The sequence below is a fragment of the Coffea arabica genome, chromosome 2e (genome assembly GCF_036785885.1).
Source record: "Coffea arabica cultivar ET-39 chromosome 2e, Coffea Arabica ET-39 HiFi, whole genome shotgun sequence".
In the NCBI taxonomy this organism is placed as follows: domain Eukaryota; kingdom Viridiplantae; phylum Streptophyta; class Magnoliopsida; order Gentianales; family Rubiaceae; genus Coffea; species Coffea arabica.
Window position 1 is genome coordinate 70,363,408 of NC_092313.1, and position 140,380 is coordinate 70,503,787.

General features: G+C 35.7%; 10 protein-coding genes across 16 annotated transcripts in view; 7 read left to right on the plus strand and 3 right to left on the minus strand.

Annotated features, from left to right (window-relative positions):
* LOC113732845 (cullin-1-like) overlaps nt 1–2,300 on the minus strand; it is a 6,171-nt gene extending 3,871 nt beyond the window's left edge. Inside the window, exons 1-3 of one of the 3 annotated variants that reach the window (XM_027258845.2) lie at nt 2,175–2,300; nt 1,583–1,745; nt 452–551 (exon numbers count right to left, since the gene is read on the minus strand). In XM_027258845.2, the coding sequence (XP_027114646.1) occupies nt 452–551; nt 1,583–1,719 (237 nt within the window). In that variant the 5' untranslated portion in view covers nt 1,720–1,745; nt 2,175–2,300. Of the gene's footprint in view, nt 1–451; nt 552–1,582; nt 1,746–2,136 lie in introns of all 3 variants that reach the window. The other 2 variants (XM_027258847.2, XM_027258846.2) reach the window with 2 other exon arrangements.
* A 12,491-nt stretch (nt 2,301–14,791) lies between these two features.
* Nucleotides 14,792–25,007, plus strand: LOC113732847 (cyclin-H1-1-like). Of its 4 annotated transcripts, XM_072080875.1 has the most exons (16): nt 14,792–14,979; nt 15,241–15,291; nt 15,809–15,887; nt 16,033–16,151; nt 16,249–16,322; nt 16,515–16,635; nt 16,722–16,790; nt 16,925–16,966; nt 17,416–17,493; nt 18,754–18,812; nt 18,901–18,985; nt 19,120–19,208; nt 19,323–21,700; nt 22,884–22,960; nt 23,697–23,751; nt 24,752–25,007. In XM_072080875.1, exons 1-13 carry the CDS (start codon nt 14,920–14,922, stop codon nt 19,381–19,383), a joined length of 987 nt encoding a protein of 328 aa, XP_071936976.1. In that variant the 5' UTR covers nt 14,792–14,919; the 3' UTR covers nt 19,384–21,700; nt 22,884–22,960; nt 23,697–23,751; nt 24,752–25,007. The 4 variants fall into 4 exon arrangements, with proteins under 4 accessions (XP_071936976.1, XP_071936975.1, XP_071936977.1 ...); XM_072080874.1 differs by lacking the exon at nt 22,884–22,960 and having other exon boundaries at nt 19,323–21,777; XM_072080876.1 differs by lacking the exon at nt 22,884–22,960 and having other exon boundaries at nt 19,323–21,716.
* A 10,118-nt stretch (nt 25,008–35,125) lies between these two features.
* LOC113729417 (nuclear transcription factor Y subunit B-4-like) lies at nt 35,126–35,952 on the minus strand. The gene has a single exon (XM_027253717.2). The coding sequence runs from the start codon at nt 35,919–35,921 to the stop codon at nt 35,376–35,378; it is 546 nt and encodes a 181-aa protein (XP_027109518.2). The 5' UTR covers nt 35,922–35,952; the 3' UTR covers nt 35,126–35,375.
* Nucleotides 35,953–42,969: 7,017 nt separating this feature from the next.
* LOC113729640 (probable methyltransferase At1g29790) lies at nt 42,970–45,172 on the minus strand. The gene has a single exon (XM_072081485.1). The coding sequence runs from the start codon at nt 44,514–44,516 to the stop codon at nt 43,110–43,112; it is 1,407 nt and encodes a 468-aa protein (XP_071937586.1). The 5' UTR covers nt 44,517–45,172; the 3' UTR covers nt 42,970–43,109.
* A 13,533-nt stretch (nt 45,173–58,705) lies between these two features.
* Nucleotides 58,706–63,486, plus strand: LOC113732849 (zinc finger protein JACKDAW). Its single transcript, XM_027258852.2, has 3 exons — nt 58,706–59,008; nt 61,389–61,785; nt 62,405–63,486. The coding sequence occupies exons 1-3, from the start codon at nt 58,873–58,875 to the stop codon at nt 63,372–63,374; spliced, it is 1,503 nt and encodes a 500-aa protein (XP_027114653.1). The 5' UTR covers nt 58,706–58,872; the 3' UTR covers nt 63,375–63,486.
* A 2,021-nt stretch (nt 63,487–65,507) lies between these two features.
* LOC113732850 (psbP domain-containing protein 7, chloroplastic-like) lies at nt 65,508–67,605 on the plus strand. 2 transcript variants are annotated; one of them, XM_027258854.2, is made up of 3 exons: nt 65,508–65,972; nt 66,264–66,427; nt 67,270–67,363. In XM_027258854.2, exons 1-3 carry the CDS (start codon nt 65,597–65,599, stop codon nt 67,273–67,275), a joined length of 546 nt encoding a protein of 181 aa, XP_027114655.1. In that variant the 5' UTR covers nt 65,508–65,596; the 3' UTR covers nt 67,276–67,363. The 2 variants fall into 2 exon arrangements, with proteins under 2 accessions (XP_027114655.1, XP_027114654.1); XM_027258853.2 differs by having other exon boundaries at nt 65,512–65,972; nt 66,264–66,465; nt 67,270–67,605.
* Nucleotides 67,606–80,602: 12,997 nt separating this feature from the next.
* On the plus strand, nt 80,603–94,311 carry LOC113732851 (acyl-CoA-binding domain-containing protein 4). Its single transcript, XM_027258855.2, has 18 exons — nt 80,603–80,939; nt 81,834–81,904; nt 83,322–83,385; nt 83,468–83,539; nt 84,016–84,210; nt 84,296–84,373; nt 84,730–84,828; nt 84,964–85,033; nt 85,912–85,973; nt 86,061–86,200; nt 86,577–86,703; nt 86,783–86,897; nt 88,052–88,140; nt 90,343–90,426; nt 90,517–90,696; nt 92,014–92,169; nt 93,287–93,346; nt 93,803–94,311. Exons 1-18 carry the CDS (start codon nt 80,793–80,795, stop codon nt 93,989–93,991), a joined length of 1,998 nt encoding a protein of 665 aa, XP_027114656.1. The 5' UTR covers nt 80,603–80,792; the 3' UTR covers nt 93,992–94,311.
* A 2,508-nt stretch (nt 94,312–96,819) lies between these two features.
* On the plus strand, nt 96,820–106,064 carry LOC113732853 (PWWP domain-containing protein 1-like). The gene is made up of 2 exons (XM_027258856.2): nt 96,820–98,334; nt 103,588–106,064. The coding sequence occupies exons 1-2, from the start codon at nt 97,122–97,124 to the stop codon at nt 105,693–105,695; spliced, it is 3,321 nt and encodes a 1,106-aa protein (XP_027114657.1). The 5' UTR covers nt 96,820–97,121; the 3' UTR covers nt 105,696–106,064.
* An 892-nt stretch (nt 106,065–106,956) lies between these two features.
* Nucleotides 106,957–108,635, plus strand: LOC113732854 (protein SRC2 homolog). Its single transcript, XM_027258857.2, has one exon. The coding sequence runs from the start codon at nt 107,463–107,465 to the stop codon at nt 108,327–108,329; it is 867 nt and encodes a 288-aa protein (XP_027114658.1). The 5' UTR covers nt 106,957–107,462; the 3' UTR covers nt 108,330–108,635.
* Nucleotides 108,636–113,363: 4,728 nt separating this feature from the next.
* On the plus strand, nt 113,364–118,165 carry LOC113732855 (autophagy-related protein 18a-like). Its single transcript, XM_027258858.2, has 4 exons — nt 113,364–114,482; nt 115,828–116,035; nt 116,859–116,985; nt 117,825–118,165. Exons 1-4 carry the CDS (start codon nt 113,505–113,507, stop codon nt 117,913–117,915), a joined length of 1,404 nt encoding a protein of 467 aa, XP_027114659.1. The 5' UTR covers nt 113,364–113,504; the 3' UTR covers nt 117,916–118,165.
* Nucleotides 118,166–140,380: the final 22,215 nt, after the last annotated feature.

The window sequence follows — 140,380 nt, forward strand, 5'->3', positions numbered from 1 at the left end:
TGAGTAAAAGCAGTTCAATCTGAATTCACATAGTTCCTCATTAAAAAGTTCATTTGGAAATTTCCATATACCAGGCATGTAATAAGTTAAATAAGCCCCAAAAGAATATGAAAACTCTCCATAACATAGTATATTTGAATCATTATGTTGTTCCCATTGGTTTTAAGGAGAAGCAAAAGAAACTTCATGGTGCCAGTTGGATATCTGGAAGATGTAGGTAAGAGCAACCTGCTAACTTTGCAAAATGTTTGATTTCTTTCATTGCAGAATTGCAATGGTAAATCTGAAGGAAAAATTTTGTTAAGATACAGTTTAAATAGAAAAAGGACAAACCTGGTGCATGAGCTTTTGCTTTACTAAAATCTAGGAAGATCACACTAAAACCATCAAAATGTTGCTACTAGTATAAGGAGATGATGAAAACTGCTGCTTAGAGGGACAAAAATCTCACCTTTAACAGCAAACTCTCTTCCAAAGCTCCCTTAAATCTTTGAAGGAGCTCTGCTGAATAGTCATTAGGCGGCTGCTGAGTACACATGGAATACACACAGCTATTACAAGTCAAGAATATTCATCCACTTGAGAATGGTTTCACAAGGTTTTTTTAAAAACTATCTAGCCTTATGTCTTACCAACATAGTTTAAATAGAAGAGAGGTCAGCAACTGATCACTTAAACAACATGAACTTCCGGCAACTATTGGCTATATACACTTATAGTCTATGCTTCATAAATAATGCCATGAAAGTGCTTTGAAGAATACATCAATTCCTTGCTCCCATAATCAAGAAGTTTGGAAGCAAATTCTATCTACATTCAGAATATTAGCTACCACTATCAATGCTGTCAGTAGTCGACATGATGACCAAGGGCAAGTACATTTCTGTCTTGATTCTTTCACTAACTCTGGGTTTAGTCTACCAAATTCGAGCTAAAAGAATAAATATGTCATTCATAGGATGACAGATCTCCTACAAGTTGCAAACCACAGATTAAACCCCCCCCCCCACCAAAAAAAAAAAATCCTAATCATCCAATTCACCGATGACATAAGCTTCCTGTGTAACTGAAATCAGCAGGCTCTATCACCATATTACGGGCATAAAGGGTGGCTTGTCCCTTCCATCCCACTATTATGGCTTCTCTGAAGAACAACGGCTTCAACACCATAAGTCTAACCAAGGTCTGGCTTTTAATGGTATCAGAAATGGAAAGATATTTCAAGCAGCAAAAGGCAACCAGACATAGGTGCGTGTTCATTATTTACGTGTTAGAGTAATAAAAGCTCTCTTAGTTTACATGAATAGCAAATCATCAATTTTGTAACAACTCCATATGCACTTTCAGCACTGATTGATTCTTATCATTTAGAGCACGCACAAGCCTTAATAATAGAATTGTCAACAAGACGAAAAACAACAATACAAGGCCCCAGCAAATATACAGTAACTACGCGGCACTATGCACCGTCATCAATAACTGTAAATTACAAATGGGTCCAATAACTGCTCCAAACCAACAATAAAGAATAACAAAAAGGAAGTAATAAACTCAAAATTCAGCATAACTCCTTCAAGGATACTCATAGTACTTCATGTATTCTTCAGATGTGAACAAGGCCTTAGGTGGGTATCCATCCAAAATCAATTTGGCCTTCGATATGCCCACCTCCAATCTTCTCATTCCTTCTTCAAGTGTTACAACAGTAACATGCCCCATTTTTTCAGCTATTACAATAAAAATCCCTGCCAAAAAGATAAAAAAAAATCCAATTAATCCCTAAAACCAACTTCTTAACAACTTCAACCATAGCACTAAACAAACCCAACAGATTTCTCCATCTCCTAAATTAGAATAACAGAGAAATAACAGTGGCATTCAAATACACCTATAGACACATGCATGCTGTAACAGTACTTAACAACGTTGCTACAAAAGTTATATGTCTCATACAGATACTGGAGTAAATTGAGAGTTCTTCATCGTTAGGGTTCGTGATAAACAACGGGTTGAAAATTAAGAGGAGAAAAAGCAAGAAATATGAGGTAAAATCAAATTTTCATACAAAAAAAAATGTGGTCAAAATTTTAAGAGGAAGAACTAAATCGGGGAGGAATAAGAAAGAAAGGATTTTACGAGAAGAAATTGCTAGGATTTACTGGGAAAGCAGCAACCTCATCGATTTTTGGTTCGGTCTGTTTTCCTTTGCTGATGAGCAAGAATGCATGAGAAGGCGCACAAAAGCAGAGCCCGGAGGGAGTAAAGGCAAACATGAGTTGAGCGTGGTCACTTTAGTCATGATGATGTAGGGAATTGGAAATTGAAGAGGGTAGAATAGTCATTACGTGCACATGGGCAATACTGTTTCAGATTTTATTCCCCTGTCAATAGATTTATTGCGCCGCAGGCTCCCATGAAAAGAAAAGAATCAATTGTAATTATTTTCTTCTTTCTTATGTTATATGATGATATTTTTTTCTATTTGGTGCTCGACAGGCACACCATAGGCAAACTAAGAAAGGAAAATAAATCCATATTAATTCATGCTTTAAAATTATCAATTATCCCTTTAATTGCAATAATTTTGCAGAAAAAATTTGGAAAAATTTAGATAGTATGACACACTAATAAGTATTTCAAGATAATGATCATAATATAACGTGAACTATAAAAGCTACGAGACCTGGCTTTTACCTTTTATAGCTTTTAAAGGAAAAGAACTATAAAAGTTCTTCAAAAAAAAACTATAAAAGTTCTATTTTAAAGGAAAAGAGGAATGACAAAAAAAAAATTCTTGAATTTTTTGAACCATTATAAAGAATCTAAGCAAGTCATCATTAGCACCAAAATTAATACCAAGATTACTAAGTAGTCGACATTTGGAAGTGTTATCATTGTGCATTCTAAGAGTGAAAAATTATGAATTAACACAATAGATTTCAAAAGATTTTCAGTTTATCTATATGGCATTACATCATACACATGGCAGGAAATTTTTTTTAGTTATTATGACTATTTAAGAAATTCCAAATATATTAAGAATTTCCTCAAAGTAGACAATTAATAATAAATAGAGAAGAACTATTATTCACCTTAGAGATTGTGGACAAGTAGTAAAATTTAAACTATTAAAAATAATTGTGGATTCGTCTAATGTGAATTAGTAATTAAGCTCCTAACATTAGTTATTAACATTTTAACGGGGATCGTGCCCCTCAAAAAAGAAAGAAGATAAGAGGAAAAGTTTAAGCATAATTAGATTTTCATATTTGAAGTCCACATGGCAGCAAGTGGACTAACATGGGAATAAATTTTGAAACTGCATTAATTAGATTTAGGGTTGAAGTTGTAACTAAACTACTTGACATTTAAGTCGATCCAATAAAAAGTTTTAAAATAATTTGTCAATTGATGATGTCAAAGGAGTCAAATGTAAAATAACATACTAGCTTAAGTCTAACTTAATTGGCTTAATCAGCAAATGTAAAAATTGATATTCAAGTCAAATTCATCGCAATAATAAAATATGAGCATGATGTGTTAATTATTAACAATATGACCTTGTTTATTAGAAATTTATGCATGGCTTGATTTTGGATCGATTAGTGTAATACTTGGTCAATCAATTGATATTTTGAGCATCTTTATTAAAAGCTTATACCTTTGGCTTGAATTTGACTCAATTAGGACAATATCTTGCATGATTATTGAAAAACTTGTCTTGGCATGAGACTGGGTCAATTAGCATAATTTGAAACTCGTTCAAACAACCGAAGGTGTTTGGTTAGCATTTTGTAATCGAAATTCAGAATCATAAATTCCATTATTGACACATCTTTGGTGATTCCCCTAAACTGTTTGATCTCAAATAGGAATAACCCTGCATTTGGTATGTTGGATTGTTGAAATGTCCAAAATGGAAAGGTCTTCCACCCAAAACACCTTTGTACCCAGAATGGTAAGAAGAAAAATTATTCATTCCTAGTATAAAATTTAGAACAGAATGCTCACTCATTTCTCAATGTTTGGTGTAATCAATATTTATATGCTAGAATGGAATACAATTAATACAAATTTAACTTAGCCATGGATTAATTTCTATGATATAACATGTTTTATTACTTTTATTTTATTTATTCTACTATGTTATTTGTCTGTTTAGGTGGAATTTTGATATTTTTTGCTTTGAGAATAATTGAGAATTGATATTAAAAGGATTAAATACTAAAAACCTCCCTACGTTGATCCAATGTTCACATTAACTCCCCATAGTTTAGTTTTTCCATCCAATTTAACAACCAAATAGGAATAGTCAAACGTTTTAATGAAATAATTATGATTACCAAATTACCCTATAAACAAGGTTAAAATTAGATCATAAAAAAAATCTGGGATCAAACTATAATTTCATATAGACTTTAGGGTAACCATAAAATATCATGAAAAGATTCTCTTTCTTGGATCATCTTTTTCAAAAGATTGCTCCTCCATGCCACCATCAGAAACCACCACCATCAGTGGTGGATGTTGGATCTTTAATCTAAAGTTGGATTTAAATATGAATAATTATGTGTTGCAGACTGTCAAATAAAGTTAAATCCAATTAAAGTGATCAATTATGATGTAAATGTATCTAATAGGATGTGGGCATTTAATGTATAAAAATTTAAGGGTAATTTCTATTTTTATGATGGGTCGAAATAGGAATCCAAAAGGTAACGGAAATGTTATCTATAAATAGGATTATGGTCCCAAGTCACATGTATTCTTATTGTTGTATTTTCTAGTACCACAAAATATCTCTTTCCTGATATCCCATCGTTAGAAAAGATACCAGAGAGGCCACCCAAAAATCTCTGAAAATTCATGTACCAGTTTGTCAATATGAATCCAGGTACGCTTTCGCAATTTTATTGTTAATTTATTTCTTAATAATCGTCTGCTTTAATATGTGATGGTTTTCACCAAAAATTAATATAAACTATCTTCTAACAAGTGGTATTAGAATAGAATATGGTTGATTATTAGGAAATAATTTGATTTTAAATAATTCATAGTTTTCAAGTTTTTTTTAACTAGAAATATTTTCATTTTGATTGTGCAGTTGTTGACAATCTTAAATTGTGGTTTTAATGTAATTTATTTGCTTATGTTTAAAGCTGGCAATTTGTCCCAAGTCCCAATGGGCTACCCAAGCCCAAAGGAACTTTGGGCGGGATGGATATTATAATTTAGTATTGGGTTTAAGTTGGGATACATCCCAATTATACCCAGCAGTGAATGGGAAAGGATGTGAAATACTTGGGTACCCACTGGCCCAAATATCTTCCTAAAAAATATATTTCGAAACTCCTCTCCTTTCTTCATCCGCAGCTCCCTCAACGATTCCTCCACCTCCCTTTCTTCCTCCGCTCTCCACGGCTACTCCTACCTCCGCTCTCCCGGTAGTTATTTCATCCTCATATACCTTCCTTCCTAATTTACTCGGTTTTCTTGTTTATATTTGGGTATTTTCCTATTTGATGTAGTGGGAATTGCTGTAAATGTGTTGTGAAGGATAAGAAATATGTTTAATTGAGGAAATATAGAAAAGCACCTGCTGTGAATTGTCTGTTTCGCTATTTGATGATGTGGGCATTGCTGTAAATTTTTTGTAGAGGATGAGAAATATGTTTATATGAAGAAACTTGACAAAGCAGCTGAGATGATAAAAGTAAAACCCTCTTAATTTCGGTACTAAGCATCGGTACAAATATACCTATATGCTTTGATCTGTTATATACAGCTGTTTCTATCATCTTTTTAGATTGTGAAATTGATGTATGGTATATTTCAAAAACTAGTTCGATTCCAACCTTTTTCTTTTCAAGGGGACATATTGACGGATACTTGCATACTAGCAGGATGTGTGGCAGTAAATCGGAGGAACCAGGTGAGAAAATATTCTGGAAGACTGAATATTCTGAGTAGGACTTTGCTCAGGCTCGCCAAACACGACTCCGAGTGGCTAAAACCCACAAGGTCACGGCTTACGTTGGTCCTTGACGGCTCACACAAATTCACACCTCATCCAAATTCATTTAAGTATACAACTGCTTCTAGCCTTCTACTACTAGTCTGCTAGTAGCAGTACTATAGTAGTATACTTTAAGATAAATGGTGTTTATTTTTCTATATGCCACATTTGTTTGTTGGATTCTCCTTTCAAACCAGTGAAAAGGGTTAGAAGCCAACCTTGTTCTGCTGCAAGGGAAAAACAGAGGAAAAGGACAGTGGCAGGTGAATATCCAAACCAGTGCTGCTGCCTGCCTAATGCCTAATGTTGATCAACTTTTTTAAGTTTAATTTCCAAGTGCACTTGGGTTGGTTAAATTTTAAAGTTTGATCTCCAACCACTACTCCTAGGTTGGTTTTATTTACTCAATACGTTCGTTTTTGGCAATGAAGTACATATTATATTATTTGACCAAAGAGGTGCTAGTAAACTTACAAATACAACAATTTCGGACTCGGACCAATTTGCTTTGCTGAGACTTTTATCCTTCGATTTTATTTCCTTAATTTTTAGTTGTTTCTTGTGATGTATGCAAGAGAAATGTGTAGTAATTGAGATTGCATATAAAATGGAACATTGATTCCAGACAGATTCCTCTCTCTTTATGAGCTCATGCAACCTAATTTCTGATTCTAATCATATTGCTCTAGGTGGTTGTAATTTTTTGGATTGTGTTCATGCTATTTAATAGGTTCCAATGGATCAACAAGGTAGTTTAGAACCTGAAGATGACTATAGTCAAGCAAGCCATGCAAGTTCTTCTAAGTGAGGAAGATATTCTAAAGTTTGGGATGTTTTCAAAAAAAAAGAGGTTGATCCTGATGGAAGACAAAGAGCCGAATGTATGTTATGTGGTGCTGTATTACTGGCAGACGCCATATCAGGTACATCAGGAATGAACCGTCACATATCTAGAGGATGTTCGAATAGCAAAGAACAAGCAGCACAATACTTGATGGTTGACCATGACGTGTATTGAGAGCATATATCTTTGGCAATAGCACGTCATAACTATCCTTTTAGCTTTGTAGAACATCAAGGTATAAGGGACTTGCACAAATTTTTGAATCCAACTGTCCAAACTCTCTCAAGAAATACAGCCAAGTCTGATAAATTAAAATTATACAATAGGGAAAAGGAAAAATTAAAAAAGGAATTAGAGATGATTCCTGGTAGGATTTGTTTAACTTCAGATTTATGGAGTTCGTTAACTACAGATGGCTACATGGCTGTGAAAGGGCACTATATTGATGAGAGTTGGACTTTGAGAAAAAAAGTATTGATTTTTCGCCACATACCTCCCCCACATAATGGTCCACTTTTAGGTGATCAGTTGATTCAGTTTTTGAAGGAATGGGGTATTGAGCGAAAATTTTTTAGTGTTACATTAGATAATGCAAGTTACCAAAGTGGGATAATAGAAGCACTAAAGGATCATTTTTTGGTGATAGATTCTTTAATATGTAATGGTGACCATCTTCATGTGCGTTGTGGTGCACATATTTTAAATTTGATAGTTCAACATGGTCTTAAAGCTATTGATTCTTCTGTGGTCAAGATTAGAGAGAGTGTCAAATTTGTTAGAGGTTCGGAGATGAGAGGCATGAAATTTGCTGAATGTGTGAAATATGTTTCCTTGGATGCTAGCACGAAATTACAACAAGATGTGCCAACAAGGTGGAATTCCACTTATTTGATGTTGGATAGTGCGTTACCTTATCGAGCAGCATTTCATCGTTTGCAGAGAGTAGATGGACTGTACGAACACTGCCCATCAGATTATGAGTGGATGAAGATTAAGAAGGTTGCTGAATTTTTACAACCTTTTTATGAAATGACATTACTGTTTTCTGGGTCATATTATCCTACTGCAAATTTGTATTTTCTCAAGGTGTGGAGAATAGAATTGTTGATTCGAAAAAATCTTCATAGTTCTAATGATTTTATACATGGTATGGCTGAGTTTATGAATGAGAAGTTTAAAAAGTATTGGGACTGCTACAGTGTCATTCTATCTTTGGCTTTCATTTTGGATCCGAGGTATAAATTACGCTACTTGCAATTTTGTTTTGAAAAGCTTGATCCTTTGATTGCTGAGGAAAAGGTTAAAAATCTTAAAGACAAGTTAGAAGCATTGTTTGAGGTCTATTTCCAAGTCCCAATTAGGTATTTACTTGGAGGAGAAATTACTTCCAAGAGATAAGAAATTTAATATTCTTGATTTTTGGAAAGGAAATATGCTGAGATGTCCTGAACTTTCCTTATTAGCAAGAGACATTTTGAGCATTCCCATTACAACGGTTGCATCTGAATCTGCATTCAGTCATGGAGGTGGAATCCTTGGAAAGTTTCGAAATGCACTTTTGCCAAGCAATGTTGAAGCATTGCTATGTTCTCGGGACTGGATTTATGGTGGCGAAGGTAATATTAATTTGAAATTTTAAATGTCAAATATGTTTATTTTCTTTTCTATTAATTTTGGTTCTTTTTAAATAATGGCAGGTTATGATGCTTCTGAGGTAGAAGAGGACGCAGAAATGAGTGTTGATGTCCAAAGATTGGTGGCTAAACTTGGTAGTGGAGTATAAGGTACAACATGACAGTTTGTAATCTCAGAAGTTTATATTGCATGTTCTCAAAAGTTTTCTTTGTCAACCTCTTTACTCTTTTTGCTCCAGGAATCCAAATCTTTGGTGGATACCAAAGTCAATGGCAACAATCCGTGTTTTCCATATTGGTTGAGAAGATGTCTATTCTATAGTACCATTTCTCTGTTTCTCCCACTGTTATGTGGATTTTTATCTTTTGCAAGCCTTGGTGAATGGAAAGATCACTTCTTGATGGATAGCGTCTTGATGACAGAGGCTTGATTTTGGACTGATGACTTCTACACACAGGCTAGCTGCACAGTGTAGTAATGCTTGTTGTATGTATTTATGTGCTATGATAGAAGGTTTTGAAGTTCATTTTGTTCTTATCAAAATGTATGTCTTTGTGAAGTAATTGTTGTTATTTAAAAAGTGTAGAAGATATTAAAGTTATTTAAAAAATAAAAAATGAATTAAAGGAAAAAATATATGTAGAAAATAGATTTGGGTTTGAGCGGGATCAATCTAAACCCATCCCAAAGTGATCCCGCCCAAGTTAATCCCAAACCACATATGGGCAAGGTTAGGCCCAAACCCATATGACTCGGTTTCATATTAAGCCCAAGCAAATCCCGTCCATCCCGCCCATTTTGCCACCTCTACTTATGTTTTAGGTAAATTCGTACTGTCAAATTCACTGCTTTTGATTACATATGAATTCATGGGTTTGCCGAAATCAATAAGCATGAGGCACAACCAAGTACACATATTTGTTTCATTTGTTATGATTAGTTAGCACATGATTCCAGGATCACGTGTGCTTGTCTTACTTGATTATTGAATGTTGTGAAACTCTTGATATATCAGCACAAGTCATGATATGCGGGATGTACATACTTTCCTTGATATAAATTAACTTGATTTCTGGCTTCAAAAAGTTATTCGCTTTTTTCCTGACTTGTTTTGTTAGTTTATTCATTCAAGAGTTTTGATTAACATAATATTTGGTAAAACCTGCATGATAGGTAACTTATTAATATATTAAGGAAATTAGGGTTTCTCTAATTTGAGTGAACCTGAATAAAGTTAAATAAGACATTCAAGTCTTATAAAATCCAAAAGGTTGGCCCATTAAATATATAATCTTATAAGACATTTATGGATTTCATAAAATTTTGGGTTTAAATAATAAATTTGGGTCAAATTATGGATATGGATTTATAGTCAAATAAATCTTGACCCATTTGACTGGTTTGACCATATTTTGACCAGAATTTATCAAAGTTGACCTTAATCAAAATTTGTGTGTAATTTGTGCAATTTTAAAATTAAATACTGATATAATTATATATTTTTTGGAATAAATTAATTGAAATAATATGCCACCATAGTAGCCTCTTTTGTAGAAATTAATTTATTATAGAATATAACTAGTTGGGTACTTATAATTTTATGAATATTGATCGACTCAAAAGAAGGTCAATATTTAACAAAATTACATGTGCACTTGTGATGATAAATACGTGATAATTATTAAGATTTTTACATGTGAATTATAAATTGATCCAAAGAAAAATTTATGTTTTGATATGTTATTATTGTCAGTGTTTATTATTGGGCCAAGATATCATTTACAAGTTAATATTTTTGTCTAAAAATAAAATATTAATGGAATGTCAGTATTTTGAAGTGGGGTTACTTTTATTTGAATTTATTATTATTTTGATATGTGTGAGCTTGTGTTAATTATTTTATGTTTTATGTTTAGTTGTGAATAATCTTACAAATATTACTACCAACATTAATAATATTCATATACTGAATGGTACAAATTTCAAGTTCTGAAAAAAATGTTATGATAGTACTTGAAATAATGGATCTCGACCTTGCGTTAAAGGATGATTCTTCTCTACCTCTTACAAATCAGAGTACTTCTGATGAAAAAAGGGATAAGTAAAGGTGGGAGAAATCAAATTGTTTGTATTTGATGATCATTAAAAATGTTGTTTCAGAAACATTCAGAGGAACAATATTAGAAACGATAATTATCGCTAAGGAATTCCTTCAGTACATTGAAAAAAATTTTGTCAAGAACGAAAAGACTGAAATTAGTACACTCTTCACACACCTAGTTTCAATGAAATATAGTGGTAAAGATAATATCAGAGAGTACATCATGGAGATGTCTCATATTGTTTCGAAATTAAATACACTTAAATTAGTATTCTTTAAAGAGTTACTAGTACATTTGGTTTTAATATCTCTTCCTACATAGTTTAGCCAATTTAAAGTGAGTTACAACTGTCAAAAAGAGATTTTGTCTCTAAATAAATTCATCTCACACTTGTTACCGCTAGAGTACAGCCACTGGACAAGCATATTTTGTATAGAATTTTACCTATCTTAAGCGAAAACTAAAAATCAGATTAAAAAAAAAAAAGAAACCCTAGTACTAAGACACAGCAGATGCCAGACAACATCTTTTGCAGTTTTGCTTCACTTCTTCTATCCTCGGTTCTCTTGTCTCTGCTTTTTCTTTCGATTTTTTTTTTCATTTTTTTCTTTATAACCTCTCCACTTCCAAATCAAATACCCATGACAAGATTTTTCTCAAACCTTTATCATGATCATCAGGCTATTATCTTAGCCAATTTATAGGCAAGTTAGAAGTTTCGACTTTCAAGTTTCATAAGAGTTTTTCCATCTTGGTGAGTTTAATTTTTCTCTTTTCAAGATTTTTATTTTCTATTTTCATTTGTGAATGATTCAGTACAAATATTTCAAAATTTTAACTAGTCCTTGACAACAAAGATGTCGTTTGTGAAGGAAAATGAATACCGTTTATAACATAAGTTATTTAGGACATTGTTTTGTATAAAGAAGATATAATATTCTCTTGTAATAATTGTATTGTCTACTGCTACAATTTTACAATTTTTTGGAGTTCTAATCAGATTTTTCCTTTTTCGTCTTTGGTGTCCATATTGTAGTAATTTTTATGTAAATTTCGCTTAGGAGTAGTATCAATGGAAGCTAATTTGGATAATGTTTCTTTTATCCTTTTCTATTCTAAAATCATTTGCTTTTTTGGTTTTCAAGACTTATTTGGCATAGTATTTTTGCTTACTAATAAGGTGTAACCGTCAAATAATCTTTTAAATGAATGTTCATATTTCATCATTTACCTTTCCGTGACAGAGGAAAAATTATGCCATAATACAATCAAATTTTTATTGATTAATTTTTTCTTTACTTCTCTAGTACATAAATACAGGGATTCATTAAATGAAACAATTGTATTAATTAAATATAGATTATCGTAGTGCATTAAAGAATCAGAACCAACCAATTTTGAATCATGAAACAATTTAAACGTTCCATTTCTAAATGAACAAAAATAATCAAATTTGTCCAAAAGTAGATATAGAAATCAAATTCCGTCGAAAAGACAATACAATAAATGTTTCATTAAGATCCAAATAAAATTCGATCTTTAAATAATCTAAAAATACCTATTACCTCAACTTGAACTATTTTGTCATCGCTCACGTAAATATATCTTTCATTATTATTAAACTTTCGGCAATTCAGACAATCTTGCATAAACACACTGATGTGAGTTGTTGCACCTGAATCTAACCACCATGTGTGTTTTAAGTGCCAAAATTAAATTAATTTCAGACCAAATCATATTAAGAAATATACATTTCTTAGTACGCCAAGCGTAATAATTGGTGCAATATTTCTTCCTATGCCATTCAGCTCCACAAAAAAAAAAAATTATTCTTTCTCTGATTAACTAATTTCTTTTGTTGTTTCTTTTGTAGTGCCATCAATGTTTTTAAACTCGAACTAGCCAGTGAACCAGAGAGGGGGTCGGTTCGCGATTCGATCGGTCCGACCGGACGATTCACTGGTTCTCTTTTTTTTTTTTTGGTTTTGGCAACTTCAATATTAAGTACTTCACAAGTTTTCACTCTACACTTGAACTTGTCTAATATGATTATTGATAACTTTAAGTCCCTAAAATACATTCACCAATATAACTTAAAACTAAATTTAAGTTGAGATAATAATAAATTACTTAAAAATTATACATGAAACCTAGAATAATAAACATAACTAAAATATCATAATTTACAGCAAGTTTTTATAAATTCATTACAAATATAAATAGATATAGTCCAAATGTTCACCAATTATCACAAACAAAACTACAAAAATAAATAAAATAAATATTGACATTCTTTCACAATCCTAAAAAAGTTCATAAAAGAGTCCAACTCATATTCAAGGCAAACAATTTGAATAATAAACTTCCATCATTGGCATCACAAAGCAACTATACCACATTCACAACTTCATCAATTTAACCTAAAAAAGTTAAAAATTTATTACAAAAATATAAATCTAATTGCACAAACAAATCATCTTACAATATCACAACAAAAGAATCAAAAGTGTTAGATCTTACCATGCTGGTGAATACTATGACAGATATGACAGTTCAGATGAATAATATCTAAGGCCATTTGCTAAATACTTAGAGGAATTGGTATCGTTCTATAGTATACTATACCAGGTTTATCCACTATGAATGGTGTAGTTGAAAAACTAAATACAACGCTCAAGGATATTGTAAAGAGTATGATATGTCATTCTATCTTACAAAAATCATTTTGGGGAGAAGCACTTAAGACTGCAGCATATATTCTTAATAGAATTCTAACTAAAGCAGATATCAAAACTCCTTATGAGTTTTGGACAGGAAAAAGCTCAGTTTGAAACATTTATATATTTAAGGATGTTCAGTTGAGCCAAGATCTTATAGGCCAAATGAAAAGAAACTGAACTCAAGAACGGTTAGTTGTTATTTTATTGGATATTTTGAAAGATCCAAAGATTACAAATTTTATGATCCCACGGCTAAATCGATTTTCGAGACATGAAATGCTCGATTCTTTGAGGATGTCTAGTTTAGGCGAAAAGATACAGTAAGAGATATTGTCTTTGAAGAAAAATATATTAATATTCTCACAAGTGTCATTGATCTTATTGAGATCGTATTCCTGACCTTGATCGTGATACAACAAATCAAGACAATGTCGAAAAATAAACTGTTATAAAAGAACAAACTTTTCCTCTTTAAGAACTAGTACCATTAAAAAGATCCACTAGAGAAAAGAGAAGTGTTGTGTCAGATGATTAGATTATTTTTCTCCAAAAAAACATGAGGATTACACTGAATTGATAGAAAATGATCCAATGAACTTTCATCAAACCATGAAAAGTTCAAATTCTAAAAAATGGATCGATGCATGAATGAAGAGATTAAATCTATAAAAGACAATGAGATTTGGGATATTGTCCCATTGCCAGAAGGAACGAAACTTATTGATTGTAAATGAATATTTAAAATCAAGAGAAATTCGAAAATGCGAAAAGATACAAAACTCATTTTGTCACAAGAATTTTACACAAAAGGAAGTTATCGACTATAAAGAAAACCTTCTCGCTGGTCTTTTCTAAGAACTCTTTTAGAATTATTATAGTATTAGTGACGCATTTTAATATTGAATTACACCAAATAGATGCAAAAACAGTGTTTCTCAATGGCAACATCGATGAGACGATCTATATGGTGCACTAAAAAACTTTGTATTGAGAGATTCAAAGAATATGGTTTACATATTTAAAAAATCCATCTATACACTCAAACAAGTATCTCAATAATGATATTTCAAATTTCATCAAGTAATTATCTCGTTTGATTTTGAAATGAATCTAGTTGATAATTGTATATACCATAAATTCTGTGAGAATAAGTATATTTTCTGATACTATATGTTGATGACATTTTATTTACTAGCAACGATATAGGTCTATTGCATAAAATTAAAAGATTTTTAACTAAAAATTTTGAAATAAAAGATTTTGATGATATATTTTTTGTGTTAGATATACAAATATATCAGGATCGCTTTTGAGGTATTTTTGAACTATCATAAAAGGGTTATATCGAAAAGATTCTTAAAAGCAATTACCATACTTCCACTTCCTTGCATAACGTTCGGTTTCACTGGGCATGTATTGTGAGTTTCCCATCTTACCCTCGGATAAATCACAAATGGTCCTATTTCGCGTCAATGAATCTAAAGCACTGTAGTCTCTCTCTCTTGTAAAGCCCCTTTCAAATCTCTCTCTCGCAACAGTGGTCTTTCTGAGAGGGAGAGAGACACACAGCTCGAAGACGAAGAAAAGAAAAAGATATAAAAAATGGCGGATTTCATGACATCAACTCACCGAGCCAAGTGGATTTTCACTCCCCAAGATCTTGTAATCTCACGTTTCTCCGCTCAATTTATCTTATCCAAGATTACCTTTTCCATTTGTTTATTGGAAATTCTTTGAATAGAAAATCAAGGAAAATCAAGAAAACTTGTATTATTACTTAGTATAATTGTTTCTCTTTTTTTTTGGATGTAATTTCCTTATTCCCTCTCTCTCTCTCTCTTTCTCTCTCTGATTCTAGTTTTATCTTTGATTATTTGCCTCTGTTGATTATGGTGTCTTATTTTCTTGGTTTCTTGTTTGTAGAAGGAAAAGTACAAAGCAGCAAATCAAAGAGCCAAACAAGCACTGGAGAAGGTTTTGATGTTCTTTCTTGGATTTATTTATTAACTACACCAAGATTATATCTTCATTATTGTAAATTGAAGGAATGCCACCTATTACTGATGACATCATCTGCTTTAGTCCAAGTTATAGATTGTTGGTGTGCAGCCCTTAAATTTGGCTCCATCCCACATTCGACAAGTAATAATCAAACTTTTGAACAGACTTAAGCTTGTGTTTGGTTCTCCATCAGAAGAGAAGTTGTAGCATACGGAAATGTAGTTTAATGTGAGTAATTGCTCATGTTCACCTCGAATGTGGATAGTCTAAGAAGTTGTTTTGGACATTTATATGGTTTGTGATACCCTATTTTTTTTCTCCCGGGGGATTGGAGGGGGGGGGGGGGGTGTTGTTGGAGCCATTAATCTGGGATGGTTATAGCCGCCTGTAAATTTCAGAATGCTGGTTCTTAGAGGTATCATTGGACATTTTTTCTGTGTTTACAAGGACAGACATTCGTTTTATGCTAATGGCTTTGTTTGCTCTGAAGTATGGGTCGACAAGGGTTGACGTGAACATCGATGGGTCCTTCTCTTACGCTGAACATCCAAATGATGCAAAAGAGAATGGTAAATTTGCTTGCTTTGAATTTTCTTTCTGTATTTACAGCATTTATAATTCTTGCAAATTCCTCCTTAAGTTTCTCAATTTAATCTTGAAAGAAATTATCTGTTACTAATTTTTTTGGCTGTTTATCTTTCTTGATGCTATTAGGTGATAATCACTCACGTCAGAAGCCACTAAAAGTCGAGGAAGAACAACTGATGCGGGCATTCTATGAGTTCAAAATCCAAGATGTGTGTGATGCTTTTAAGTTTCCACGGAAAATTCAGGTATGAACTTTGTTTCTTGAATCAATTCTAACTCTGGATATCAAACAAAAGTGGTTTTAATCCAAAGCTTTCTTCTCAATTCTTCAGTTCTTTGCAGGCAACAGCTCTCATTTACTTCAAAAGATTTTACTTGCAATGGTCTGTGATGGAACATCAGCCAAAGCACATCATGTAAGCATTATCTCTCTCTCTCTCTCTCTCCAACTCCCCTGTACCCCCGGGCCGAAAAAATGTATAAGTTTCAGTATAATTTACTAAGGGTTAAGGGTTCAGTCATTACTTGATTCGGATGAAATACAGTTTTTCTTGTTTACATTCAACCCTGAGCCACTTTTCTGAATCAATTGGTTCTACTCTTTGCAGGTTGACATGCATATATGCAGCTTGCAAGGCAGAAGAGAATCATGTCTCTGCAGAGGAGCTTGGAAAAGGGATTGAACAAGACCATCAGGTGATCCTTAACAATGAGATGCTGGTTCTTCAGGTATGGCTATTGTTTGGTTGAGTGTTGCATTTCTTGCTTTCTATCTAGTATTCTGACAAACATTTCACATTGGGTTTCCTTTGCAGAGTCTGGGATTTGATCTTATTGTTTATGCACCTTACCGTGCACTTGATGGTTTTCTCAATGACGTTGAGGTCTCATCTTGATTTTAGTGTTTGTTGTTAAGAAGTTTAATTCACCTTCCTATACCAGCATCATAGTCTTAGTTTACATAATTCTGGATTTTTCATTTTGTCCCTAAGTGTGACAATCCTTCATTATCCTTCAGGAGTTTTGTGGAGCAAAGGAAGAGCAACTTGCGATGCTAGGGGTAATTATTGACAAAAAGTTTCTAGAAGTATTTATGCTTGATTTTGTGGCCTATGTCCACTACAAGAAATCAATTGTGTAAACAGACATATCCATGTTCTTGTATTCCAATAATTCATTTGACTATGAATTGCTGAAGTAATACCTTTTAATGTTATTCCAACTTTATTGAGAAGTCATGGCTTCTAGATAATGTGATCTCTTCTTGGTACATGTTAGTTGACATGATTTAGTTGCTAAAGTGTTTGCCTGGTTCAATTAAATGTTTTGCATTATTAATGCTGCATGATTTCCTGCCATGCTAGCCTCTGATCGTCCTCGAATCTCCTTATCAGCTAAATGAAACATGTGATGGTTCCATTGGTTTGTTGTCATTATTAGCATCTGTACTTTTTACTGCTCACAGGATCCTACTGACTTCTGAATATTTCTTTTTTTCCTGTGTTAAAGAGTTTGCATGAATCAGCAAAGGTAGAAGTGGATAAAATTATGCGTACTGATGCACCCCTTCTGTTCCCTCCCGGGCAGGTATTCTCCATCTTACCAAGTACTGCTTGGTGCATTTTCGTGTCTCTGTCATTGTATCTTGCACCCTTGTCTATTTAGTCTTCCTTCTGCCGTATACTGGATTATTCAAATTTAAGCCCGGAATTTGCTGGAGACATGCACTGTCTTCGAGTGAGAATCATTAGTTTCTGGCCCTTCCTATCGGATTTATGAAATTTTTTATTATCTGAATATGTTCACTGGTGGCAGATCCACTGTCTTCGAATGAGAATCATTAGTTTCTATCCCTTCCTATAGAATGTTTGACGTTTTTTATGCTCTGCGTGTTCTATGAATTGAATACATGTCATGAAAAAGGGGAGTGAGATTTATGGGTAATTACCAGTGTTGGGTTTTGCATTATTGGTTTTCTTGTTGAATGGTTTTTTTTTTTTTCCATTATTATTATTATTATTTTGTGTAACTTTGCTGATTTATACAGTGCTTTTTTCTGTCTGTCTGGAGGAAAGGCTTGGGATGTATCAGTTTCTATTTTATATTTTTAATTCTTACATTTGGATAAACCTGAATTTTGCAGTCCTTGGAATTTAAGGGCATTATAATTGCTCATTCGTTTAATTTCTTTTAGAGCTATCAATTACCTAGTTGTGTGTTAATTATTTTAGGTACTTCTCAAGTTCACTCTGGAATTGTACCTTGTATAAATTTTCAACTAATTATATAACTGCTTACCCTAAAAGATTCTAAAATACAGTTTATTACCATTTATATGACACTTTTTATTCTCTGCTACTAACTTTTATTTCAATTTGGGTAATTTTCTTGATTCTAGTTTAACAAAGTTGAAAAAGTTTGTCTATGACCTTTTGTCTTGCCCTTACTAGCCTCTGGTCCAAGTATTGTCATTTCCTATCAAAAAGCTGCACATTGCGTAGGTGTCCTGTACATCTCACGGTTAGAGTTATCAGGAGATATTTGGGGTCAATGAAGATAAAGTAGTGGCAGAGTAATTAACTGATAGTTTGGGTTACACTTCGGCAAAGAATAAGTTGTCAGGGAGTAAGTACTTCTACAACCAAGTTGAACACATTACATAGGGTAGATGGATGACCTATAGATGACACTTCTCTTATGCTTTTGCTTGTGCTGAGAAGCTAGTTTCCTACTTCAGCTTTTCTGTTATATCAAAGGTGGTGTTAGTTTTTCATCGTAATGGACAGGGTCTTTTTTATGAGTACCATTGAAAGAAATAACACATTTTTTTCCTCTGGTATGGTGTAGTTGGCGCTGGCAGCCTTACGCAGGTCCAATGAGGCATGTGGAATTTTCGACTTTGAGAGGTTTGACTTCCTGAGAAATCTAAGTTAATGTTTTATGAAGGTCTAACTGGTTTGCTGTCTGAGATAATTTGACACTGACTTGTTGCAGATATCTGAAAAGCGTTTTGTCACGTCAGCATCCTACCCTTAGTAATTCAGATCTTGCTGTTTTCCTAAATCCTGTTGACTCTTTGGTATGAAATTGTCTTATGTTGTTCGAATCTCATGATAGAAGTGGACGTATGGCCATATCTCTGTTATAATTGTTGGAAGTGGCTTAGTGATTTACTACTCTGACCTTACAAAAATTTGCTGAAAATCTATGCAGGTAAATAAGCTTGAGACCCCCACTTCCAAAGACGTGAAGCACATTGACAGGAAACTAAAATCATGTCTAGATCCTGGTTCACATGACAAGTAATACCCTACACCCTTAGATGATTGGAGTTTTTGATCTGTGTGTGTGTGTGTAAATATGTAAATATTTATGTGTGGCACATGTTTATGTCCACATCATTTACTTGCATGCAGGAGTAAGAAACGAAAACACAGATCCAAAGAGAGCTCGAATGACATTCTTGACATGTGTTGACTCTTGAGGTGCAGAACAGCGTTACTCAATCTTGTAACTGCAGCATGTTGTATCCTGGGTTGAGTGAAATAATTCCCAGATCCTGTTAAGGGAGCATAGCATTAGTGAGCAAATGCATTTGCGTTAGTTTAGTGAACTGGATGCAACTTTAGTTGATGCTGTCTGACCTGATGCCAATATTGATCGATGAAATCATCCACTGGAAGGGAAACTGTGCTCTCCTTTTTCCTCTGTTCTCAACCCTCGTTGATAGGATCTGCTTGAGGTTATCATGCCTGATTTCTTCGTTATCGCTATTTGATTTTTTCAGGAGCTGCTATACATATTTTTTTGAACCTAAGTGGGGTGGCATTCAATAATAATTCACCCTTATATCTCTTTCTCTTGCTGTGTGAGAGAAATTTTGTTCTAATCCAGCAAGTTGTCCGAGTGCACAAGAACTCTTTCATTCTTCTGCAGTATCATGGGCTCTCTGTTGGTTGTTGCTTCAGAAATTTCGTGCTTCCTTATGTTGTTGGAACTGAATTTGACTTTTTCGGGGAATGGAGGGAAGTTCTTTTTCTGTCTGGATAAAAGCTCTTCTCCATTCTCTGCGACTCTGAGGTTTACTCTGCAAATATTTGAAGTATGCTTCTATAATACACGTCATTTTGAAAATGACAATAACAGGTTGGTCTTCTCGGACCTTTGGTCTTGTCACAGGCACAGGTTGCATTCTCATGATTATGAAGTTATAATAATATTGCTTGCTTAAACTCCCAAACTTGATGAAATTAGAGATTGGTTTCAACTCACTCTCTCGTATATTCACAAAGTGCAATTCCTGTTTCGCATCAAGTAAATTTTTTATATTTCAGTTATGTAAAGAAAATTACGCCATTAAAATATTTTAAGCTTTGATAATTTTAGCATTTTGGGCCCAATAAATAAATTAGTATACTAAATTTACCTTCCCATTAGAGATTAGAGAGAATTTGTCATGTGCTAAGAAAGAAGGTAAAGAGACATAAATATAAGAGGAACAAAAAGATAGACACAAAGAAAATCCTTTTCTTTGGTAATTCACGTCCAGCACTAGAACGTTGGCTCCTTCCAATTATAAGTGCAATTTTTTTTTTTTAAAGTTTAATCGTTAACATTCATGGTCAATCATTTTAAGTCAGTTAGAAAGGCAAATAGGAATTGCAGGTCAAGGGTTATTTTGTCAATTTGGTGAACATAGGGGGTGAACTGAAGTAGTGGATAATATTTAGGGATAATTTTAGAAATCTCCCTTGAGATTTTCAAGAATTTCACTGACTTTTCCTGAGGTTTGAGAAATTACATTGACCTCCCCTAGCAGAATAAGAGACCCATTTTCTGGCATCACCTAATGTGAAATTACTCATGTATCCCAATACATTATCTGAGATTAGAAAAATAAAATATGAGAATTAAGTAATTATGGCACAAATCAACTAATTGACGAAATTATCTGTCAATAGCATGAACAGTAGTGTGGAAGATACAAAACTACCACATTTCATGAGTAATTCAGAAAGGAAGGAAATAGAAAAACGAGTCTTTTCTTAGGGATTTTTCCCCTTGGTTTAAAAACTAAAGAGATAACCTTTGTATCAAAGGAATTTCGTGAAAGCGGTTGAAAAAGGACGTTAAAGAAAGGCAAAATTGGATATTCTTTTCTATGTAAAATCACATAAAGCATGCCTCTAAGTCAGGTAAACAATCTCTACTGTTCTTGGTTTAGTATTTAAAAGTTATAATTTTAGTTGAAAATCATGAAATTTTTCGAGACAATCATGACTGCAATACATCTTGACTGATAATTGTTTTTGCTAATACACTTTGATTCGAATGCATAAGGGGCATTTGTGAAACAAAATTTTTATCTCTCTCTCCTAGAAGTAATTTTTGACTCATATTTTTTCAGAGATGGACTGATTTTGTTATCAAATCATAGACCTCAAGGGAGGTTAATGAAAAAAAAAAATTTCCAAACCTTAGGGGAGGTTAGTGGAATTGTTAGAAGCTTCAGGGGAGGTTTCTGAAATTATCCCTAATATTTATTTACGCCTCTTCATAATTACCATGCGGTAATAAACAGTAGTGCAATTTTTGTACTATGGAACTGGGGAACCGTTGATTGTTTAAATTGACCCTTTTATCACCAACGAGCTAGAAGTGCCTCGCAACTTCGGAAGGCGGTGGTTGCCCGCCATCAGCAGTTTTGGCGCTCGATGAAATGGTCGCATGTGTAATGGTTCCACTCGCGCTCGGCTTCAATGGGTTATTAAGGAAGCCCAGAACCTTTGTTCAGGTATAATAATTCTTAGGTAAAAGCCTCCTGCTAGTTGCTAATGGCTGCTGCTTTTGCAGTTTTTCTGTTGCTCGAAGGTTTGTTATATATTTTAAGTTTTAACTTTCCAAACCTCCTTTGAAGTAGTGGTGTTCTCATTTCGATTACTTTCTTTAAGTAATTTAGTGTATATTTTTAGTATTCAGCTTTTTTGGATCGTTATGTTTGGAAGATAATTTCTTGTTTCAAGAGCAGTCACCATGTGTTTGATTAAAGGCCTAAGAGAACTGAAATGCAACTGTTGTTTGATCGTTCACTTTATTTACAGTATGTCTGTTGGTGAAGTGGGATTCTTTTTTCATTTTTTACCCCTGGTGTGTTTTGGCTGCTTTTTTTTTTTTTTGTGGGGGGGGGAGAGGGAGAGGGTGAGGGTTGGTTGGAGTGCCATTTCGTTACATGAAGGAACACCTCATGATATTCAGGAGGATGAATGTGGCCTAGTATTAGGGGTTTGTTGCCCATGTTAGGACAAAAGGTTTGATTTCCAACGTCCTTATTGCCTTTCCCCCTCTGGATTCTGCATTCCACTCCCTCCCACTCTAAATAATCTTAAGAAAAAATTATATTTGATTTCTTGCACGCATATGCATTGAGAGGATGGCTGATGGCAGCAAATTCCTTGAGGTCATTCATTTTATTTACAGTATGTTTGTTGGTGAAGTGGGATTCTTTTTTCTTCTTTTCCCCCCTGGTGTGTTTTGGTTGCTTTTTTTTTTTGGTGGGGGGGGGGTGCCATTTCATTATATGCAGGACACCTCTCAATATTCAGGAGGATGAATATGGCTTAGTATTAGGGGTTTGTTGCCCATGTTAGGACAAAAGGTTTGATTTCCAACGCCCTTATTGCCTTCCCCCTCTGGATTCTGCATTCCACTCCCTCCCACTCTAAATAATCTTAAGAAAAAAATTACATTTGATTTCTTGCACATATATGCATTGAGAGGATGGCTGATGGCAGCAAATTCCTTGAGGTCAATGTTTTCACGTTTTAGATTGAGTGTAGAAAATAATGTTTTGACATAATGGTTCAAGGCTTAATAAATATGAGCCTGTCTAGTTCTCCTGAGTCTCCAGGCAATGAAATTCAATATTATTTGCTCTATTTTGGTGGTTCTTATAAACTGATATATTAATTCCTCTCGAGGTTCAATGGAAATTTGAGATGGAACATGGACAAAGATTCTCTGAGCTATTGGCAGGCTCTTGCATATGTTTTACTATGTGAGGTTCATTCTATTGTTTATTGTAAACCTTGGTCAACAGCTTTAATTAAGAGGGAATAATTCTGGTATTAGCATAGTACAAACAAGTTTAGATGACAGAAAGTGGTTTCTCTGTGTGGTTTGGGCATGATAAGGGTTAATAGCTGGCAATTCTTTAAATAAGTTCCTCTTTTGTAAGTTTCCATGATTACATTAATCATTAAATTTAGCAGTAGTCAATGACACTAATCTTGTCTGACCCTTGATCTTAACTAATTTAGAGTGTGAAGAAGATAATGCTTAAGAAATTCGTGTTGCAACTTTCTGATCTGTGGTCCTTGCGCTTGTTCTTAGGTTTGATTAAAAACATGTTTTAGGATACACAAAAGATGATTGCTTGACTTTCATGGTACTTAATCACTTAAAATCATGTTTACATAGCAAAGTATCAACAACATGGAAAAGCATACTTATGGTTTTGTGGCACATTTTTTCAGCTTTTGGGATTTTCTTCTATTATAATTAATCTTAGGCAAATTGACTGTATTGGTCATACTATCTTAATTTTCATATGGCATTGGATAAACACACAGAGTATGCATGTTGAGGCTAAGATCGAATGTATGATTTAAGATATATTGCAATTCTCTTATCATGTATTATATTGAAATCTTTCAAAAAAGCATTACGTCTTATAATACAGACCAATTATTGGCATACTATCACCATGCTTATTCTACTATGGCTTGCTGTAGGAAATATGCCAAAGGGAAATTGCTGGTGGAAGGCTTCTAACTCCAGTAACTACAAGTAAAAGTTCTTTCTTTACATTTTTTGTTTGATATTTTCTTATGGTCATCATCAACACTGTGATCTTTTGCTTAAAAAAAATTGTCCTGGTCCCAAATGACGTCCAGATTTCTTGTTATTCATGTTTTCTCACAGAAACTAAACTTCTCTGTGATTGATTCATAGCCTGCTTGTCATCATGGATCATGTTGTCCAAGTATATCATTGTTGAAAGCTGGAGATTGTCCTTGTTAGTGTCTGAATCTTCAATTCTGTTGAAAATTTTAAAAAATAGAAAAGAAAACATGTTCTATGTTGGCCTTTCATTTTCTTAGTCAAGAGTTGCTGGAAGCTTGTTTTGATTTTGGTTTTCAAACTGAAAGTAATGGTTGGAAATATTTGGACATCTCATAATTCATCTTTCTTTGCAACAATAGACCATCTCATCTCTTTTACACAACTAAAAATCTGCCCATTTGATTCTAGATGCTTGATCCTGAGTAATAGCCTGAAGCCTTTCCCATTTGTAGTAATAGATTCTCAGTTAGAAACTCTTCCGCTGTCACAAATTCTTTTTCCACTCCATTTACATTTTCGCTGGTATATCAGCTTTGTCGGTTCCGCTTCCTACTGTCCACTCTGATTTTCTTTTCCTGCATGAAACTTCTTTACATAAATCCTGAAAGTCTTTATTCTGTATGATTTTGTACCAAAATGCATGGTTCTCTCTCCAATGTTGTCTTACCATCTTGGGCAGCTAGCCACACATATGCTTACAGTCCTCCTGCCCAAACAGAAAAAATAAAATAAAAAAAGAAAACAACATAACTGACAAGAAACACAAAATAACGAGAAAAAAGAAGAGCAGAGTATTTTGCCCAGTTGAACTAATCTTCTGTTTGTAATGTAAGAGGAAGGGACCTTTTCCAAATGCTTCTAAAAAGATTGCTGTGATACATTTAGGAAGATCGTTGTTTAAATTTTGTTTGTAAGGATCTGACAATTTGTATGACTTTTGCAGACATTGACTTTAACTGGGGAAGCTGTTCAGCTAGGGGCATGATTGCTGTGAATAGGATCTCTATCCATGGGATGATATTTGGGAGAAGTTTTTGTGATCCCATTTCCCATTATTTTAATGTAAGCTCAAGTGCTCATGTCATAATATCTGGTTTTTGGGTTGGACCAGACATTGAGGATGGATGGGGTTTTGTAGAAGCATTTGTACATCGAATATATTGATTAATCTATGTAAGATTTTTTTCTTTCTTGGGCTCTTTTTCCTGCTCCAACATGTTATCTGTGCACTTCTTGATTGCTACTTGGGTTGACTTTCTGACCTCATTTAGGAAGATGTTTATTTCCTTAAAAAATATCCGCAATCTTGAAACCTTCTAAGCTCCAATTTTATGTGCACCATTTATTTTTCTTCCTTGTCCACATCTTCTCTATTCTTTCATTACATTCTGTCAGGAGGAGATGTGCTTTTGGATAATTGCACAACAAAGTCAAATAGAATTCTCTACATTAATTTGTGGGATGCTGCATCACTTAATGATAATTTCAGCTAGTTATTTGAAAAAGCGAAGTTACTTCTCTTTCATGAGCTACACGAAAAATTTCCACTGCATCCAGTAAATTAAGAATAATCCCTGGTTTTGAACTTTCAAAGCATCTGGATCTTATGTTGGATCTGAGTCTTTAACATTGATATTCTGTTTTTCTGGTCCTCCAATCTACCATCCACTCCAGACAGCAACTATTTTCGCCTCCTTCAAGAGCATTTCAGTGTCCTCTGTTACTTTCTCTGTTCTCCTCTTTGCCCTCCTCTTCCCACTAATTGCTTGTGCTGCATTTGCTGACATCTATCACTTTCCCCTCCTGCCTCCCTTCCACCTCACCCTGCTCCTCCCACCATGCTCGCATTAAGTTGGCAACTATCAAAACATCTTCATTGTCCATCTGGCTTTACATAGTCTGGTTTAATGCCTGTTCTGTTCACATTTGGGGACTCTTCATTCTGGTACAAAGCTTCAGAAAGTGTATCTAAAAACCCCTTTTGCGTGCTCACCAAAAGAACAAGAATCCATGGATTTAAAAGGTAGGGCTCAAATAAGTGACTCTATCAAATGACTGAATCATTTGCTTATTGTATATTTTGTATGATGTCTAATAGCTTACACGTTTTTGTGGTGATTAATCGCACTTGATCCAATCCCAACTACAATTTGACTACTCATGTATTTTTTTGTGGCTTGAATCGAAAATTGTTGATAAGCAAAAGAAGCCCAAAATCTGCAGTTGTCAATGCTTAACATCTCTCTTGAGAGTGATAGTATTACCACCGGTGAAGTGCTTTCTAGTGATTTCACTCTTACTGTGACACTCCTCGACGCTTGTCACAAGGCAAATATCCGAAGCGGATGAAGTAAAAGCATATCGAATTAACTCTGAGGCTTGCTCAAGACGTAATAAGTCGAGGAATAAAGGTCTTGATAGCATGAGAGGTATTCTTGCCAAGAGAATTACTCTTGCTGTAAGTTGGGTTAGCCATGGACAACGATCTTGTGGGATAATTCGTGTGATTGGAGGTTGTCAATCAATTTATAAATGTCTCTCATTCATCAATTTACCACATTAATAATCTTACTTATTCATCAAATTACGGCATTAATAATTCCTATGTAAAAATTAACTCGGATTTCAAAAGAAAAAAATAATATAAATAATCTCTTTTGTTCAATAAACTATTACATCGTTACGTCTCTTATCTTCTCTCTCTCTTCGTAGAGGAAACGGAAGAGATTAGGAGTTGGATAATATTAATATTTCTACCAGTTAAGTTAGGTTTTTGGAATGATTCACCCAAATTTCATCTTATGGATAGTTAAAAAAAATGTTTTTTTTTCCCTGCAGGAAGAAATCCAAATTCCCGTAGATACACAACTTTCCAATTGTAAGAGCTGAAAATCACTGAAACATTTAAATCCACGTCCTAAACATCAACTTTAAAATCTATTACTAAAACAATTAAATCAGGAACTGTTCAACATTCCCATTTTCAGAAAAAACAAGTTGGACCTGGGAATCTAAGAATTAGATGAATTCATCAATGCTGTATCGCTTAACCTTATGAAATTTTTGCAGAGTTCGTGAAATTTGTCAACAATCTTGCATTTTTGATAGATGCATTTTGCCTTCAATTTTACCTCTCCGTTTCTTTTTCTTGCAAAGGATAAGGATTCTGCTACGTCAATTTCCTTCTATGGTTTTCGTTAGTGTTATGCAATAATCATTTATCTGGTTTCATGGTGTCATGGAGTATGAGGAAAATACAGAAGTCGTGATCTAGAATACAGGAAAGGCGTGTTCCAGCTGGAAGAAGGAGAGAGGCGTGTTCCAGTTTGTGTGAAAGGCGCAGCCACGCAACTTGAGGAAGTAAGGCGTGACTTACAAATCACGCCTTCTATCTGTTATAACAGAATTATGCTTCTGTTTGGCACAAGTGGAGCTGATGATTCCAGAACTTCCACGTGGCCTCACCTGATTAGCTAGTTTAGAAGTTAGTTAGTCTGGAAGTGCCATAAAAGGCTGAAGAATCCGAGAGTTAGACAGATTTTTGTCATATTATTTCCATTGTTTGTAAACAGAAATTGGCTCTGCCAATTTCCCTCTCTTTTCTTTTTCAATTCCTTCAATCTTTCCCCTTCTTGGCTAAATCCATTATTTCTGTTCTTGTAATTGGTTTTCCAGATTCAATTAATGAAAGTTGAAGTTCATTCGTTCACTAATTCATTGATTCTTCATTAACTGATTTTATTCATTCGAGCTTGTTCCTTCTGATTTCCGCATTAGTTCTGGCTTCTCTGGTTTCTGGTCCATAACAGTGGTATCAGAGCTTAGCTACGAGCCATTGGGATGACAAAATCTCAGGAGGAGGTGTTAAAAAAAGATATCTCTGAGCTAGGCAGTGTGGTCAAGGTGTTGGGACATAGGCAAGAAAGCACAGAGAAGACTCTCAAAAATCTAGACCAAAAAATATGAAAGTATGATGGCTATGATGGCTCAGATGATGGCAAAATTCAATGACAAGGACAAGGAGGCAGAAAGTAGTAGCTCCATTGAAGGACCTAAGAAGGAAGGAACACAGGAGGAAGGCTATGGCAGATCAGATTGGAGGGAGACCAGAACCTACTCCAGAATGCCTAAAGTGGAGTTACCTAACTTCACAGGAGATAATCCCAGGGAATGGATCCGTAAGGCTAATAAGTTCTTCAAGATCAATGGAGTGGAGGAGAACATGAAATCTGAGATTGCTGAGCTATACCTGAGGGACAGAGCTGATACCTGGTTCCATGGAGTATTCAGTGGCAGGGGAACCATTCCATGGACAGAACTGGCTACTGCTTTGTGTAAAAGGTTTGGGGAGGGTACACCAGAAGAAGCTATTGAAGAATTCAACAAGCTTAGGCAGGAAGGATCCATAGCAGACTACCTGGAAAAGTTCGAGCTACTCAAAGCACTGGTAATGCCTTCCCTCCCTCATTTGGCAGATTCCTACTATAAAGCATGTTTCCTAAGTGGTCTAAAGGAAGAAATAGTCAATATGGTTAAAATGGCCAAACCTGCAACCCTGTCAGATGCAATAGAAGCAGCCAAGCTACAAGAAAAGAACCTGAAAGCTATGCAAAAGTTTCACAAACCCCTACCTAACAGCCCCCAGACACACAGAACCCATTTCCACCCACAGAGCCATAACAAATGGAACCCCACCCCATCCAGATCCTCAGATAAAAACCCCACAGACACCTACAGAACCCCAAACAGCAACACTAACCAGTTCAAAAAGATCACCCCTAGTGAGTTCAATCTCAGGAGGGAGAAAGGACTATGTTATAAATGTGCTGAACCTTACACACTTGGCCATACTTGTAAACAATCCCACATCCATCTTCTGCTAGTACATGATGACAATGAGAAACAGGTAGCTAGTGAGGAAGGAAGAGAGACTGAACCTGAAGTTTTCTGCGATTGCATTGAAAGCAAAATTGGGGATGAACATATGGAAATCTCCATCAATGCTCTAGCAGGAGGTAGTGAACACCAAACTATTAAATTGAAGGGGTTAGTAAAAGGGAGAACTATCACTGCACTTATTGACAGTGGTAGCACTCACTGTTTCCTGGATGCACAACTAGCTAGCAATCTGAAACTGGTTAGTAGTGGTCCACCCCTAGTTGTTAAGGTAGCTAATGGGGAAAAGGTACAGTCCAACAGCCTAGCTAAACCTGTAGTGTGGAAAATGCAAGGCTATGAATTCCAGCACCAGTTCAATACACTGAAGCTAGGAGGATGTGATATGGTGCTGGGAGTAGACTGGCTGGCCAGATTCAGTCCTATGGAGTTTGACTTCAAGGGGCTTAGTGTGAAGTTCAGGAAAGGGAAACAGCAGGTGGAACTGAAAGGGGAGAGGGATCAGGTGCAGCTAAGGTTGATCAAAGGGAGTAGACTACATAAGTGGGCCAGGAAACAGGCCTATGGAATTATGGCTCAGCTCAGTGCAGTCCAGGAGGAGGTACAGGCCAATGCTACTACACCCCCAGAGGTGGAGGAGGTACTGCAGGATTTTGAGGAGGTATTCAAAGAACCTCAAGGGCTGCCCCCTGAGAGGGGTCATGATCATTCCATTACCCTTAAAGAGGGGTCTAAACCTTTCCAGATCAGACCATACAGGTGTCCCTATATTCAAAAGACTGAGATTGAGAAGCTGGTGCAAGAAATGTTGGGAAATGGTATCATTCAGCACAGTAATAGCCCCTTTGCATCCCCTGTACTTCTGGTAAAAAAGAAGGATGGCACCTGGAGATTCTGTGTTGATTATAGGCAATTAAATGAGCTGACAGTCAAAAATAAATACCCTATACCCCTTATTGATGAACTTTTGGATGAGTTGACAGGTTCCAAATATTTCACCAAGATAGATTTGAGGGCAGGCTACTTCCAGATCAGGGTGAAGGCAGCAGACATTCCCAAGACTGCATTTAGAACTCATCAGGGGCTCTACGAGTTCAAGGTGATGCCATTTGGGCTCACCAATGCCCCTGCTACTTTCCAGAGTCTGATGAACCATGTCTTTCAAAAGCAGCTAAGGAAATTTGTGCTTGTATTCTTTGATGATATCTTGATATATAGCTCAAGTTTGCAGGAACATTTGAAGCATGTTACAGAAGTCCTAGACATCCTCAGGAAACACCAACTGTATGCCAAAAGGAGCAAATGTGCCTTTGGCCAAAAACAGGTGGAGTACCTGGGACACATCATATCTGCTGAAGGAGTAAAAGCTGACCCTGAGAAGATTGAAGGTATGGTGAATTGGCCTACACCAGGAAATGTGAAACAGCTGAGAGGGTTCCTAGGCCTGACAGGGTACTATAGGAGATTTGTTAGGGGATATGGTGGTATAGCTAAACCATTGACTGCACTACTGAAGAAGGACAGCTTCCATTGGGGACCAGAAGCAGATGAGGCATTTCAGAAGCTCAAAAGGGCCATGTGTGACACACCTGTCCTGGCTCTACCTGACTTCAACCAACCATTTGTAGTAGAAACTGACGCCTGTTACAGTGGGATAGGGGCAGTATTAATGCAGAACAGAAGACCTTTAGCCTATATCAGTCAAGGTTTGGGGCCTAGGAATATGGGGCTATCTATTTATGAAAAGGAGCTACTAGCTTTAGTTACAGCAGTCTCAAAATGGAGACATTACTTGGAGGGCCAACACTTCATCATCAACACTGATCATCAGAGTTTAAAGTACTTGCTGGAACAACGGATCACCACACCCCTGCAGCAGAAGTGGTTAACTAAGCTCATGGGGATGAGTTATGAGATCCACTACAGGAAGGGAAAGGAGAACGTGGTAGCTGATGGCCTTTCCAGGAGGGGAAACTCAGGCTTGGAGTGCACTGCAATAACCACTATAGTACCAGAATGGATCAAGGAGGTGATTAGTAGCTACCAAGGAGATGACTGGGCACAGAATATCATCAGGGAAGTTCTACTTAAACCAGACCTGATTGCCAATCACAGCTATCAGAATGGTATACTGAAGTTTAGAGGAAGGGTAGTAGTGGGATCAGGAGGGGAGATAAGGAAAAAGCTGATCAACACCTTACATGACTCCCAATTGGGGGGGCATTCTGGGATTCAGGCCAGTTTCATGAGAGCCAAGCAGTTGTTCTATTGGCCAGGAATGCACAGAGACATCAAAACAGCAATCCTAAAATGTGATATCTGTAGGAAGTGTAAGGATGAGCATGTATCCTATCCAGGGCTCCTACAACCCCTGCCAATTCCACAGTACCCCTGGAGCCACATCACTATGGATTTCATTGAAGGATTACCTAACTCTGAAGGAAAGGATACTATCATGGTAGTAGTAGACAGGTACACTAAGTATGCTCACTTTCTGAGCACCTCACATCCTTATGATGCCCCAAGGATCGCCAGGATTTTTCTAGATGGAGTGGTCAAGTTGCATGGAGTACCTCAGAGTATGCTATCAGACAGAGACAGGGTCTTCACCAGTCAGTTCTGGGGAGAACTGTTTACATTCCTGGGAGCTACACTGGACCTCAGTACCGCCTACCATCCTCAGTCTGATGGCCAGACTGAAAGGGTCAATCAGGTATTAGAAATGTACCTCAGGTGTTTTTCACATTTGGAACCAAAAAAGTGGAATCATTGGCTGACTATGGCTGAATGGTGGTACAACACTAGCTACCACACAGCCATCCAAATGACCCCTTTTGAGGCTCTATATGGGCAGGCACCCCCCCAATTAGCTATAGGGCCATATACTCAGGCCAAGGTAGCTGTTGTTGGGGACTACTTAAGGGAGAGACACAAGGTTGACATCATACTGCAGCAGAACCTCAAGCTAGCTCAGGAGAGGATGAAAAAGTACGCAGATGAAAGCAGGAGTGAAAGAAGGTTTGATGTAGGTGATTGGGTGTACCTGAGGTTACAGCCTTACAGGCAGAGTTCAGTAGCCATGCGAGGGAACACTAAGTTATCAGCACGTTACTATGGACCATATGAAATAATAGGAAGAATGGGGGAGGTTGCATACAAGCTCAGATTACCAGCAGATTCCAAGATTCATCCTGTTTTCCATGTCTCTCTGCTGAAGAAAAAGGTTGGGGAACAGACCACACCTGTCTTACAACTGCCCGAAACAGATGGAAGGGGGTACTTAAGGATCGAACCAGTTGCAGTGCTAGAACGAAGAACAGTCAAGAGGAAGAATGCAGCTGCTGTTCAATGGCTGGTACATTGGTGGGGAACAGATCCAGCAGAGGCAACATGGGAATTTGCAGACGAAATTAGGAGGCAATTCCCTCATTTCCAATCTTGAGGACAAGATTCTTAAAGGGGGAGGCTCTGTCATGGAGTATGAGGAAAATACAGAAGTCGTGATCTAGAATACAGGAAAGGCGTGTTCCAGCTGGAAGAAGGAGAGAGGCGTGTTCCAGTTTGTGTGAAAGGCGCAGCCACGCAACTTGAGGAAGTAAGGCGTGACTTACAAATCACGCCTTCTATCTGTTATAACAGAATTATGCTTCTGTTTGGCACAAGTGGAGCTGATGATTCCAGAACTTCCACGTGGCCTCACCTGATTAGCTAGTTTAGAAGTTAGTTAGTCTGGAAGTGCCATAAAAGGCTGAAGAATCCGAGAGTTAGACAGATTTTTGTCATATTATTTCCATTGTTTGTAAACAGAAATTGGCTCTGCCAATTTCCCTCTCTTTTCTTTTTCAATTCCTTCAATCTTTCCCCTTCTTGGCTAAATCCATTATTTCTGTTCTTGTAATTGGTTTTCCAGATTCAATTAATGAAAGTTGAAGTTCATTCGTTCACTAATTCATTGATTCTTCATTAACTGATTTTATTCATTCGAGCTTGTTCCTTCTGATTTCCGCATTAGTTCTGGCTTCTCTGGTTTCTGGTCCATAACACATGGTACTGTGCTTCAATTTCTACTTCTTTTTGTGTACTTAGACAAGTATGGAAACATGACTGATACTCTTAAACAATCAATGTCAAGATATGACACTTCAAGTTTAAGTTTGAGGTGAGCAGGTTGATCTAAAAGCGGAAATAATTAGGAGGCAGCTTACAAGTTTGGCCTAGAAATTTTGATATATAGTTTGTGTTGATTAAGCAGATAGCTTAGGCATTTCTGACAGTCTTGGGTATATATTCGAAGTGGATGATTAGGACGTAAGTTCATCGATATATGGAGAAAATAACTCCAAAAGTGACTAATGTCTAAATGATACACAGATTAATTTCTGAAGTTGAACTCATGCTGCCTTCAATAGTAAGGTGACAATAGCTTATATCTAAGTGCATTGGTGACAACAAACACATTGAAACCATTAGCTGCTAAATAAAGAGGTAAAAGGCGATCTACAGCATTCTCAAATTTTACTCTGGTATTTCTTTCCCTTTTTAGATTGTCCATATTGTCTTCTAACATCTTAAAAAGGCAAAACATTGGCATTACAACTTTAACTAAAACCTACTGTACATACAAGGAATGTATAATAGACCACTCCATCGAGATATGTCTCTGATTAATGGTACCATCATGATCATATCTCAATATCTTATACTGAGGTAGGCATGAAGGTCATATATATTCATGTTTCTTAGATTGATCTAGTATTCTAGTTGGTTCAACTCCAGGTGACAAGTTTTTACTGGGTTTTCTGCTAAAAGTGTCAAAGCTCTCTCTGCTCACCAATTCTTACTGTCACTAGGCCATACTTGCCATATATATGTCACTAGGTGCATCACTCGAATAACCATTTATGCTAAAAAAAATTAACCATTTACGCTTCCATTGGTACAAATATGGAGTTAAAAATGTCCAGTTGGTGCATCAGTATCATTTTTCATTTTTAATACCTTGCTTTACTTTAAGTAGTCTCCATAGCATTTGTTCTTCCTATCCAACTTTTTGCTTTCTCTTTCTTTCGTCGAAGTAGTAACTTATCCAGCTGTTTGGGACTTGAGGGGGCGGGGGCCGGGGGGGGGGGGGGTGGGACGAGATCACTAATAAAATATGAACTTGTCCCTTTTCCTTGCAATTCTACTCAAGGAGGATATTGGAGAAGTGGTCCAAAAGGGAATGGAGAAACCCTAGGATGCATGCTCAAACCCTAACTCTGACCAAAAGTTCTGATAAGCTCAGCTTTTTAGTTCTTTTCTATGGGAAAGATTGCATAATCCTCGAGTGTGTAGCACAATATTAGCACTGTAGCACATGCTTTATAGTTAACGTTTCACATCATTTCATTACATGTGTAGCCACACCAAATGAAAGATTATACTACTGGTTTCAAGGGAATAAAGGGTTATAAAAATCGGTCCTATTTTGTGCCAAAGTGAAAACGTGGTTCACCTTTGACTAATAATATAGAATGGGACAAGAAATAGATGCATACAATCCTAAAGAATCTAAAATATGTTTACTGGTTTTTAATCCGTCTTATCATCATATTCCTAATGAATGCAGCTAAAACTTCTGGGGAAGGGGTTTAATGTGCATCTTTCTGGAGAAGGAGACTTGTACATAAGCTGAAGAACTCGTGATTAAATTATACTGCAATTTTGTCATATGCAAGGCTTTGTTTGGCATCCATCATGAGGATTTCTGAGGTTCAAGACATCTAGTATGATTTTCAGAGTTGTCATGGTCAATTATCAGCAGGAAGGTCAATTTATTTTGGCCAAGATTTTCCAATTCAGGCGGATTAATCATGCTTTCAACACCTTGAAAACAAAATAGCAGAGAATGAAAGGGGTTCCGTTGGAGCCTTTGACACTGATTTCCAGCTCAATTTATGCTTCTTAAAATCCGAGAAAAAGAAGGTTGCAGCCTATACTAGTTAGACGGGAGCTCGAAAAGGGCGAGTGATTTTCAAATAACATAATTTGGTAGTGGTCAGTGAGGAAAGGTTGCAAATTGTTGAAGAACAGTTGTAAATCATAAGAGGGATTTCATCTCATCAATAGCCGGGAATCAATATAAAACTGTCATGGCATGGATTTTGAATGCTTGAGGACAGAATGTCAAATATTTGTTTCAGATAGCATACATACCTAACCTTGGTTCATCTTTACATTAATCGTCAGTTGGAAGCAACGTTTCTCTAAACAATTGATAACTCTCAAAATCGAATGCCTAAAGAAGGGATCCGTTCTCATGAAGGTTAATATAATTAGAGCAGATGCAAGAAATTTGCAGTAACTAAAAGCAGCTGACTGTGATTATTAGCGGAAGTAGTTCATGTGAAATTTGATTATCTCAAAATTGTGAAGCCACAACTGTACTTCATTGTGTTAATCTAATGTTACAGACTTGTTTACCTCCATAAGCAAGAAGCGAAAAAGGAGTATAATTGCTAAAATAAAGTTACCTTGAAGGACTGCTTCCTCCTAATCATTCATGTGTTAGTGCATTCAGGCCAACCCTTAAACACAGGAAAGTTGATACTTTTAGCAGAAAGTACATTAGGTAATTTATCTCTCCTTCAAGACTTCGTCATCTCAAAGAAGAAGAGACTAGTACATCATAATTATCCTTTAGCTGCTGGCTTAATTTTAGAGCTCTGACCCTTCTCAAGAACTCTAAACTCAAATGCGATGGGAGATTCAGATTGCTTTTCAGGTTGCAGGTTGCTTCCATCACTATCAGTACTATCAGTACTGACTCTAATGGGGGTATGTGCTTCATTTTCAAGATTTGAGGCTTTACTTTGGTTGACCCTTTGCCTCTCAAATTCTCTATACTTATGTAAGTACCTCAGCATGGCCTCTGCATAGGTATCAAACCCTAACGTGCTCAGAGCCCAACAGATGTCATCTCCATTTACAGTTTTTCTGTTCTCCTTGTAACACTTGTCAGATGCTTCAGCTGTGACGAAGCTTATAAACTCTGTTGCACATTCTTGTATCGTTTCCTTAGCTTCTTTCGAGATTTTGGCACTTGGTGGAAGGATCTGCCTCATGACCCTTCCCACATTGGCAATTGGCAGTAACCTATCCTGCTCATCAACCATTTCAGAGGTCAAATGGATAACTTTAGCTTCTGAATGCTGACACGTTGCTCCTTCATCAATCATCAGCACATATAAATATATATACTTCTGAACAGATGCATATGTGTGCAAAGAATGTGCACATGTCATGTGAACCTGAACCCCGTGTGCATGTATGATATGAAACAAGCTTGCATGGGTGGCAGTAGTTGGTGGGTTAGGGCATCAAGATTGTAAAATTTATGCCATTCGCTAAAATGCAAATTGACGTATAATTCATGATTCCATGTAATAGTTCATATTCCCAATTGAACTTCACAAGTTTGTAACAATGTTAATTAGATCAACTTGTCTCTTTTTTATTTGGTAACGCTAGAATCTCAATATGCGATTGCATAATTTAGGTGCACTTATTAAATATTGTTAGCACAAAAAACTATGTAGCGGAAGTAACATTAAAATCTTACAAATAATAAATAATAAGAAAGGCACGGGAGGAAACAAAATATTCTATTTAAATTAATTAATTTTCCTCACGTACAAACTGAGAATTCCAAGTTCTTAAATAGAGAAACATAACCGCAAATCTTATTCTAATTATAATACCAAAACATGACTCAATTTTATACTAAATCTAATATAGTTACCAAATAACAAATCAATTTTTAAAACTATTAAAAGTCAAAATATGTTTGGTTTAAAATATGTCAACAATGTTTCTCTTAAACCAATATCTTATGTTGTTATCTCCTATGCCATCACGAGGTTCAATTGCCTTTGCAGCCTCTGTAGTAATGTAACTCAAGTACAACCCTAATTTGCAACTGATACTCATCTGCATATTTATGTGTGAAAGTGGACTATCTGTATACAATTTTGCTACTAGTTCTCCTTGATCAAAAAAATCATCCATATTGATCCATTCACAATTACAACCACCATATTTCCTTGAATAACAATCCACGTATCTTTCAACTAATAAATTATGTCTTTCATAATCTTCCTTATGGTCATAATTTTCACCATCGACAAATTCTCTCTCCTAGGCAACTCAAGACAATTTACGTACTTTCACAAAATTTTTCTTCCTTGCTTGAATTTCCTGGATTTCCTGACTTCAGACTTGATCAAAACAAAATATTCTTGGCTTTTCCTTCTTGCCAATGAGGCGTGACATATATGCACAGTTGGGCTACATTATTTGGTTAGACTGGCTAGAGAGCCAATTAAGAAGCTACAAGTTGAAGGGGACTGGACAAAGTAGAGAAATAAAAGTCCATGCCATTGTTTCTTTGTGGTCAATTTTAGGTATTTGTGTTGTTAAAAGTGATCTAGCAGGTTCACAAGCCGGGTTTTAAGAAGAGCAAATGTGACTTTTGAAAACTTTGAAATCTGAAACCCTGTTGATAGCTTATTATTCAATGGAATCACACGATTTATATATGGTCCCCTCTTCCCCTCCACCCTCAACTCCTTTGTTAATTTATCTCAGTAAACCATGGCTTAATGCTTCCAATATGCCCTGAACTGTTGCTTATTATATTATTCTTACGTCTTAAAATGAATGGACAACAACTTTGCACGACTGCATGTTGTGGATGGGATCGACCAAAGATCAACAGCTCAATATATGACGTCAAAGGCATGATATTTAACCTTTAGTTGTTAGGTTTTAGTCAAGTTCTAATAGGGTTTTTTTGTATACTGGTTGTTTAATGAGAAACTTATGCCCTCTTTTGGCTATACTTAAACTTAATTATTTGTATTTATTATGCATTTCCCATCAGGTTCTCGAATCACTCGTCTCCTTCGAATAATAACAATTAGTAATTTTGTGAACCGTCACCACTCGAGGTTCTTACTTTAGTTCATAATAGCATAATATAGATCTGGAATAATTTGTCTACGTTTTAAATTGTTGTTCCTATGAATCTCTTTGTTAGGTCTTCCTCAAATAAACCTCAACCACTAATTCTCTCATTTCCATACAACACCTAGTGTTGAATAATCAGCAATCACATCAATTATATTCCAACATCGTCTCCAGCAATATGGGTGAATTTTAAGGTTGTCACTATGCTATTTATAGTGTGTGCGTAATGCTGGAGGCTGTTTAGGTGGTCCTTAATCTTCCCTCTTTTGCCTTTATATTCCCTTATTTGATTTGTTTGTTGCTCCATCCATCACATTAGTCCAATACTTCCTCTTTTTGGCAAAAAAATAGTATATTTATTTGTTTTCTCTCCCTCTTTCTTCTCTTTATATATATTGTTTGAATAATTAAGACCAACTTCTTGATTCTTGTGATGAGCTCAATAACTTGTATTCCTTTCGTTTTTTAAGATGGAATAGCTAAAAGTTTGTAAAGAATATCGAATACCTAAACCATATTGCTTACGAAGAAAACACTTCTAGTGCTTTAATTTGCCCTATTCGATGGGAGTGAAGCATTATCTATGTGGATTACCAGAGAAAGTAAAACATAAAAACGTATTTCACCTCCAAATTGCGCAAGAATCCACAATTCGAGGAGCTAAATTGAGTAAAACGAGATAGATAATTGCCCTATTTGCTAGTTTCATAATGAACACAACATGTTAACACGTGAATTTACTGTGTGCTGATTGACTGCAATTTGATATGAAAAGAGATTATTTATTGTTGTTACAGAGGTTGATTCATTCTCAATCAATCTCGAACATAACTAGCTTCAATTTCGAGTTTTGGCTTCATGTACATTGAAATTGGAGACCAAATGCTAAATCGAAAGCTATGAACATGCTCAGGATCCTCTAATTGATGCTGATTTATCGTGCTTTAAACACCTTGAAAAGGAAATAAGAGAGACAATGAAAGGGTTTCATTGGAGCCTTTGACATTGATTTGCAGAGTCACTTTATGCTTCGATCCAACCCCACGCTTGCCATAGATCATTGCCTTTAAAGAGTAAATGGGTAAAAGGAACAATATCAAGAACCATAGATCATTGCTTTTAAAGAGTAAATGGGTAAAAGGAACAATATCAAGAACCAAATATAAGTAGTTGAGAGGTGACGTTTAAGCCCTGATGATTGCCTTCCCATGTTTTCCAAGTAATGGACTAAAACCTTTTTTCTTTACTAAAGCATTTTCGAGTAAGTTTCTTCGATAGTACCCTAGCAAAGGTGTGGCCTGAAAATTGACAAAATGGTACATTCACGTTACCCTTATTTAAAAGAAAGATTCTCATATATAGTCATAGATCTCATTTGTTGATTTTGTCTTCTTGATGAAGGATATTTTAGCGTTATTATTTTTTACTATCTACCTTGTTCTAAAAGGTGGAGTCAAAAGAGTAATCTAATGATGCACAATGCTTCTCTTATTGACAGATCTAGGGTTTACAACTTTATAGGGTTCCCATCTATATTATATTAATGATTTTTGGTGAAACCCATAAAGGGACTATGAAGAACCCTAAGCTTGACAGTCTTTTGAGGATCTTCAGACTTCAGAGTATTAAACACCCTCCTCCTCCTCCCCCCCCCCCCCCCCCCCCCTCCTCAAAACACCTCAGCCCCCACTCAAATGGCTGTCGTAATTATTCAGATTCTTTCCCTCCCGAACCCTACTCAAATGGCTCTCAGATACGTTTAGCTTCTGAGAGATATATTGTATGCAAAATAATTTGTGTGCCTGAAATATATCATGAAGGAAGGTACTAATGCCTGCAGCTGATTGGCAAAGCCCGTAAAAGCTGTGAACTAATAATCATAATCAATTTCAACGTGTTTATTCTTGGAATAAAACATAAAAGTAAAAGTGATAGGTATAGAATGCCTGTGAAAGGTAGTCAGACATTGATTTTCATCTCAGATTGGATTAAAGTCGTAGTGTAATGAAATTTTTATATGTCTCCAAAATCCAGTTTAGCTGGTATGAACATTAATAGGTGACCTTTGAAATTCTTGACTCGATTCTTGAACCTTTCTCTCTTCCATTTATGTTTATAAGCTTTAAAATCTCCTCTTGAACTAAAAAATTTTATTATGTCTTTGTAGAAAAGTTGATGTGGATAAAATCTGGATCCACATAGAATCATCTATTGTTCAAGAAACTTTCAAGGACTTTTGCATGTACCATTATACGTATAATCTCTAGCAGGAAAAGAAGGCTAATAAGATACTTTATGAGGTTGCATCTTGAAGCATAATGTGAAACCAAAGATATAATTGAAAAAGTGGCTAGAAATCTAGTAAATTTCTATAAACGTACGATTGACAGTATTCCTATAGTAACAGTCCACCAAATCTGATATTTTTTTTTGCGTTTTCTGTGTCAATGACTGCTGAACAATATTCCACTGCTAGGTTGAGCTTTTGATAATGTGGAAGCAACTGTCGAAGAAATAGGTGGGGAATCTTTTAAAGCTTAGGGAATGTGGCACCCTTTGTAGTTTGTAGACATAAAGAAAACTGATATTTGGCAAAAGGAAGTAAAATAATAGAAGAAGAAGTCCTAAAAAAAGGTCATTAATAACAATAGAAGAGGACAAGAGCAACTTCACTCGTGCTTTCCAGTATTAAGGGCCATTTGCTATAATGTTTACCTAACAAATATTTTTGACATCTTGCTTTTGAAGAGTTAAGCTTAATTGATTAATGCTAGATGATTATTCTTCATAAACCTGGACTTTATCTTTTAACAACTCCCATTAGTGAAAATCTAGAGTTTACTTTCGGGTGCTTTTAGATCAAGAAGATCTGATTCTAGCTATAGATTATGCTGCAGGAAAGATCCAACGCAATTTTAGACGAATACTATCAGGAGATAGAGTTAAAATCAAAATAAGCCATTATGATTGAAGTATATATATATTTTTAAAGTACTCAATGAAGGGTTAAAATTGAAGTCTGTTTTGATTCAACCATATGCCTTTTAAACACTCAACAGGGTAACATTGGAATGATTTTGGATTCCAAAATTTTGCCAGTATTGCAAGAACCTCATTATTTTTAACTCAAATATGTCCTACTTATATATAGGGGCCGCTTTATTAGCTGTCGAAATACTATGGTGCCCACTAGATCCTCCAGAAAACTTTTCACCAACAATTTTTTCAAGGATGTCTTTGAAAGCCCTAGCACAGGCAACTTTCACCCTTCTTGTCACCCCATTAATCACCATGGATCGATGTTCATGCAAGAATTCAAGACTGATGTTTTGGCGTACCAAGTTTGAGTGCTTTCTTTAGTGCTCTCCATATCCCCAACCTCTCATGTTGATTGAGCTGAAAAAAGAGAGAGAAAAAAAGATTAACTGAACACAAACCTTCAATCTCTTGCTCAAGGAAAAAATAGGCAAACCAGATGGGGAGTTTTCATGCTAGCATTCAATGAAAACATTAGAGGATTAATGTAAAAGTTTTATTTGTCGAACCATTTGCTCCGTTTCTTATGCCCATCTTGTGAAGAACTAATGTAGAGCATTTAATTTATGAGAAAATCTTATATATATATATATATATATATATATATATATTAACAGTGCATACATTATTACGATTGGATGTACAACACATGCAAAATTTGGATTTCAAATTCAAATTCGAATTATGTATCATGTATCTAATGGTGAAAGTGTATACACTGACACTGTCGGTATATAGAAGATTAATTCTTAATTTATTAGAGTACTTAATCCTAAACTGAGATTTAGTTTACTAGAGTATTTAGAGGAAATGGTTAAAATAGTTACTAAATTATTTTGTGTATCAGTTTTGCTCATCAAACTTTTTGTTTGCCCAAAGTAGCGATTTAACTAATAAAAAAGTTTTTTTTTCCACTTAACTAATAAATACTTTCACCTTTAGTCACTTAACTAATGAAACATAAGCTTTTTTTATTACAAAATGTATATTCTAATCAATTGAATGACCATTTAGACATAATAAATTGTTGAGTGGACAGAATAGGGAATATTAAATTGCTTAGTGACAATTTGTGACATTTGCTCGACTATTTGAGCCAATGAACAAGTCATAGAACATTTTCAGCCCCATTTTGCCCTTATTCATTTGATCACTTTCAATAATAAATTACAACCTAGTATTGAAAAGTGTTTATAAATTTATGGTTTCTCTTGATCGTACGACCTATTAAGTCTATTGAGAAAAATCAATTCAATTGCATAGAAGATTATTTAAGAAATTTTTAAAAATAATACTATAATATTTTTGTGATGCGATGCGACAAAAAGGTGATCAAAGATAAAATATATGGGTAATAGAAATATTTATGATGCAATTAACAAATTTTTTGTAAATTTTGACTCATCCAAACAATTCATACTTCAAAGCCTAGGTTAGGCCCATTAATTAGTGTGATCATTGACAATGAGAAATTGACTTGGTGGTCCAAGGGCATGTTTATTGTTATCTAAAGTTTTGGGCTTCTCTTTCATGTAAATCTTTGCTCCATGATGACCATTTTATTAATCCAATATTTGGCCCAAATATAATGCTTGCTTGGGGTTTGGGCTCATAAACCTGTTGACCAAACTAATTTCAGAGATCAAAATATGCAACTTGTTTTAACTGATCTTGTTTAAACTTTTCAACTTTGAAACTGCTTGAGAAGTTCATATTCTCTGCAGAATTGGAGAAAACTCCCTCTCTCTAATTCTATGAGAAAAAGCAGATATTGGTAGTGGAGTGAAATGGGAGGGTGAAACACTTCTCCAATGGATGAAATTCCCTTATATAAAGAAAATAATGATAACAGGAAGTGTATTGCAGAAGATGAAACTAGCAGCTGCGGTGATTTGTAGTGAAAATTCAGGAGTTTAACCGTTTCCTCTGATATTGGCGTGTCATCCTGATTAATACCCTTTGCCATCTGAGGTTTTCAATATTTTAGACTGCCTTCTGTGTTTGATTTCAGAAATCATAATATAGAATGCAGCTGATTCTTTTGTAGCACAGGGATAGAGCAGTCAAGATGAAGTGAACCTCCCTGAAATGGATACTATATCAAGTAATGTTCATATCCCACCTTTTGTTAACATTCTGGTTATTCATGAATTCACATGCAAGGCTAGATTTCTGCACATTAACATGCTATATCGCTCAGCAATTTGCAGGTGCACCATTGAATTTGGTAGATGGCAAGTGCTGCATTGTAACTAAGGCAGCACGTTGTTTCTGTATTTGATAACAATGGAAGCATACAGATTTAAACATTTTATGTTATCAGTACAAAACAAAGGAAGAGAAAAGGTGAAAGCAGAGTCTGATCACAAAGCTCGAGGAGGCTTCTCTAGCAATGCGGATAGGTATACTTCATCCTTGGATTTAGGAGAAATTGCCCACTTGTGTTTTTTGTACCTGAACTGCAGAAACATGTACATGTAGTCATCAAGATCCTTCCTATTGCAGAAGAACCTGTCAATCCACAGCAAGCCTCCTGGCCTCAAGATACGGTCCCAATCAAATAGGATGAAGTCCAACAATTGCAAATCAATCCAGCCATCCATGAATCCAGTTGTGTGAATCAAGTCCAAGGTGTTATCAAAAAATGGTAGCCTTTGATTCAATGTCAAGTAGAGAGGAACCAAACCTCTGAGTGCAATCATCTCATTGAAAGGAGCCCGAAGGTTCAGAGCAGTGGAGACAATTGTGACGTTCTGTTCTCTCATTCTTGCAGCAAATGTACCGGTACCAACACCAAAGTCGAGTCCTATCCTTATTTCACCTGGTTTGATGGCCAGAACATCTTTAATCAAGAAATCAATAGGAAGTGAGGTATTTGTTACCCACTTAAGCGTCTCCTTCTCCATTTCAAAACATCCTGTGCATTTGGAATAGCCTCGTTTAGGATTCTTGCTCGACAAACACTCAAAGTTCCTGCACTGATAATTGCTCCACCTTACATTTCTACCATCAGGGATTTTCCAAAGGGACTCATTAATCGGGTAAGGCCTTTGGTAGAGCTTAGAAGCCCTTGTCAAGCAACGCCTCCGGGGCAAGGGATCACAACCATTCACCATAAGTTTCTGTGCCAAGTTCCAATCATCTTTACAATATGATCCAATGTCATAATCCATGTATTCTTGCAATTCTTTCTTCATGGAAACGCAAGCATGCCCTATAGTGTTATATATCTTCCCTGTTCCATAGATGTTAACCTTCCCAACTCTGTTGTCTTTCGGGGTAATATACTTCCTAATCTCCTCAGTAACGAAGGTATTGATCAAAGGATCCTCCTTGACATTACTAGTATCATTCCCTTCAATACGAGGCAGCCTAATTTGCCTAAGAGCAATATGAGCACTATAAAGAGGCCTAATCACCTCCTCCTCCAGATATCTCTTATACTCTAATTTCGAAATATTGCTCTCTCTAAGGTCACCTTTGTTTCTTTCCATCTGCTGAACAGCCATTTCAAGCTTAATCTGCAGGCTATCCATCTTATTAAGCACTTCATCCATTCGAGCAGTTAATGCTCTAACATCAAAGTTCACATATGAATCTTTTACTGCATAAAAATGGCGGCATATATCCTCGTTATGATAGAAAAATCCAGCCGAGTAGAACCTAAATAAACTCGATAAGCTAACCAAAATCACCAGCCCTCCCAGAATAATCTGAAGCCAGCCAATTATTCTGCCTAATCTAGGCTTTGGGCAACAAGTCTTGGCCATCTTTGATTTCCCTAATTGAATATGACGGAAGTGCTTAGAACTAATTGCATAATAATATATATAAGACTTGCCCCTTAGCAACACTTTAAAAATTTCTGAATGCAAATGTTAATAGGATAACAAGCAGTAAAGCTTAACATAAATGCATTGAGTTGCAAGGCAATGATCTCAAAATTGTTACCTGGGATTGGATTCCAAGAATGAATATTGATGTGGGATCTGAAAACTTGGAAAATCCCAGGATTGAATCAGGGGTGGAAACCTCAAAAAGGATACAATTCAACAATGATCTTATGACTCCACCATGAAATGGGCTTGTTGAAGTAGTTGAACCCTGACTGATACATATGCAAAAAGTTTTGCTTAAAACTGATTTCAGATTAACTTTAGAGCTGGAAATTCTTGAACTGGAAGTTTACTGTTACAACTTGGTCACATTCTTGAGCTTAAACAAGGCGCAAATCTCGTGAAGCAAAAAAAATAAAGTGCTCCCAAACCAAGGATACACCAACACACATGAAAAATGCAAATGAGCGCAAAAAATATCCATTGAAGGAGTGCAGATTTCTTGTTTAGATACAGACACAAGTATTTGTTAATAATCGTGGTGATCTGAAGACACATGGTGCTGGTAATATAGTACTATTATCTCAAGCGTTGACAAATTTCAGAAGGGGTTTGTTAGGTTTCCGATGTCCAAATGATCAAATGAGGTTCGATTGCGGCAAAAGTTTGAAATGTTTTGACCGTGTGCGGCAAGTTGTACTCTGACTTCTTCTTAGTTCTTACTTCTTAGTCAACGTTTTATTATATTTATTTATGAGTTATTTTTTTCTATTTTATTGTTGTCAATAAAAAAAAATATAAAAGCTATTCTATTTGCTGAAATATAATCCAGGAATCATGTGAAAACTAAGAAATGATAAATTTCCTACTGAGGAGCACTGATAGCAGCATATATATCCAGTTACGAAACCAGGATCTTTGTTCATAGGATGCAAAAATATTAGCATAAACTTAGTATTTTAGTCTTTTAGTAAAACTAAAAGTTTATTGTAAGTACAACAATTTATTCAATATTAAAAAAATTGAAAAAAAAGTTCTCTACAACTCGTTTTTATTTGGAATAGTTATCAGATCATCTAATGATATAAAATTACATAATAATTAAAAGGGATAATTTCAGAAACCACCCCTGAGGTTTGTAACAATTTCATTGAGCTCCCTTGAGGTTTTCAATATTATACTTACCTCCCTTGATGATAGACAATGACTATAATAATTTTTTCAAAGACAAGCCATTGATAAAAAAGATAACAAAAAAAAAAGAGAAAACAAGTCTTCTTGACCAAGCCACATATTGTGACCGAACTGTTTCACCCATGACCATTAAATTGTAATCTTCTATCACTCAAAAAAGGAAGAATTTTGGTAATTGAGGGGCTTGGCTGTTTGAGTGGGAAAAAGGTAAGGATTGTGAGTTTTATGACTAACGGTTTGGTAGGCAATATATGGAAGAAACCTATAGAGAGGTAAAGATTATAAAGATAAGAATTATGATGGTGGATTTTGGCATCTTGTTCGAAAAAAAGAAGAAGTGATAAGAGTTTGAAATTTTGGGTAGATGTAGAAAACCATGGGATGGAAAATATCAGGACATTGGCTAAGTAATAAAACTCATAATTTTGTAGTATACAAGTGTATTCTTGATTTTTAAAATATTTTAATGACTATTCATATTTTGAAAATTAAATGAGGGCAATTTTGAGCGTTCGTATACTTTTTTGGTCTTACATCATCAAGGTGAAACCCAAACCTATGTTCTAGGGGAGGTATGTGTAATTTTCAAAACATGAGGGGAGCTGTCTGAAATTGTCAGAAACCTCAGGGTAGGTTTTTGAAATTATCCCTAATTAAAATTATGAATAAAAGTGTGTAATGATTAAGATTATGCATAGATCTTACTAGACGTATATTTTGGTATTTACAATAGGCGGCATAAAATGTACATAATTAAGCTGTCTAATAAACATTTGGTTCAATTGTAATTCATATGGTTTGACATATAAAAAAAATTAATATTAAGTATTTAAAATTGAGTAAAAAGTAGGTTAGGATGATGCTGAAAAAAGCTTTTATTCTACCCACTAATCCAACCTTACCAAGTCAGCAAAATCTCACTTAATCTTTGTCTTATTAATTCCTTCCCTCATTTCCTAGTGCCACTCTAACTCCCTAATATACCGTATTTTCCATCAGCTATTTCCCCCCCTTTTTTGGGCTCCTTGTTTACATTTTTTTTCCTCCAAATATTTATATTCTTATTTTTTTTCTTTTTTTAAACTCTTAAAACAACAAAATCGACAAAAATTAAACATCACGTTAAGCAGACCCTAATTTTAGACTAATAATAAACTAAATCCTACATGTTTGACTTATATTGACTTTTACCCAAGTTTTTTTCTATTTTTTTTTATCTTTTTGAGTTTTTAAATAACTGCTTACCCAGATTTTGGTACAAAAAGAAAAGTTGGCTTACGCAAAATTACAAAAGGATAAAAAATAAAATAAAAAATAAATATAAATGAATAAAAGTCAAAAGTGTAAGAGGTAGTCTATTATTAGTCTAAAATTAAATTATTTTTTTATGTGATGTTGAACTTTCGCTAATTTTGTACTTTAAGAATTTGTCAAATGACAAAGCAAAAATCTAAAGATTTAGTGGTGAAAAAAAAAGGAAACAGGAAGCGCAATCTGAAGTAAAAAGGAAACAAGAAAAAATTGCTAAGGAGTGCTTAGTGTTAGAGAGAGTTTTTTTTTTTTTTTTTTTTTTTTCCGGAGACGAGAACTATTGTATAATCTATCTATCCTAAACTACAAGGGAGGAGGAACCTAACGAGGTTTTGTGTTAGTGACTAGTAGGTACACAGACCTTATTAGATTCAAGGGAGTGTTTTGGCACAACCCTTGAATTTTTTTTGCTACAAGTGAAATTTGAATTCTCACCTACAACCCAAGCAGGGTCTTAAGACCCACCTTGGTGGCCACTGAACTAAGCTCAGTGGTTTCTTAGTGTTACAGAGAGTTGGGAAGCAATTAATAAGACAAAAATTAAGTGGAATTTTGATGACGTGTCAAGACTGCATAAGTAGGTGTACTCGAGAGGTTGTCAAAATGATCCTGATATATTTTTTGAGTCAATATACTGTATATACTATTACAGTTGGTTACATGATACATACATAAAACTGGGGTTTCAAATTTAAATTCAAATTATATATCATGTATTCAATGATGATAATATATACACGGTCAGTTTATGGAAGATTAATCATATTTTTTTTTTACTCAATAAAATTTGGGGCAAATTACACTTTACTCCCTATGATTTAGTGTTTTTGTACATAACCTCTCTTTGGTTTCAAAAACTATACATAACCCCCTCATAGTTTAAATTAAAATGTCAAAGTAACAGAATTTGTAATCCATAACAAAACCACCTAAAATGTCAAAAATTCACCTATGTATAGTTGAAAATTATTTATTAACCACAAGGGGGTTATATGATAAAACATTAAACCATAAAGGGGCTATATGATAAAACATAAAATCATACAGGGTTATTGTGTTATGTATATTATGTTTATATATTTTGGTCACTTCAACCATTTTAATTCTTAAACAAGGGTCATTTTGACATTTTTAAAGGTTCCGTTACGAATGATCATTTCTATCAACACTTTAATCCAAACTATGAGGGGGTTATGTATAGTTTTTGAAACTATAGGGGGTTATGTATAAAAACACTAAACTATAGGGGTAATATGTAATTTGCCCTAAAATTTGTTAGAAAAAAATAAATATATTTTACTCAATAAAATTTGTTAGAAAGAAAATAAAAATAGCATCATCTAATATATTTCATTTCAATATTTCATTATAAAAATGGTGGGGACAACTATAAAAAATATTAACGCTTTTTTGGGGGGCAATTTTTTTTTTTGGAGGGGGAGGGGTGCAAGGCTGTGGGCCTGTGGCTAGGCCTGTCAACGGGTCGGGTCCGGGGCGGAATTCATTATTCCGGACCCGGCATACCAAATCGGATCCGGATCCGACCCGTTTACCTGACGGGTCTTCTACTCTATGTTCCGGATCCGGGTCGGGTCTACCCCAAAAAAATTATCAAGTTTTACAATTTCTAATAAAAATGAGAAAAAAATATATTTATACACTAATACAAAAAAAAAATCAAATAAGAAAATAAATCAAATTGACTTTATTTAAATACATTACCCTAATCAAATTATATTGATAAATATAAATATTTTAAATTATTAATCCATTTATATTCGGATCCGGGTCTAATACGGGTCGGAATACTATATTCAATATCCGACTCATTTTTTGTTTGACAAAATGGATCCGGATCCAGGTCCAGATAACGGAATTAAATCCATACCCATACTCGCAATAATTTCACGGATTCAGGCCCGAACCGTTGATTGGCCTATCTGTGGCTCGTGAATAATCCTCACAGAACCTCGGGGGCAATACTCTTTCTTTTTTTTCTTTTTTTTTGGCAACACTGTGGGTATCTGGGCCCATGGATTGGTAATACCGTACGGCCCAACTAATCCCACAGTGGGCTAGGAGCGGCCTGCCCCAAGCATCACCAGCCGCGGTAGTGCTGGGATTCGATCCCTGGACGTGGCTCTCCCCCAACTGGGACTACAACCACGGGACCGAACCCGGAGGGGCCGGGGGCAATACTCTTTCACCGATAGGTATTCCGTGTTAACACTGTAGTATTCCTTTCCAGACCAAAAGAGGGATAACAAATAGGAAAAAAAAAGCCGTAGAGTTGTTGACGAAATCAGGGCTTGGTTTAATCTTATGAAATTAGTATATCTTCTGATAACAATGATTGCTGTTCTCTAAACACTCCTTTGCTTTGTACTAAATGACAACAATGACAACTTTTTCGTCCCTCACTTTTAAAAATGTAATTTTACGTTACTTATAAATTTATATTAATAAAATTTAGTTCCTAACTAACTTTCTGACTAGTTTTTTACCTGAATTCACCACATGTCTTGTACATGATTATTTTTTAGGAACAAAATTGTCAAATCAAATTTTACATAATTTGATCCATCATTTCACAAAATGATTTTTTTCATCGCTCACATTTTACAAAATGAATTTTTCATCTCTCATTGACCATATGGATGAATAGCTTTTTCTTTTTAATCCATATATATATCTATTTGATTTCACATAAATAGTACAAATAGTATGTAATATATTTTTATTTGATTTTACCTAAACAGGTTAATTGTAATTGTACACATGCTAAATTGATATATACATGGGTTCAAACTAACAATTTTGTTTTAAACCCATATATATATATATATATATATATATATATATATATATATATATATATATATATATATATCTATTTGAATTCGTAGTAAGTTTGAATTCGCTTCTAAGCATGTTTCACCGTATCAGTCGAGTCCGATACAAGTCGGCCGAGTCATAATCAGAACGGAGGAAATTAACATGATACCGATTCCTGAATCATGTATAATTTCATATCAGCGGCGACTAAGTCTGACTCGATTAATATTGGTCGATACGAATCCATGATGCATGATATCGGTCAAAATATCCAAGTCAACTTGGAGTCGACTCAAATAGTTTTTCAGATTGTACCTTTTTTGATATTTTCTAATTTTAGTAAATTTTTCAGAAATTTTGAAAAATTTTATGCGTTATAATATGCGTATCACCCGCTATGTCGCCACGGATGTCGAACAAGACTGGGACGCGACTGCGACATGCGACGGTGAAACATGCTTCTAAGCACAGGTCAAGATACATGCTTAGAGACACTTGCTATAAGTTATCGTTACTTGCCTTTCCACCTGAAAGCATGTTTCCTCCATATGGGCGCTTTTCCCGAAGACTCTCATATCATAGTCTCAAGATTAATCATGTTATGGATTGCTGGGGGATTTTTAAGGCCTATAGGGTTTAAAACGTTAGAAGAGGTTGCAGAAGATTATTTGCTTGATCTCATGGAGAGAAACTTAGTCTTTGCTGGAAAAAGGAAGTCTAATGGCAAAATCAATACTTGCCACATTCATGATCTCTTGCGCGACTTCTGCTTGAAAGAAGCTGAAAGAGAAAACTTCATGTATGTAGTGAGAAAGCAGGTGCAGAATGTTCGCAGAACCAATCAGTGTCGCACCAGTTTCCATGATAATTTGATTATCTCAAACCATTCATTTCCGCTAGCTCGTTCATTTTGTATTTCCACCTAAAGTCAAGGGATACTCAGAATAAATTCCCAGTAGATTCTTTGTCCAGCCATGTAAACTTCAAAATTGTTAAGGTATTGAACCTTGGGTTCCCGAAATTCAGTTATTTCCCTAGTGAGATGGTCCAACTACTTAACTTGAGGTATTCGGCGGTGTTTATTGGTGGAAATGTTCCAGAATCAATATCCAATCTTCGGAACCTACGAACTTTGATCCTTCGTGCGTATTAAAATATCACCTGGACTTTACCTTGGAAAGTTTGGAAGATGCCACCGTAGCAGCATCTTCAGTTTGGTGCAGTCATTGAGCTGCCTGATCCTTCTAGTAGTGAAAATGGTGGAAACAATAGTTTGTTTCTGCAAAATTTGCCGTCACTATCAGAATTAAGTCTATCAAGTTGTACCATGAATGTACTCAGTAGTATTCCCAACCTAAAGAAACTGAAACTTGTTGAGACTGAAATAAGATGTTCTGCAGCTTGTGATGATATTGAAGAGTTTGAAGTACAGTCAAATGATGAAGATGATATTCAAGACTTCAAGGGAGAGCCAACTGATGAAGATGATATTCAAGACTTCAAAGGAGAGCCAATTGACGAAGACCCTTGGCCATGGACCAATTTGAAGAACATTCCCAACCTCCATCGACTTGAAACACTGAAATATACCTTTATGGAAGACATTTGTACAAAACCGCGATAGATTCCTCATCTGGATTCCTACCCACCAAACCTCAAGAAGCTTTCTTTGCTTCAGAGCAAATTGCCATGGAAAACAATGGACAATCTTGCCATGTGCCCCAACCTTGAGTGAGGTACTGAAACTCAGAGATGATGCCTGTGTTGGACCAGAGTGGAAGCAAGTGGAGACAGGGATTTGTCCTCTAAAATTCCTGCTGATTGAAAACACAAATCTTGTGCATTGGGAAGCCACTAGTAGTCACTTCCCCAGTCTACAACATTGGAACAACAAAAGTATTATTACTTACCTTTTCCGAGCCTGAAGATTCAGTGTTTGAATTCCAGCAGATTCAATTCTGTGAAACTGTGTCATGCTATGTAAATTGTTTGTTACTTTTTTGTTACCTAATCTTTTGTTTAGTTTAAACAAAACCAAAAAATCGATCCCGTTTTACACCAAGACAACCAGTCAATCCACACCCCTATGCATGCTTTGATATCCGTGGTCGTAGAATTTACTATGATTGTATAATTGCTTAACAAAGGACTGATTATTTATAGTTGAATAAATTTGCTGATGTGCTAGAAATTTCATCATTTTGGCCTGTGGAGTTTATAAAGATTCATGAGGTATAGCTTCTAATTAAATTTCAAGAACTCACCTGGAACATCTGGTTTTGTTTGGTAACTATAATCACAAATAACTGATCTGCATTCACCAAAATCAGAAACCATATCAACAAGGATGGATATACACTGGGGGCAGTGTAGGCAATTGCCCCCCTGAGTCCACCAAAATCTGCAAATTATATGCAGAAATTTATAACTTTGCCTCCATAGTTATAGAGTATTGTTCCCACTATCTTTTAATAAGATCTTTATTTTAAATTATTAAATTATTTGTCATTTTGTTCTCAACAAGTCAACACAATTAAAAACAAAAAGACACCCATATCACCTCTCACATCTGGAACGAAATCAATAAAGACTTAACTTTACACATTTATTCTTTTCTATCTGTGGCAGAATTTGGATTTGAAATTTGGAAGTAGTGCAATTTAACATGTTAAGTTTATGGCAAATTACACTTTACCTCCCTTGATTTAGTATTTTTCTACATAACCCTTCTATAATTTCAAAAACTATATATAACTCTCTCATAGTTTGGATTAAAGTGTCAAAGTGACGGAAATGATCATTCGTAATGGGACTTTTTAAAATGTCGAAATTACCCTTATAAATACATGATACACTAACCCCGTATAGTTTTATAGTTTATCATATAACCCCCTTATGATTTAATATTTTACCATATAATTCCCTTATAATTTTCAAAATATCCACATAACCCCCCTTGATTAATAAATAATTTTCAACTTTACATAAGGGTATTTTTGACATTTCAGGTGATTTCGTTACGAATAATCACTTCCGTTACTTTGACACTTTAATCCAAACCGTAAGGTGATTAGTAAAAAAAATACTAAACCAAAAGGGGGGGTAAAGTGTAATTTGCCCTTAAGTTTATCCCACTGAACTGCATTTCTAACTCCACCCCTCCATGTCAACAATATGGACAGAAAAACTGCCCTCGTTCAAATTAATTAATTTCTCATTTGAGGATGAATTTTGTCAAACATTGATAATTCACATACTAAATGTGTTATGCCAGAAAATTTGACAACGAAATGCATCAATGACCCAAAGTTTAGGAATGAAAACTGGGATTTTCCCTTTGAGCATTTGTTTCTTATTCAATTGTAACCGAAAGAATGAACGAACTAGTCCTCTTGTAAATGTAAAATTGTTGTACTCTAATATTTCTACCAAAATCTAAATCTATTTTTGATGAACAAAAAAGGTTTTATTCCTGTAAATGAATAAGATGGGATCTTAGGGTCAGAATTGCACATTAAAAATTTCGCGTGATTCTTAATTTATATTTCTGTTGTCTATCATTATCCGAAAAAACATACTATATTCAGTAGTGTTTATATTCAGATAAAAAGTTTCACTCTAATTCCCAGTAACTTAAGTAATTCAGCTTTGAGAGTTGAGTTTTATGGAGTTTTTCCCTAGAGATGAACTCATCTATGCATCAATCAATTATCGGAGTTTTTGGATTGTAAATTATTTACCAAAATTTATTTGCTTGTTTTATCAATATATTTTTCGACTATCTTTTTATCTCAAGTACATCACATCAAAAAGTGCTACAGTAATTTTTAAAAAAATTATGTCAAATAATCTACTATCCAATGCGAAGCTGAAGTTAGTGTAATGAACATGAATGATTAGCATCATCATATACAAATGGTTTTCAAGTCAACTAATAGATCATATCCCTTCATATAAACAATGAAATGAAGGACCTAGACAGGAATAGCCAAATAAGTTGCTTAGGTCGTCACAACTAGAAATCAAATTACAAAATTCCTTCTGGTCAGAGACAAAAATTTCAATATGAAGTAATGTATTAACGTTTCTCTAGTTTATTTCATGAACTCATTATTAAAAGCATTCACTATTAATCCCAAATCATCTTGCTAATCCCTTCTTTATTCTATCAGACATACTTACGTAACAGGAAAGCACTCTTCCACAATGTTTAGTGGTGGACAGGCGTTGAAAAGGAAATGGTGGATTGTGATTTGTGACCTTAATTTCTTGGGGCTGTATAAAGAATAAGAATTTGTCTTAAATGATATGACATGCAATGATTAATTAATGAAAGCAATAAGATAAACCTTTTACGAGGTTACAACTTACAATCAACCATTGGCGTGCAATATAGTCTAATTAGTAGGCAATCTAATTTAATCAAACAATCATCTGATTGCGTTCCTTTTTAGCATTGAATACTTATCTATACTTCTTGTATAATAGTAAAGGCTGCAGTGGTGTACGCACTCTTTTATCAATTTATCTAACATTTGCATTAATTTTCAATATTCTTCAAGAAAGATTATCATTTTCATAAAGCATAATTTAGTAAAAACAAATACTACCAAGTTATTTTCTTAGATCTAAATTTTTTTTTTTAGATTTAAAATTTCTTGGGTTTTCTCGTAGAATCTCAATATCAATTTTGAATTTGAACCAATTGGATAGCGGATTTGAGGGAATAAACATGCACTGATATTTATAGAGCGGCACTTGCAGTGGATCAGATATGATGGTCTGTGATTCACGGTGTTAAATCTAATGATTTTTTATATCAGATATATCTATGACATATTTATGTATTTTCTGCCATTAGTACAACTTTCTATTAATCAAATCGTGTTCGATGATTTTCAGTTAGTTTATTAATAATATTGACTTCTATTTTATCAAAAAGAAAAAAAAAAAGCTTTTTGTGCGAAAACTTGCCAATTTATACATCCGAATGTTACTTGATACTACTGGCTATGAGTACAAATGGCGACAAATCTGTTGGCTGCATGGATTCTTTTCTAGATGACTATGAAACTAGCTAGGAAGCCTTGCAAGAGAAGAGAACAAGACAACTTAATTTTTTAAACCTTCCATTACTTGTACAAGTCAGTCTGTCTGCGTCCCATTTCTTTATTTAATTTATATGTATCTGTACGTCCTTCCTCCTTATCTTAATCCTTCTTTATCTGTTAATCTCTATTATCATCTTAATCCTTTCTTTATTTGTTAGTCTCTATTACTAACTCATTTCCAAGGGGGGAAGAAGACAAGTTTAATACATCCTTCTTTGCACCATAGTCTTTCCTTGAGTCGCTCAAGTCATCAAAAGTAAATTTTCTGTGTGGATCTATCTATCCATTTATTTTTCTTTTTTGAGGGTTAATTTTTCTTACAACGTCAGTGCAAAACTTCTTCTACAATTAGTATATGTAAATGTGAGCATGACACATGATTTTTTGTTTAAATTTTAAATTCTTCTTTTGCACTAATGATATGCGTCCAATTCTACTGGTGCAAAAAATCCTTATGATGATAGTGGAGAAAAGATTAGTATTTTCTTAATTTCAAGTTAAGGTCTACTGTCCTTAAACCAACTTCAAAGTTTGACTTATAAATTTTTTAAGATTTAACCTTTTCTACAATACCAGTATAAAATTTTTTATACTATCAAATGTAAATTCATGATACATACATAATCTGTTTAAGTTCTAAATTCTTTTTTTGCACACGCGGTATACATCTAAATTTGCTAATGCAAAAAAAAAAAAAAAATTGCCTACAATTATAGTGTAGAAACTATATATTAATGTTTTTTGAATTGCAAGTTGATTAATTTCAACTATCCTTAAACCTACTTAAAAATTTTACTTATATGTTTATGTATCTTAAACTCAGATAACACGCTTTGGTTATGTTGTAACCATCATCCCATTTGCTTCGTTTGGATTGGGGGATTTGGCAGAAGATTTAAAATCCTCTCAGATTGCTCTAATTATTTGGATTATTTGAATGTGTAATTCATCAATTATTTTAGTGTTTAAAATGTATTTAAATTATCAATAAATTACAAACTCAAATAACTCCTAAATTTTCCAAACAATTAGTGGGACTGGAGAAGATTTCAAATCCTTTATTGCATCTTTCAAACCAAACGCAATCATTGTGTTTTCAAAATGAATCAATCAAACAGTATTTGTTCATTGACGATTTAAAACTAAAATAGTTACCTATTAGATTTAAATTTGTTTTACCAGTTGCTTAGAGGTGAAAACTCTAGCAGGCGCACAAGAGTTAGAGTCTATGCGTACTTGCATAGGCAAGTCATACCATAAAAGGCCGTTTTTGAGTTTGATGCAGCAACCACCTGCCGGCTTGAAATCAAATCGTACTAACACTCTTGCACTGGATGCATAACTGCTAGAACTTGCATTTCATGCACTTTTTCACTCGAATCTAGCTTGATGCAGTCCTCTTCTAGAAGTTAGTCAAGCCTGAATATACACTATTTTAAGGGGAAAAAGGAAGTGATAATAATACAAATTCATTCACTTTTAATAAGTCTTATCAAGTTGAAGGTTGTTATGGCTCTTATTAGTTATTAGTCAATCTTTATGCACTTCTCTGCGGCAATTAATTGTAAGAATTACTCATCTAGCTAGTGAGGCATATACTGTAGGATTACAATTTAGATTGTAGATTATATGTAATCCTATAACTTTTTGTTAAGGAGATTCTGCAATTATTTTCTGCACTAGACTATTAGTTTCTTGCATACTGCAGAGGATGATGATAAGAGGGCAGTTGCCTTGCTTTGTATTTAGAACTTGTATCATCAAGTGTTAATATATAAATTTTGCCATTTGACAAGGAAAATTAAAAGGTTCTTGTACATGTTAATTAGGCATGTGTTAATATATAAATTTGAGTAAATCTTATATACACTAACAGTGCATATACTGTCAACGTTTGATTTATCAAATGTGTGCACAAATTGAATTTCAAATTCAAATTTTGCGTAGTTGTCATTCATGCAACGCTGACTGTGCATATACTGTCAGTAGTGTAAGAAAGATTAATTCTATAAATTTTGCCGTTTGACAAGGAAAATTAAAAGGTTCTTGTACAAGTTGAAATGTTAATTAGGCAAATGATGTTTCTACGGCCCAAATTTTATTCCTACATCAATTTTGGATAAATTAACGAAACTACCTGTTTCGAGTCTAAATTGCAAATGGACTTGAGAATGGCAAGTTTTTGTATGGCATCTTATCTAAAAATTGATGTGGAAATAAGACCTTGGCTGTGGAGTAACACCAGCCAAATGTTATTTATAAATGGTTAGATGATTTTGAGTGATCTAACACATTAAAAACAAAGGGTTTTTCGAACGGCGTCCAAAGAGCACTCGTTAACACATTTAGCATTCATTTAACCTACTATATTTATACACACACACACACATACTAATAATTATTACTCTCTCTTACATTTATGTACTTTCTCTATTTAATCTTACCTACCATTCCTTGTATTTATTTACTTTTCCTAATTAATTTTATATTTTCAAAAATATGACACCTGAAAATATATCTTAATGAATGAGCACCCGTTAGACAGACCTTAAAAACAATTAATTGGCTAACAAGATTAACATCCTGAACAGTATAATTAGAAACCATCCCTTTTTAAATACCTGTGCCTAAAAGAATATTCTGGTAATATATAGCCATGCATGATTACCAAGTATTCCCTGGTGAACATGCTACGTTGTATTATTTTACTTTTATATTAGTAGATAAGAAGGAGATGACAACGATCAGTATACTATTCCACCATTGACATGATTTCAAACATCACAATAATTTTAACACGAAATTCCAACAACTTGTCATGTTCTTGCGGTCACCATCATTGATTAAACATTAAAGAGCTTCTAATTTCTAAGTCAAGAACCACAGTTGATAGGAACATTGGCTTGATATCATGAATTTCTCTGTGTTTGTGTGAATTGAATTTTTAAATTAATCATGGATGCCCAGATGAAATAACTGTTCGTGAATGTCCAATCAGTTGGAAGCTCAATTAGTCAAAATATTCCAGCGTACTCATTTCTTTAGTTTCAATCGAATCTTTGAAGCTGAAATTCTAAATTTGAATACCAAATTATTTTCTCAATTGAAGAAAATACTAATCGAATTCATATATAATTGTTCAACTACCGATTAACCTTAGTGATATTTTACTTTTTGTCATTAGCTCTTCATACTTTTGTATCTTTTACATTATACATATATATATATATATATAATTAATTTTTTCTACATTGACAGTGTATAGTATATATATACATTATCAGTTTTGAATTAATAATAACTATGTAAAATTTGAATTTAAAATTCAATTTTTGCACATGTATCATGAATCTAATGGTGATAATATATACACCGCTAGATTTAATCACATATATATATATACACACACACATATACATACTGCGTAAAACTATCCTCCTTAAAATGGAAAGTTGGACACTTCAGAGTATTAAATTGTGGTCAAAATTTGAGTAGACCCGATCTTTAAAGATTCAATGATCCAGATTGTATTATATCACTTGACGAGATAGTGTGACACAATCTAAACCATTGGATTTTTAAAACCAGCTCTAGTGTGGGTCTTAAACTGTAGCTACCGATTTTTTATACTCAAAGCAACAACCAAGTAAAATTGCTGTATGCGAACAATAAAAGGACAAGGAAAACTTGTTTCATGCGTTCCACTTTAGACCGCAGAGGAAATCCCATGGTTCTCGTCTTCCTCAAGTAACAGCAAATCTAGAGAAAGTGAAGAAAGACAAAAAAAAGTTTCAAGAGAACTATACTTTGTTCTTTATCTCTTCTTTCTTTCTTTCTCAATGTCAAACATTTCGGGAGATGATGAACCTTTCAAGCATTACAGTGCTTCAACACCAACAAATAGTGATGGATCTTCAATTCAACAGCAGCAAGCTCCAAAAGACAAGAAGAAGAGAAACCCAGCTGGAAATCCTGGTAAACTTCTTTTACTTTGATAAATTTCTTGCTTTATTACATAAAAAAGAGCCACGTTAGACAGATTAGCCCTGACTTTCTCTGGTCATAATATCACCCAAATTCATTCTTTTAGCTAACTGAGGAAGAATTTGCAAAGTAATAAAACTCGATAGCTGAGTTTTCCATCTTCAGGGAAAAACTCGTTGACCTCCTACTAGAAAAATTCCCGATTCTCCTCTTGGTGCCTCGAGCCGGCGGAGTTACTTGAACCACTTTCCTAAAAAATAGAATAAATTTTGTAACCTTCTTTGGTTTTTTTGATAATCGTCAATTAAAAGGAGATATTTTCTTAATTTTTGTTTTAGCTATTTCAGCCGCCTCATGCCATAATTTTCGATGTCTTTTATGTAAATCTAGAGACTGGATTCAGCATGACTTTGGAGAATTCTGTGAGAAAGTGAGGGGACTTACTTCTTAGAAACTCAGATGTGCTAAATAAAGTTTCTATATGTATTTCAAAGATTTTAATCTGCAGTAAGTAGTAACTCTTATGGATTATCTTTGAGAATCTTGGTCAAGTCTAGAGGCAATTTCTTGTGCTTTTCTGAAGCAGATTAGAAAATAGTGATCCTTGAAAAAGTTGTTTTAAAAAATATTTGTACTCCTCTAATTAATCAACTTTTCTTTTTTAATTTTCTTTCTCCTCATAATCAACTTTAATTTTCTCGGCCTATAATAAAAATAAGCACTCAAAATGACATGACTCTCACAAATTTAAAGCTTTATTCTGCCAATTCTCAACAGACCAATTCATTCTTTATAACATATAACATACTCCCTTTTTTTGGCCTTAATAAGTCAAAATATTGTCAGCCTCCTTGTGATGAATGTTCTTTTCTGTGCAATCTCAAATGTGAAGCTAGTGTCTGTAAAGCTGTATACTTGAAATTCAAAAGGAATGAACCTATAAGTAACTTCAACTTAAAATTAAAAAAAAAAAAATCCGAATATGATCATTTTCAAGTAGAGAGTCCATCATGCTGAAATTGAAACATAAATATATCATTTCTCTCGTTAATTTGGAAACATTTTATTGTTTATCCGTGAAGTTCAATCAACATTCTTGACTCATGGGTACTCACTAGTAATGAATGAGCAAGCAGAAACTAGTGTAAAATTCAACTGATACATGCAGCAAATGATGTAACAAGTTGGAGAATGAGATTTTGATTCCCATCAATAATTTAGTAATTTATTTTACTTTTGGTTTGTTGAGATGAAATTTTCGAGATATTTAAATCACTTGTTAAAGAAAATTTAGGTAGCTAGGTTCAATTATTGATTTTGCTACACAATAATTGAGAGGTGACCACACCATTCCTAGCTACCTTTAAATTGCCTCTTCTATATTCGCCTTTGTTTTTTATGACTGTTTAGGTGAAATGACTCTGCTTCCATGCATGTACTAATACCTTTAATGGCTGCCTCCTCCCATCCTTCCTCAACTTGGTTTTCCACTGGCCTCACTTTTCTCTTGAGAAAATGAAAGATCGAGAGAATTGTAACTTGCCCACTTCTGTTTTTTTTCCATTGACAATTGAGTCCTATAAAAGAAAATTTTCTATCCACTTTTCTCATGGTCTTACTCGAAATTTCGATCTGTGGAAAGTTTGGAATACTAATAATACCATACCTTACTTGTCACCAGCATCAAATATAAGACAAAGATGGAGGGCCTGACATGTTTTGGTCACAATCGCCGGCCGACACATTAATTTGAGGCTAATTATAAACAAGCAGTTGATATATTTGTCAAATGATACTAACTTAATTCTTCAGGTTTTAAGTTCATAAAGAAAAAAGTTTTAGGTCCTGTTTAGATTGCGATTTTTTTGAAATTTTATTTTAGAATATCCTTTTGACATAGTTTTCAATTACCTTTTTACGTCATATACATCACACTATTGTAACTTTTTTTAATCAAAACTCCCAAAAAACTTTAATCCAAATGGGCTCTTAAATTCACCTTTATTGAAAGAAATTGTAAGAAACCAGCGAAAAATGGTCAAAAGTGATCAGAGATTATTCATGGAATGAAATTCCATTTTCCCTTATTCAGATTCATGTATGAATAAATTGAAACTCACCCAAAAAAAAAAAAAAAGAATGAACTTGTACAAAACCATGGCAAGGCTCAGACATGATCAAACAATCCAAAAATGGATACTGCAGGCACCAAGATTAAAATTTCACATATTACCAGCTTCATTTTCTCCTCTTTGTAGTTTTTTGTTTTAATATACAATATATATGCCCCAAGTCGTTTTTATGCTTTTATTAAAAGGACGGAGAAATAACAAAATAGATTTCTGAGATTGGTGCTCCAATTAACGTGCAGATCCAGATGCTGAAGTGATAGCTTTATCACCTAAAACCCTCATGGCTACAAAAAGATTCATATGTGAAATTTGCCAGAAAGGGTTTCAAAGGGACCAAAACCTTCAATTACATCGACGGGGCCATAATCTTCCCTGGAAGCTGAGGCAAAGAACCAGTACAGAAACAAGGAAACGAGTCTACGTTTGTCCAGAAACTTGCTGTGTTCACCACCATCCATCTCGAGCTTTAGGTGATCTTACAGGGATTAAGAAACATTATTCCCGTAAACATGGTGAAAAGAAATGGAAATGTGATAAGTGCTCAAAAAAGTATGCAGTGCAATCTGACTGGAAAGCTCATTCAAGAACTTGTGGTACAAGGGAATATAAATGCGAATGTGGTACCATCTTCTCCAGGTTCATAACAATGATACTTACTATATATATACATCTATTATATAGCTTGATGGTCAGCTTTTCAGCTGACTTATGATCATTTATTCTTAGCATAAATATCTATGACATGAGTGTAGCAAACAGTTTTCGCTAGATTAATTATTGGAGCTTCAAGGCTGGGATAGCAAAAATTCCGAGAAAGTTCATATGTAGTCGATATCTGATCATATTACACTAATAACTACTATGAAACAAGTATTTGATTGTATAGAGTTAGAGCAGAAGGTTCCAACTTTTATACTAGCATTGCTTTGTAAAGCTTCTTCAACTTGATCAATGCAATGAAATCTGAGTTATTTTGTGATTAAAACCAAAAACATGTGTAATATAAGCATTATAGAAAGGTGTACAAGAAATAAAATATTTAACATTAAATGCTTGTTTAATTAGCAATTATGCAACTGTTATAGGAGCCTACTTAATAAAGCTCTAGACCACATATCTCTTCCTTCCAGTTTTCTTTTCTGGGTAGGTAACATTCCGGCTTTCTTTTTTTCTTCCTTCCAATTTAATTATTCACTTTCTGTGTTTCTATTCTTAACTGAGATTCAATTTGTTTAATTTCTATTCCATTCTCCAGGAGAGATAGTTTCGTCACGCATAGAGCTTTCTGTGACGCCCTAGCTGAAGAAAACAGCAAAATTAGCCAGGTGTTAGCAGCCAACAAGGGAGGTACTAATATAGAAAGCCCGGAAGATCTTGAAACCATGTCAACGAGGACATTCGAGAACAAGCTTGGCACATCCATGGCAGCACCTGACTTAAGCCACCTAGATGGGACAATCTCAATGATGAAGACGCCACCTAATGAACTTATGCAGATGTCTATGGAACCATTAAACATTGCTGGATTAACCATGTTCCCTTCAACACTTTTAGGCAGCCCAAGAAACCTATCCTTTCCATCTTCACGTCCTCAGCTGAGCACAAATTCACCAACAGTCTTGAAAGGTTATAATGACAGCAATAGCAAATGCCACCAAGAAGCCAGTATAGCCCAGTTTTCAGCAACAGCCCTGATGCAGAAAGCAGCTCAAATTGGTTCAATCATGAGGAGCAATATAAGTTCTCCAATGGTGCAAAAGGGTTTTACTCCAAATATGGCACCGTTGTCCTACAATGGAACATTAAAGTATTTGAGCGATACGAACATATTTCATCAAAGGGGAACAGAAAAGGTTTCAGCATCAGATCAGCTTCATGACCCCCTTAGTAATGGAGATGAGAGCTCCAGAATGCAGAATTTGGGAACCAACAACGGTCTATTATTTAACGAAAACCTGGATTTCTTGCATAATAATGAGGGCGCTTGTGATGCAGATGATGGTGATACAACTATAAATGGAAGGAACCAAGCAGGGATTTATGCAAGAAGTCTCAAGAACTCGAATTTCATGACTCTGGATTTATTGGGGATCGGTGGATTCGGACATACAGTTTTTCATGGAATGCAGCAGCAAGAGATGGATGTTGAAGCAGCCACAACAGTACTAGAGGATGCAAGCTGCATCGGATACGTTTCAGCAACGGATCATTCAACTCACAATTGAGAAATTCACCTGGGATTCTTGATATCGAAATTATGTATTCTAGACAAGCACTTCTTATCTGTCAAGAATCGTTTATCTATATATATATATGGAACCAGAAAATTTATCTTGAGGGGCTGAGCTTTAATTTTAAAAAAAAACGTATAATTTTAAATTTTTTTTTTTTAAGTTTCTGTGGAGGCAAATTTTACATTTATAATTTATAAAAAAATTGTTTTGGAAAATCATTTAATTTCTTGCACTTTATAAGACTGAAAGCATGGGAAAAGAAATAGGGTGACTGATTATTCCCTCATATGCTTCGAGTTGGAGTTCTACAGCGTGTTCCTGTTTGATTATTTAATTCGATTTTAAATTTTGATTTTGCAAAATAAGATTTTTTTTTTTTTTTTGGCATTCTTGTTTGATTTTATGTCTAGATTTTTGAAACCGATGGTATAGCTAAGAGTAGTGTTTGTGCAGTCCAATTAATCTTTTTTTCTTTTTTTTTTTTTGCAAAATTTAGAGCAACTCCTACGTCAGGCCATCTTTCTTTTGGCAGTGAGTGTGAAACTGGTCAATTTTAGGACCAAATTATAAATAAAGGCCAGGTCCAAATCTTGAAGACCAAAAAATACAATTAATATTGTAAAAAGATTACTAGCACTTTAACAAATAGTGTAATTAAGGTTCACATTCGAACTTGCCATAATATTCTCTAATTTAGAAAGCAAAAACAACAAGGAGATTGGTTAACTTTCCCACATCCCACGATTAAAGAACCCTTTTGATTATTAAAGTCCATTTAGGAAAAAACCAAAAAGGCAAAAAAAAAAAAACTCCGGAGAAATTTCCGCAATTTGGTAGAAGCATAGTACTCAGATATAGGATTTGGTATAGATAGGATTGGAGGTTGGTATAATTGTCCAATTGTTATACTTTCTATATTATATGGTATACAGTTATATAATTTTGTTATACTCATAGAGTTTATTCGTGTATATCATATCAATGCATAAAATGAGTGTACAGGCACATTATACATACAGTATACTAATCGCACCTAATTAGATCTAAACCACTCATTTGGATTGGCCATTTTTTCAAAAAATATCTCATTCATAAAATATATCAAATATTTTTAAAAAAATTTATAATAAAAATTTTTCATATACACTGCTACAGTAAAATTTTTCAAAAACACCCCAAAAAATAACCCATCTAGACGATACTGAAGAATGAGAACCACTAGGAGTCTGTTTTGTTGGAAGTAAAATGTTTTCCTTGGGAAAATATTTTCCATGGAAGTAATTTTCCATGAAAATCATTTCCCTTTCATCATTTTCAGGTGTTTGGTTAGCTTATTGAAAATATTTTCTTACTTCATTTTTCTGGTGTTTGTTTAACTTTTGAAATATTTTCACTTTTATCTCTATCTTTATTTTCTACACATTATAACTACATACTTCTTCCCATGCAAAATAAGAAAATTTATCTCATTGTTTAACTTTAAAAAATCTTGGAGAAATATATATATGAATAAAAAATATCTCCTTAAGCAATAAACAAACTGCTGGCCATTTAGTGTCAAAAATCAATCATATGCAATGCTTATTGTGACATATATCTTGCACTCTCACTGCTGAAAGTTTCTCTAGAAAAGAATGTTCCTATTATACATAATTAATTACTAGCATAGGATAAGCAGGATGAGGTTTTTTTTTATTTTGAATATACTAGGAGGAGGGTTGGGTTGGGTTGGGTGGTACGGGGGAGGGAGTGTAAGGAAGAAGTCTTGGGTTCGAATCCTCCTGTTTACACTAAAAAAAAAAAAGAACATACTACAAGATATTTTCAGTAAGTTTGGAACATACTACAGGCGGGATGCATGCATTTCGGAAAACAACTTCAGTAAGTTTGGAAGGGAAGTTGTTTTCCATAAGATGAGTGAAAATATTTTACATAGGAAAATGTTTTCAGTAACTTTTGTGCAACCAAACACGGGAAATTAGAAAAATATTTTCCTGGAAAACATTTTCACCCGAAACAAACGGACCCTAGATGTCACATCTTTTACCGAAGAATGAGAACCACTAGAAAAGGATAACATTATCACCTACTGACCTACAGAAAATATGCAAATCTTTACGCTCATCCAGGCATAAAAAAAAAAAAAAAAACCACACTATCCTGGCAATTGAAGCAACGCTTAATCACAAAACGATGACCAATAATCAACATTGATGGCCATTCAGATGCAACACTATAGTTGCCTGAATGCATGCAAAATCAAGACCAAATTTCCCTATCCAATTTGCATGACTCAATCTTCTAATAATGACCAGAAAGAGAGTCTTCAGCAGCAAGCGGCAGTCCCTCCTCCCGCTGATTCTGCAAACCAATTTGCACCTTTAGCATCAACTTTCAGGAGGCGACTTCTCACAGGTGTTGCCTCGGCTTCTGTGGTTGCTGTTGGCGCTAATTTTGCCGGCATTACTAGCTTTCTTCTTGGGTTGTCGCCTGAAAATGCTAGGAGCTTGAAGCTAGATGTTCTTTATCCGATTGAGGGGTATAGCAGATGCATTGAAGCTAATCAAGCCTTTGCAGATCAAGGATTTGGTTAGTAAGTGAATTCCCCTCTGTCTAATTAACTAAGCTACTTCTTGAAATGTTTGAAAATTCAGCATTCAACATCCCAAGTACATAAAAGCTTTGAGGAGAAATCACTAACTACATAGATAATCAAGTCTTGATTTTACAGCTACATAGAAATTGGTTTTATGATATACAATATTAATTTATATGTATGGAAACAATTCTCAAGTTTTGGGTAAACTAGAAAACTAGAAGGCTAACAATTACTTTTTTATTAGACTTTCAAGTTTTGCTATGATACTGTGGAAAATGCAGAGTTCATATATCCTGCAAATTGGGTTGGAGATCAAACTCTGTTGTCTAGAGCAGCTGGGAAGGCAGAAAGATCACTGGATCCACCAGGGCTTAAAAATGGCCGGAAATATGTAAATGAGCCAATTGTTGCATTTGGTCCACCGGGTTCGACTGGAGAGCTCAATGTCAGTGTAATTGTCTCTACAGTCCCCAGTAATTTCTCGTATGTCCACTAAACCTTGTTTTTATCTTTCGTATCCCAGGAAATTCGAGAATTATTGGCTCTGGTTGAAGAAGCTAATTTTCTTCTTTTAACCTTTTTGAAAAAAAAAAAATCTTTTCCAACAAGGAGGTGTTTGGTTTGGATTTTATCCCACCAACCGTGTCGGGAGGAATAAGACTTAAAAAGCGGGGAGACGGGTAGGGGAATTTGAAGCTAATTAGATTAAATTTCACATTTTCTGTTCAGCTGCCTCGGTTGATTGTTCTTTAAAAGGGGAAATTTTCAATGATATTATCCATAAGTTTCCCCTTAGAACAAATGCTTTGCTGGTGATAATTGAAACTGCAACTTATCTTTTTTCTTTATTTAGGGGAGTGCTATTATAATTTTTTTAAAAAAATAAGAGAGAGAATTCGTAATATGAAAATCTTTTACTAAGTGACAATAATGCGACTTAGCGACAGAAATATTAGTGTATAGTAAATTACACAAATATATTTCTTGAATTACACACTCGATCTTTAGCATTAGAAGTTTAATGCCATGGTTAGATTGCTATTTTCTAAAGAAAAATGTTTATAATTTTTATGAATAAATTTTTCAATCATCTTTCTGTCTCATCTTTAATACGAAACGATATATAGCTGGCGGCTCTCAAGAATAATCACTCAGCAATCTGCATAATTGTTTTCTTTTAGAAATTTGATACATGTCTGTGGAAATTATGAGCGTGCTAGTGGCAATGGTACTTGGCTGCATAATCAATCTTCTACATTAACATACCATTCCTTGGCCCCTTCACAGTATTGAGGCATTTGGGAGTCCAAAAGAAGTTGGAGAAGAATTGATCAAGACGATCACTGGAAAACGTCCAGATGTAAAGGGAACCTTAATCCAATCATATTCAAGAGAGGATTCCTCCAAGAATGTTAGATATTACTCATTGGAATTCCAAGTTGAAAGCCCAACGTTTCAAAGACACAATGTTGCAGTATTTTGTACCAAGGGAGGAAGGCTGTTTACTCTGAATGCTCAGGCCCCAGAGTCACTCTGGCCACAAATTAAATCGGACTTGTATACAATTGCTGATTCTTTTAGTCTAACCTCATAAATAAATCCCGGTTGAGAATTTTTCTGTCATCAACATGGTTGGTCCAAAAAAAAACATGGTTGGTTCAAAATTTCATATTCTTCTTTGCTCCAATTACAACAAAAAGCTTTTGGGCAAATTATACTTTACCCCATGTGGTTTAGTGTTTATTTACATAATCCTCTATAATTTTAAAAACTATGCATAACCCCCTCATTATTTGAATTAAAGTATCAAAGTGACGGAATTTGTAATCCATAACGGGGTTAACTAAAATGTCAAAAATATCGTTATATAAAGTTGAAAATTATTTATTAACCATAGAGGGCTATGTATATATATTGAAAATCATAAGGGAGTTATATGGTAAAGTACTAAATCATAAGGGGATTATATGATAAAATATAAAATCATACAGGGTTAGAGTGTCATGTGTTTATATAATTTGGTCATTTCACCTATTTTAGTTTTTAAACAAGGGTAATTTCGACATTTTCATAGGTTCTATTATGGATGATCATTTTCATTACTTTGACACTTTAATCCAAACTATAAGGGGTTACATATATTTTTTAAAACTATAGGGGACTATGTGAAAATTAACTATACTATAGGAGTATAGGGGGTAAAGTGTAATTTGCCCAATGCTTTTTCCTTTGGAGGAAGAAAAAAAAAAGATAAGAGTGGAATGAACAGATTTAGTCAACATTAGGAAATATTGTGCTAGAAGTAATTTTTTTTAGGGGAAAAGGGTTTTAAGTCATTCTTACTCTCGACCCATATCAACTTTTCAGGTGATTTTTTTCTCAAGAACTTATGTGTTTTATTGGTTAAACTCTACCATTTTTTTTCTTTGGGGTAAGAAAAAAAAAAAAGCATCACACTTTTCTCTGATGTAAAAAACACGATTTTGAAAATGAGGAAAGGTAATTTAGGAGAAAATCATGATTTAAGATTGGGAAAAATTTTTTAAATATGTGAGTAGTGTGGCGTATTCTTCTAAACTGATTTATTGGACTCTAAATTAAGGACTTGCACGCTAATATTGTATTTGAATCAGGAAAAGTGAGGGATGATTGTAGCAAAAGTAGTTGTCTTTTAAAGCCAAAGTAAATATCTTTTAATCATGGGATAATATCAGAAACCTCCCCTGAGGTTTCTTCAAATATCACTTAGCTCCCCCCACATTTTAGAAATCTCTCTTACCACCCCTCAAGTGATAATGGGTCAGCAGTCAACAAGAAATCTAATCAATTGCTAATAATACCCTTTGCTTTGCTGTTAACTTATTCAGCTGATAAAATACAAAAAATGACTGAGAGAGCAAGCATGGAACTGTATAAAGCCCGGGAAAGCATTGCCGCCTAGAAGCTGAGTTCCGTACGAATTGCATGGCGCCATTTTGCTCTGATAAGACGTCTAATAGCCCGGGAAATGAAGAGGAATGAAATACTACTTATAACTGTGATTGTTATTTGATAGTATCTTTCTGGAAATTGGTCCATGGATATTGCAGAGGAGGAGAAATATTGCAAAGTATTGAATTGCATGCGTTCGGTTGGAGTGAAAGTGATTTTGTCAAAACTGAGCTGCACAACAGGTAAAAATCTTCCATTGCTAGTTGATATGATCAACATGTAGAAGGAGAACTTGTCGAGTGCCATGAACTGTTCTTCATCAGTTGCCTATAATATCTCTGTTTTCTTGTGTTTTTCTATTTTGTTGGACTTGCTCTGGCTGAGTTTCATTGGTAGTTGATATGATGAACATGTAACAGGAGAAAATGCAGGTGTCATGAACTGTTCTTCATGATTTGCCTATAATATCTCTGTTTTCCTTGTGTTTTTGTGGTTTATTGGACTTGATGACCGAGTTTAACATCCAAACAGAGCCTTTGTATGTGATCCTTATATTAAGTATTGTTAATGTTGGATGCTGTAAAGAATGTCTGATTTGATGAACTATGCTTGATCTTTATTTTATTGGTTCAAAAAAGTTGATGAATATTGAGTTGAAACTAAGCTGTAATATATAAGAACAGCTTAGCTTTGTAGCTTAACTTTGTAGCTTAGCTTTGCAACCTGAGTTTGACTTTGATTAAGCATGCGTGTGTTATACTATGTCCCTTGTGAGAATATGTGATCCTTATAGCGACTGATTCAAACTTTTCTTGCAAACACACTGATATGTAGGATGAGAAGAATTATTGCACATGATATTCTAGTCCATTACATGGGAAACACTATCAGAATTCCTAATGTCGATCCAAAGAACTATCAATATATTGACCTTCTTGGTGATGTTACTGATAAGGCAATGAATGATTTGCCTGGAAATTTGAACATGCTTGTGCATATGCAATGTGCGATTCCTAGGACAACAGGCTTTATGGACATCAGTAGTGACAAATCAGTCCTTGATATGTTCAAACTTCATGAAATGATCTTGTTATAAACTTGTACTTGCTGCACCTGGATATTATTCCTACTACAGAGGAGAATATGGTAGACTACAGGAATAACCAACTTATTGTGGCACAGAAAGACATAGGAATCGAAAATGCTCATATTCCTGTAGTTGACAGTAAGAGTGATGATGAGATTTATGCTTCTAGTTCTGATGACTCTTCGAAGGATGACATAGATAGTGACTTGGAAGATGTCATAGCTGAAGATAGGGCCTTAATTTCTAGTAGTGATAAGGAGGAAAATGACTTGTCTGATTATGAGGAAATAGAGGATGCACAAGTTGTCCCTGATTCAGAATCTGACCAAGAGACTGATCCTATGAGAGCAATCATGCAGTCAAAAATGTGGACTTACAATCCAAGAGAGGACATTGAGTTTGAGAAAGGGATGCTATTTACCAGTGTGGATGTATTTAGAGCAGTGTTGAAGGACTATGCTATTCAGAAAGGATTTCCATTGGTGAGGTTGAAAAATGAAAAGAGCAGGTGCACTGCCAAGTGTGGTGCTGAGGGGTGTAACTGGAGGATTCATACATCTCCAGTTGGTGACACAACCACATTCATGGTTAAGACATATACACCTGAGCATACGTGTGTCATGAATAGGAAAAATTCAGAAGCAACATCAGATTGGATAGCAAAGAAGTTAATTTCTGTTATGAGAGATCACCGAGAGATGACAAGCAAGGAAGTAAAGGCTGAAATGCAGAAGCATGGAGTCTTGCCAAGTAAAATGCAAATTTACAGGGCAAAAAAGAAAGCCTTGGAACAAATAGAAGGATCATACAGTGAGGCCTATGGAAAATTACCAAAATATGCTGAACTGTTGAGGATGCACAACCCAGGAAGCATCATAAAAATTCACTATGATAGGCCAAACATTCTGGTAGAGCCTAAATTTCTGAGATTGTTTGTCTCTTTCAAGGCACAAAGAGATGGTTTCCTGGCAGGTTGCAGGCCATTTATTGGTTTTGATGGCTGCCATTTGAAAGCTGCATTTGGGGGCATTCTGTTGACTGTTGTTGCTCTTGATGGGAACAATAGTTTGTTTCCATTAGCTTTTGCTGTTGTAGAGTGTGAAAACAAGGAAGCCTGGAGTTGATTTTTTTATTATTTTCAGGAATTCTTTGAACCATTTCCAGCCAATATTCCACTCACTTTCATGAGTGATAGACAGAAGGTATGTTTTATATTTCTGTATTTTTCGTGTTTCAAATTTTCTCTATTGCTGTTATAGTGGCTGAATCAAGTGTTTGAAGGAATTTGTTTCTGAAACTTCTGTATAGGGACTCAACCTTGCTTATGAGGAACAAGTGCCTGAAACTGCTGCACGATATTGCTGTTGGCACATCTACTGCAACTTCAAAGTCAAATTTTCAGGATTGCTGCTAAGGAGATTTTTTTGGCAAGCAGCTAGAAGTTATGATTTGATAGGACACAATGAGACTATGGAAAGAATAAAAAATATTAACATAGATGCTTGGAAATACTTAGCAAACATTCCTAAGTGTAATTGGGCAAGGCATGCATTTTCTGTTGAAATTAAGTGTGATCATGTCACCAATAATTTCACAGAATCTTTTAATGCATGGGTTGGAGAACTGAGAGGAAAGAATATACTTGCTCTGGCTGAAGGACTGAGACAAAAATTTATGAAAAAACTGCATAAGAGGTATCAAAAAGGCTGCACATGGACATCTAGTGTTACTCCACATGTTATTGGCAAGCTGAAGGATATTGCAGCTGAAACAAGAAGGTGTTCACTAATAATGGCAAGTGACAACATGTTTGAAGTAGCATACTAAGATAAGTCCTATATAGTCAAGTTGACTGAGAGGACATGTGAATGCGGGGCTTTCCAGTTGACTGGCATTCCTTGCAAGCATGCTGCACTAGGAGCTATTTATAGAAGGGAGAAACTGGAAAGCTACTGTGATGCAGCCTTTTCCATTGATCAATACTTGAAAACGTATGCATTCATGATCAACCCAATTCCACATATGAATAGGTGGCCTCCAATGGAAGATGTGACACCAGTAGTAGTTTTGCCACCACCACTTAGACGAAGAGCTGGTAGACCAAGAAGAAATAGAAGAAGAGCACCTGATGAAGGAGCTCCTGCACCTCAACACAAAAGATCAATCAGTTTCAGATGCTCAAAGTGCGGCAGATTTGGACATAATAGGAGAACTTGTCAAGGCGCTCCTGTCGTTGAAAAAAGAGGCAGCAGTTGTGACGACCCCACCGTACCCAGAGGCGTACCAAAGGGCTTAGCAGGCCGTCTGCCTAGCTCGCGCCAGGACTCGAAATAAAAAACTAATAACAACTAGTCACACCCAAACGGTTACTATACACATTATATACATGCTCAAAAGTTCACTATGTACATCACATACAGCAGCAAAAGTGTTCTATGTACAATTCAAAAGTAGAAGTCCGAACTACTGCTATAAGGGAAAATCGTTCAAAACGTCCTTCACATTTTATAAGATGACTTTTTTTGTCCCTTACTTTTAAAAGTGTAATTTTACGTCCCTTACAAATTCACATTGATCAAATTTAGTCCCTATCTAGGTTTTCGACTAATTTTTAACCGAAATCTACCACGTGCCTTGCATGTAATCATTTTTAAGGGCAAAATTGTCATATCAAATTTTACATAATTTGATTCATAATCCCTCACATTTCGCAAATGAATTTTTTTGTCCATAACATTTTACAAAATGAATTATTTCGTCCCTCACATTTTTCAAAATGAATTTTTTCATCTCTCATTGATTATGTGTACGAATAGTTTTTTTTCTTTAAATCCATGTATATATCTATTTGATTTCACCTGAACAGTGCGAATAACATATAATATATCTTTATTTAATTTCATTTAAACAGGTTAATCGTAATTGTGCATATGTTATTCAACTTATATATACAGGAGTTTAAAACTAATAATTTTGTTTTCAACCATATATATATCTAAATGATTTCACCATGTGAACCTATTCAATATTTGTGACGTTTTTATTTTGGTAATAATTTATTTATTGAGTTGTATAATAAGGTCATCTAATTAATTGATCCTAACTTAAATTCTATAGTTGTGCTAACAAATTGCAATTTAAATCTGAAATTTTTACTCACCACTTTTAAGACCAACAATTGAATTACTTGCCTTGTAATTGTTTTCAAATTTAAAAGTGCCAATCACTTACTTCTTTTTATCATACTTTTTCTTTGTTTATTTTTTCTATCCAAATTTAATTCGATATAAACGCTCGATAATGTTTAGGCTTAAATGTCTTCTTTGTTTTCAATTTTTGAGTAACGAAATGAATATGAGTGAAAAACTAATAATTTTTTTAAAATCCATGTATATATCTATGTGATTTCACCTGAATAATATGAATAGCATATAATATATCTCTATTTGATTTCAAATAGAGATATATTATGTGCTATTCGTACTACTTAGGTGAAATCAAACATATATATACATGTGTTTAAAAAAATTATTCGCACACATGATCAATAGGGATGAAAAAATTCAGTTTGAAAAATGTGAAGGATGAAAAAAATTTATTTTGTAAAATGTGAGGGACTTATGTAAAATTTGATTTGACAATTTTGCCATTAAAAAATGATCACATTCAAGGCATGTGGTGGATTCCAACCAAAAACTAGTCAAAAACCTAAATAGGGATCAAATTTGACCAATGTAACTTTGTAAGGGACGTGAAATTACATTTTTAAAAGTGAGGGACGAAAAAAGTTATTTTATAAAATGTAATGGACGTTTTGAACGATTTTCCCTTATGCTATCACTACAACTATAACCATAAGGTGGACCCTAAGGTGGGTCGGAACACTTATCACTATTACTATTACACACATATCAATTGCCCAAAGAAAGGTTTTAAACCTAACTAAACTAGTCGAACGCCCAAAAGTGGTCCCCTCGTCGACCCCTGTAAGGAAAACAAATGAAAGGGGTAAGCTAAACGCTTAGTAAGTACGCAGGGGTAAAAGCGTAAATTTCACATGGTGGGAGCAATTAAAGTCACATAATGTCAAGTTAAAAAGCAAAATAATAACACAGATGTAGGATACAGATTGGTTTCAAAGCCAAGTAGTTTGTCATGATTGACCACCTGCCGACACTCCGTCGACCGCAAAGTATGGTCCGTAGAGCTCTACTTGTCAACCCGCTGTCCACCTTAGCACCCACACTGGCCAGTCACCCACACACACATAATAGCTCGAGCAAGGTTGGTTCATGCACACAGGTTCACATATTTGGTTCACAAACCAATTCATATATTTAGTTAACCTGATGATCTCAAGTCTAAGTTAGACTAGCTCCGACCAAGTCCCTGCCGGCTCGAATAGCCCAACTAGGTCTTGAGATCGGACCCCACACATATCACAAATGTCACCCCGAGCTACAAGCTCTAGGGTTCAGCCCCAACAGCATGCTATTTACACATATCAAGTACAAGTATGGGTATATTTTAGAGTTTAGGTCGAGTGTGATAAAGTACACTCTCGCCTAAAGTCCCTTTTATTCAAAACATACCACATAAAGGCGTTGACTTAGACACATAGCCCTAGATACTTACCAAAGTATAAAAGAGCTACAACTAAGCAAAAGCGTCGTCCACTCCACTAACGGGCCCCAGCAGCCGCCTCTAGCTCGTCACTGTCTGCAATAGACGATTGCGTCACATTAGCCCATAAACGGTTATCAAATAGCAAATCATAAGCAAAACGACAAAAACGACGCGTGCGCGCGCGGAAACAACAGACGGAAACGGAAACGGCCGTTAGTGCGGAAACGGCAGATTTGCTACCCCTTTTCATTTTGATCATAAGTTGGGCTACAAGTGTCCGTTTAAGGCGTATGAGGCGCCGTTTCGAAGCTAAGAGGATACACTATAACTTTATGGAGACCTCAAGAACTGCAACTGGGATCTTCAGTACCAAGCGAACCAAACAAATTGGGTCACGAAAGCTGTCCAAGATCAAATGGTCAGTTTCAGGGGTGCTGGCCGTTTTATATGCTACACATATCCAATTGATCTGAAACTTGACAGTTAGAAAGTTCATTCCAAGATGAACAACTTTCATGAAGGCTGGAAAACCTGAATCCAAACGTAAATAGGTCATCTAGACCAAAACAGGTTCGGACAGCTTAAGATCGTTTTCACGGATAGGCCCTGTTTAATTGGCTATATCTCAGGTTTTATAAATCCGATTCATGAAATTCCAAAGGCGTTGGAAATCTCTGATATAGGGTTATAAGTTTGGTGTTTTGGTCACGAGCCTGATCAGCTTGTAACCTGGTCAAATTCGAAGCCAAAGTTCTAGTTGTAAACTGTCCTGGTTTGCTGTTTTGCTGGACCAACGCGCGCAATCGCGTGAAACAAATTCGCACCACACACACAAGATTCTAAGCCATTGCTACACCATTCTAACACATATAAAGCACTCCCTAATTGCCCTAACAAGACTCCCGAAATACCTCATGAAAACAGCCCCTAACCCTAACCTTTTCTAACCAAAAGGCAAGTTCTACATTCATTAACCTTTCTAACCAAAGCTAATCCATATCTAACCAAGGCATAATCATTTAAGCCCTAAACAAACCCAAAACATCAGCCCCTCAACCTAGGGTTTCTTACCCAAATTTCGGACATCATCACACCTCACCCAAGAAACAAAATTAACAACTTAAGCAAGTCATTTACAAGCTTAATTTCACCACCAAAGCATTAATCTAACATAAACCATAGAAACCCTAATTTGTCTTAGCTTGGCCGAAATTTAAGACATCCAATTTGAGCAAAATTAAACCATAAAACCACCAAGAATTACAACTATATCATCAACAAAGGCAATAACAACAAGAATCAACAATTTCAAAGGCTACAAGCCTTAATCCTCCAAGCAACTTTCAAGAGGAGTTTCTTACCTCCAACTAAGATGTAGTACAAGAGTAGGACAACCTCCACCAAGCTCCAAGGTGCTCCTAGCAAGCTTCAAGACCAAAGATGGAAGCTCCAAGTGCAAGAATTTTGCAAAGTTTTTTCTCCTTTTCTCTTCTCTCTCCCACGGCTCACTCTCTCTTTCTTTCTCTTGTTGTTTTGACTTATGTCACTTATGGTTCCTTATGTCTTATGACTTAAGGGTTATAAGACAAACCCATCTAACAACTCAAGATATTTTCTTATATCAACCAATCACAAAATAGTATAGGAATTGCCTTTAAGTCCTTGCAACCTTGTCTTGCCAAATTCTCCACTCTTGCCCTAATAACTTTCATTTTCTATCATTATACTCCATAGGACTTAATCTTAGCTTAATCCCAATGCCCTAACCTCACTTAGCAATTGCACTAATCACCCTTAAACTTTACTTACCTATTCTAAATCAATCTTCATCACACTTAAAATCAACCAAATAACCACTTTATGTCAAGGCCAAAATTAGAGTATAAACTAACTTAAACACTTTAAACCAAGGGTTAACTAGGGTTTCTCCTCGTTTAGGGTTTTCTAACCTTTTAAATCCACTTAACCCCATATCAATATATATACAAACACATACCTACACATGTCTAATACACATTCAAACATGCAATTGCAATAGAAATGGCTATCTAGGGTTTCGCTTAAAAATTTTCGATTTTTGAGCAATTAATTCCCAATTAGGGATTTTCGGATTATTTGGAATAAAATCACAGTAAAACTTATTATTTTCATATAAATTCACAATTTAGGGCAACCGGGGTCTCACAGCAGTACTTCTACAAATCAGGTAGCAAGTCGAAGAGGAAAACCAGGAAGAGGCATTGCCAATACTGGATTAGCAGGATCTGTTCTATGGGTAATTGAAGCAATGTCAAATTATAGTATCTTCATGCGTATTAATTCCTTGCAAATGAGCTTAGCTTTTGGATTTGATTTGTCAGGAACATGCACAAGGAAATGTCCCAGTCATTGTATCAAGTCAAGGCAGTAATGGAAGCACTCAAAATCATGTTGCTGGAGCTCATGTTCAACTTAATCATTCTGCCTGCACTAGTACTAATACCAGAAAGGTATAGTTAATCAGAAATTAGATTCAGCACCTATTGCTAACTATTCTAACTATCGACCAGTCATTAGTTTAATAACATTTGTTGCATGGCTTCAGAGAGGAGGGCCAAATGCAGGAGTTGGAACTACTGTTGCTAACACCAATAAGAGAGCCAGACCTTCCATTGCTGTTGGCTCAGAACAAACTCCAGCAGTCACTGCATCTTCAATATCCATTTCTGCTGGTATGGGATCTCACATTGACAATAGCAGCATCAGTATGAGGTTCTAATTAGTACTAGTATTATGAGTTTTGCTTTGGGAGACTGATCTGGTACATTTGTATACGTAGCATTCCTCATCATCTAGAATGATGTTTTTAGATGATGCTTTCTGAGATTTTTGTTGATTGCTACATACTTTTGTTTAGTTGTAAATGTGGATGCAAGTGGTTAATTGCATTCCCAGTCCCAGTGAACGACTTCAAAGACATATGTTTTGGTACTTATGTTTGGGAATTGCAGCATTCCTCAACACAAGTATGCTCTGCTGCTACCCATAGATCTTGGAGCATATGACTTATTACCTTTATGTACGGAATTTGTAAGCCTTCAAAGATGTCATGCTGTGTTTTTTTTTTTAACTCTATGACTCTGATTCCTCAGGATTACATGTGAAACTAGTACTGTTGTTTTCCAATGAACTTAGCAGGAGAGACACATTATACCTAAGGAATTGCACCTGATAGCTTAATGCATTTTCTGTCAAGTATGACTTTTGGTATAACACTGATAGGCAACAAATATGGGGGGCATACGTATGAAGTAAAACATAGCTTCAACTCTTTTTCACATAGTTTAACATCATGTCCAAGTTACACATGCCTTCTGGTTCTTTCATGTATGACCAGTAAGGCTCCAAACAGTTTGGAACACATCTACTATTACTGGAACAAGAAACTGGGATTGCTTTAACAATTTGAATGAAAAGATAAATTGCTAAGAGTACAAGATTGATGATGAACAAGAAAGTGAGGCATGCATTCTGTTGAAGCACAAAGTTACATTCCTGATTTGCTTTCCTCAATGGAAGCACTGCAGAATCAGCTTCATTTCTTGTACGCTGCACTTCTTCACCTTCATTTCTTTAACTCTGCAACTCTTCGCCTTCATTTCCTTCATACCACTGGAAGTAGTTGCACTTTGAACAACTAAAATATGGCTTATCTGGATTTCTTTCACTCTCTGAGATTCGTAATGTAGCCTTGCGGTTGCATTTACAATACCAGTTCTTCATGCTTAATGATGAAGGTGAATTGTATGATTGACCTTGGAAGGATGAACTAGCCATTTCTTTGCTTGCTTTCCTCTTTAAGTTTTGCAGCTATTTCATGCGGTTCCCTCACCTTTTAATACCACTGGAAGTAGCCGTTGCTTTTCCCTCACCTTTCATGCGGTTCACTCAAAGTAGCCGTTGCATGTCCAACAGCCATGCAACAGTGCTCATACCAGAAAATTTATCTTCAATTCACATTTTTCACCTACTGCAACTTTTTTATGTCATAGGATTCAATCAAACTAAGGGTATGAGGGGAATTAAAATACTCTCCCTCCTCCAAAACCAATATTCTAATGTTACTTTTGCTCAGAGGGGCTGACATTGTTAAGAAAATGTCAATTCAAAGGGTGGTAAGAGAGATTTCTAAAATGTGGGGGGAGCTAAGTGATATTTGAAGAAACTTCAGGGGAGGTTTATGATATTATCCCTTTAATTATTTCCCCATATTTATGTTTGGTTAACCAAAATTTTTAAGGGATGCTTAACAAAATAGTTAAGGGTTGAATTTTCCTAAAAGAATCATGTAATTGTGTCCCACGCAATTGTTATGTAATCACTCTCACCTTGTGGTGTTACTTTTACCCTAGATCAAGAATTGACTGAGGCATCTTCTGTAAATGAAGGCATTCATTTTTGCCTTCACAGTAGAAGACATCGATGCACTTATTTATCAAACTCATTCTATTGAATTTTAATTTTTTGTAACTTAAGGCCTTGTTTGATAACTCAATTCATTACTTAAACTTACAGTAAATTTTATATACACTGTCAGTGTATACACTATCACAGTTGGATGGATGACACATGCGCAAATTTTGAATTTCAAATTCAAAATTTGTACATATGTCATATATTTAATGATGATAGAGTATACACTGACGGTGTATAAATTTGATGTGTTCAAATCTTAATATGTTCAGTTGCGTTGAAAAATAAAAAATAGAACATGTGAATTAATTAAATGACACTAAATTTTCTATGCAAAACTTATCCCAAAAATAAATGATAAACTATTCAACTTATTACTAATGTAATATACACTCAAATGTATCAAATTTAGTATTTTACTATTCAATAATTTAATGGATTCAGATTTATTTTTTATCAAACGCACCCTTAGATTCGAATTGGTGTCCAATCAGAACAACAATAGTTTATTCAGGTTAAACTAGTGTGGTAGCCAATGCACGCACGAATTAGGTGGAATGAGCCTTGTTTTGTTTGCTTTAAAATTTGCAAAATCTAATTATGCAAAATGATTATAAAAATAATCAGAATCAGCAAAATTTATTCTTTATTTGATTATTAATTTTAAATTTTTTATCTATTTAAAAAAAATAATCTGAATACAAAAAAAAAAAAAAACAAGTAAGAACGTCATATAAATTAATTATCCAAAATTAGAATTTATGATCAGCTAAAATAAACAGGTCGAAAACAAACCTATTATATAGCAATATAACATCCAGGACTATCAGAACATAAATCTGTCTCGTGAATCATTAAAATAACCATATGTGACTAAATACATAAATGGTGAATATAGCTATGTTGTGATTTTCGTATAAGATTAATCTTTCATATATTTTTAGGATTAGTCATTTTTAAGCTCTTAGATAAAAATAATATAGTCTTTTACACACAAACACAAATGTCGATTTATTACACATAACTTTATTCAAATTCTAAATTATATATTTTTATAGAATTAATCCTTCAAATTCTAAAATATTTCACATAGAATTAATCCTTCTTATTTTTTATTAGATAAGATTAACTTTTTCCTAACATTATTTGTGTAAATGTATAATCCACATCCTCCATCCAAATTCTAAACTATTCTATTTTATTTTTTCCTATGACATTCATCAAATTTGTGTAAAATATTAATCCATACTATCTTGATTTTTTTTTCTAAACACCAGCGTAAATGTAAATATACACATCTTCTGTCCAAATCTTAAATTATTATATTTTTCACATGACATGCATCGAACCATGTAAAAATATTAATCCATACTAGATTAATTAATTACATACTGGATTAATCCAGTATGGATTAACAATTAATTACAGAGCATATAGAAAATCCCTCTCTTCACTTTCACCAGGACCGGATTAACAACAAATTACAGAGCATATATAAGTCCAAGGGCTACCACCGTCCCCGGCACCGATTCAAAATTCACCAAATTCTAATACTATAAATATAAATAACAAGGAGTGATAGTAAGTCCAGTCCTCTTCCTTCGCCTCCAGAACATTTCCGGAATCGATCTCAGATTTTCTGAATTTCGATTCCATCTGAATCCCAAATTGCAAGAGAACCAGAGAAAAAGGAAGCAAGGGGCTGGAAATAGCAATGGCGAGGTCTCTTTCTAGCCTCGCATATCCGGAAAGATTTTACGCCGCGGCAGCCTACGCTGGCTTTGATGGATCTCCCGCTTCTTCTGTGAGCTCAAAGTTCTCTAACGACGTCGCTCTCCTTCTCTACGCCCTCTATCAACAGGTCCCCCCAAAAAATTCTCTCTTCCCCAATTTTGATTAAATTTGGTCGATCTGGATGTGTGTTATCTGAATTATCTGCATTTCAGGTGTATTTGATTGAATTGGTACTGATTTGTGATGTATTTGGGGAATGCTTTGTCCGAGGGTTTTGATGTTGTTTTTTATCTTGTTAGATCTGGTGATATTTTTTCTGTCTTTTTCGGTTTAAGGATTGAGTTGAGAGTTTGATGATTATCTTATCGAATGTAAGGTCTAACAGGAAATATGGGGTTTTGTTTAAGAAAGAAATGAAATTTACCTACTCTCACTGCTGGATTTAACTTTTGCATTTTTCTGTTTGATTGATGAGCGGATGCTAGCTGGTATGTTCCAAATGCCTTGTAGCAAGCACCAAAGATAAATGTTGGGAATAGCACGGGAGTCTAAGCTTTATTCACTTTAGAAGGTTGATGGGAAAATGCCTTTGATCCCTTGTGAATTTTATTTGGCTTTAGAATTTAATCTTTAGATCAGGGCCATAGATTTGAGATCAATCTAGTAGGTTTCAATCAATCGAGACCATTGATTTGAGATCAATTGGACATGAACCCCAATAAAATAAAAGAGTCAATTATATGGCAATTACAAAGTTTAGTAATTTATATAATTTATATTCCCGCTGTTGTATTTTGCATTCCATCCTAAATCATCAGCCAATAAAGAATTTGTGATTATGACTGCTTTAAGGAAAAAAGAAAAAGAAAAAAATGTTGGCTTACAAAGGTGTTCTGTCACCTCGAGTGAGTGTTGCCTTGTATGTTAGATGCTGCATTAATAAGTTTCAGCCTGTTGGTTGGAAAGTAATCATCTTTTTCTGTTTTCTCTTGTCCTTGTGGTGGTGTCTCTTTGTTTATAGGCGACAGTAGGACCCTGCAATATTCCCAAGCCCAAAGCATGGAGTGCTGTTGAGCTAAGCAAATGGAGGAGGTTTGTCTTCTTGAGCTTTATGATTTGCTTATTAACAGACTGGTATAATACCGTTAGTCTCCACATTTTCATGAAGAATTCTTGGTTATCTTGGTGCGGAGTATAGCTTGAACTAGATTTAATAGATTACCACATCAGTTGAACTTCAATGATGTAAAGAAAATGATTGAAGGAACAAAGAAGACGGCAAAGAGTTCATCATAGAAATTGGAGAATGTAAGAATTAATGCCATCTTAGATGTACTCATGCTGCAATGGAAATGCATGTTTATGTCCAACGCATACCAGCCATAAAAACTGTTTTTGTTTGGAGACTCTTGGATATATGTCTCTACACTTTGGGACTAATCCACAATCTTATGGATTATTGTTGGATGTCAAGGTTACAGGGATCCATTGTAATGAGATTTGAATATTTGAATATCTCTAATGATGCTAGGGCTATTTTTCAAAGTGTCTTTATATCAAATGATTGAAAATCTACATAGAGGGGCATTTAGAGGGAAATGTTAAACTTTTGTTACGTTGTGTGTTCAAGAAATGTGACCTACCTTTTAGTTGAATAAAGCTATTTTTAGATGATTAAGCACAGGCAATTAGAGATGATGAAGTATATTTTATTGCATATTGGCTTAGTGACTGAGGGAAAAGAAATTGAGATTAGAAATGCATTTGGCTAAGTTATATGTTAAATTTTGCAGAAAAAATTTTAATCCATGGAAATCTGTAGCTTCCCATCATTGCCTGTCACTTCCTTGTTTTCTTTCCGTGTTTCTGTGGAGTTTTGTCATGGTGGAGTGCATGGAATGCCATGCTTTGTTAGGGGGCAATTATTTATTTTACCTTTTTTTTCCTGGTTCTAGATAAGATACCACATGGTTTGAAACAGGTGTGACGGTACATGGGACACAGTTTGAACTCAGAATGTTAATATGCATTTGATATTAGTTAATAGATTAATCAAATCAAGCTTGAACAAGCTTGGTTTTGTTTAACTTATCAAGCTCTGTTGATTAGCATAAAACTATGGTAATGGTATGCAAAACAATCAAATTTGCTTGAGCTTGAGTTTATCAAAGTTTATTTAAGCTCAGATCAATGGTAAAAAACCAAATTGAAGACAATTATCAATCTTGTTGAGCACTAAATTAAACTTGAATACATACTTCTTGGGTTGGGTTAACTTGTTTACACCTATGGAGATAGCTTTTTGTGCCCGTTCTTGCTCCCCTTGCTTTGTTTTCATGCACAGAAACCAATATATCCATTTTAGGAAACGCTCACTGTTTCACCTTTTTGATCGCTCCTGGCATTCCTGCAGATAAACTGTTACATTTCCTTTGTTAACGGGGATAACCAGGGTATACTGACTTCCTAAGGTTTTGAGTCACCTAAAAGATTTTTTATTTTGTTGCAGCTGGAATGAGCTAGGAAACATGGTATCTACTGAGGCAATGCGACTCTTTGTCAAAATATTGGAGGTTTGAAATACTATCAGTAGTTTTTGAGATCAGGCCTCCCGCAATAATCGTGTGCATTGACACAATTGCTTTTGGTTGGCAGGAAGAACATCCAGGATGGTATTCAAGAGCCTCGAACTTCATAATGGAGCCTGCTGTGGATGTTGAAATGAATGTGAGTCTGCTTACAGTGGTTAGTTGTGTATTTATGTATTACCGGTCAATAGTAGTGAGGCGAAGATCTCTACTTCATAGGTATGGGAGGCCCATGAACATAAACTTGTTTATTTCTGACACAAGGTGCGTATAATAATTGTATATGCTAAGTTTTCATAAGCCAATAATTCACAATAATGAACTTTGGGAAGAAAAAAGTGCAAAAGAAAAATGATAGAAGTCAATACAATTAGCCCTCATGTTAGGATATCCCAACAAGCATGCACAAAGCTCAGTACTTAGTTACCTAGAACATGATTGGCCCTCAAGTTGGGATATACCTATAAATAATATGAAGATTATGATCCTAGCTTGTATACTCCATGAAGGTTATGGAGCTTAAAAATAGAATACGATGCAATGTTGATTGTTTATTGTTTATGCCCTTGATTTTCCTATCCTCTTTTTTGACAAAGTATTCTTCCTTTGGCTCAGCAAAATGCAAAAGTTGACTTAGTCACTGAGAATGGAAACAATATTCCAGAGGTGAAGACAATTCCAGCTGAAAATGGAAACCTATCAGAAACTCAGGATTTGGAAGTTGTATCTGAAGGCTTTGGTGCGGTTGGTGTCTATGATCAATGGGTTGCACCTCCAGTATCTGGTACACGCCCAAGAGCGCGATACGAGGTCATATTTTTTTTTTACTGGTTTCTGTTACTTTTTAAGTTCATTCATGTTATCTATTCTCAATATACTTTTGCTTCATTTACAGCATGGAGCTGCTGTTATTGATGACAAAATCTATATATTTGGTGGAAACCATAATGGTCGTTACCTTAGTGATCTCCAGGTTTGTAAAATATGTCTAATGCATGCTTCTTCTTGTCATCTCTAGTCTTCTGAATCTGCAAATTGAAAATTTGCAAAATCTTATCCTAGTTTGTTGGAGGAACAATATATAGTAGCTCAAGGTTTATTGATTTCTTGAACAAAATTAAATTTCATGGTTTAGGGGCTCTTTTAAGTTTAGTTTTCCTATGTTTTATTTATTTTCACATTTAATTTTCCTGCTAGATGATTAGTGGTCTGCATTTGGTTTTTCTATTTTTATCTTTTTTTTTCCTCCTTTTGAATAGCTTCAGAAATGGTCTTCCAAGTCAAAATGAGCTCTAAAGTACCCTTCCATCCCGTTATCAAATATTTTAGGTGTTGGATTTAAAGAGCTGGACGTGGACGAAGGTTGAAGTTAAAGCAGGGATTGAGGCTTCTCCTGCAACTGTGACTCCCTGCGCAGGCCATTCCTTGGTTAGTATTTGTGGTGTTTTCTTGTCTTGTGTGAGAGGCACAGCAAAGGTTGCCTACTTGGCCAGTTATAGCATTTGATGACTTATCCTAGATATGTTTCTGACCTCTTGCCCCCGGGTTTTGCTGGTTTTGTAGATAGCGTGGGAAGGAAATAAGCTTCTTTCGGTAGGAGGACACACCAAGGATCCTTTGGAAACTATGCAAGGTTTGGATCATTTAACTAGAACAATGGCTATGAGCTCATGCTTTTTGGAACGAGAATTATTGAAAGATATCTTAATAAAATCCTTATCTTTTAGATAAAAAATCTTCTATTAGAAATTTGTTACCAGTGACAAAGCTCTCAATTTTCCATATGAACGGTACCTGATATGCTTTTAGTATTTGAGATGGAACTGATCTTGGGAGGAGCTTATTCATTCTATCTGTGTATCTTAACCTTTACCTTTTATGTCGTGCTTTTTGTTCTTTGTTATCCTGGTGGAGGTGCGCTTAGGCCTCACTATAGGACATTCAGAAATCTTGATTGAAGCAATGTTTCTGGTTATTAATTTTTTTTCTGAACTGCAACCAAGCTTGATTAATTTTTTCCTGAACTTCAAGAAAACTATTTGTTATCCTCAGCATTTTCCTAATGGCTTCTGTTCCTAGGAAGCTGATTCTAGTCACCTACTTGCTGCTGGTACAGGATTGTTCTTGATGGCTTGTTCATTTACTAGAAAAGAGTAGATCTAATTTGATTTGTGCAAAAAGAGATATTTTGATTCAGAGGGTTTCTTCACGAAGTTAATCAGAGTCCTTCCTCCTGTCTGTCACTGAGAAAAGAAATGTTCGGCCTTCTCTGACATCTCCTGCATTGTTACGACCCTTTGTGAATAAGGATTTGCTTTTCTTGTAGTTTTGCAATTTTATTGTACTTTTTTGTTTTTTGGGTCTTTGGCATTGAATGTCTTTTCAGCTTTTCCTTCCTGCTTATGGTAATTGAGGAACTTAATAAAACTACACTTTCTTTGTTTGGATCAGACTGGATTCACCTCTTCTGTTTTTTGGCTCTCTTAACATCTTAATAATTGGCATTTACAGTGAAGGTGTTTGATCTGCAAAATGGTAGCTGGTCAACCTTGAAGACTTATGGAAAGCCACCAGTATATACTCGTTTTTTCTTAATTATCTATTGGTGTTTCCCCCTTTGGAATGAAAAGAAACTTTGTCATTTGCGGGTGATCTGACAGGTTTGTCGTGGTGGACAATCAGTAACCCTCGTGGGGACAAGCTTGGTGATATTTGGTGGACAAGATGCAAAGCGATCTCTTTTGAATGACCTGCACATTTTGGACTTGGAGACAATGACCTGGGATGAAGTAGATACCTTGTAAGATTTTGCTGCAATTTGAATAACTTGTTTCACAATAGCATTATCTTTTGGTTGCCTGGATATGAATGAGGGATGTTTTCAGGCATACGTCCAGTTAATGTAAGAGCTATAAATGTGCTCACATTGGATTGGTTCTTGATAAATTTTCTTTTTGTGTCCTGTAGCCCATGAAATTAAAAAAAGATATTATGTTTATTTTTTAGCAAAACTGATGGGGTTTTCTCATCCCTTGTATGATAGTGCTCCTAATTTCCAACAGTCCTGATAAACCAGTGTCTACTGTATTTGGTCCTGATGACAATTTGTCTTCCAATTCATGGCTCTTTCCAAGTATGTGGCATCAGAATACAAGAGCTAATGCCTGTTTTTGCAGGGGAGTGCCACCTTCTCCAAGATCTGATCACACTGCTGCAGTGCATGCGGAGCGCTACCTTCTTATCTTTGGAGGAGGTTCACATGCTACCTGTTTCAATGATTTGCATGTTCTGGATTTGCAAACTGTGAGAAAATGTACATCTTTTGATATCCGGGTTATGTATAATTTCTACCATTATTCATATTTATGTTTTTATCTGATAGATGGAATGGTCAAGACCTACACAACAAGGCGAAATTCCGAGTGCCCGAGCTGGACATGCAGGTGTGACAGTTGGAGAGAACTGGTTTATTGTTGGTGGTGGTGACAATATGAGTGGTATGGTTTTACTATTAAGATCACATTAAATGCTTTATGTGTTAAGGTTTCTATTTTGAATATCAGTATAAAAAGCACAAAAGAGGTAACCATTCTTCATTGGCACAAATAACCTTGGAATTAATCTGGTCATTGTCAGCACGTTTTTCTGCATCTATATTGCAGTCTTTTTCTTTCTTGATTTTTTTCCCTATATAGATGTTTTGCAGTTAGCATGTTTTGTACATCTTGTTGGTATTTAGGAATATGTGCAAATTTTGAGAGGGCCTTTGATGATTCTAGTACTTTATTAAATTTATTCTCTTAGTTAAATATCTTTGAGGGGAAAACCCATTTTGTTGCATTTGGTCAATAATGCCTTGCAAAAGGAACAGCATGCTTGGATATTACAAATAACTACTTTGAACTGGAAGCTCCTTGACTGTTTTTTCTCGTGTTCTCCCAAAATGGTTGGTGTCAGGCAAGGACGTGTAAAAGATCCGTTTTCTCCTATAATTGGCTTAGCCCTTCCTCTCCTTGAAGCTAAGTTACAAATGAAAGACTGTCATTTTGATGACATGCATTATTCTGCCACGTACTAATGCAAAATCTTGTTGTTCAAAAGCTTGGTAAATTTTGTACTCCCTCCATCCCCTTGTTAATGTCATCAGTTTTTTTGTTGTCTCAGAGTTAGACAATGCTTTTTTTGTTTCTAACTTCCAAATTGTGCTTGTATGAGGTTTTCAAGTGGGCTAAATAATTCACCTGGGGAATGACAAAAGTAGTTCCCATACACAAAGAAGCGTTCCATTCTCAAAAGTTTGGCACATACAGGACAACACCCAACTCTGGGAGCTACATTTTCTGTGTTTTTCCAACATCTCCAAATCAGTTCAAACTGCCATTTCATCAAAACTTGGTGCACAAACCACAATGATCATTTCTTAGAATCAAAATGACTTTGTGCTAATATAGATGGGTCGGGCCAGTGTATGTAAAAAGTTAGAATATCAAAAACCAACTCTAATTCCAGGACAGAGGGAGTATGATTTAGAGATACGTGGGAACCTTTTATTTGGCGTTGTTTCTTATAAATGCAATATTTTTTTTGGTGAAATTGCTCTACCCCATTCATTCTATGCCTCTTGTATTCATGTAAGCCACTTGCTTTGCAGGGGTCTCTCAAACTGTTGTCCTCAACATGTCTACCTTAGTTTGGTCAGAGGTAACAAGTGTTCAAGGACGTGTTTCAATTGCTAGTGAGGTATGTATATCATCCCACGGGGCAAAGTTTGGTTATATAACTTATCTGACTATGCATGTTTTGGTTTTCTTTTAATTGGCCTACAAGGGATTTTGTTCCAGCAATGCAAGCATTACAGTACTTACTTTTTAAATATGGCAGAAAAGTATTGTTGGAATGTTCATCCTTTCTAATATACCTTCCAACCGCTGTTGTCTGGCTCTCTATATATTTTGTCTACAACTTGTGTGTCAAAATTTTGTAACCTGGGAGAGAGGGGAAAGGTGGAGTCCCAGGTGGGAGTATGATGCATTTTGTTGCAAGTATCTCTCAAATTGAACACTTGGCAGGGTTAGTCACATGAATGGATTTGCTTATATGGTAACCATCTAAGCGGTCTTGTTGGTCCATATAAACAGTTCAATCGGCTAATGCTGTATAAACTAGTAAAGATAGATATCAACATTGAGCAAAATTCACAGAATCTGAGAAGCATTACATTGGACTGAGAAGACAAGAGCCGTCTTGTTGGTCCATATAAACAATTCAATCGGCTAATGCTGTATAAACTAGTAAAGATGGATATCAACATTGAGCAAAATTCACAGAATCTGAGAAGCATTACATCGGACTGAGAAGATAAGAGAATCTGAACTGTTGGATCATAATTTATGAACTAGAATTAGAAGTTCAAGATCATTACTACCATAAAGAAGCTCAAAGTTCAAATAATACTGCAGCATGGACAGAAAGATACGCAGAATACTGACAAAATGTTAGTAGGAAAGATGAATCTCATCATTTTTCTTTTGTCAAGCTTCAAAGAAATTGTGTGGAATGAGTGAATAGCACCATATATTTTAAGTCAATTACTTGCTGACATGTTATTTGCTTTTGATTTAGTGTGAGGCCAATTGTAAAATAATAGAAATGTACAAGTATTTTCAAGTACCTGATGTTCTGAGAAATTGGTTTTTCTATATCTTAGTCGTACAGATATATTATTCATCAATTTTTCCCTGATGGTGTGATGTTCTGGATTCAAATAAATGTTTGAGTTTCTCTGGATTGCAACTTTGTTCTTGAAGTTGTTATTCTACTAAGGGGAGCACAATTAAGCATTTTTTTTCTGTTAGGATGGAATTGGCAATCTTCTCATGGATTATAAGGGGCATGTTACTGCAGTTTGATAGATATTATATGATCATTAACATCATTATTCCTCTAGGTCGAGTTGCATGTCTTAATTTTAAATCTGTCTCAAATTAACCTTTATTTTCATTTAATCCAAAACTTACAATTTGGGAAGAAAGTTTAATTTGCATACGCTTTGCAACGAAAGTAGTTATATTTGCATTAAGTTCACAAAGTCTGGTCGTTTTGACTTGTGATTGGTCTTATGCTTGATGTGGGTATAACATGATATTAGACCCTCACATTTTTAGGTTCTTTTTTTTTCAAAGTTGGTTTGGCTATATATTCAAGAACATATGTTTGATGTTATGGTTGGTTATTTGAGTGTTACAAGTAAATCATTTGCAATGATGGATAACCACCAGTAAATGTAGAATGCCATCATTACCCTCTCTATGGTTGCACATTCTACATCAGGCTACCTTTAGGGATTGCTGAATCTGATCTTTTATGTCCAGCAAGTTAATGCTGTTTATTTTTTAGTCAGGTCTTTATACTCATTTAAGGAATTATAATTTGGGAAAAAAAATTATCGCGGTTGATTTTTAAGCTGACAATGCTAGTTTTCTTTTGAAAGTTTCTCATTTTTACCTTGGAAAATATGTTTATTAATCCCCACTGACTAGGACTGAAGCTTCGCTTCTGTACCTGGTCCTGGTTTATTGCTGCTAACGTCTAATAGTGTTGCCAAAATGCTTGATTTGGTTAGATGGATGTCTATGCTTTACTTGAAGAGACTTAAAACTAATGTAATAGATTCATTGACCTAAGCTCTGTGGACGAAAAATTAAATAAGGACTTGAGTAGTGCTCTCACACAGCTATGTCTTGCTCTTTTTTATTATCATGCATCCTTCCACTGTATGGTTTAGTTTCAGCTTGGTTTGAAGCTCAAAACTAGATGTCTGTTGCGTGTCATATGCTCTAGTTAGTTCTGCATGTAAAAGAACAGGAAATCAGCTCTCTTGATTTTTGGAAGTGCCACACAACTATGAACATATGAACTAGAGAGCATATTCTCATGTTTCAGGGCTTGAGTTTGGTTTTGAGTTCCTATAATGGTGAAGACATCCTGGTCTCCTTTGGAGGATACAATGGGCGATACAGCAATGAGGTAGAGTATATTCTTTTATTCCGTTTCCTACCTTTTCTTCTGTTATTTTCCTTTGTTCATCCCTAACTGCTGGTTTGGTGCTGCTTTTAGGTCAATGTTCTTAAACCCAGCCACAAATCAACTTTGCAATCAAAGATGATGGAGACTCCAGTACCTGATAGCGTGTCTGCTGTGCATAACGCTACAAACCCCACTAGAGATATGGAGTCTGAGTTTGAAACAGGTCAAGATGGGAAAATAAGGGAGATCATAATGGATTCAGAGCCCACGGTATTATGCTGGAACACTCTTGACAAACATCTTTGTCTGTGCTTTGCTGTTATTGTGTGATGATGGTTTTATGAAAGTTATCAAAGAAAGCACATAGAAGCAGTTTGAAATTTAAGTTATAATTTTCTGAGGAAAATTGAAACCTACTGAATATAATTTTAGATAGATTAGTTTGACTCCTTGAAGCTTTGATTACAAATTGTTAGGGGATTAACTCAGAATGGTAGCTGGGAATTGATAATTCCTCTGATTATGGGCAATTAGGAAATCTCAAATCTGTTAAACAAGCAGCTGCACAAGATTTATGGATCGCAAGGTTATTAGTTTTTTGAATTATGTGCTAGAATCTAAAATACTTATAAGATTTTGAATTTGTTTTAATATGATTCGTGGATTATAGACTAATCATGTAAAAGGAATAAGAATGTGGAATTCAAGTATTTTAATGACTTTTCGAAGTGGCAATTTTAATGGTTCACAATTTTCTCTCAGAACCTTTTATTTTGGATAGGAACTGTTTAATAGTAACTTGTTAACAAAGTGTTAACGGACTTGTTTTTTTTACTTCAACACCACCCCCCCCCCTCTCTTCCAAATAAAATATAGAAAAGAAAAGAATTAAAAGGAAACACTATTAAAAGAAGGGCATGGATGCTTGGCTAGAGTCCACTTTAGCTGCTATCATGCCAGATGGATTATTCTATACCTGATCTGGTGGCAAGTTTATTTTTCTAGAGAGCAACTGCCCCTGGAATGGTTCGCACCTGGGTAGACGTTTTGGCTCCTTACTTCAAAAGCTAAGTTTGAAACTTGAAGGAGATGCTTACAAAATGGGTGTCATGGAAAAAAGGGGGGGGGGGGGAGGATGCAGTAGCAGGTGTACTGCTATGACATGTAGGATAAACAATCGATCAATTTCCCTATATAGATAATTACAGTGGTGGTTCTTTCAGAATTTAAGACACATAATGTGTTAAATTTTTTATGCACAAGTAATGAGTCTTAAAAGTGACTAAAATTGGTCTGGCCATCTTGACCCGGATACAGAAGGTGCCAAGTTTGAGTCCCAACCTCCTAGTTGTATTGAAACAAATTCATTCAAATAAGGTGTAAAAGAGTGGATTCTGATGCCCAACAAAAAAAAAAATCTAATTTTGTTCATGTGATGCACTGTCTTTTCTGTCATTGTTTAGTAATTTTGCAGCTATAGAATATGTTCTTGTGCCTCTGCCCAAGTAGTTCAAATGGTGTAATTAGCTGTTAATTATACGGCTTGCTTCTAAACTCCAATTCTGATATTTGTAAGCTATCATGCAGATTAAAAAAGTTGAAGAAACCAGTGAGCGCCTTATATCAGCTCTTAAAGCAGAGAAGGATGAACTAGAATCTTCTCTCAGCAAGGAGAAACTTCTAACACTCCAGCTGAAGCAGGAGTTGACGGATGCAGAGACTCGCAATACAGACCTTTACAAGGTAATTTCTTTTGCTTTTTGCCTGGCCTGACATGTCTCATGGAGTTTTACAGGGTACTTCCTGGTGGAAGGAAAAATTTGTTGGAATAGTTCGATAAATATCAGTGTTATGTAGTCATCTCACGGACAAACTTGATGCTACACGGGATAATTTGCTTCTTAAAGGACAGAGTTCCATTCAAATTGAGATTAATCTTGGCAACTCAACATACAAATTTAGCATATAAGCTCTTCTTTCTTCTCAGTTGACGAAAAGATCTGTCTTACCTGTTATAGAATGAGGTTCAGGTAGGACTGAGTGCTTTATGCCTGTTTAAGGTTCTTTATTGATGTTTCAAAAACCTAAAAATTTAAATCCAGAGCTTTGTCAGTAATATGGGAAGGAACCATGTGAGAGTTTAGACCAAATTCTGGTACTCCAGAGCATAACTGAAACTGAGGGGTGTATGTGTGTGCATGTGTATCTGCATGTATGTGTACATATATATATATATATATTTATATCTGTGTGCATGAATATATACCTATGCAAACTCACACACACATAGATGTATTTATATTTGTGTACATACATACATATTTATTTATATCTATTGGTCTTCCTATTATCATGGGATAGTGGAATGGAGTAAGAGCACTGCCTGAGTATGGACCTCTTGTTGGTTCAGCATTATTTATATCTATTGGTCTTCCTATTATCATGGGATAGTGGAATGGAGTAAGAGCACTGCCTGAGTATGGACCTCTTGTTGGTTCAGCATTTTGAGATATTTAAGTGCAGTCAAAGTAGCACAGTTTATATTTTGTAGCGTCTGCTTTCAGATACTCCAAGCTCTCTAGTTGCATGAGCAATAATGCAAATGACTACTCTAGAGTCAGGGCTGAGCATCTTCTGTTTCAGATGTTTGTTGAAGCATGATGTTGTTTTGAGTCTCTCATATGTATTTCATGTCATGTTTTTTGTGATCTTGTAAGCCTGCTATAGTAGCTGTTTAACTGCTGATGTGCCTTTGACCTTCAGGAAATAAATTTTGCAGCTTAGCCAGTTTTGCATATCCAGTATATTACTGCCATTGTGAAGAAAGAATAATTGAATTTGTCTAATTAACAATCTACAGGAGCTCCAGTCCGTACGAGGCCAGCTTGCTGCTGAACAATCTAGATGCTTCAAGCTCGAGGTATTATTGGGTTGTGTTTGATAACTCAATTCTTTTTCTTACCAGTGTTTCCTTTGGTTTTTCTGTGAATCTTTTTGTCGAGTCAAGATCACTACTCGAGGTGTGAGCCTATGAGGATTGATTTTGTGAGTTTTGCATTTTGATTCTTGAGTTTTACACATTCAGACTACTCTCTTCAGGTGTTGAAATGCTGATAAACTCAAGCTACCCTTTAATTACATGTGAAAATTATGTGGAGGGCCATATTTCAGTTGTTTACTTACGGCTTCCATATAATGCCAAAGTTCTGGCTCTTCTACTTTTGTATTTTTAATTTGATGGGATGCTATAGATGATGTTAGTGGATTGATATGATTGAAGTTTAATTTCTTGAAGCGAAAATGTAGCCTGTTTGTTTCTTTCAATCGTTGAATGAACAGGAAGAGGACTTGCTAACTGCCATTGTTTGAGTGACAGGTTGATGTCGCAGAGCTGCGGCAGAAGCTACAAAACTTGGAGTTACTGCAGAAAGAACTTGAAATCCTCCAGCGGCAAAAGGCTGCTTCCGAGCAAGCTGCTTTAAGTGCAAAACAGAAGCAGAGCTCAGGAGGGGTATGGGGATGGCTTGCAGGAGCTCCTCCCAACCAAAGCGCTGATAATGCATAGAAGATTAGTACTTCAATAGTTGTGATTGCTCGGTCCCAAAATAGTCAAGTTTCCGTACAATTATCCTTGCCATTAACCCTTTTGATTTCATAGATCAATAAGCAATATAATTACTTCCTTAGCCGGCGTTAACTTAGGGAGGTCTTCATCATCATTATATACAAAGGTAGAATCCCAGTCTCTGTAATTATTTTTGGTTGCCAGTTCCATATATGTTTTACTCATTCATTAGTTACTTTTATGCGGAGATGAAGAATTTTGTGAGAGGTGTATTCATCTATTCTTTTTTAGTAATTGAAATTTGAAGAACGATTGGGAGATTGCTTGCTTGTAGTAATATGTTTGTTATACCACTCTATAGGACTGTGAAATACTGTTTGGATAGTGTATTATTTGAAATATTATTTAGAATAATTACTGTAGCATTTTTTGTGATGTAATGTATGTGAAATAAAAAGGTGATTGAGAATATAAAAAGGTGGGTTGGGAAATGTGCTTATGATACAAGTGAAATATTATTTATTATTTAGGATAAAAGCATTATCCAAACAAGCTCAAATGCATATTTGTACAAGCTCATAGACGTATAAATGCACCTATACTACGGAAACTGATTTTGAACTGGAGTAATGGAGATGTAACAACAAAGAAGGGAAGAAATTTTTTAACAAAGAAAAATATGTATATATGTAGTTGAAGAGTCCATAACACAAAAGCAACTGAGTCGAACGACTGCTGTTTTTGGACAAATACGATGATGTCATCACTAATGCTTCGGTTTTGTGAAACGTTTTCTGGTTTTTAGGTAGTCAAATAATACTACTAACAGATTACTAGGTCATTGAAATCTTATTAACTGATACTGATAATTGTTACTGACTCAACATTATCTTCAATTTATGACAAACTTTGTTGATTAAACATAACCGCACCATAACTAATGTGTTTATGATATAATCAAATAAATTTTTGCAAATAATAAGCTATTCAAACGCTCTTTTGTTGTCCACGAATCTTCAATTTTATTCCGAAGAGTCACCTATGGCAGACACAAATTTAAATGTACCATATGGGGTATGCATTTTGGTTTTTCCTTCAAATGTAAATAATTTTTTTACATTAACCTTTATCCTAGGATGACATTTAATAATTGTACATGTAGGATAATTAATTAAAGGATCTAACAATGCTCATTAAGAAGCAGTTTCAGGTATTGATATTTTGGAAAAATAAAGTTAAATAGAAAAAATATAATAGTAAAGGTAGGGTAATAATTGTTAATGTACATTCACACTAGAAATGACAATAAGTATAGGTACGACAAGAGAAAAGACAAGGATGAGTATGGGGTGAGGGGCAGAGAAGGACACCCTACCGCATCTCCCATCCTCCCTTTGCTTATAATGTTAATATTATATATATGAAAAATGTGAGATAAATGATATAGTGTAATCATATACATGTAAATATGAAATTGATAATATGATATTTTTCTTATGATAAAATAATGTAATCTTTTTTGTTATTTTTTGTGGTTAATTGATAATCCTTTATGTTAGTTTACTTTTTATTTTATTATGGCATATAATTTATTAAAAAAAGATAATTGATTTAGATTTTATGTAACATCAAATATAGAGAAATGGATTCATAAAAATAAAAAATCATTTGTAAACTTTATCTCACATCAAATTTTTTGCTAAAAATTCAAAAAAATAATTAGTAAATTCATTATTAGTGATATATATATATAATCAAATATAAAAATAAAAATAGTAGTGGGTGGGATAGGAACACCCAGATGGGTAATTGGATGGGATAGAAATAAGGAGGGGTGACTATGATAGGAAATGGGACGGGGAATGAAAAACACTTTTGAGTGGTATGACCAGAGAGTCAGTCCCTTTATCATTCCCAAATCACATGATAGGTTAGATATTATTTAGGCATACTAGTGAGTGCATGCTAAATGTGCATTAGAAAAACCCAATTAAAAATAACAATATTGTGAAGATTTCAAAAGGAAGCAAAAAGAAAGCTCACCCCTTTCCTGTTCATCTACTATTAGTTAAGTGACGTGTTATGTTAACCAACTAAACTCAAGGCAATTATTGAGTTCATTTAAATTCACCAATTTTAAAAGGTAAATTAATTTTTTCATCTTATAATAGTTAACTTTTTCATCTCATAATAATTAACTTGAATAACTCTAAAGAGAATTTTTTGTTTTTTATGATATGCATATATAAGCAAAGGTTGCTTTCTTTTTTGTCTAGCTTTTTTTTAAAAAAAGTAAATAGAGTAGAAAGAAACAAAAATATGGGAAAGGAATCAATATAATGAGCCCTCAAGATACAAGGAAAAGTAGTAGTGGCATAAAAAATCAACTTATGAACCAAATTCTTCAAGAAAATAATGAAGTATAGAACAATTTATTGTCCCTCCTTAATAACGATTCATCAAAATATTCAGGCTAATCTAAAACGCTTTCACTTTTTATGAAGATAGTCAAATTTAAGGATTAAAGTTTCTCTTGAACTAAAAAAAAAATGGTCCAATATTACCATTGAATGTAAGTTGTTCAAGAGTGGCAAGATTTTGAAAAATCATTTCTCCTCCTCGGTTCATCCAACAGTCCGACCCTGGTTCAAACTCGGTTCATCTACTCAATTAACCAACCAAACTTGAGCCAACCACCACTGACTTTCACTCCTCAACCCAACCGAACCCTTGAATTGACAATTTCACCCCTAAACCGTACGGCCCCACACATGGACCATGCAGCTCATCCATTCGATAAGCACTCGTAGGCTCGGACTAAAATGAGAAAAAAATTTATTTTTTTTATCCTTTATTTCTTCCCTCAATCCAATTCTCACTCCCGATTTTGTGCTCTCTCTTCAGAGCTACACTCGCTTTCTTTCTCTAGGGTTTTGATTTCCCTGTTCGCCCCAAATTTGCTCATAATTTTCAGCCAAGAAAGTAATCCGAGACGCTAAAGCGCATTTGCATCGATTCAATTCTCCCAATGTGAAAATCGTTTCGGCTTTTTGGATGTTTGTTTATTTATGTATCTAGTTTGCTAGCTCATTTTTTTGCGTCGGTTTTGGGTTGTGGCGGTGTTCATCAGATGATATCAGTGATGATGAGCAGCAGCAGCAATAATCCGTTCGAATCTGATCGGAAAAACGACCCGGGAGAAGAAGCCAAGCCTAGGGTTTTGGTTCCTGGCGATGAAAAGGTAAATTTTGGTTTGAATTTGAATTCAATTGTTTCTGGTGAAGATGGCATGTCTAGGGCTTCCATGCATGTGGACGAAAATGCTAGGGTTGGGGGTGGGGGTGGGGGTGTTAGTTTAGTGGTTGATTATAAGGTTTCTGAGGAGGGTAGGGTTTCTGGGGGTGTCGATGAGGTTAGTGAATTTAGGGTTTGTGAATTGAAGAATGTGGACGAGGACTTGAAAAATGTGAGTGGCAGTGGATTTAGCGAGGTAGGGAGTGAAATGAAGAAAATGCAGCAATTTGACTCGGGGGGTGGGGTAGATGTAAAAGTTGAGTTGGTTAGGAAGGAAATTGATGATAAAAGAGATGGTGGAAATGGAAATTTTGAGGCTAAGGATCAGCGTTGGAGTGGTAGTGGAGCAGATTACGATTCAATGCTTTCTATGTTTGATCAATATGCAGCGAATGGGAAAAGTGAGGCAGTGGGTTATGGTTATGAAATTGGGGACATGGTTTGGGGGAAAGTGAAGTCGCATCCATGGTGGCCAGGACATATATTTAATGAGGCTTTTGCTTCTGCTTCGGTCCGGAGGACTAAAAGGGAAGGTCATGTGTTGGTGGCCTTCTTTGGAGATAGTAGTTATGGATGGTTTGACCCAGCTGAGCTGATACCCTTTGAGCCAAACTTGGCTGATAAGTCTAGGCAGATGAATTCTAGGACATTTACGAAGTCAGTGGAGGAGGCTGTTGATGAGGTGAATAGGAGGCAGGGGTTGGGTTTGGCTTGTAAGTGTAGGAACCAGTTTAATTTTCGGAAGACAAATGTTGAGGGATACTTTGCTGTAGATGTGTGTGATTATGAGACAGGATTCTATTCCGCAAGCCAGATCAAGAAGGCAAGAGACAGTTTTCAGCCTGGCGGGACGCTTAATTTTGTAAAGCAGTTGGCTTTGACACCTATGGGTGATGATTTTGGTAGTATCAATTTTATTAAGAACAGGGCCACTGTTTCAGCTTATAGGAAGGCAGCATTCGAGGAGTTTGATGAGACCTATGCCCAGGCTTTTGGTGCTCAGCCTGTACGCCCTGCTCCACGAAAAGCACCACCAGAGCCATCAAGAGGTATTAGTTGTTTTAATAATCCCTGATTGCAACTCCTATCTTCTTAATGCACTGCTTGCTAATTATTGCCAATAGGCTCATAACACTATTTTGTGAGCCCACGAATGTGAAAAGTTGCCATAGGCTTCTAATATTTTTCATTCATAGTGATTATTTGTTTTTTTTTTTGAAGTGCAATATAGCTTGTCTAAATGTTTTGCCTTGCTGCATTACCTCCTTGTTCTCTGATGAGTGTTTCATGCTGTTTGTGCAAGTACTTGGCAATTTGGTAGTAAAGGCCTTCGAATGGTGTGTAGTTTCAGTTAATGGGATTAATTTTTGCATCAGGAAATATTGTTTGGTTATGCTTTAATAGGCTTTTTTCAGTTTGTTTTACCACATGTAATGCACCAAGTAAAAGTTGGTAAAGAGTGTTGATTAAATCTTTATATGTGATGACATGTGATAGTTATTGAATGTTGGAGTGTCTAATATGTATAGATTTTCATAAACACCTAAATCTTATCTGCTGATTTATAAATGTGAGATAAACTGAACCCATTCTCTGGCCCTTTTTAGTTAAATCTTTTAATCTGGGAAACTTCCATTTTCCCTTCTTAGTGCTTGAGTGCATGACAACAGCTCGCACCATCTTGTCTTGATGCAATTTGCATTTAATGGGATGCATCCATTTTCCTTTCGCACTAAATATGTGGTTCATATTTTGTGGGCAATTTGGTATGCATGTGAAGCCAGAAAACTTGTTATTTTTATTCATTGCATGCAAATTCAAGAGGACAGTGGTTTTTGCTCCTTTTGGTAATGCATAGTAGCTTTTAATTCTTTGAAGAAAGAGATTGCAGGCAATGCATCAATTGCTGCTTATACTTGAAAAGCATTTCATAAGGTGCCAAAGAGGTTTTTGCCATCAATAGCTGGAAAATGGAGAGTTCTGAGATCTGTTAACTCCTATCTGCAACTTCTGTAATATCCAATTTTCGTTTTGGCTGCTTTTATGTATTTTTAGATGCAGAAAAGAGTTATAGTAGTTCATATTTCTCACAACAGAAACAGTGGATCTTATTGAGATTGAAATGGTACTTTTTAAATTACTTCTTCATTCGGAAAATGAAAGTAATACTGACTCAACTGGGGTACGTTTGTATCAAATTTACCCAGAATATTGACAAATAGTGCATACATTCAAAATTCAAGTTCTGTGCATAGGCACTAGGAGGATTACTTGAATGTTGTCCTCTTCCCCTTCTTCTGTTGTCTTGTTTGGAGGAACAGAGAATAAGCGATGCCTATAAACAAGAAAGGACAAGCATCCATCATGTACCTATCAGTAAAGGAGTCAACAATGGAGGACAATATTTATCACCTTCAGCAATGCTATTATGTGCCAGAAAAGATAGTGGAAGTATACTGAAGATAGTGGTTTTCCAGGATATATTCAAACTTATTATCTTTTCATTAAATGGGAGCATGCTGAACTAATTGGTTCATAAATGATTGCCAGTGTTGGTTGTTTGGTTTTGTTACAGCCTTATGTACAAGAAAGATAGTTTAGCTTTTCAGGCGGCTTTCTTTTCCTTACTGTTACTGTTCCGTATTTCCTATTTGCTTTCTGTGATTAAACTTTTCTATTTGCACAAGTTCTCTTATTTCATTTCTAAGTTATTGATTTTTGGTGGTTATCAGGATTTTGACCAACAATTTAAGTGCAAGTACAATTTCATCTGGGGAAGCTACTTGCTTTTTCCCCTTCGAACTCTTAATAATTAATTCTTAGTCTTCCCTCTCCCTCCTATACTCTAGTTTTGGGTTTCACATTCATTTTTCTCAGCAGATGATATCCTAACTGAATTTCTTTTTTCTTTTTTTAATTTGCAAGTACTTGCTTTTTTAATTCAGAGGGGTAGCCTTATTGCTCAAGAGTTGCAGCTTTATAATGATTTACATCATTCGATCAAGAAGTCATTAGTTCCAAAAACCAGACTGTAATTTCAGATCCGGCACCATTTTATCATACATAACATTGAGCTTTATCTCCCCATCCTCCATGTGGAGATAACTAAGTGAGCTTTAGTTTGACTGATGCATTAGCTTTTGAAATATTTGTAGTTACTAATCAATATCAAACATAAAAGTCATATCATTACAGAGATATTACCTTGTTAATTGTACCTAAGGCATGTGTATAACATAGTCATTACTCAATCCAGATTTTTTTTTTTTTTTTTGTAGGAAATATTTATCCCTGCTGAGTTGCCATAGAAATATTTAGGAATGTTCAGTTGTTAAGCTCTTTATGAGTCAAGACATTCGACAAGTATACTTGCTGAGAAGGGGCATTGCAATGTAATACATGTGTTGATGTAGACATGCATCCCTGAAGAAAATTGGAAGTGATTAAATTGGTAACGTTTAAAGTCATAGTTAGGGAACCTAAAAGGTATTACGAATATGTCTTTCTGATGAAGATAAAGTTGAAATGATTAGCATTTACTAAAACTTAATTGTCATTTGGTTTAGATAACAGGAAGCTATGTACAATTGCTGTGGAAGATTTTTCTTCCAACTTGTAAAGGTTTAACCCTGCTGCTAGGCTAATTTCTGCTTAGCTTTTCTGCAAGATAATTCATGCAAAGAACTGTTTTGGTTGGATGGAAAGTAATTGAATTATTGCAGACAGTAATAAATATTGGAAGACAAACGCATAGGAAGAATTAGAAACTTCTACAGGCAGTTCAGATTTTTTCATGAATGACCTCCCAAGGTGTAGTAGAGCAATTCGTATCCAAAAAATAGCTCAAACATGGGAACTGTCTTACACTATCCTTGGTTTTTCTACTAGCCAATTCAGAGAAATTTCTTGAGGTTTTCTGAACAACCAGAGAGAAGAATAGGAAGAATAAGGAACTCTAGAAGTTTACAGCCTTCTTGTGGATGATCCAATTGCTTGAATGGAAGGTTGCTTTTGAACGGGAACAAATACTTGAAAGTTGATTTTGGCAACCAGTATACCCTTGGCCTTTCTGCAAGCCAATTCTTGGAAGTAACTGATTCGATAGTAATAGCTAGTTTGTGAGTTGAGGATAGAAAAGAAAAGAAGAGAAAGGGTAAGTTATGTGAGAAAAGAAAGGATAAAAAAAAAATTTGTAAGCTTCCATCAGTTTTCCTTCGCTTTCCGCCTGTTTTGGTCAGAAAAATTTTGCACTGTAGCAGCGCTTGGCTTCTCTTCAAGATCCGTTCGTTTCTTTTCTTTTCCGTCTCACTTAAATCTCCCAAACGTGAAAAGTCCACCTTTCCCTTCCTTTCTTTTCTATTCCTTTAAAATCTGAACTGCCAAACTAGCTATAAGAGTCCATGTGAACAGGAAAAGGGACAGAAGGATAGGAGATATGAAAAAAACTTGGGAAGTCCTTGTGTATTATTTTCTGTAATCCTTGTGGTAATGTTCCTTAAACTTGAGAGGTCCTTGTGCATTTTCTGAGACCCTTGTGGTAAGGTTGCTTTTGATGGGGAAAGTAGCTAAACCATCACCATTAATTTGCTAAGCTAAGAAGACTAATAGCTGCTCATCCTTTTTACGAACCAATTCTTGGAACTGACTGTTTCAGGCACTATGAACAGTACCGTGAACAATAACGAAGAGAAGAATGGTAGGGTAAAAAATGGTAAGAGTCCACATACCCTTGAGTGACTTGTCAGTCTCTAGGTAAGGTCCACTATGAATAGTGAAGCAGCTCAAGTGGCATTATGTCATGCAGGAAACCATATAATTCTCGTTAGTTGCAATTAAATAGTTACAACATTTTGAGACTCAAGGTTTTATGAGGGAAACTTATTTAAGGACAGTAACCCATTATAAACCATAGCAGATGTCTGATCTACCATTCTAACTTACTAGACAATTAAAAGACCATTACCTGCCCCTAAAACGTACATAAGTCCAGGAAAAGTAGATAATTCAGGAAATTTTCAAATCCTTGTGGTTATCATTAAAAACAAAACAAAAAAAGACTGGAGTTAATTCTGAATGGTCTGATTCAAATTAAAATTGTTGTAAAACATCTTGAAAGCTTTCATTGCAACTAATAAAGACTTCAAGGTTTAATCCTTAATTGACTGCATCAGGATTTCTTAGAAATGTTTTCAGCATCTCTCTCCCATTCCTGTTTTGATGGTTCTTAGTAAGATCACCTTTGGCGCTTCAAAGACCCTTCTGACACCCAAAACAATTAAGCAAGAACTCTTCTGCCATTGAATTGGAATGAGAGTTGAGCATGGCGAAATGATAGCCTTAAAACATTAAAAAGGAGATAAGAGTTATATAGAGGAGATTATTCTTTGTGGACATTGTGAAATCATATTGGGGTGGATTAGAAGTGGCTAATGATGCAATGTAGCTTTAGAATTTTAGCTCTTCTCAAATTGTAAGCTTCACGTTCCTCTAGTAATAGCTCAATCTTTAACGTGGACCCTGTGGAATACTTCACACCTTATCACAGTCAAAGCCTTTTGATAGTGCATTAGGCCTTGTTGAACTACAAGGGATGGATCAAATTTGAAATTTTACTTTGAAGAACATTTCAGCAGAAAAAGGATGCAGTAATCTAATTTATTCCTTGCAATGGATTTCAAATGACTGAAGGAATGGTACTTTGACAAATCTGTACTTTTCGTGCATAATCGCATGTGATTTCAACATTTGTATTTGTATAGTTTTATTCAGGTGTTGCATTTTGACTTTGTTAGTTTTGTCTTTTAGTTCTTGCGTGCATCAATATCAATGTAGTGGAGAGAAGCTTGTATTTGTAGATTTGAATTTGATTGTAGTGCCTAAAGATTTTATTTTTTTGTGTTACAAATTCTCTGCAAATACTTTTTCGATAGAAATGTCTGTGATTGAGAGACTTGAACACGTGTCTCAGTAGGTACTCTTCTTTTTGAATGTTGTATTTGTGCGTTTTTTGGTTTTCTCTCAACTTTTATTTTTTATTTTTGTATTTTTTAAATTTTGCTAGTGTTGCATCTTGCCAAGTGTCTGTCTTTACTAGTCCTCTATAAGATCATGCTTGTGTTAGCTTTGACTTCATTTTTTGTAAGTCACTAATGTTTCCCTTCAGTTAACTGCACTTATCTACTGCTAATTTTTTGACCAAAAAAAAAAAAAGAAATCTATACTTATTGTTACCTGCAAGTCCTTTTATTGGTTAGCATATGGCTCGTTTGTTATTTTGAGCTTATGGCTATGTTTTTCTGCAGTTCCTTTGAGTGGTCGACTCGTGATTGCTGAAGCTCTTGGAAAGGGGAAAACTTCTTTGAAATCCAACAAGTCAAAGGACCAACTAGAGAAAGACAAATATCTTTTCAAACGAAGAGAAGAACCAAATGAGTTTAAAACCCACATAATCAGCCGTGGGCAAGGAGGCTCCTCTAGCCTGCCTTCTCAGGGCGTTGGTTCTGTTCATCTGTTAGAAGGCATGCATTCTTCTGTAGTAGATCAAGCAGGTCAAACTTCTGTATCTAGAGTGACTGGGGGTTTTGAGCAATCTGCAAGTCAACCAGCTGGTGTTGAACAATTCCGTGGGCAGGAACATACTCACAACAGCGTTGGTGGAAATTTCCTTTCTGACATTAATGATATAAAACCTGTTGCTCAGGGTTCTAAGCTGCAGACTGATAGTGGGACAAAGAAAGGAAAGCATCATAAACGTCCAGTAGGGGAGGTGAACTCTGAGAAATCTGGTTCAGTGGAAAAGATTAAGAAGAGAAAGAAAGAAGGAAGCAGGGAGAATAGCTCACATAATGTGGTGATACCCGGTATTAATGTTAAAGAAGCAGCATTTGCCGGAAAAGTTATCGGCAAACCTGCAGAAAAATTTTCCGGTCGTGGAGACGATTCTCAAGTTAAGCATCTGGGAAATGATGATGCAGTAAAAGGTTCTCTGTTGCCCGACTTGGGAACTAAACCCTCGATGGTGAATAATGATACTCAGCTTGAACTTCCCCGGTTGCTTGATGATTTGCGAGCTCTTGCTCTTAATCCCTTCTATGGTGCAGAGAGGAGTTGTCATGCAATTGTACGACAGGTAATTTTGAGATTTCGGTCCCTTGTCTACCAGAAAAGCTTGTCCTCACTGGTTCCAGGTGAGAATGAATCAAAAGATGCTCATGGTATAACGCCCTCTCCTGTCTCCTCTGACAATCTTCCTGATAATCTGAGAGAGAGGTCATCTGTGAAACCTCCTAAGGCTCCAACCAGACTGGACGATCCCACAAAAGGTGGGCGCAAACGTGCCCCATCAGATCGTCAAGAAGAATTGACTTTGAAGAAAAAGAAAAAGATGAATGATCTGAAATTACTGACTACAGAGAAGAAAGCTGCTCATAAGGCTCCAGAGGCTCAACGAGGGGATCCAAAGGATACAAGTACAAAGACTGTGGCTCAAGCACCAGAAAAGAAGGCTGCTCAGAAACCTCCAGAAGTTCAAGTAGGAGATGGAAGAGAAATCCCCAGAAAGACAATGCCTCTGGCACCGGGCAAAGTTTCCAGATTGGATCCTGCCAAGACAAGGGGGCTGCCAGCGAGGGCTGCTGATCCAACAATGCTGGTTATGAAGTTCCCAGCAGGCGCAACATTACCATCTTCTGCAGAGCTGAGGGCTAAGTTTGCACGATTTGGGCCACTTGATCATTCAGGTACCAGAATCTTTTGGAAGTCATCTACAATTCGTTTGGTCTATCACCACAAAATTGATGCCCAGGCAGCTTTAAGATTTGCTACCAGTGGTGCCACTCTTTTTGGGAACTCGAATGTAAGGTGCCACCTTCGTGATGTTGAGGCTCCTGAAACAGACTCTACCAAGGTCCAAGAAGATCCTTACCCCGGAATCTCGCAATCCCGGGATTCCCCAGTGTTGCAGCAAAGGCTGGCGGCAGCTGGTGTTTCTCAGCCAGTCCAACTTAAATCCTGTCTTAAAAAACCATCTGGGGATGATGGGGCATCAACAGGAGGTGGTAATGGCACTGTTAGGGGGCGTGTGAAATTTATGTTGGGTGATGAGGGAAGTGTTAGGACAAGTTCTGATGATGCTGCAACTTCTCATGGTTTGAATTATAATAGTGAGAAAATACATACGGTTATTCCTCCACCTCCACCTCCACCATCAATTCTTCCTGTTGCACCAAATAAATTTCACCATACTGAATTAGTACCAAGAAATGTGCAGAGTTTCAGTATGCCTGCTGTCCAACCTATGCCAACGCATATTGATATATCACAACAAATGATAAGTCTACTCGCAAAGTGCAAGGATGTCGTGAACAACGTGACGGGTACCCTGGGCTATGTGCCCTATCACCCTCTTTAAAGAACTCATATGGCTAATGGGGCGGCATCACTGAACCTGCACGTCGACTCGCATACAAAGGCAACTTGACAAGCTGTGATTCAGAGCCCCTTCCTATCAGAAGTTTGGCGAGGATTTTTTATGTTGCCGCAGAGGATTAGAATGGTAAATCTTGTACTGCAAATGGTAATGGTGATGGTGCTCTAGTATTTATTTTGCTTCTCTTTTTTATTATTATTTTTTTAAAATTTAGTTGACCAAAGTTTTCCAAAAGTAACTGCTGAACTGTTCTGGGGATATAGCCCTCAACGTGTTATCTTTGTAGGCATATACCGTTTGGCATTAAACTTCAGAAATACCACTAGTTAGACAAAGTTGAATTGGGGATTCTGTCCGTCTCTCCCACTCTCGGAAACATATAAATACACAACCCCACCCCCAGAAAGAAAGAAATAAAAAAAAACCCCAAGAAAACAAATAAAGGAAATGACCTCCAGTCCCACACATCCCAGGTAGGCAATATTATTACTAATAATCAGATGAAGAAAAGCTGGAGTGAGCATGAATTCGCTTTTATGATGTAAGGTGAATGTGATTGCGCCATGGTAATGAAAGTCTGTCCGGTCAGCATACACTTGTGGGAGTTGTATTGCTAGTGGATTCACTGCTTGCTCTCTGTCTCCTAGTGTTTGAGCCGAGCTGGAGTGAGCTGCTTGCACTGCTCTCTCTCTCTCTCTCTCTCTACCAAGTATGTCCCAACTCGTGTAAAACGAACCTTTTACCAATATATGTTATGCATATTCTTTCTCTTGTGGGAAATGCCTACTTGACTGATTAGTTGCCGTTTCTTTTCACTAATTTAAAAGAGTTGGGAATGATTTGTGGTGGATTCTGGTTTTGGTCCTTGCGGAAAAGTTCAGAACCTAACCAAAGAATCGGATACTCTTTTTTTAAGCCCTTAAGTTTTAACCCCCCAGCCCACAAGTTGAATATCAGTAGTATTGTGGGCAAAAAAAGAAATGTCATCGCTAAAAATAAGTACACTTATTAAAAGTTAAAAGAACAATAAAAAACCATATGTGAATGAATGGGCAGCTTAAAATGGGCTCGCACTTTTGTGAATAGTGGCGAGGACGCCACACGTTTCCTTATCTTTCAAGGCGGAGAAACCCAATTGGAAAGATGGAAAGATGGAAGAATTGTACTTGAAATTATCCCTATTATTAATTGGTTAAACTGCTTTTTTGTTTTTTCACTCTGGAATTTCTCCAGAACCATCGCTTTCCGCGTAGCGTAGAGTTATCCATATCCATCCACTCGAACCGTACGCGCAGCAAACAACAACAAGAAAAGCGGCTAAAAGGGTTGAACAGAACAGCATAGATGCTTCTATGCCTATTTTGTTATGTATATGTATTTATCTTCATCTGCAAGAATCTTATGATTCAGGAAACATAAATGACGGACCACACTAAATATGCTCTCCTTTTTGGAAAAAAAAAAAAAAAAACTTCCCTCTGTTTGAATTTTGATGATGTGATTTGGGTCGGTTTGGTATTGGGATAGGAATCTTCTCTGTCATTTCCTTTTCTCAAGTCGTAAGCTTTGCATTTGCAGCCTCCTATATATTGTCGTACCCATTCCTGCGTTCTTCGCCATCCAAATTTCTTGAATATTAGTTCCTGTAGTATCCAATTCTTTTCTCTTATAAAACCATCTTTTGTTGCTTTCAATCTCATATTGATCCTTCAAGAAAAGAGAAGGGAAAGCTTCGAGTTTTGATCTAGAATGGAGTGTTATCCATTGGACCTTACCATCATATCTGCAGAGGGATTAAAGAATGTCAACGTGTTCTCGAGAATGGATGTTTTTGCCGAGGTTAGGATTTTGGGATACCCCAAGAACAAGCAGAAGACGCACGTTGACAAGAATGGTGGCACCGCTCCCAAATGGAACCATCACATGAGATTCATAATTGATGAGCCTTCCCTTAACAATCCAGGCGTATCCCTCCTCATTAAGCTCAAGTCTGACCGCACTTTCGGCTCTGACAAGGAGATTGGAGAGGTTAACCTCCCGATCTCTGAACTTTTCAATGGTGGTGTCGATGCTGACACGAAGGATTCAGGCGAAAGGGTCGTGGAATATCAGGTCAGGACCTCCTCGGGAAAGACCAAGGGAACCATCAAGTTCTCGTACAAGTTTGGGGAAAAGTTCAAGCAAGAGGTGGAAGCCAAGAAGAAGAATGTGGGTGAGCCTGTAACCGCTTATCCTGCCCCGCAACACGCTGCAGGGGCTAGCATGGCATACCCGCCCCATTATGATCAGGGTTATGCTATGCCCCCTCCCGGTTACCAGCAGCCCTATGGAGGATATGCTCCTCCTCCTCCAGGATATGGTGGATACCCTCCTCCTTCAGGGTATCCACCTGCAGGTGCACCAGGATATGGATATCCACCCCCGCCCGGGTACGGATATCCTCCTCAGCCATACCAGCAAGTCCAGCCCCCTAAGAAAGAAAAGAACAAGATGGGAGGTCTTGGCCTGGGGTTAGGGGCTGGATTGCTTGGAGGGCTGCTGGTTGGAGATATGATGTCTGATGTCGGAGAAATGGCTGCCTATGATGCAGGCTATGACGATGCATTGGGTTTCTAGATGATGATGATGATGATGATGGGATTATCAGTGTTCTAACCATGTTTTAATGGTTAGTTAACTTGGGTTTTTTACAGAGCTCTCTAAGGATCTGAATGGAGCTTGATGTTTTATATTAGCATAGCCATTTGTCTTTTTCGACTTTTTGGTGTTTTGAGAGGGAGAGAGAGAGACTGGAATGGGGAATGATAAACAGAAACATTATGTTGATGTATATATGTTTTGTCATTGACCTTGACAGTAAGTCAATTCGATTGACTACTTTTTTTTTATTTTTTCTAATGTGGATCTTTTTATTTTATTTTATTTTATTTGTTTGGTCCCCTTTGTTTACATAATTTTGGTTCCTTGATGTGTTCTATTGAAAAGGTCTGATCAATTCAATAAAGTAAGCATCAGATGCAATTGTGAAGGGGAGTTGTAAGATGGATGCTATTATTGTTTCCTTGTGGTTGCACATTCATGCACAAGATTTCATGTTATAAAATAAGATTTGATGTTATAGATTCTTCGATTTTTTTAATTGTTTGAATTGTAATTTTCCGTAAAAAAATTTATACATTTATCATTAATATATTTTCTAATCATTTTTTTAACTCATATATATTAAATCACTACGCTATAATACATTTTTTACATTAAAGAAAGGCAAAACAATTTTTTGATTTCCCCCTTATAGTGACTTAAAGGTGTCACGTGACCCAATGCAAATGCCCATTCTATAGCCCTTAGCAACATCCGAATGTCACAAGAATGTACAAATTTATACTTTCCATTCCAAGTTGATTGTTCATTATTTACATGTTATTGGTGTAACAAGGAGTTGCAGCTAAATTTCAGAAATTTACTTATATACTGTTTAAATTAGTTTATTCTTACCCTAGATTTTTTTTTTTTAATTCTTGTGTTTATTTTCTCTCAGTCTGTTTGAGCATGCATTGTTTTCATGTGCATTCAATGTCGTATTAATTTTCAAAGTAAATACATCTCTCTCTCTCTTTTTTTTTTTTGGTCCTTTAAGGGAAGATTAGTTGAAGTTGGTTAAAAGTCTTCTCCTAGATAAGAAAGAATTCGTTTGAGATTATCCTTTTACTATTAGAATTCAGCTCCATGTCTAATTCTAATCTATTTGTACTCCTTTTCTTTATCAACTTCAACATGGTCAATTAATCTTCTCTGTACAATGCTTCTTTTGCACCCTAATTTCCTCTCGATTTCTGGGATTCTTCTCTCCTGAATTCATCCAAGAAAAAATGGGCTACATACCCTTAGATATCATAGTAAAATCAGCAGACGTTTTCAAGAATTTCAATCTTTTCTCCAGAATGCATCTTTACACAACTGTATCCCTTCTAGGAGACGACGATCCTTCCACCTCAAAGCAGAAGAAAACAAAGGTTGATGAACACAGCGGGTCGCATCCCTTTTGGTGGTTTCCAATGAAGTTTCAAGTTGATGAATCAAAGTTGCAGAAAGACAATCTCATGCTTTTGTTCCAAGTGAAGTGTAGTCGAAATTTTCGTGGTGACAAAACTGTTGGTGTTCTTACCCTTTCACTAAAAGAATTATATGACTCTAGTAAAACCCAAAAATTCCCTACCAATGTTGCTCATACCATCAATTCTAGGAATTCTGGAAGACTTCATGGTGTGCTATATTTCTCGTATATGTTTTGCTGTGACAATGGCAATGAAACTACTTGCATCGATCAGAGACAGAAGAATTATCAGAGTTATGATCACCAGAAGATGGATCAAAATTCAAGAAACGATACTATTTTGTCATCTGCCCCGGTGCAATGGACTGATCCTACACCTTCAGCACCATATATTGCCATGGAAGATGATGAATATTTTTTTGCAACAAGCCCTATTGATTCATTGCCAAATTCACTAGTGAATGGCCATAGTTCTGGATCCAGTAGTACGCCTTCAGCACCATATTTGCCCAGTTGAGAACGGATGTTCTTCAATTTTCTAAGGAAGATGAACTCTACAAAAAATTATTGTTGTGTTTAAGATATTCTTGATGAAGAAGCCCTTTTCCATTCCCTTCAAGTTGATCTATTTGGGAGAATGAGTATAATAGGTTGAGAAGTTTATGCCACTTGAAAGTTTGTTGTGTACCTTAAACAGTACAATTTGCTAGGGTAAGTTCAACAAACCAATTCTTTTTACTTATCTTCTTAGAAATTCTGGTCTTCTTGTATGATGCCAAGTATTGCAATAGCAACCATGAGTTTCTTTCTCTCTCTCTTTTTTTCAATTGTAATGTTTGGGGGAATTTTTTTTTTAAATAACTTCTTCCATTAGCACTAATGCACAAGTCAATTTTTCTCAACTGTCAAAGGGCAACACCAATTGACAAAGGAATTCTATGAAAGGTGTTTTTTTTTTTTTTTATCAAGTTAGTGTATTTTTATGTTCCATATGTTTTTTTAACCAGTATTGTTTGAGCAAATATGAATGAAACTTCAATGTGCAAGGATTTCTAGTTATTTGCTAGTACTAAGAACGAAACAAATTAGGTTTTAGTCTCCTAGTAGACATTTTGTTGTTAGTACAAAAAGAAAGATTAGAGCAGCAGCTTGCTTATATATCATGTTGTCTTGAAGAATCTGTTGTCATCTGCAGAAAATATAGATCACACAAAGTAATTTGCTCATCAGTCATATTCTTTTTTTTTTTTTCAATCTTTCCGTCTCTCTCTAGATTCTTTCCACCTCTAACCGTCAGGCATAAGTTCGAATTCTAAACTTGATAGTTGAGAAGACTCTTAACAACTCTTTCCAGCTCTCTCCTCGTCATCATCTTCCATCGCAACCTACATTGCATTCACTTAATCTTTATATTCTTTTTGCTTTCCAAAAAATGTCTATATTCATTAGAAAAAGCAACAAGATAAAAAGGGGAAAAAACACAAAAAACAAGGGGAAAAAGAAAAATGAAGATATCGTAAAATTGCACTCTTAAGCCCAAAGGAATAATAACCTACTGGAAAATAACATCAACAATCACTTCAGTGCCAGAGAAATTGTCCAAGGATAAAGAGGACAAAGAGGAGTTCTGTCCAACAAGAACAATCAAGAAATTCCACAATTGTATAAGTCCAAATTTCTCCGTTTAAAAAAAAAAAAAAGCACTTGATAGTTCGTACTATCAATCACAGACAATAATCAGTACAATTAGGAGGTATAGAGAATATGTAGAATATTATAACTTTAATAACAGAAACACCCTTAGAAATGACGGAGAATATGTAGAATATTTCAACTTAAATAACAAAAACACCCCTCAATAGGCTGATTTTAGATAATTATTATTTAACTTTTTACAAGAAATACATGCTTAAGGAAGGGAAAACAAAAAAATCTAACACAATTTCCTATCAAACTTTCTTGGGCTACCAAAAGCTAGAAAATTCTTAAGATTTTCCAAATGAATTTTCTTTATAGGCATGGTCAAGTGACCCAATTTATGACAAAAAAAAATGTTGTTACCTTGCTCTAAAATAGGTAAAAAAATATTGAGTTTTTTCTTTCTTTTGTGAAAAGGATGGAAAATAGTTTTAAGGGCAAATGTGCTTGACTACTTGCTCAAACAGTACCGCGGAGATTTATCACTTCATTTTGAAGTTTGAAATATCAGAAACCCTTGTGGAAAAAAAAAACTAGCTAACCAAGTGATTAAATAGACCATCATATTCTTCAAAAACTCCACTTATCAATTAACACTAGAATTTTGCCCGTATCTTAGCACAATTTTTTTTTATTTATTGTGAATTTATACAAATATGAATAATTTAAATACAAAAATTAACAACAATCCTATATGTCCATTCATAGTAACTTTAAAAAATTCACGTATTCTAAATGTTCAATTATTTACTAATTTTTAAAAATTTGTTTGCATACTTTCACTATAATATGATAGTATATATTAAATAATGTATCCCATAACAAAAACTTGGTAGATATTCTTTTTTCTATAAATATTCGTTTAGATAATTTAAATTTTTATAATGACCATCAACCTAGAACTATATATTCATATTTAATTAAGCAAAAAAGATCCAGCAATTGGTTTTTTTTCATCAATAAATATTTAGTTGCCAACAATAATGGTAATTCTGTCTGTATAATAATTAATTCTCTTTTTAACACTAAGTTAATTCAAAATTAAGGGAAGAGATGATGAGAAATATGAATACTAGGATGAAAGGAAGTAATTTATGAAATATGTAAGATTTTAATAACTGTAATTTGAAAAGTGCTTTACTATAGTTCTATGTAATAATTTGATAGAAAGCAGATATGATTAAGATAAGATTAGTTATTTTTTAAAAGTTATTTTAGATATCATTAAGATAAGATTAGTTATTTTTAAAATTTATTTTAAAATTAGTGATAATTTTTGAACATATAATATAATATTCAATATGGGTAAAACCCAAGTGACCCACAACCCGTTAATTCTCTTCAATTAGGCATACCACGTAAGAGTGAGAAACACTGTGATTAAAATAGTTACTTTCATATATATATATATTTGAGCAAACTTGCTTACTAGACATTTAAATCATATGGCCTTAACAATTAACAAACCAGCATTAATATACGAAGTAAAATATCAACACTAGACTCCAAAGCAAATAACATGAGTCATATAAGATTAACTTCATCTGCGAAAGAGTGAAAAAAAAAAAAAAAAATCGGAGATGGTTATAAAGTGGAGCATTTTCCTCTTTATCTTCATCACTTAATATGCTTAGTTGTCATCGTATTTTATGTTTTTTTCCTTAACAAAATATTACACTTAATCACTTACAAAATTCTGTTTTAACAAAGCATTAAATTCACGTCACTTACAATTAAAAAAATATTTTTTTTTCTCTTACGAAATAGAGAATTTATTTATGCTTTTATTTAGCTTTGAATCCTTAATTAAGTAATTACTACTATTACTTGTTTCCAAATTAAGGAATTAGTTTAGCACACTCCACTTGTCCTAGTTCCACCATTTTTTTGTTGATTTTATTTTCCTTCTTTACTTCAAACTCCTGAACTCATCTCTCCTTCCTCCCACGAAGAGAGGAGGGGTCCCAATTCCCAGCCCAAACTCGTTAAGAAACCTCCGATTCGCCTTTTTCTCAGTCAATCAATCAATCATTCGATCAATGACCTCCGCCGTGTCTTCCTCCTCTCCTTGGCTTCTCCCCACGCCACCTCCTGCTCCCAGCCCCTCCAATATGGCCCCACCAAACCCCCCTCCAGCTCCCCCTCCACCGCCATCCTCCTCCTCCCACGACCACGGCCACGAGGAGGAGGAGGAGGATTCCTCCTCAATTGCCTCATCCGTCTCGGACTTCTCCGACATCTACACGGCTTCCACTGCGACCACAATTCAACCGCCCCAAAACCCTAACCCTACTACACCCAACTCCGCCACCACCGCCACAACCGCCTCCGGAGCCCAATTATTGCCTCCCCCAACTCTCCTCCACCTCTCCTTCAATCAAGACCACGGCTGCTTCGCCGCTGGCACCACCTCGGGATTCCGCATCTACAATTGCGACCCTTTTCGGGAAATCTTCCGCCGGGACTTCTCCTCCTCCTCCTCCTCCTCCGCTATCTCTGCTGTGGTTGGAGGTGGAATTGGGGTTGTTCAGATGCTCTTCAGGTGTAATATTTTAGCACTGGTTGGTGGCGGGCCTGACCCCCAGTACCCATTGAATAAAGTAATGATCTGGGATGATCACCAAGCTCGGTGTATTGGAGAATTATCGTTTCGATCAGAGGTTAAGTCCGTTCGGCTGAGACGGGATCGAATTGTGGTGGTTTTATTGCAGAAGATATTTGTTTACAACTTTGCGGACTTGAAGCTGATACATCAGATTGAGACTGTGATGAATCCAAAAGGGCTTTGTGAGGTTTCTCATGTTTCTGGGTCAATGGTGCTGGTTTGTCCCGGTTTGCAAAAGGGACAGGTTAGAGTGGAGCATTACGCCTCAAAGAGGACGAAATTTATAGTCGCTCATGACTCCAGAATAGCGTGTTTTGCGCTCACTAATGATGGGAGGTTGCTTGCTACCTCGAGTAGTAAGGGGACTTTAGTCCGAGTTTTCAATACTCTAGATGGATCACTGCTTCAGGAGGTATATTTATGAACTTGTTTTTTGTCTTGGGGTTTGTATAGTGCTAACTGGATTTCCATGTAGCCATTTAAAGCTCAAATGATTGAGTAACTAATCCATTCTTCTCTAGGCAGTTTGTAAAAGTAGTCTTGACAAAAGTTAGTAGCTTGATACAAGACAGTGCCTTGCGCAAACACATCTTAGATATGGGAAGATATCATCCCAGATAGCTTAGTTTGTGGTATTAGAATCCAGAAATTGTTTTTCTTTCTAAGATTGACTTGATACTTAAAGATGCTAAAGGTTTTTTGGCTAATTGATCCAGAAGCCTATAGAGACATTTCAGAGCGTTTACCAGCTTGGCTAGAAGTTGATAACAGGTTTTTGGTGTGTTTGTTTGTCTATGAGTTGCAGTTTCATGTGAAATCGTCTCTTCGCATGAATAGTGAAGAGTTGATTCAGGTATAGATACAGTACAGTCTTTTCTGGCCTTAAGTGGGAATGCCAGGGAATTCCTGAATAATATTTATGTAAAACAGAAAGTAAGCAACCTGATATCATCAATCATATCATTATGTTACAATCTGAAGTAACTCACATGGTGCATATACACGGCAAAGTTATTTTTTTTTTTTCATCCTGTACCTTTAGGAGCTCAGAGGCTTCCAAATAGGGGATAATTCATTCTCTGATATGGGGAATCTTGGGTTGATATTCTACAGCAGATTTGGCCTACCTCTTTGATTAGGCGAAAACTAGCACAGTGAACATGAATGTCTTAGGGTATCAAATATGTAGACCAAGATGGAGCTTCATGGTTACAACCGTTAAGATTGTTTGAGTGGCTGCCCTAAAGGAAGGAGGGTTTACCTGATGAATAGTTGTTGAATTATTGACTTTGAATGCCATTCTTGACAGAATAGCCGATGTTTCTCATGCTCGCTGGCATTGTGATTTACTGTTCCATCACTTGTTGCTTGGTGGAATTAACTGCTTGGATGGTTGAATATCGGAATTTATAACATGAAATAAAAATTTATACCTTTCCACTTGTTCCTCTCGGTTTTAAGTAAAAATGATACTAGATTATTTGATATCTTGTTTGAAATTTATAATCAAGAATAGTGAAACTTGTGCCTGTAAGAATAGGGTCATTTGCATCCAGTTAGTGGGAAAGTATATGATGGGAGGATAATGTATCATAGTTATAAGACAAGCCAAGGAGTGAACTTGTTTTTTGGTGTATTCGATATAAGGGCTTTTCTAATTACTATTCATTTAACATGGCCAGTTCATGGATACTCAACCCTTTCCTTATTGATTCGTTGTTCTTAAGCTTTAATTTTGTGCGCTTACTCAAATTCAGGTGAGGAGAGGAGCAGACAGAGCAGAGATTTACAGCCTTGCTTTTTCTTCGTCTGCCCAGTGGCTAGCTGTGTCAAGTGATAAAGGAACTGTACATGTCTTTAGTCTAAAGGTTGATTCTGGATCTTTAGGGAGTGATAGAGCACGTGGAGCAGCGGAACCAAACAATGCATCTCCAACTGCAGTTTCACATCTCTCCTTCATAAAAGGTAGTAAACTCTTCCTTCTAAATTTTGTGAATGATAGCATCAGGGAAGGTTGTTGAGAAAATTATAAGAATCATCAGTAATTTAGCAGAGTACACGCCTCTAGTCGAAGAAAACCATTAAATGTGACAAATTTCCACTCTTTATTATGATTGAAGTCTTTCGGGCCTTTAGGAAACTTTTGATCTTGAATCTGGAAGAAGGATAGGCAATTTATATAGATCAAAAGAACTCTCAAAGACAGGCTGATACCATTGTATAACTATTAGAAGCATTGGCTGCGTGTCTTCTTTTTTTTTTTTTTTTTTTTTGTTGGTACTTCCTATGAAAGGAAAATAAAAACACCTCTCTCTCCAAGATAAGGTCACATTGCATTGTTGCTAATGGTCTAACCTTTGCTCATTTAGTTTCAGTTAGTGAAGGGTGGCAGAAAAAATGTTATCAGAACTTTTATAAACATCTTTTTTGTGCTGAATTTTCCTAATGTTTTTTCCTCTGCTATTAAATCGTGTTAGAGTATATGTTCACTGCCATATCCAACTTTAAATAATTAAACAACCAGAGTTCTGACAAGTTTTGACTCTATTTGATCAGGCCAATTGTTCTTAACTGAAGACTATTTTCCTTGCCATCTGACAGTGGCAGATAAGACCCATCCCTTAATAAAATCCTAATCTGGGCCATAGTTACCAAGTTCCTGTTCAATTCCAGCACTTCTATAATAAGTGTTGTGAAGCAAAGGCACAATAGTGTAGCAGACAAAATAAAGAAGGCAAATGGGAGGTTATGATTTGTTGACTTACATCTCTTGGGTCTTATTTTGCAGGTGTTTTACCAAAGTATTTCAGTTCTGAGTGGTCAGTGGCTCAATTTAGGTTGGCGGAAGGCTTACAGCACATTGTTGCTTTTGGTCACCAGAAGAACACTGTTGTAATCCTTGGCATGGATGGGAGGTATGATTATGTTTTTTTATTATATGAGTTTATAAAACCGTATAAATTAGGTCTCTTTGGTTAATAGCCTTTTTTGGACATCGTAATTATCTGGTTCTTGTAGCATTATTAACCCTTTAAGTTCCTTAGCATGGTATGGTCAACCGAGATAATCAAATAAAAGTATCATACTATTGCACCACATCAAAGGTAAAAGATACAGGTTCTGCAGCAACTTAGACAGGATATCCTGATATTTAGGATCTATTACGGCTACAACTGCAGACAGACAGTTGCTTGTTAAATTATTTGTGTTGCAAGCTTTTTAATTGGTATACATGGCAGCCTTATTTTGTTTTAGAGCCAAGTCCAGGTTTCTGTCTTAACTTTCATAAATTTGCCTCATCTTTTGTATGGTTTATAATTGAGACTACTCTATGACTTCTCTCTGATCATTAAGGTGTTTTCTGATGCTCTTAAGCATATTGTCCTTTACGGAAGTCTTTGATGCAATTCAGGTCATCTTGCTAACCTGATTGATTATATCTATGTTTGTCTTTGAAATCTGTTTTCTGGAATAGCTAGGTGTTGTGTTTTATGGTAGATAAGATAAAATTAGTAGTTAAAGGATATACATAAGACACGACATAGTATGCTTTTATTCTTATGATTGCCTCCTTATGGCTATATAGAGGTTTCTCCCTCTCCCTTGGTGTGAAAGACTCTTCAATTGTAGCATGCGACGGTCTTTGTGAATTTCACTGAATATTTTAGAGATTGTTTGCACCCTTTTGATCCTGGTTTTTGTTTAAATCAGCTGGTATTCAGAACTAACCATATGGACATTATTGCAAATGCAGTTTCTATAGATGTGAGTTTGATCCAGTGGCAGGTGGAGAAATGACCCAGCTAGAACATCACAATTTCCTCAAGCCAGTAGAAAGTTTCTGAAGTTAAAAACAGAGAGATTTTCTGGCACCTTTTCTTGTGTGAGCATGGTTGGTATTTGTAAAAATAATCATTTGAAATTTCTTGACGAGACTGAATAAGTTGTAAATATCTGTAGCTAAAATTGGTCTGGATGTATATAGCTAGCAGTGTATAAATTATGATCATGGGGATTTATGCGATTACGAATCAGGCAGATGTGGCTAGCAGAAAAGTTCCTGAAGTATATTAATGATCTCATTTGAGTCCCAAACGTGTATTTATGGTCCCTAAACTTTTATGCTTCGGTGCCAAAATGCTAATTTGGCTCGAAACCTTCATTGTTATTCAAGTCATCTAGTTAAGGTCAAAAATGAAAATGGCGAGAAAGATGAATGTTAGAGGGGCAAAGTCGTTTAACAGCAAGCGGAACGCATCAGACATTTTCCCCTCAATTTTGAGATATTTATTGGTAAATTGGTACCCTAAATTTTGATTTTAGTACATTGCATATCAATCCCATCTCATTTTTTTTAAGCAAAATTTAACGTTTCACTGAATATCATTAACGTTTATATAGAAATCTGAGACTTATCTACCAACTAGATAAGAGAACAATTGAAGTTCTCCATTGAATGTCAAGTGTCAATATATTATTAGAGGAAGGAGTTTATTTTTTGATTTTTGGGGTTTAAAGAGTGAGAAATGTCTATTTGAGACTTGGTCTCCAAATTCAAGGGCTTAATAGTTCCTTACTATTTAGGGGCTAATTGGTAACAATGGTTTAATTATTTTCATTTGTTCCTTTTGTTTGGTTTTTAATCGGTTGGAAAGGTCAACTGAATCTTTTTATGAAAACTAACTCATTAAATAGTTGCTAACTATTTAGGATTATTTTTGTAGATTTGAAATTATTTCTTTTATAATTTTCTGGTCAAATGTAAATAGTTGTAGACTATTTGTGGGTCCTTTTATCACATGGGCTGTTTTGAATTATATTATAGTATTAATTATATAAATTAATGGAGTCATGCCCGTTAGAACTAATGTTCTTGTGTCATGCCCGTTAGTATGACTAATGACTAATGATGTAAGTTAGTCAACACCACCTTAATGGTCTTATTAGTCAGTGAAGTTCCTTCTTCTTCATTTAGCCAGAATTTCCTTTCTCTTTCTTTCTCTCGAATAGCCTCTTTCTTTCCCTCGAATAGGTAGCTATATGAGCCTGCAAAATCTTCACTTTTCTATCAATTCCTCCAACAACTAATTGTCCTTCCTTTTGATTGCAACCCAGAAAATCCTCCACACGCACGTGAATTTTTATTCTGCCCCAAAAATTAGGTCAGTGAAATTTCTTTTCCCCAAAATCTACGAGCCTGCAAAATCTTCAGTTTCCTGCCAATTCCTCGAGCAACTAATTATACTTCATTTCGATTGCCTCCCAAAAAATCGTCCACATTCACGTGAATTCTTCTTTTGTACCAAAAATCAGCTCACTGAAATCTCTTTTCCCCCAAAATCAGCTCATTTTAGGGATGACTGTTGTACCGACTTATCATCTATGGTACAACTTTCAGAACTTACTATTCCCAGCCTTATATATACTTCTGTTTCCGAGTTTTGCCAGTATTCAGAAGACGAGCAAAGAAAATATAGGTATTTTCTATTTTCTCTCCTTCTATTTTGAGCTGCAATTTTTTAGTTTGAATGTTCTTGCCTTCTGTTTATTGCCTTCCATTAATTAAAGAATGTTATGTGTTTGATATTATGCATAAAAGAATAATTATGATGGTAATTTTTCGATTAACTTATGTTTACTTTTTTCTCTGTTTTTATTAATTTCAAATGTTGCCGGACTTTTGCCAACATTCAGGCGAGCAAAGAAAATATAGGTATGTTTCTATTTTCTCTCCTATTTTGAACTGCAATTTTTTTTTCACTGTTGTTGCCTCTGTTTATTGCCTTCCGTTAATTAAGGAATGCCATGTGTTTGATGTTATGCTATGATGGTTTACTTTTCCCTCTGTTTTTAATTTCAAATGTTGCATGAATCAGCATGATGTTGTTAGCTGTTTATCTATTCAATAATTACATCATTTAGTATGATTGTAGTTTGGGTTATTAAGGTAGTCATTTTATATATATTAGTTAGTTTTAGCTATTCTAGGATGCTTTGATTTTGTCATTGTTGTGTGCCTTTCACTTAGTATCTTGCTTAATCTATAGTAAAATTAGATTTTGATCTTTTGTGTTTTAAAATGAAGAAAAAAAAGAAAATTTAGTACAGGTTTTAGATTGATAGATGAGATGTTTGATGATGCTTTTGATCTAAGAATGTTAGAAAGAAACAAAAAGACAAACTTAAATATGCTGACTGAGCATATAAAGTTTACTGTCGATTCTTCTGTTTCTCAGTCATATTCTCCTTGTCGCGCCCCACTTTTGAATGTGTGAATTGTGTGAGTGATGTGTGTGTGAAGTGTGGTGTGAACGTGTGCAAAATGAAAAGTAAAAAGGCCATGGGACTTTGGAAAGCGACGATTTGGCCAATTGAAATTTTAAAAAGGGTTTTTTAAATATGAAAACGGAGTCGCCACTTGGTATAGATTTGGGGTGTACCAAGTCACCCAAAAAGTGTTTTTTAAAGACAAAGTAGTAAAACCCTTTTTAAAACGACTCCTAGTCCACATAAGCCAAAGAAAAAGGTTCGGGGGTCACGTTTGACAAAGGGGAAGGCAAGGATAGAATCCAAGGCACCCCTTTGACCTAGCCAAGGCTAGTTGCGCGACTTAACCTTACCTTTCCTAATTTTCTACCCAATATATGTTCGCACGTTGGATATGACTATATGAATGCAAAACGGAGAGAAAAATGCAATCCTAAATTCTACGATGTCTCTCGTGAGGCTTTTGATCCCAAACCACATGAATTGTGGCGGCCAACAAAGGAAAACCCCATAGAGGTCGATTAATGCAAATGAGACTCAAATGTGCAAGTGTGGAAGTGTATGAAAAGAAATTTAAAAATCCAAGTGTTTGTGTGCAAGTGTATGAAATATAGTGATAAGTGCATATAGGTGTAATTAAATGCAATTTCGTGAAGTAGAAATCAAAATGAACAATAAGGAAAGGAAATGTGAATTGAAAAGAATGAGTGAGTGATAAATGAGAATGAATGAACCTAAGGGAATGCATCAGGTCGGGTATGGGAATGACTCCTAACTTGTCGACTTCGATTTTCCCTTTGATTAGAAGGCAAGACTAGCGTGCTAAGGCTATCGAGTAGCCACACTCGCTCGTTTCCCTTACCCAAGGGGGTTTCTCAAGCAAATGGATCCTATAACTAGCATGAAATGCAAAGGCCTAAAATGAAAGGGAAAAGGTTAGAGGGACATGCCAAATGCCATAAAAACTAAAAAAATGCATGAAATGTAGTGAACATGCAAACATGTACTAACGAGGGGAAATCCCTAAGGGTCTAGCGTTGGACTAGCCCATTCTATGAATTCCGACTAGCGTTGGACTAGTGGAAACGTACATTCATTCATCACATTCATTCAGGCTATGGAAAGCGAGTAGACATGCCAAACACTTATAAACACATAGCACGTAACACTTAACATGCTCGACTAGATGCAAAACCTAATAAAGCAAGTAACACGTAACACAAAGGCATGCAACCAAACTAATGAACTTATTACATTCACTAATTAAAACAAAAGGGGAAAGGGAAAATGGACCAAATTGCTCGCCAAAGCTCTATCTATTACAAGCCAAGAGGTGTACACATACCCCATTAAAGAATAACTTCATGAAAATAAAAGTAAATGACATAAGTAAAAGGAATTGAGGAAAAACTAGGAAAGCAAAGTAGGCATGCAATTCACTTAACACGTTGGGTCACATAGGAGAGAAACAAAAGGGATAAAAGAAATTATACCGCCCCTTTGAATGGTGTCCAAATGAAAGAAAAATGGCTTCAAAACAATAAAAAAGTCAAGGTACCTCAAATAGTAAAGTATAACAAAGTCACCAAATCTCTCCTAATTGCAATTTAAATGAAATCAAATAATGCATAAGTTTCAGAAAAAGGACCCACCAAGGACCCAATTACCAATTAAAGACCCAATTGCAAACCTTAGTCAACCATTCGAATTCAATCGAAACATTTAAGCACTCCAAAGGTCTCAAGAGCCAAGAAAAGGTCAAACAACCAATTTATTTTAGGGAAATTAAAAAAATAGGCAAACACAAGCTCATTCGGTCATGAAACCCCTAAAATCATGACTTAAGTGCAATTGACAAAACATGGTAGTTAATTGAAACAAAACAAGCCATGAAGTTGCACAAATTAAAATTGCCAAGGACCAAATTGATGAAATTATTTAATTGATTGGGTTCTAGTGGAACAAGGAGAGACTTGGGGCCAAAGTGCAAATTTTTGAAAGTTCCATGCATGCAAATCACGTGGAAGAAGAATTTCTGCAACAAACAATTTCTGCAATGCCAAACCAGCTGCACTTCTTCATAATTTGTGAACTTCCTTAGGCTTTTAGACCAAAACAAATGCAGTTCGCACAAAATAACAAAACACCACTTGATCTACCCACTTTATAATGCAACAAAACAAGCAATCAAACAAAAAGAGCCTGCAAAAATGATGAAGCAAATTTTCTGCTGCAACATTCATCCAGAATTTTTCCTTTTTTTGCAACTTTAAACTCTCAACTGCAGGTTTCATAGAAAACTTCAAACAAAAGCCACCAAAGACCCTCACTCAATCACCATTTAACAACTAAACACTTTGATTAACACAACACAGCTGAACATGCAACAAAAAAAAAAAAAGGCAGAAAAACACCCACAAAAACTCATGCAACTCGGCTGAAGCTATGCTGCGTTTTCTTTTATTGCAACTTTCAGGGTTTCTGATGCAGTTCAAACGCAAGGAACAACTTAGGCAACAAAGGTTTGGACAAGATTACCAAACATTCTTTCCACTTTTTAATCATAAAACTCTTATGTGTAAACACAACAATTCAAGGAAAGAGAGCATGCAAATCTGAAAAATTTTCTCTGCAGCATTCTACAATTTTTCAGCCACGGCATTTCTTTTCATCATGCAAACCAGATTTTTAATTCAAATACAAAGCTTTGATTAGATATTTCTCAAACCAGCATCTTAACTCTAACTAAACAACAAGCTGCTTAACTCAACTCCAAACAAACAAAAACAATGAAAGAGCTAATGCATTACAGAAAATCTGGACAGACATTCATGTAGAATACTTTGGCAATCTGAAATCCACTTTCCAGCTCAAATATTTTAGATGTTTAAACACTCAAACTCAACACCCAACCTTCCATTGATTCCCTCCAACACAAGATCAAACATGAAACTGAAGGGCAAAACTTAACCAGCAACCAAAGGAAAGGAAATGCGGCAGGGAAAAGACCGAAAAAATGCAGCAGCTTTTGCTTGCTGTGTTTTTGAAAGGAGGAACTTTTAAATAACTTGGTGACTTCAGCAATTCATACCATGAGTTTCCAACAAACTTTCAGTTTCAAAATACATCAGAAATGATCTACATTCACACTAAACTCTGACCCAAACAAATCAGGAAAATAAGTCGCAAACTTCTGCATTTTCTAATTACAACATTGCCGCAGCTATGTGTCAACAATTTTGGCCAAATCTGCCCACAATTCAAATGGTTTACTACTGAATGTCATACAAGACTTAAAACAACATTTTTCATGCATTTCCAAGCATTATTTGCTAATGAAAAATTCCAGAAACAACTGCAAATTCTGGTTTCACTCCCTTGGCAAGTCACATAAATTTTCCAGCACTTGGTTGGTCTTAAATCCGAATTTACCTCGGTTGAATCATTGTGTTAAGAGCTTTCTATTTTCATTTCATTTTCTGGTTTGGACATGCTTATAAACTCTTAAATTCCTTATGCACGTATCAAGCTAGCATATGAATATTTCCAGCTCAGAAATCAAGTTCAAATAATATCCATAACCATCAAAATTTCCAGAAATTTTTCTGTTTGGTCCGGATGATCTTGCCTTAAGGCAGATTGCACTTTTGAATTTTTATTCCTCTGTTTTATCAAACTGATTGGCTACATGCAGGGCCTAAGTACTCATTATTAGCTGCATATTTATGATTATAAGCCCAAATTACAAAAATCAAAACCAATTTAAGCTGCACTACTCCAAGCAAGCTCACGGCAAAATTTTCTAGCCAAGACAGAATTTTCCACAGCTTTGTTTTCACTATTTGATTGCGAAATTTAACACATGCAAGACTCTAATCCTGATAATCATCCAAAATCCAGTTAGATAAACATCTTTCATGCTCAGATTGTCCAAATTCAGACCCATTCAGCAGCCAAAATAAAACAAGTGCATCAAGCTCACGGCAGGAGCTTTATATCTAACCAGAATTTCTGCAGGCTTTCACTATGCCATCCGAAGGTACAAATCAACATGCATGGTGGAAATCATCACATTTTCATTTGGCTAAATCCACTTAAGTGCTCAAGTCATCACAGGAATTCAGAAATAGAGTGCATTATCATCTCAGCTTTCGGATGGTACCTCAATATTCAAAACAGAATTTTCTAATGATTCAATTCAACATCCGACTGCTCTAACATCACATGCATGTTACTAGATAACTCAAATTACCTCAGATTTATCCTAAAAATGATCCATAAATTACCTCACAACTAGTCAAGCTTTCACACGAAAATCTGGAAAATGTTTTCCTCCTCTCGGCTCACAAGCACGCGACAGGTTTTCTGTTTTGGGTTGGTGTGGCTGTGGTTGTCGGTGGAGATGGTGGTTGTTGCGGCTGGAAACTTGATTGCAGCTGGTAGAACAGAAGTGCAAAAGGGTGAAGCTCGCTCACAGCTTCTCTCTGTCTTACTTCAACTCACGGACGGAACCAGAAAAATTTTTGCCGCTCGCGGATCCTTTTCTTCCCTCTCGGATGCACGGTTGCCGCTCTCTCTCTCTCGCACTTTCTGTCGATGGTCCCAAGGCAGAGGCTGGAGAGGAAGTGTTTTGGAATGTTGGAGTTGCTCAAAATGGGAAACCAGTCACGAATGAAGGGAAATGGGGTGTGAGTGGAGACTCAGATGTCATCCGGCAGAATTGGAGATGTTTTTGTTTTAAAGTTGGCCCAGGAAGCCTTGCTCACTCACGGCTGAAAAGCCATTGAAAAAAAATATATTGTGGTGGATGGTAGTTGATATACTAGTGTGTGATATAGTGGAGTGCATTAGTGGTTATAAGTCGGCATAGAGATGGAAGGTGCTGGAATGTAAAATGGAAATGGATTCGGCAGAAATAGAATTGTGATTTTTTGATTTTTTGATTTTTTGATTTTTTTTTTTTTTTGAAACAAACAAAATTGATAATAATAAAAAGAAATAACCAAAACAAAATAATTAACATTTGATGAAAAATAAACTAGAACAATAAAGTGCAATTTCCATTTCTTTTCCATTTCCTATTTTCATCGTTTTTCTCTTTTTTTTTCTTTTCTTTTTTTTTTTTTTTTCAAAATAACTTAACAAAAATAAACAAAATGCCAAAAGATTGAATTTAGAAGACATAAAACATATTTTGTGGGCAATTTTCTTCTTTTTTTCTTTTCTCTCCTCTTTTCTTTTCACTTTCTCATTTTCATTCATTTTCCAAGAGATTCTATGCTAACAGCTTAAAAATAAAAATAAAACTAGAAACTAAAACTAAAAATCGAATAAAACTAAAATGAAAAAATTAAAAATAAACAGCAAATGAAATTACACCAAAATTTGGTGTCTACAGTTTGCCCCTCTTTGTCTGAGTTTTGAAAAAACTTGAGACAAAGAAGTAGACACCAAATACTTACCTGTGTTATTCGGCTGCAATGGACGCTTCTGAAATGAGGATCGACCTCTTTAACATTTTTTTTTTTTAAAATGGAATTGACCCAAACAGGAAATTAAAACGGGACTGACCCGAGCAGAAATTTAAAATTGGGACTGACTAGAGAAGGAAATTCAAATCATGGGACTGGCCCGAACAAGCTTTGATCGAGGGACTGACCCGAAAATGCTTTTGATCGAGGGACTGACCCGAAAATGTTTTTGATCGAGGGACTGACCCGAAAATGCTTTTGATCGAGGGACTGACCCGAAAATGTTTTTGATCGAGGGACTGACCCGAAAATGCTTTTGATCGAGGGACTGACCCGAAAATGCTTTTGATCGAGGGACTGACCCGAAAATGCTTTACCCGAAAATGCTTTTGATCGAGGGACTGACCCGAAAATGCTTTTGATCGAGGGACTGACCCGAAAATGTTTTTGATCGAGGGACTGACCCGAAAATGTTTTTGATCATCGGTCAGTGGGATTAAACCCGATCCTGCCGTGACGAAATTTGATTCGATTTTGGTTTTTGATTGATGATTTTTGCTTCTTTTTGACTTTTCAAAATCTTTACAAAAAATTACTTTGCCCCAGTATGATGAATTTTTGCTATTTGAGTCCAGAGTTGATTCTGTATCGCCATGCTGTTGCATTTTTTTGATGAAATTTGCTTGCGACATTTTCAATCTGCCTTTGTTCATTAGGACTCTTTCCGACACCGATTTCAATGCAAGGTGTGATTGTTTTCATCCATGCATGAAATTTCCTGCAAAAGAGAAAAAACAAAGGAATTGCCACCATTATTTGATCCGTTTGTCCTTGAGAATCGTGTAAACATGAGTCTTTGGGTGCCTTCGTCAAAGTTGACCGTGGCATCTGACTTGGTTGGATTTGTCATTTCTAAACGTCTCTGATTTTTCCCGACTAACCGAGCGTGCATTTTGCCATATTGTGAAGCTTGCGTAACCGACCTTGCTGAATTTCAACCATTTTCGCAAGATGACTGAACCCAAGTATGCTTTGAATAAACCATGGGGTTATCATTCACCAAAATTCGATGATTTAAAAGTAATTTCACCTATCATGCAGAAATGAATATGTGAAAGAATGCAAACACAAACCATTTGTGCTTAAAGCCTACAAAAATGCCATGAATACAAGCAATTGAGAAAAAATGAGCTTCCTAAGAATGAATTTGCTAAAGAAATATTTTTACAAAACGACACAGTTTTGGCCAACGGATGTCATATTCGAGTTCCTGAATATCTTTGTTCTGCAATTCGACACTGGCAGAAGTATTATGAAGAGAAATTCCAAATGAACCAAGTCATCAACTGTTCTTCCTCGTGTTTGCTCATTGAAGAAACCTACCTAGCGCCCTTTCGGGTTTTCATCAAGGTTGCCCCCACCCCTTTTTTTTTTTTTTTTTTGTTTTGTTTTGTTTTGTCTTTTCTCTTTTTTTTCTTTTTTTTTTCTTTTTTTCCTTCTTTTTTTTTTCTTTTTGAGGTGCCCTTTCGGGTTTTTACGTAAGAAAGCAATGGAAGAGCTCAACCATAATCGCCTCAGAAGTATGAGTTAAAGATTTCTGACATCAGTAAAATGCACTTCCCTTGTAAGATTAAGCGAAGGCATTATGGACATCACTTGTCAGTTGATTAGCAAACTTCCCAATAGAAAATACGGCAAACGACAAAAGCCAGGACTTTGGGCTTTTGTAATGGAGTCAGGTAGGATATGTCAAGAAAAGTTAAGGCTTGAAAACAATTTGCTCTTATGAGAGGTGAAATAACCTGAGATTGCATCATTTGAAATCATCTTCAATTTCGAACGAAACTGAGGGAAATTTGCCCCAGTTTGATTGAATTTTCTCTCTTTGCTTTTTCCATTGCATCTTCCTCACTTTTTGCATTTTTCTTCAAAGCTAAATTTGCCCCAGTATGGGGTTCTCTTTTCCTTTTCATCTCTTTTTTTTTTCAAAAATTTGCCCCAGTGTAGGGTTTTCTGCTTTTTCTTTCTCTTTCAAAATAAATTTGCCCCAGTGTAGGGTTTTCTTTTCTTTTGATCATCTCTTTTCCAAAATAACTTGGCCCCAGTGTGGGGTTTGCAACTCTCAGGGGCTGCCAAACGAAAATTACTGCTCTGATGGCTCAAAAGGGATAACTAGGGATGAAATGTTTTGATTGAAAAGGAAGATGGCCTGACTTTTACCTCGTCCCTTGCATGATTTCCAAAAGAAATTTGCATAATCAAAAATAAAGACTTCTTACACATGTCTGATTTGATAGGTTGAGAGAATGTTTACCCATCCATCTCTTCAAGGATAAGTGCTCCACTCGGTGGCACCTTTTTGAATGGCAAATGTCCTTACCAGTTTAGATCAAATTCGTCTTTGACTTCATCTTGCATTGGCAAAACTCGCTTTAACTCTTTGTCCTCCTTCTCTAAAGGCTCGGAGGCGGACCTTTTTGTTATGAACACAGGCCACGCACTTTGATAACATTAGCCATGGCACATGGCGTTCAGCTGCTTTTCATCCATCAAAATCAATTGTCGGTGACGCTGCTTTAATCAATCAGCTTCGAACTTGGCAAAGAAGGGATTTTCTCAATGAAGAGATTTTTCAATGAAGGCTTCCTCAATGAACGAATTCTTAATAAAGGGATTTCTCAATGAAGGCTTTCTCAATGAAGGAATTCCTCAATGAAGACTTTCTCAATGAAGGAATTTCTCAATGAAGACTTTCTCAATGAAGGGATTTTTCATGAAGGGGTCTCTCAAAGAAGAGGTTTTTGTCCTTCTCAAAGAAGGGATTTTTCAACGAAGGGATTTTTGGCATTTTCAAATGAAGGGATTTGTGGCCTTTTCAAACGAAGGGATTTTTGGCCTTTTCAACAAAGGAATTTTTCACGAAGAAATTTTTGAATGAATGGTATTATCGGAATCCAGAACAGTGATATTCAAATGGTCAAATAATTCCATCTTTGGCCATCTAAAAGAATTAAAAATTCGGGACAATAATCAAATAAACAGAAAAAACAAATTATGCATTTGATGGAAAAACTAATCAAAACGGAAACAAGACAAAAACTTAGTTGCAAAAGATGTTTTCATTAAGCTATTCACATATGCAAGAAATGGTTTTCGTGAACCTTAGTAAATAACAACCCCTAGATTTACCGAAATTCCCTTCGAGAGGGAAGATACTCGGCCATTCAAATTATGCAAAGTTCCTTCAGGATTTTCAAATTTCGTCGTTGGAGGTGGATGCCTCGAAGGTGTCCTTGTGTTCAGGGAAAGGATTTGTACTTATGCTCGGCCCTTGTTCACCTCTTTTCCTTAGCATTATTTCCCCTGCCTCGATCATGTCTTGGACTTTGTGCTTAAGTGCCCTGCAATCGGCGGTTGAGTGGCCAGGTACTCCCGAATGATAGGCACAAATAGCATGTGGATTGTACCCAGCAGGCATGCCATGAAGGTAAGTTGGAGGGGGAATCACGCCTATTTTGTTGGCAACCTTCAATTGCTCATACAATTGGTCCAAAGGCCTGCCTAGGTTGGTGAAGGTTCGGGTACGGCTTTGATTGTAAGTTTCAGTGGGTCGGGGATAGTTGTAGGTGAGTCTATTTGGTGGGGGAAATCTTTGGTGGTAAGGAGGTCGAGGACGAGTTTGTTGAAAGTTTGGTTGAGGTATTTGGGAAGGGGTTGTAGGCGGGTTGGCATAATTTGGGCGAGGTCGAGGATGAGTGATATTGGTGTGGTAAACAGGACGAGAATTTGAGTAGTAGGGGTAAGGGTTTGAGTAGGTAGGGTATTGTCGAGGTCTGGGTTTTGGGACAGGGTTTTGATTCCATGTGAAAGCAGTTTCCCCCTCTTTCTTTTGGAATTGCGGGTTCTTCCCACTAGTCCCCTGACCTTGCAAAGCATCCAACTGTGACTTGAGGGTAGAGACATTAACAATCTTCCCAGCTTTTACGAAATCATCAAATTCCTCAAGCTTATTGACAATAGCAGCGAACGAGCATCCAGTCATGCGAAAAATTTCTTCGAAATATGGAGGATCATGTGCCTTAATGAAAGTGCGTATGATTTCGTCCTCAGTCATTGGTGGCTCGACTTTGGCAGCTATTTTCCTCCATCTCTTGGCATAAGTCTTGTGATCCTCGGAGGGTTTTCTTTTTGTTCCTTCCAACGTGGTTCGTGTCGGAGCCAACTCGCAGTTATACTCATATTGCCTTACAAAAGCATTGGACAAGTCAATCCAGGTTTTTACTTCTTCGGACTTCAAATTTGAGTACCAATCGAGGGCATCCCCCTCCAGACTTTCCGGGAACAACCTTAGAGGCAGGTTCTCGTCGTCTACAGGCTTTCCCAACTTGTTAACAAATAGTCGGAGGTGTGTCTTGGGATTACCCGTCCCATCGTACTTGTTAAACTTAGGGGTTTTGAACCCCTCGGGCAATTGCACATTGGGAAAGAGACAAAGCTCGTCGTAGTCCAGGACTCCTTGCTTGTTCAACCCCTGACTCTTCCTCATAAACTCATCGAAACGATCAAGGCGTTTGAGCAGCTTTATATCAACGGGAGCAGAAGATTCCCCCATTTCTGCCTTGGTTTGAACAATATGGTCCGGCAGGAATGGCTCAGCAGCAGGGTAATAAAAGGTATGTGGCTCAGGTGGTATATTTGAAGTGATTTGGGGTTGTGGACCTCGCATGTGAGTAAGAGAAAATGAAGGATGAGGAGGGTAAGTGTATGGCAAATTTGTGGTGGGATAGGTGAAAGTTTCTTCGGGTGCAATAGGAAATGATGGAGTAACAGTGGCATGGGCCGAAGGTAGGACAAACGGCTCTTGCTCAGGCTGTCTGGCGGGTACAGGTTCGGGTTGAACTCCGCTGCTAATTAGCTCATCATTCAACTTCCTTTGGGCGGCCATCTCAGACGCCATCTCTCCAAACTTGGTAAGCATCTCAGTCAACTGAATCCCCGAACTTGCAGTCTCGGGTTGAGCGGTAGTAGCAGACCTATCTGACTGTTCCGGTTGTGAACTCATGTTTACACGACTCCTCTGGGCTTGACTACGGGACCGCGTTATGATGGGGCTTCGACGAGAAGCTATATTTAAATATTACCTGAGAATTTTGAAAGGAATTGTCTTTAGATTCAACCCTTGCTTAGTTATTCCAATAAAAATAAAGAAAAGGAAAAGAAAAAGGCAAGAGTTAGTAACTATCCAAAAAATTCGGATGCATGTCCTATTGGGGAGCCCTTTTTATGCCAAGGGTAGGCCTAGCATGAAAATGCAATCCTCTACGGTAAGCACTATACCATACCTGACGGATCTGATCAATTCATTGAGTGAAAAATAATTTGAAAAATTTGACCATTGTAGTGACGAGGGATTTGTCAAAATGAGGACAAGTCCGAATAGATTGATCACCTTTGATTTGCAAAACGCATGGGTTTGACCTTGACGAACTCCTATCGAAGAGATTGGAATTTGTCGACAAATTTCCTCAGTGAAGCATGAGTCAAAAACCCAACTGATTAAATAGTTGGATATAATGGATGGTTTTCTCAAAAATTGACTAGATTTCCCAATTTGGAATTTGATATCGAAACCCTAATTGGTCAATTGACAATTTATTAAAAATTGACTGGATTACCCTAAAAGGGAAACAGGTCAAATGAATTAAATGAAATTTAATTTATCCAAAATTAATCAAATCACCCTAACAAGGGTAAATCGATCAAATAGATTGAACGAAACTTGATCTATTCAAAAATCGGCTCGGTTGCCCTAAAAATGGGTAAATTGGCCAAAAGACCCTAAAAAGGGTAATTTGGTCAAATGAATTGATAATTTATTCAAAAACGACCGAATGACCCTAAAAAGGGTAAATTGGTCAAAAGACCCTAAAAAGGGTAAATTGGTCAAATGAATTGACGATTTATTCAAAATCGACCGAATGACCCTAAAAAGGGTAAATTGGTCAAAAGACCCTAAAAAGGGTAATTTGGTCAAATGAATTGACGATTTATTCAAAATCGACCGAATGACCCTAAAAAAGGGTAAATTGGTCAAAAGACCCTAAAAAGGGTAATTTGGTCAAATGAATTGACGATTTATTCAAAATCGACCGAATGACCCTAAAAAAGGGTAAATTGGTCAAAAGACCCTAAAAAGGGTAAATTGGTCAAATGAATTGGATGAAATGAATTTATTCAAAAATGATTAGATTGTACTAAAATTGAATGAATTGAAAAAAATGGATTGGATAAGATGGATGATTTGTTCAAAAATCGATTGAATTATTCGCCCACTGGGTGGTTTCAAGAAATCATTACAATGCCTTGGTCTATGAGCCTCTAAAATCAAAATTTGGCCTCTATATTTATCGTCTCAACAATGAGGAATCATTTGTGAATTTTCTTCGAATTAATGTCCTTTTACGCAAGGGAATTTTACCAATTTTGAGAAAAATGGCCAAAAAGTGATTATTAGATGCTCATATTCCAAAAATTGCTTCATGAAAATGATCGGATCTTACCTTACCTTGTGCACTACCCCTTCGGATGGTACGAGAAAGGTAAACGTGCAAGTCTCATTTGGATTATATATCCGAGACATGGGGTGGTTTATTCCTAACACGGGATCCCCTAAATGGCATTCCCTTCCTAGGGTTTATGCGTGATGCCAGTTTATTAAAGCGATATAAATATGTGACAAATATGGCCTAAAGGATATAAATAATGCAACGGGGGAAAAGGTCTAAACATGAAATGTATTTACTGAAAGGTAAGTGCAAAGACTGAAATTTAGACATGTGAGCTATCTAGTGGATGAGTCACTAAAAGAGTGCCAAAGAGGCCCCTTATTGCTATGGCACATGAATGCAGGCCAAGAAAACAAACAAAAAAAAAAATGGTTAGTGCAGTTGATAGTACACATAACACATTGTAACAACAAGATAAAGCAATCAAAGCAATAAAAAGGAAAAAAAAAGGTTGGACCCCTCCCCTCGTGAATAGTGTCCCTAGCTTAGGATAAGGCCGACTCTACCCTAGGCAAGCTATCATGGATGCATGAGGTTGGGGTTCACTAATGCATCTAGACTCGATGAGCTCAGGTCCCCGAGCCTTCAGACTTAGAAACCAAGGGTCACCAATCCCAAGGTTCTTTGTCGGTGGCTCGAGCGATTCCCCAAACACCGCTACGCACACATCGTGTCACGGCTACGTGTTTGAGTGAATCTATCAAAACCTCAATCTTCGACAAAAAGCTAAAGGCTATCAACCAATAGCTTTAAGCGGAAGATTGAGTGACCCATTGGATCATGCTACACACACATCGTGTCGTGATCACATGTCCAAGTGAGTCACCTAATCCTAATAGGGTGGAGTGGCGTGACAAGCCACTAAAGAAAAATAAAAGGGATAAAAGAAGTAAAGCGTATGCTCGTATGCTAGTGCTCGTTTGGAGGGGAAGGGTCAAGAACCAACGCGAGGCTCTAGGGTGACCCATACCTCCCAAAATGCAATGCAAGCGCGAGATAACAAATAAACATTCATTCAAACATACATTCGTGAGTCGAGGGATTGGTTTGATTACGTATATAAGACAAAAGGTCCTAAAAAATGAAAAATGCAATCCTAATATCCACATGCCATGCATAGAAAGGGTAGAAAAAGGAAACAAATGGTTAAGTCAAAAATGCTTGGACCCACTTAGGAAGTCCCCAGTGGAGTCGCCAACTGTCGCGCCCCACTTTTGAATGTGTGAATTGTGTGAGTGATGTGTGTGTGAAGTGTGGTGTGAACGTGTGCAAAATGAAAAGTAAAAAGGCCATGGGACTTTGGAAAGCGACGATTTGGCCAATTGAAATTTTAAAAAGGGTTTTTTAAATATGAAAACGGAGTCGCCACTTGGTATAGATTTGGGGTGTACCAAGTCACCCAAAAAGTATTTTTTAAAGACAAAGTAGTAAAACCCTTTTTAAAACGACTCCTAGTCCACATAAGCCAAAGAAAAAGGTTCGGGGGTCACGTTTGACAAAGGGGAAGGCAAGGATAGAATCCAAGGCACCCCTTTGACCTAGCCAAAGCTAGTTGCGCGACTTAACCTTACCTTTCCTAATTTTCTACCCAATATATGTTCGCACGTTGGATATGACTATATGAATGCAAAACGGAGAGAAAAATGCAATCCTAAATTCTACGATGTCTCTCGTGAGGCTTTTGATCCCAAACCACATGAATTGTGGCGGCCAACAAAGGAAAACCCCATAGAGGTCGATTAATGCAAATGAGACTCAAATGTGCAAGTGTGGAAGTGTATGAAAAGAAATTTAAAAATCCAAGTGTTTGTGTGCAAGTGTATGAAATATAGTGATAAGTGCATATAGGTGTAATTAAATGCAATTTCGTGAAGTAGAAATCAAAATGAACAATAAGGAAAGGAAATGTGAATTGAAAAGAATGAGTGAGTGATAAATGAGAATGAATGAACCTAAGGGAATGCATCAGGTCGGGTATGGGAATGACTCCTAACTTGTCGACTTCGATTTTCCCTTTGATTAGAAGGCAAGACTAGCGTGCTAAGGCTATCGAGTAGCCACACTCGCTCGTTTCCCTTACCCAAGGGGGTTTCTCAAGCAAATGGACCCTATAACTAGCATGAAATGCAAAGGCCTAAAATGAAAGGGAAAAGGTTAGAGGGACATGCCAAATGCCATAAAAACTAAAAAAATGCATGAAATGTAGTGAACATGCAAACATGTACTAACGAGGGGAAATCCCTAAGGGTCTAGCGTTGGACTAGCCCATTCTATGAATTCCGACTAGCGTTGGACTAGTGGAAACGTACATTCATTCATCACATTCATTCAGGCTATGGAAAGCGAGTAGACATGCCAAACACTTATAAACACATAGCACGTAACACTTAACATGCTCGACTAGATGCAAAACCTAATAAAGCAAGTAACACGTAACACAAAGGCATGCAACCAAACTAATGAACTTATTACATTCACTAATTAAAACAAAAGGGGAAAGGGAAAATGGACCAAATTGCTCGCCAAAGCTCTATCTATTACAAGCCAAGAGGTGTACACATACCCCATTAAAGAATAACTTCATGAAAATAAAAGTAAATGACATAAGTAAAAGGAATTGAGGAAAAACTAGGAAAGCAAAGTAGGCATGCAATTCACTTAACACGTTGGGTCACATAGGAGAGAAACAAAAGGGATAAAAGAAATTATACCGCCCCTTTGAATGGTGTCCAAATGAAAGAAAAATGGCTTCAAAACAATAAAAAAGTCAAGGTACCTCAAATAGTAAAGTATAACAAAGTCACCAAATCTCTCCTAATTGCAATTTAAATGAAATCAAATAATGCATAAGTTTCAGAAAAAGGACCCACCAAGGACCCAATTACCAATTAAAGACCCAATTGCAAACCTTAGTCAACCATTCGAATTCAATCGAAACATTTAAGCACTCCAAAGGTCTCAAGAGCCAAGAAAAGGTCAAACAACCAATTTATTTTAGGGAAATTAAAAAAATAGGCAAACACAAGCTCATTCGGTCATGAAACCCCTAAAATCATGACTTAAGTGCAATTGACAAAACATGGTAGTTAATTGAAACAAAACAAGCCATGAAGTTGCACAAATTAAAATTGCCAAGGACCAAATTGATGAAATTATTTAATTGATTGGGTTCTAGTGGAACAAGGAGAGACTTGGGGCCAAAGTGCAAATTTTTGAAAGTTCCATGCATGCAAATCACGTGGAAGAAGAATTTCTGCAACAAACAATTTCTGCAATGCCAAACCAGCTGCACTTCTTCATAATTTGTGAACTTCCTTAGGCTTTTAGACCAAAACAAATGCAGTTCGCACAAAATAACAAAACACCACTTGATCTACCCACTTTATAATGCAACAAAACAAGCAATCAAACAAAAAGAGCCTGCAAAAATGATGAAGCAAATTTTCTGCTGCAACATTCATCCAGAATTTTTCCTTTTTTTGCAACTTTAAACTCTCAACTGCAGGTTTCATAGAAAACTTCAAACAAAAGCCACCAAAGACCCTCACTCAATCACCATTTAACAACTAAACACTTTGATTAACACAACACAGCTGAACATGCAACAAAAAAAAAAAAAAAGGCAGAAAAACACCCACAAAAACTCATGCAACTCGGCTGAAGCTATGCTGCGTTTTCTTTTATTGCAACTTTCAGGGTTTCTGATGCAGTTCAAACGCAAGGAACAACTTAGGCAACAAAGGTTTGGACAAGATTACCAAACATTCTTTCCACTTTTTAATCATAAAACTCTTATGTGTAAACACAACAATTCAAGGAAAGAGAGCATGCAAATCTGAAAAATTTTCTCTGCAGCATTCTACAATTTTTCAGCCACGGCATTTCTTTTCATCATGTAAACCAGATTTTTAATTCAAATACAAAGCTTTGATTAGATATTTCTCAAACCAGCATCTTAACTCTAACTAAACAACAAGCTGCTTAACTCAACTCCAAACAAACAAAAACAATGAAAGAGCTAATGCATTACAGAAAATCTGGACAGACATTCATGTAGAATACTTTGGCAATCTGAAATCCACTTTCCAGCTCAAATATTTTAGATGTTTAAACACTCAAACTCAACACCCAACCTTCCATTGATTCCCTCCAACACAAGATCAAACATGAAACTGAAGGGCAAAACTTAACCAGCAACCAAAGGAAAGGAAATGCGGCAGGGAAAAGACCGAAAAAATGCAGCAGCTTTTGCTTGCTGTGTTTTTGAAAGGAGGAACTTTTAAATAACTTGGTGACTTCAGCAATTCATACCATGAGTTTCCAACAAACTTTCAGTTTCAAAATACATCAGAAATGATCTACATTCACACTAAACTCTGACCCAAACAAATCAGGAAAATAAGTCGCAAACTTCTGCATTTTCTAATTACAACATTGCCGCAGCTATGTGTCAACAATTTTGGCCAAATCTGCCCACAATTCAAATGGTTTACTACTGAATGTCATACAAGACTTAAAACAACATTTTTCATGCATTTCCAAGCATTATTTGCTAATGAAAAATTCCAGAAACAACTGCAAATTCTGGTTTCACTCCCTTGGCAAGTCACATAAATTTTCCAGCACTTGGTTGGTCTTAAATCCGAATTTACCTCGGTTGAATCATTGTGTTAAGAGCTTTCTATTTTCATTTCATTTTCTGGTTTGGACATGCTTATAAACTCTTAAATTCCTTATGCACGTATCAAGCTAGCATATGAATATTTCCAGCTCAGAAATCAAGTTCAAATAATATCCATAACCATCAAAATTTCCAGAAATTTTTCTGTTTGGTCCGGATGATCTTGCCTTAAGGCAGATTGCACTTTTGAATTTTTATTCCTCTGTTTTATCAAACTGATTGGCTACATGCAGGGCCTAAGTACTCATTATTAGCTGCATATTTATGATTATAAGCCCAAATTACAAAAATCAAAACCAATTTAAGCTGCACTACTCCAAGCAAGCTCACGGCAAAATTTTCTAGCCAAGACAGAATTTTCCACAGCTTTGTTTTCACTATTTGATTGCGAAATTTAACACATGCAAGACTCTAATCCTGATAATCATCCAAAATCCAGTTAGATAAACATCTTTCATGCTCAGATTGTCCAAATTCAGACCCATTCAGCAGCCAAAATAAAACAAGTGCATCAAGCTCACGGCAGGAGCTTTATATCTAACCAGAATTTCTGCAGGCTTTCACTATGCCATCCGAAGGTACAAATCAACATGCATGGTGGAAATCATCACATTTTCATTTGGCTAAATCCACTTAAGTGCTCAAGTCATCACAGGAATTCAGAAATAGAGTGCATTATCATCTCAGCTTTCGGATGGTACCTCAATATTCAAAACAGAATTTTCTAATGATTCAATTCAACATCCGACTGCTCTAACATCACATGCATGTTACTAGATAACTCAAATTACCTCAGATTTATCCTAAAAATGATCCATAAATTACCTCACAACTAGTCAAGCTTTCACACGAAAATCTGGAAAATGTTTTCCTCCTCTCGGCTCACAAGCACGCGACAGGTTTTCTGTTTTGGGTTGGTGTGGCTGTGGTTGTCGGTGGAGATGGTGGTTGTTGCGGCTGGAAACTTGATTGCAGCTGGTAGAACAGAAGTGCAAAAGGGTGAAGCTCGCTCACAGCTTCTCTCTGTCTTACTTCAACTCACGGACGGAACCAGAAAAATTTTTGCCGCTCGCGGATCCTTTTCTTCCCTCTCGGATGCACGGTTGCCGCTCTCTCTCTCTCGCACTTTCTGTCGATGGTCCCAAGGCAGAGGCTGGAGAGGAAGTGTTTTGGAATGTTGGAGTTGCTCAAAATGGGAAACCAGTCACGAATGAAGGGAAATGGGGTGTGAGTGGAGACTCAGATGTCATCCGGCAGAATTGGAGATGTTTTTGTTTTAAAGTTGGCCCAGGAAGCCTTGCTCACTCACGGCTGAAAAGCCATTGAAAAAAAATATATTGTGGTGGATGGTAGTTGATATACTAGTGTGTGATATAGTGGAGTGCATTAGTGGTTATAAGTCGGCATAGAGATGGAAGGTGCTGGAATGTAAAATGGAAATGGATTCGGCAGAAATAGAATTGTGATTTTTTGATTTTTTGATTTTTTTTTTTTTTGAAACAAACAAAATTGATAATAATAAAAAGAAATAACCAAAACAAAATAATTAACATTTGATGAAAAATAAACTAGAACAATAAAGTGCAATTTCCATTTCTTTTCCATTTCCTATTTTCATCGTTTTTCTCTTTTTTTTTCTTTTCTTTTTTTTTTTTTTCAAAATAACTTAACAAAAATAAACAAAATGCCAAAAGATTGAATTTAGAAGACATAAAACATATTTTGTGGGCAATTTTCTTCTTTTTTTCTTTTCTCTCCTCTTTTCTTTTCACTTTCTCATTTTCATTCATTTTCCAAGAGATTCTATGCTAACAGCTTAAAAATAAAAATAAAACTAGAAACTAAAACTAAAAATCGAATAAAACTAAAATGAAAAAATTAAAAATAAACAGCAAATGAAATTACACCAAAATTTGGTGTCTACACTCCTTTTGTAATCAACTGTGAGAATGACATTCGTGAAAACCACTTTGTTGAAACATGTGCTTCACAAAATCACATCGATAGGAATCTAATTCTGCCAAATGATTGCAGAGGTAAAAATGTTTGCTTTCCTTCAGAAAATGCTGGAGAAGTTCATTATACCTCTGATTCTACTGACAATCATTGTTTGCCCACAATGAATTCATGTTTGATCAATCTCTCTGATGTTGAACCTGCTGGTTCATTACAAGTGAACTGCAATGAGCAATCATTTATTATAGAAAATCAGTTTCAGAGTGAACAAGTCACAAACGTTAAAGGGAAAAATAGTTATTCTGAAATATCAAATCTAGATATGGAACTAGCTAATTATATCCCCCCCCCCCTCTCTGTGAATAGGCATATACCTATAATAGGTAGTACTCCTGTTATATCTTATGATAAGAGCCCTTTTGAATATTCTGAAATATATCATGGAGAGGTAATAAATAAGAAAGAATATAGGAGACAGGCCTACTTTAGATGGAAAAAGAAAAGATTGAGAGCAAAATCTAGATCAATTGCTTCTACAAATATAACTGAAAATCGAACAAGCATCACAATTGTTAATGAGTGTTCCTCAGTTGTTGATGTTCAGCGTAGTTCTCAATCTCGTTCCAAGCATCGCAGATCCTCTCTCAAAAAAACTCAGCCAGGTCTATAGTTAATACTTTTAAGTTTTCTAATATCTGTTTTTACACTAGCATTAAAATCAAGGGATAATTTCAGAAACCTCCCCTGAGGTTTCTGACATTTACACTCACCTCCCCTGTGGTTTGAACAATTACACTAACCTCCCCTGAGGTTACTAATCCTTTACAAATTCAGTCCAAATGATTAAAATATTGTTTTAGAGAGTGAAATTAGAATTTTGTACCTGATTTGCCCTTTGTGCTACATGTCCAATGAATGACAAAGTATTACAAATTAATTAATAATTAATGAATTTTAAGGAGCGTAGTTTATAGGCAAATACGTATTACTTATTTAAAGTACCAGCTCTTTACGAGTATTTTACTTTCAAACATTTACTTTATTACAAATATTTATTCTCAAATACAGATTTGTATTTACTCTCAAATATTTAATTTTTGTTAAATAAAAACCTACCAGTTTTTCTTTCGTAGAAATATTAATATAACACTTTTTCAATTTTAGTTATAAATATTTATGTATTTAGCATAAATTAAATGATTCAGGATAAAATACTCATAAAGAGCTAATACTTTACTCATGTAATGGATGAAAATCATAAAAAATTAATACTTTATGGGCCATTTCTTTTTTTAAAAAATATTTAATTTATATTAAATAGATAACCTACTGATTTTCTTTTTGCGAGAATATTACTGTAACACTTTTT

Bases quoted from the DNA above. Each gene is read 5' to 3' on its own strand.
- LOC113732849 (XM_027258852.2), top strand. From the start codon at position 58,873: ATGTCAAACATTTCGGGAGATGATGAACCTTTCAAGCATTACAGTGCT. The intron at 59,009-61,388 runs GTAAACTTCTTT...ATTAACGTGCAG, and splicing joins AAACCCAGCTGGAAATCCTG to ATCCAGATGCTGAAGTGATA. The intron at 61,786-62,404 runs GTTCATAACAAT...TCCATTCTCCAG, and splicing joins TGTGGTACCATCTTCTCCAG to GAGAGATAGTTTCGTCACGC.
- LOC113732847 (XM_072080874.1), top strand. From the start codon at position 14,920: ATGGCGGATTTCATGACATCAACTCACCGAGCCAAGTGGATTTTCACT. The intron at 16,791-16,924 runs GTCTCATCTTGA...ATTATCCTTCAG, and splicing joins GTTTTCTCAATGACGTTGAG to GAGTTTTGTGGAGCAAAGGA. The intron at 16,967-17,415 runs GTAATTATTGAC...CCTGTGTTAAAG, and splicing joins AGCAACTTGCGATGCTAGGG to AGTTTGCATGAATCAGCAAA.
- LOC113732850 (XM_027258853.2), top strand. From the start codon at position 65,597: ATGGCCATTCAGATGCAACACTATAGTTGCCTGAATGCATGCAAAATC. The intron at 65,973-66,263 runs GTTAGTAAGTGA...TGGAAAATGCAG, and splicing joins CTTTGCAGATCAAGGATTTG to AGTTCATATATCCTGCAAAT. The intron at 66,466-67,269 runs GTATGTCCACTA...GCCCCTTCACAG, and splicing joins ACAGTCCCCAGTAATTTCTC to TATTGAGGCATTTGGGAGTC.
- LOC113732855 (XM_027258858.2), top strand. From the start codon at position 113,505: ATGACCTCCGCCGTGTCTTCCTCCTCTCCTTGGCTTCTCCCCACGCCA. The intron at 116,036-116,858 runs GTAGTAAACTCT...CTTATTTTGCAG, and splicing joins ACATCTCTCCTTCATAAAAG to GTGTTTTACCAAAGTATTTC. The intron at 116,986-117,824 runs GTATGATTATGT...TTGCAAATGCAG, and splicing joins ATCCTTGGCATGGATGGGAG to TTTCTATAGATGTGAGTTTG.
- LOC113729640 (XM_072081485.1), bottom strand. From the start codon at position 44,516: ATGGCCAAGACTTGTTGCCCAAAGCCTAGATTAGGCAGAATAATTGGC.
- LOC113732854 (XM_027258857.2), top strand. From the start codon at position 107,463: ATGGAGTGTTATCCATTGGACCTTACCATCATATCTGCAGAGGGATTA.
- LOC113732851 (XM_027258855.2), top strand. From the start codon at position 80,793: ATGGCGAGGTCTCTTTCTAGCCTCGCATATCCGGAAAGATTTTACGCC. The intron at 85,974-86,060 runs GTATATACTCGT...GTGATCTGACAG, and splicing joins AGACTTATGGAAAGCCACCA to GTTTGTCGTGGTGGACAATC. The intron at 90,427-90,516 runs GTAGAGTATATT...TGCTGCTTTTAG, and splicing joins ATGGGCGATACAGCAATGAG to GTCAATGTTCTTAAACCCAG.
- LOC113729417 (XM_027253717.2), bottom strand. From the start codon at position 35,921: ATGATTGATGAAGGAGCAACGTGTCAGCATTCAGAAGCTAAAGTTATC.
- LOC113732853 (XM_027258856.2), top strand. From the start codon at position 97,122: ATGATATCAGTGATGATGAGCAGCAGCAGCAATAATCCGTTCGAATCT. The intron at 98,335-103,587 runs GTATTAGTTGTT...GTTTTTCTGCAG, and splicing joins ACCACCAGAGCCATCAAGAG to TTCCTTTGAGTGGTCGACTC.